This window comes from Mercenaria mercenaria, chromosome 16 (genome assembly GCF_021730395.1).
Source record: "Mercenaria mercenaria strain notata chromosome 16, MADL_Memer_1, whole genome shotgun sequence".
NCBI classification, from domain to species: domain Eukaryota; kingdom Metazoa; phylum Mollusca; class Bivalvia; order Venerida; family Veneridae; genus Mercenaria; species Mercenaria mercenaria.
Window position 1 is genome coordinate 10025400 of NC_069376.1, and position 121896 is coordinate 10147295.

At 35.1% G+C, this 121896-nt stretch overlaps 1 long non-coding RNA gene across 2 annotated transcripts; it reads right to left on the reverse strand.

Moving 5' to 3' along the window:
• Positions 1 to 62816: 62816 nt before the first annotated feature.
• On the reverse strand, positions 62817 to 110202 carry LOC123543622 (uncharacterized). Of its 2 annotated transcripts, none has more exons than XR_008367690.1 (12): positions 105912 to 110202; positions 100104 to 100237; positions 98820 to 98945; positions 96239 to 96361; positions 92096 to 92236; positions 91606 to 91743; positions 83420 to 83568; positions 81149 to 81284; positions 80529 to 80663; positions 78688 to 78780; positions 72226 to 72313; positions 62817 to 63283 (listed from the first exon to the last, which is right to left on the reverse strand). It is a non-coding gene; the product is annotated as an uncharacterized LOC123543622 (long non-coding RNA). The 2 variants fall into 2 exon arrangements; XR_008367689.1 differs by lacking the exon at positions 62817 to 63283 and adding an exon at positions 65711 to 66044.
• Between the last annotated feature and the right edge of the window lie 11694 nt (positions 110203 to 121896).

Here is a 121896-nt window from a genome sequence, read left to right on the forward strand (position 1 = left end):
TAAACCCCCGGGCAGTTTATGAGCATGAAGAATTGAAAAAATGTTGTGGGGTTTCGAAAACCTTTACCCTTTGGCTATGGGGCCTTTCTTGAAACTAGTAGAGGTTCAAAAGATGATTAAAATTTTCTGAAAGTTTCTAAATAAAATACCGCCGTTTTTTTTTGACCGTTGGGATTTGATTAAAAAAACTTTTTCCCAAAAAAAGGGGCTGACCCCAAATTTTGGCTAAAATGGCTTTTAAAATTTGGTCATAATACTATGGGCATTAAAATTCGAGTTTTTGTTTTTAAACTATCCTTAAACTACTCAAACAAAAAAAAAAGATGTCGAGCCGGGAATCGAACCCGGGGCCGCCACGGCAATGGAAAATTTTTTTTGCTTCTTTAAAATTACACCAGCAGGGAAAATGTTACAATGACCTTGAATGAGATATTTAATAATTTTGGGATTCACCTATAAAACGTTTCAAACGCTTTTTATTTTCCCCGGTAAAAATAGCTAAGACAATATTCCATGTGTTTCAATAAAATATAATCTGTTGTAATTAAATTCAAAGCTTCTTAGCGGTATTAGCATTTTTTCTTGATTGGTACCTAAACTTTTCTTTTTTTCTGTTTTTGTAGATCTCAAGGGCAGTGCCTAATAATCAATATTTATTTGGGTTTCACATTTGAGTGCCCCTGGAAAACCCCAAAATGTGCCTTTGCGACCCGCTGGATCCAACCAGCCCGAAATCCCCGCATTGAAGCCATCAGTGAACAGCATGGACCCTACCAGATGTGCGGATGCAAGGGTGGTCTGGATCCCTGCGGTCACAAAACCCCGTTGTTGGTTTTCTAAGGGACGGCTCAATTTTTTTTTCTACATTTAGGTCAAACATTAATGTTTTAAAGGGAAAAAACGTAACTGCATCTAAACTTGATTTAACATGATAATAAACTTGATATTTTGTTTGTTTCAAAACACCCTTTTTACTTATTTGCATATTTAAAAATGTAATTTATGAATTTATTTAAGTATAATGTTCATAAAACCTCTCCCATTAATCTGGTGATAAAAGGATCATTGGCAACCTTCATTTTACGATGTGAAGGTCATAAAGGATATTTTATAAAACCAGGGGATGGAGTCAATCAAGGGGTTTGTTACATCTGAACACATTTTAACGATCTCTAATGAGAGGTTTATTTAGCTGGGGTAAAAAATGCCCAGCTCAGATCGCATTTGTCCGTCGTTAAGTCAGAGGTAAAGGTTTTTTGTATTTTTTTTTTGGGGAAAATGGTATGGAGGGGAAAATTTTTCATTTAGGGCTCAAAGATGATATAGGTTTGAAAAAAATAAAACAAATCAAAGTGTGGTCGCGGTTTTGTTTCTTTAACATCGGTGTGTATTTTCTTATATTGTTTTTGTTTGAAAAAGAGGAAGAATAGAAAAAATTTAAAAAAAGTGAAGCGTTTTTTTTTGACGAAAAACTTTTTAATTACCGAATATCACGGAATTTGTGGTTTCAGCTTAAAAATTGGGAATCCTTTTTTTGTTAATGTTGCCCAAGGGGAAGAAATTGGACGGTAAAATTAAAAAAAGATTTTTCCCCTTTTTCGCTCTTCATAGAGGGCTTTTTTTTAATAAAAAGCTTATTTCATGCGAAATAACATTTTTCAATTTTTTTTGTCAAATGCTAGATAAAAAAATAAATTTACTAGTTGAAATAACAAAATTTTTAGAAATTTATACCGTTCATGCAATCAGGTCTATATAAATTCATTCTTTGTTATTGGTTAGAAACAGTGGTTTAAAAGATAATTTCATGTTGCAATGAAAGTTTTTAACCCTTCTCGGACAATAAAAAATACAGAATATAAATAGTTAAGAAAATAAATCAAAAATTTTCGATAAATTCATTTATCAGCACGTAATTAAAAAAATCAACCCCAATGTTCAATTAACACATTACCGGAAACGCGAGTAGGACCAAGAAAACTGCAGGCCCAAAAAAGGAACCCTTTGTAATTTTCAAGTTTACGTAGGAGATACTTGTCCTACGTAGGGGAAAAACAGTCCACGTAGGAGATACTAACTCCTTTGGTCCTAGTGGAGATAAAGTCATACGTAAGACAAATTTAAATTCTCTGCTGGCACCAGGAGTTTCCCTAAGTAGTAGACTTTATAATTTTAAAGGGCCTGGTGGACGCGGACAAATATTTAGTTCGGGGAAAACTCAAAGTAACTGCATTCTTAAATTACCCAAAACATAAAATTTGAAGTCATTAAATTTATTTACAACTTTTCATGAAAACAAAAATCATATAAATAATAAAATAAGTTATTTCACGCAGAAAAGTAAAATACGATTTCACCCCGGATTTAGGTGGATTTACCCCAGTCACACATACGGGCGGTACTAGTCCACCCCCGGGTAAAACGTAGTAAACCTTTCGATTCCCTACCTGAGAAAACCTTAAACTTTTCCCTACCCAAACCACACGGTTTAGGTACGGCGTACGGATTACTAGTTTTTACCCCTGGCTGGCGTGTATTGGCGTATGTGTCTGAGTAATGAGAAGAACTTTTGGAAAACGTAGAACGCAACCAAAAAGTCTTTTTTTAGCCAAACTGTTACACATGTTACAGCTCATTTCTTTAAATTTTGCCAAAAAAACGTCTTCAGAGTGTTTATATGTGTAAAAAAGGAACTTTCAAAGGGTGTTAAATTTTTTACATGGTCTAGAAGAAGGTCCTTTTTAGTCAAAATGTTTCACTGTTACACCTCATTTTTAAATTTGGCCGAATACGTCTTAAATGTTACAAGGATGTTACAAGGTGTTCTTAGTTACTTGTTCTGAGAAGAGGCTCTTTTGTAGCCAAAATGTTACACATTTTTTACCTCATTGCTTTAAAAATTTTGGGCCCAAAAAGTATTTATTAATGTTATATGAGGTAAAAAGGATTTCAAGGATGTTCATGGATGTTAAATTATGTTACGGTTTCTAAGAGGAAGCGTCCTTTTGTAGTCAAAAAGTTACCATGTTCACCTCTTTCTTAAATTTGGGCGAAAAACGTCTTTAGTGTGTTTACGATGTAACAAGGGGTTACAAGGAGTTACGGGTTTCTTATGTTTTCTGTGTCGGAAGAGGCCTCAATTTTTAGTCAAAATTTTAAACATTTTAATTCATTTTTTAAAAATTTGGGAAAAATATCTTTAGTATGTTTTTGTAGATGTTCAAGGATGTTACATGGATGTTACTTATTTACAGTGTCAGGAATTGGCGTCTTTTTGTATCTAAATGTTACACATGTTTTCACCCCTTTCTTAAATTTTACCGAAAAACGTCTTAATAGGGTTTTATAGATGTAACAAGGATGTTTCGGTTTTTCGGATGAATTATGTTAGTTGTTGAAAGAGGCCTCAATTGTAGTCAAAATGTTACAATGTTTTCACCCATTTCTTGAGTTGGCCAAAATACCCTTTTTAGTGTTTTTAGGGTAACAAGATTTTTTCAAGGATGTTACTTATGTTTCGTGTGTTTAAAGAGGCTTATTTGAAACAAAATGTTACACATGTTAACCTCATTTCTTAAATTTGGCCGAAAACGTCTTCAGTTTTTTAATAAGTAAAAAAATGTTTTCAAGGATGTTATGGATGTTAAAAAAAAGTTAGGTGTCTGAGAAGAGGCGCCTTTTTTTAGTTAAAATGTTACCAGTTAACCCATTTTTTAATTTGCCGAAATCGTCTTCAGTAGTGTTAAATTTTGATGTAACAAGGATGTTACAAGGGGTTTCTATGTGTTATTAGACGTGTTAAAAAGAGCGGCTTTTGAGTCAAAAAGTTTCAATTACCCATTCTTAAATTTTACCGAAAAAACGTCTTTAGTGTGTTTTTAAGAAAAAAGTTGTTACAAGGATGTTACATGGATTTTTTATTTGTTGGTCTAAAAAGGGGGGGTTTTTTGTAGTCAAATGTTACCCTGTTCACCCCAATTCTTAATTTGGCCGAAAGTCTTTAGTAGTGTTAAAAATGTAACAAAATGTTACAAAGGTGTTCATGGAGTTACTTTTTTAGCGTGTCTGAGAAGGGCCCTTTTGTAATTAAAATGTTACAATTTTAACCCCTTTCTAAATTTGGGCCGAAAAAAACGCTCCATAGTGGGAAAAGATGTAACAAGGTTTTTACAAGGGTGTTACATGGAAGTTTTTGTTTCCCGGTGTCTGAGAAGAGGCGGTTTTTGTACCGAATGTTACCATGTTTCACCTCATTTTTAAATGGCCGAAAAACGTTTTTTAAGTTATTTAGAGGTAAAAAGGATGTTACAAGGGTGTTAATGGTGCTACTTTTGTTACATGTGTTGAAAAAAGCGTCTATTTGTAGTCAAAAAAGTTAACATGTTACACCTCTTTTCTTAAAATTTGCCCTACGTTTTCCTATGTTTTAGATGTAACAAGGTGTTACAAGGTGTTACATTAGTTCTTTTGATACGGTGTGTCTAGAAAAGGTCTTTTGTACCATAAGTTACACATGTTACACCTCATTTTTTAAAAATTTTGGCCGAAATACGTCTTCGTTTGTGTTTTTAGAGTAACAAGGTGTTACAGGATGTTCATGGGGTGTTACTTATGTTACATTGCTGAGAAGAGGCGTCTTTTTTAGTCAAAATGTTTCACTGTTACACCTCATTTTTTTAAATTTGGCCCTTTTAAAAAAAGACTTTTGTAGTGTTTTAAAAATTAACAAGGGTGTTACAAAACTGTTACAGGATGTTATATGTTACGTGTGTCAAGAAAATGCGTCTTTTTGTACCCCCCCCCCTAATGTTACACATGTTTAAACCCCTTTTTTAAATTTGGGCCCAAAACGTCTTCGTATTTTATTGATAAAACAAAGGGTGTTACAAAGGGTGTTACCTGGATGTTACTTTTTTTACATGTTCTGAGAAGAGGGGGCTTTTTTTTTAAATCAAAATGTTACGCATGTTACACCTCATATTTTAAATTTGGTCGAAAAAAAAAAGTCTTTTTAATGTTTTTTATAAGGGGGACAAGAATTTACAAGGAGTTACAGGGGGTTACTTATGTTACATGTGTTGAAAGGGGGGATCATTTGGGAGTCAAAATGTTAAACCCCTGTTACACCCATTTCTTAAAATTTTGGCCCAAATACGTTTAGTAGGTATTTAGATGTAACAAGGATGTTCAAGATTTAATGTGTTTATTATGTTAGCGTGTCTAAAAAAGGCGGCTTTTGTAGTCAAAAAGTTAACATGTTACACCTCATATTTTTAAATTTTTCCCCAAAAAAAAGTCTTTATTAAAGTTATATGGGTAACAAGGTGTTAAAGGGGTGTTACATGGATTTACCGTGTCTAAAAGGGGAAACGTCCCCTTTTTGTCAAAATGTTACACCCCATTTCTTAAAATTTTTGGGCCAAATACGTCTTTGTATTTATATGATTACAAAGGTTTACAAGGATGTTACAGGATTTTACTTATGTTACGTGTGTCTGAGAAGGGAACCTAAATTTGTGTCAAAAATTTTAAAATTTTCCCACCTATTTCTTAAAAATTTGGGCCCAAAATACTTTTTATTGTGTTATTGGGTTAACAAGGTTTTGTTACAAGGATGTTACTTTGGGTGTTACTTATGTTCGTGTGTCTGAAAGGGGGCCCCTTCTTGTAGTCCTTTTTTTTAAAATCAATCAGAAAGGGGGGCATTAAAAATTTTTACTAAACTTTATTAATTTACTTAATTTACATCTTGTTACTTGATTTTATTCTTGTAAAAAAATTTTAAAAACGAAATGTCACAAAAATTGGGCCCCAATTTTGTGCCCTAATTTTTAAAACTGGCCAGATTGGGCAGGGGCGCCCAATAATAGCCTTTTATTTCCAAAATTCCTTTTTGGCTTTTGGTTGCAGCCATAAGAAACTTTTTTATTGTTTGTTTTGTTTAAAAAACTTCCAAAATTTTTTAAAACAACAATAAATCTTGGATTCCAAATGAACAACCCTTTACCCAACCCAATTTCTGGCCAAGTTATTTTATTCATTACCCCCCCTGATTGAAAATCAAAGGGAAATTTATCATAAAAACAAAAAGGGACTTTTTGAAATTTCATTATTGTTTTTGGGGTTGATAACGGGGGGAACTTTTTTTTGGCAAATTCCCCTCCCTTTTTTTTAAATTAAAATTTGGGTATATCCCGAACTAAAAAATTACTGATCTAAAAATTTCATTATTCAACAGTGGACTTAGACAATCGGGGAAAAATACATTTTGATAAATTTTTATAATTTTTACCCCTTTTAATATTTATCTAATGAATCACCTTACCCTCTTTTAATGAATAGGTTTGAAACATCATAAATTTTTAAAATAGTCCCCAGGGGGAGCGCCCACAGGGACCCACCCCCTCTTGTTTAAAAACTAAAAGGGGACCACTTTTTGGGTACAGTCTTTAGGGAAAATTTGGCCAGAATTTTTTTTTCCCATAAAATAAACTGGGGCAAACATTTTTACACTGTTATGAAATTTTCCCCCCTCGGGTTGAGCGCCCAAACTTTGCCCTTGTTAATTTTATAGATAAAGCACTGCCAATTTAGTATTTGCATTTTTTAAAGGGTTAGAATGGCCCCCTCTTCAATATTGAACCTTTGAATTTTACACTGTTTGGAAAATAAAAAATTTGGGGGCGTGTGTATTTCTTAAATGGATGGATTTAAAAAAACTTTTTTCCTAGGGATGTTAATTGACTTTAAAAACCCATTGGCAAGAATATAAAAACACAATTATTAAAACGGGGTTTAAAAAAGAATAAAACATAAAAAAGGGGGTAGTTTTGAAAAAGGGGCACATAACACATATTATGAGTTTTTTAAATTGAAAAAGGGGGTCAAACAATGTTTTCAAAAATAAACCCATGATTATTCTTTGTCAAGGGATGGGTTGTCTGAAAAATTTTGGTCATTTCAAAAATTTGGTTACTAAGGTCTTATCCCGGGCCCAAAGGTCAAAAACTGGGACTTTAGGAAAATTTAAATAAAAAAAAAACACTTTAAACGCAGGTCTAGAGAAGGCGTAATATTGGGTAAAAAATTTTAAAGAACCATACTTTTTCCTTCTCATTTTTAGCATTATTTCCCTTAAAGGGCTCACCGGGACCCCCCCTTATCATATGAACAAGGTGAATAATCTGGGCCCAAATTTTTCATGAATTTTTTCCCCCTTTTTTACTTAAAATTTTTGGGGTTAAATTTTGATGCACTTTTCACTCTGTCTCTTTTAATTACTGAAGGGATTTAAATTCAAATTTAAAAATGGGGTTTAAACATAAACACCACACCCATATGAGGGAAAGGTGCATAAATTTCGGGCACCAATTTTAAATTAAAAATTATTCCCCTTTTTACTTAGAATTTTGGGTTTAAAGTTTTGATGCATTTTTCCATCTGTCTTGTTATTACTGAATGGGAATTTGGGATTTTAAAAAATTAAAATAGTTTTAAACTTCATCAAAAACACTATTTTCACAAGCGCAAAAACTCTAGTACCAATTTTTAATGAATTAACCCCCCCTTTTTTTGTTTGGGATTTACTTATATAGTGTTTTGATACATTTTATCTTTACCTCCTTATTACTTTAAGTTGAAAATTTTTGACATAAAATCGGGGCTTTTTGTGCAATTTTTTCATCCACAATTGGATCTTTAAAACACTCCACGGGACAGCCTATTTCCTTTCAATGGGGCCCATTTTTCACTATCCGGGCACAAATAGTCGACGCGCTGTCCCCCCTTGACGCTCTTGTTTTTTTGGGTCATAGTTTAAGGGAATAAGGATTTTTGGGGGGAACCGGCTACCTATCACTGCCTCTTTAATTTTTTTAATAGTACCTAAATTTTTTTGGGTATATTTTTGGGCACTTTTTGTCTGCATTATTTGTTTTTTTCTTTTTCAGGGGATTAAAGGGACATTTAAAAACAGCGCCGATTTAAATTTTTTCCCTTAAAGGGAAAAAAAAATTCAACATTTTAGAAATTTACAAAATAAAATTTTCTTTGGGGGTTTTAAAACGCTACCTGAATATATGCTTGTCTTTTTCTTTTTAGCAGAGCCTTAGAAAAAAATTTAAGGTCTACATGTACTTCCCGGTAAAAAGGTTTAAAAATCTTTTTGAAATCGGGCTTTTTTTCTTAAAAAATTTTTTTTGGTTAAGTACTATATTTTAAACTTCAGCGATTTCCTTCCCTTTGAAAAGACGGGATTTAAATTAAAAATATTTGCTCGTTTTTATAAATTTTTAAAACACGAGTTGTTTTTTAATTTTGGGTTTTTGTAGTTGTTATTTTTCTTTTTTCCCCCCTATTTTAAACATTTTTAAAATTCAAAAAGAAAAACGTTAACTGTTTAAATTTAAAACCCGGAAGGAGTACTAATGAACATGTGAAAAATCCCAAAAAGTCCTTTGCTGTTTATGGAATTGGTACTTTTTTTGAGTCTTATGAGGATGTACATTGATTTTTTGTCCTAGTTTTTTTTGGGTTTATTGTTTTTAGAAAAAAACCAAGCATTTTCAAGGGAAATTTTCCCCTCGAGTAATTTTTATTCTTTTGAGAAAATGCCCTACATATGCGAAATTGCAAACCGTTTTTTTCCTGGGGAAATTTTTAGGGGGTTAAATTTTTCGAGAAAAATATTTTTTCTTTTTTATAACCTAACAAGTTGATATTATTTTTAATTTTTTGATAAAAAAAGAAAAATTGACTTCGTGGGTTTTATATGGTTTTCATTTTGGGGAAAATTTGCTTTTCAAATTGAAAATGGGGTCTGAATATTTCATTTTTATATGAAAAAAGGGTTATTAATTAAAATTTGGGTAGAATGAAACCCAAAGTTAGCAGGTAAAATGGAAAACTTGTTTATTAGGGGTTTTAAGGGGCTATTTTGGCCAATTTTTAAAATTTTTAGAATTTCACTTTTTTATGGTGTTTTTTGGGGTTCAAAAAAAGGGCATTTATGACAAAAATAATAAAAAATTTTGGTGGGGGGCAAAGTTCGGGTAATTTCACAGAAAAAGTGTGTGATTGATTTGCATTTACTGTAAAAAAAATTATAGAAAAAAGGCAAAAATAAGCGCCCAAAAGGGGAAAAAGGGGTCATAAATTTTTTTTGCAACATTTTCTAAAAAATTTTAGCAACTACATGGGGTATTTGAAAAGGGCGAAAAAACCCTTAAACTTTGTTAAAAACAAAACGAAACGGGTTTTTTTTTCATGCTTTTTGGGTTTACGGGTACAATATTAGTAAAAGTAAAAATTTTTGGTATAAAATTTTTCCTTTAAGGACTAATTACCCCAAACCGGAAGTGCCTACTCAGTATTACTGTCCAAAAAAAAGTTCCTTGCTTTTTATAAAATTTTGGGTTTGAAATTGAGTCATATAGGATTGAAAATTTTTATTTTGGGTTCTTTTATTGCTTATTGTTTTGAAAAAAAAGGGTTGGACTTTTTCACTGTGAATTCCGGGAAATATTTTTTTTTTTTTTGAGAAAATTTTCAAAAACGTGTGTAATAGCAAAAACGGTTTTTTTAAAGGGGGCCTTTTTTAAAAGGGGTGATATTTCTCAAAGGGATTATTTTTTTTTTAAATTAACAAAAAAATTTAAATTTTTTTCCCTATTTTTGAAAAGAAGACATGTCAAAAAAATTGCCCATATTTGGTTTTCATATTACTGAAATGTTCAAAAGAGTTAAAAATGAGGTCTGAATTTTTTATTTTTCATATGAAGAAAAGAAGGGAAATAAATTGGTTAAATTTAACCCTTTTGTAGGGATCGGAATTTAGCCCGAGTTGCCTTGTCAAAAAACAAAAAATTTTTCCTTCCGTTTTGTTTAAATTCTCGCAGGGGGAAATTTTATATTTAAACCCCGTTTATCTAAATCAAGGGGAATTTCCCATACTTAACAACCTTTTATTCTAAAGCTTAAAAAATACTTTTTGTAGGGACAATGTTACATTTTTTTTTTATACTTTGAAAGGAAAAAAATTTGTAAAGGGTTGTCTTTTACCCCTATTGGTTTTTATTTTTAAAATTTTTTTGAAAACGTATCCCGGGGCCCGGGTTTTTTGCCCCGGTTATCTTTGGGGCCCGGGTTTAAACAGGAAGTCCATAAAAATTACAGTTCAAAACAAAAATTATATAAAGGGATATGTGGGGCCAAAAGTCTGGAAATTAAAGGGGGAAGCAGAACTGCATGAAAGGGTCATATTTTTTAACATTTCATAAAATTTTTTAAATGTGTCATATGTGGGGCATTAGTCTGGAAAACCTTTGGGGGAAAAAAGGGCATGAAATGTCTATTTTTTACATTTCTTTACAATTTTTTTATGGATTTTCAAACCGGGAAATTTTTTTCTTGAAATAGAAAGGGCGCAAACTACATGCAATGCCCATTTTAAATACAGTTCAAAAAATTTAATTTTATATAGGGGACATTGCATTTGCTACGTAAATTCGATTAAAAGGGTTAAACTTTGGAACCATATATTAAGTAGTAAAATTTTATGGGGGATTTGCAATTTTTTGATGTCTTGTCAATTTTTTGGGTTATATAATATAGTTATGTATACTTTTTGAAAATTTGTTTTATTTAGTTGTAACTGTTTATACAGTATTTTATGTCTATATAATATATAGAACTTTTTTAAAGGGAGAGGATATCATGAAAATTTGGGCCAGCATCATATTTAAGATTATTGGGGGTTGAATTGAATGTTAGGATTTAGGGAAATGAAGAAGTAAAATTTATTAAGCTTTCATGAAAGTACTTAATTACTTTAAAATAAAAAAATTTTAATTTCATTTTTTTTTTATTATTTAAATTTTAGATAAAATATTTTTTCTTCAATGATTAAATGCCCCCGCGCTTCTTTAAAAAAGGCCCCCAAATTGAAATTGGGGTTGGCGGTTGTTGATGTTTTTTTTGATTGGATGTTTAGGATATATGCTTTTAAATTTTATAAATATATTTAAATAAAGGTTTTAACTTCGGAGGGAAATAAACTTTTTTTAAAGTGTCGTTTTGTTTTGGGTTATTCTTTGGGGGATTAAAAAAAAATTTTTGCACATACAAAAAAGCATTGAATTTGGGAAAAAAATTTTTGGGTCTTTTTTTAACCCCCCGGCCGTGGCGGGGGGTTTTAATGGAAGGGTCTGGGGCCGTCCATCATTCCGTTTTGCCCTTTCCTCCGAAACCCAAAATCTTTGCCCCGGTTTTCCTTTTTCTAAACCTTAAATTTTTTCCCATAAAAATTTTGGGGTCAAATGATCCCCTCTATCAAGGCGATGTGCAAATTTATGAGTCAGTCATGTCGGCTAAAGGTAAAGGTACAAACAAAAGGTAAAAGGGTTTTGACCCTTTCCCCATTTCCCGTGTCCGCTCTTTTCCCAAAACCCCCTTTAAAGGGAATTTTAAAAAAACTTGGGTCAAAAAATACCTCAAAAGGGGCGATGTGCAGAATTTAAATGAGTCATTCATTGGGCCAAATTTGGGTAAAATTAAAGCCTGCCTTTTTTGTGTCCGCTCTATACCCCTAAACCATTTAAAGGGAATTTTTTTAAAAAATTGGGGTCAAATGTTTACCTTATCAAGACGATTTTGCAGAAACCCATGATTCAGTCTGCCGGCTCAATTTCAAGGTCAAAACCCTTAGGGTCAAAGGTTTAGATTTCCCATTTTGTGTCCGTTCTAAAAAAAATCCCCCCTAAACCCCCTTGAAAGGTTTTTCCATAAAAACCCTTGGGGTCAAACGATCACCTCATAAAGGCGATTTTTGGAATTATGAGTCAGTCATGCGGCTCAAGGTCGGGTCAAAACAAAGGGTTAAAGTTTTTCCCTTCCATTTCGTGTCCGTTTCTATATCTCCTAACCCCTTAAAGGGAAAATTTAAAAAACTTGGGTCAAATGTAACCTCATCAGAACGAAAATGCAGAAATTAGATCAACCATGCCAGCAAAAGGGTCAAGGTCACAAAAAGGGGCGAAGGTTTGAGCTTCCATTTGGTGTCTACTCTTTACCCAAAACCCCCTTTAAAGGGATTTTCATAAAAATTGGGTCAAATGTCACCTCTCAAAAACTCTGAGTCAGCCATGTAAAATCAAGGTCAAGGTCCCCAACTGAAGGTAAAGGTTTCAGCTCTTTATCTCCAAAACCCCTTAAAAGGTTTTTCATGAAACGGGGTCAAATGTCACCTCATAAAGACGTTCTCCCAAAAATTCATGAATTTAAAAAAAAGCCATGTTTTTTCCCAAGGCCAAGGTAAAACCTAAAAATAAAATTTTAAACCCTTTTCACTTTCCATAGCATGGGGGGGGTTTAAAGCTGTTTTTTCCGACGGCCTTGTTTTTTTAAAGTACTAAGTGTTCGGGGAGAGGAATTGGGATCTTTATAAGGGTCTTTAAACGTCATCTGCTCAAAACGTTGTAATTCAGCTTGAACCCAATGTTAATGTTCGTTTCCCTAATCAATGGGGCCCTTGACTCGGGGCAGCGGTCTGGTTTCCCAAGGGGTGCACAACTACCTTAAATGCCAATTGTACATTTATGCTGTGACTAAAAGATGATAATGGGGGGGGTTTTATTCGCCTTTGATAAAAATTTGCTATATAATTTTGGAAAATAAAAATTTTTTCAAATCACACGAAATGAAAACCACGATTTTCCATGTTTTTAGCCCCACCTGAAAAATGCATTCCGTCTCTTTTCTTCGCTTCTGTCAACATTGGGCTTGTGTAGCAATAGAGGCTGTTTTTTTTCAATTGATCTTAAAAAAATTTTTAGTCAGAATGATTCCCTTGATTAAACCCTGGGCCGGGATTTTAAAAAGGGGGTCACCCGGGGCAAAAAAAAAGGGCCCTATAAAACCAAAAGAAATAACCTTGTGTTGCGATAGGGGCTGAAATTTTTATAAAATTAATCTCATAAAATTAGGGTCGAAGATTACCCCTATAAAAATTAATTTTGGGCCGAATTGGGGTCAAAAACTGGGTTTCACTAGTTTAAATCAAAAAAAAACCTTGTTTTTGGGCGATAGGGGCCGGTTTTTTTTCAATAAACTTCATAAATTTTTGGGTCAGTTTATTACCCCTGATGAAATCGGGGCTGAGTTCAAAAAGGGGTTTCCATCGGGGGTAAAAAACTAGGTCACAGGTAAAGTAAAGGAAAAAACCCTTGTGTATGCGATAAGGTTTTGTTTTTTTCAATTAATTTTTCCCATGAATTTTGGTCGAAGGATTATCCTGAAAAAATGGGGGCCCGGAGTTCGAAAATGGGTCATCTGGGGTAAAAAACTAGGTCACTAGGTAAAGTAAAGGGAAAAAACCTTGTGAAATGCGATGGGAAGGCTGTTTTTTTAAATTTAAATCTTAATTTTTTTTGGCAAAAAGTAAAAATTTTTGAGAAATTGGGCCGAGTACAAAAAATAGGTAAAATGGGTCAAGTCAAAGAAAAACCTTTGAAATTGCGATAGAGGTGTTTTTTTTTCAAATTATCTTCATAAATTTTTTGGTCAAAAATAAAAACCTTTTTGAAATCTGGGTCGATTCGAAAATTGTCATCGGGGTCAAAAACTACCCCTTGTAAAATTCAAAGAAAACCTTGTTATGCAAAAGGGCGGGTTTTTTTCCCGGGTTGATTTTTTTATAAATTTGGCGAATGATTTTTCTTGAAAAAATCTGGGTTAAAGTTTGATTATTGGTATTTTGGGTTAAAAAAGTAGGTCACTGGGTCAAAAAAAGGGGGGGGGGGGAAAAAAACCTTTTTTGTAGAAATAGAGGCTGTTTTTTTTTCCATTGATCTTAAATGTTTTTGGGTCAGAATGATTACCTTGAATAAATTTAGGTCATGTTCAAATAGGGGAAAAATCGGGGTTTTATTTTTAAAAGTGGTCACTGGGTCAAATCAAAAAAAAAACCTTGTGTTTTGGGGATAGGGGCTGTATTTTTAAAATTGTTTTTTTAAAAAATTTTAGTCAGAATGTTTGGGGTCTTGAAAAAATTTCTGGGGTTGATTTGATTATTTCATGGGGGTTTTAAAAAAAGTGGGTCATTTAAGGTAAAATCAAAGAAAAACCTTTTTAATTGCAATGGGCTGTTTTTTTTAAAATTGATTTTTCATAAAATTTGGGCAGAATGATTGCCTTGTTTGAATTCTAGGTCGTGTTCAAATATGGGCTATCTGGGGTAAAAAAGTAGGATTTGTCAAATCAAAAAGGAAAACCTTGGTATGCGAAAGAGGCTGTTTTTTTTTTTTAAATTTTGATTTTCCCTGAAAAAAAATCAGAATGTTTGGGGTTTGATGAAATCAAAGGTTGAATTTGAATAGGGGTCATCTGTAGTTTAAAAAGTATTCACTGGGTTTAAATTTAAAAGAAAACCCGTGATATATAGGGGCTGTTTTTTTTAAAAGGGACTTCATAAAATTTTGGTTCAAATAAATGGGCCTTGAAAAAACTAGGTCAAGTTGAATATTTTTCAGCGGGGAATAAAAAATAGTGTCACTGGGTCAAATAAAGGGAAAAATACTTGTTTTTGCCCCAAATTTTAATGAAAATTTTGGCCAGAACCCATTTTTTTTCCATAAATCACTAGGAAAAACATGTTTTCACTTTTATGGGTATTATGTGGTTTTTTCAGGTGAGGTTTTTGAAGGCCATCTTAAACCCTCTTGTTAAATTTGAATTTTGTAAATTTGGAAACCCCTTAAAAAAAATTTAGAAATTTTCCCAAATGCCCAATTTTCCCGTTTTATATAATTCAAAAATCAAAAAAAATTTCCTCCCCCTAGGGGACCCTGTCGGGTTTCCCCCCGGAAAATTAAAAAAAAGGGGTGTTTTTCACGCCCCTTTTCGGGGGTTTGATTTTCCCCTTTTTCCAAAAGTCGCGCAATATTCCCCCGCTGAGAACTTTGTGCATATATCCGTACAAAGTTGATATAAAACCCTTATAAATATTATGTCCCTTCGTTTTTTATGTTCTCCATTTTCCAAAAAAGATTTATTTTTTCCCTTCTTTCAAAAAAATTTTTCCTTTTTTAAAAATTTTTAAAACTGACAAAATTTAACGCTCCTTTTTAAAATATTTTAAATTTACATCTTTTTTTTTTCTTGAAAAAAAAATTTCCCCATTTCCCTTCTTTCTAACCCGGTTTTTGAATTTAAATTTCCTATTTAAAAAAATTGGGAAATTTATCCCCTTCATTGTAGTGCCCAGATATTGCAACATTAAATTTTAACCCCAAAAAAAAGTTCCTTTTTAAGATTCAAAAATTGGGAAATCACCAGTCCCCAATTGACTGTTTATTTTAGCAATTTATATTTTTGGGGGATTTCCCTTTTCCCCATAGCAAATATATTCTTGTAAAAAAATTGAAAAAAAAAAAGTTTTTTAATGACCCTGAAATGTGTATGTTATAAAAGTACTTGTACATGTTTTTCTATATAAAATTTAAAGGAAATTTTAAATGTTGAATTGGGTTTGTCTTATCCCTTAAAAACCCTATTTCCTTGCAAAATTTATCACAACATTTATCTGTGTCTACATTTATTAAACATATTAAAATTAAGGTCTAAAATCAGCGGGGGGTTTCAATACGGATTTTTTTAAAAAGAGTTGAATTCTCATTTTAAAAATATAATGCCATTATTGATACAACTTAATGAAATATACTTTATTTTTATCATGAAAATCATTTTTTTTCCCTTTTTTGTGGGACCGGGGTTATGAAAAAAATTGCTATGTTTAGATCTTTAAGCATAAAATTTTTGCAGGGTTGTGCTGTATAAATTTTTTGTGTTTAATTTTTCAGAAATGTATAATGTTTTTACACAATCACAGTTTTGAAATTTTTCTCCCCAATTTTATGTGCTAACATATTTTGTTTCTTTTTTATGACTTTTTTTTTATGCATGGCCTTGTAAAGGTTCTGTGCAGACAAAAATTTAAATTTTTTTTCCAAAAAATATTTTCAAAAATTTTAAGGTTTTTTATTCGAAATCCATTTGGGAAATTTTTAAAAAAAAAATTTAAAAAAAAAAAGGTCTTTTAGGGTTTTTAAATTGTTTTTATTACTTTATTTGTATCGTATTATCCAGCGGGACACTATACTCTTGCCAAAGGGTAGAGGGGCTCTGTTTAAAGGAAACCCCCTTCTTATAGACTGGGTTTTAGCATTTTAATGTTTTCACCAAGAACAACTTTTTTGTCCAGAGCCCTCAGTTTTAAAAAATGGGGAAACCGGCAGTTTAAGGTGATTTTTATCTGGGAGTTAATTTTTTCCCCCGTAACGTTTCCCTGGAAACAAAATTGGGTTTGGGGACAATACCAAACATAAAAAGTTCGTCTTGTTTTAACTAAAGATAAAAAAGAGAATTATTTCGTGTCAAACCGCATCTTTTAATCTCACCTAAAAATTTAATTGTGGAAAAATTCGGGTTTCCCATCGACTAACGTCTGTCGTAATTTTGGCAACTTTAAACATTTGCTCGTACATCTTAACCCCAAAAAAACAGAAGACCCCCACACACACCGGGTTTTGTTTAATAGGGGAGAGCGTTGGTCTACGGGCCGGAGTCGAGGGGTTTAAATTTCCCGGGGGGGGTAGTTCTCCATGACGTTTTTATAAAGACAGTGTCTCTGGGAAAACATTTTTTCCTCCAACCCCTATTTTATGTTGGGGAATTGGGAGTTTTCTTGCAGAGCACAGGCTGGGCTTGGTACCAAAAACTTGGAGCAAAATGGGGGAGTTTTAAATGCCAGCCGTTAAAGACCGAAAAACTTTTTTAAAAAAAGGGCCCTTGGGAACCCCAAAAAAAAAACAGGAAAAAGATAGAGGAAAATTTTTTCAAATTGTACAAACGCTGGCTCTTCTTTCCCCAGGGGTTTGAAAAAAAAACGATTTTACTATACAAATTTTTATAAACAAACCCGTCCCATTGGGGGGATCTATTTTTTAAATTCTGCGGCACGGAAACATTTTTTAAGCCCGGCCCCATTTCGGGGATAGAAAAACCCTTGGGCGACGTGATTTGTCATAACAAAGAAACACAATTTTTTATGTGTCAGCAGAAAATTCACGTGTGATAAAAAATGGTATATTTGTGTCTTTGTTTATTGAATTCATATTTATGATGGACCCGAAACCTCGAATTATTTAAAATTAAATCATCTAAAAAATGCAAAATGAAAAGACTCTCGCATTAATAAGGGGGTTTTTTATGTCTTTATAAATTTTTCATAACCTTTAAAGTTGAAAAAATTTATAAACCAACACAGTTTTTTCCCAAAAATGTTTCGCTTAATAAGCTTTCTTTGGGTTTAAAAATAACATCACAATGATAGTTTAAATACGGAAATGACGTTGACGCGCCAAAAAGGACGTCGACGTTTAGACGCCTAAAAAGGGTGAAAAATGCATCATCAAAAAAATACGTCTATTATTTTATTTTTAATGAAAAATTGTAAAAAGTTATAATTTAGATTTAAAACACATAAACTCACATTTAAATTAAAATGGGTTTAAATGTACATGAAAATTTTACAGGGGAATCGGCCAGTTTAAAAAAATTTTAAAAAAAATGGGAAAAAACAGTTTAAATTTTTGAAGATTTTAAAATACAAAAATTTTAAAGGGAAATCTAACAGAGATTCATTTTAAAATTCATAAAGCCAAAGATAAAGGGACACTTTGTTATATATATAAAAAAGGGAAAGACATTAAAAATTTTTAAAAAGATTTAATTTTCACAAATTTTAAAAAATACTGCGGGTGACGCGCGCTCGAAATATTCGAAGAATTGATTGAAGAATGGGGTCAAAATATTTCTAAAAATATTCAAAACAAAGAAAAAAAAAACATTAACAAACAATGTTCCCATATTTTTTTGGATTTTTATAATCTTGCCCCCTAAAAGGCAATGTGTGAAACCAATTTCAAAGTCCAAAAAAGGGGGGGCCCTTATTCAGCCCAAAAAAGTTTTCAGAGTTATGTAAACTTCCCTACAGATGGAATATGATGTAAACACAAAGGTTTTTAAATTAAACCCTATGTTTAAAAAGTTTTGACAAAAAAAGTGGACTTGTATGAAAACAGAACCCCCAAATTTTTCCAAAAAAAAAAAGGGCAATAAATTTTAAACCCAAAAAAATTTTTTACGATTATGTTTCCTTTCCTACAAAATAGAGGGCTATTTAAAATGGAAAAAGTGATTTAAAAAATTTCAAAACCAAAAGGCAAACACTTTACACAAAAATAAACTGGTACGAAAAATTTTAAAAAGATTTCTAAGTTTAAAAGGGGCCATTATTTTTTCCAAAAACCCTTTATGAAGGGTTTTGTACTCTTGCCCATAAAGGACATGGTGATGGTAAACAGGTTTGAAAGTTTTAAAGCTTTATCTTAAAGCCTTTTTCAAAAATGAACTGGTACGAAAAATTTAACCCAAAATTTCTAAGTCAAAAAGGGCCAAAATTAGCAAAATCCTTTTATGGGAAATAATGTGCTCTTTCCTTTTAAAATGGCATTGGGTATGGTAAACCGGGGGTTGAAAGTTTTAAAAGCTTTTACTCAAAAAAACTTTTTCAAAATATGAAAAAGGAAAGGAAAATTTTTTAATTTGAAAGGGGGCCATAATTTTAGCCAAAATCCTTGACGAAGTTTGTACTTTGGGCCCATAAACTGGACATGGTGATGATAAAAAGTGTTGAAAGTTTTAAAAGCTTTATCTCCAAAAAACTTTTTTCAAAATATGAACCCGGTACGAAAAAAATTAACCTGATTTTTTAAGTCAAAAAGGGGCCTAATTTAGCCAAAATCCCTGATGGATTTTGTACTCCTTGCCTATAAATGGCCCTGGTGATGGGAAAAAAGTGTTTTAAAGTTTCAAAGCTTTTTCTCAAAGACTTTGTCAAAAATTGGGCTGGTACGAAAAACTTAACCAGGTGGGGACCCGACCCGACGCCGACCCCGTGGGGAGTAGGATAAACTCTACTTATTCTCGAAAAGTCGAGCTAAAAATTGATCAAAATTTTTTAAAAATATTTTTCGGGTAATTTATTTTGGGAAATAAATGTATATGCCAAAAATTAAAACAAATTACGTTCCAAAAAAAAATGTCTTTAAACAAAAAATTTTTATAAAATAAAGGGGGGTAATAAAATTTAAGGGTTTGCATTTTTTTTTGTTTCGTAAAAAATTGTCAAAAAAAAAATTTATATTTAAAAATAAATTGAGGAAAACAAACATGTTAAAAAATTTAAAAATGAACAAAATTTTGGTAGTGTTAAATTATAAATGAAAGGTTACTAATTACATAAAACAGGTAGTATATAATAAATGCAAAAATTAACTTAACATTATACTCATAATACAGGACATTTCAGTAGAGATGGTAAACCCAAAAAATTCAAAATTTATCTTTTCAAATTTTTTTTTAGAGTGAAAAATTTTGCTTTAAATTTCAAACCAAAATTTTTAAAATAAATTTTTTGGGTTTTTCCTCTTCCCAAAGTCAAAAATAGAAATTTGATATCTAAAAAATGACTTTCCCAAATATCTGAAGCAAAATGGGCAACTCTTGTATTGGGCCGGGGGGTTTTTTAAAAATTTTTGGGCTTCCCCAATTTTTTCTATACAAAAACTCCCACAGCTAAAAAATTCAATAGAGAATAATGTTAGTTTAACTCTACCCTTTTTAACATTTTGAAAGAGCCTATTTCGAATTTTTTTTGTCTTTTAATAAATCAAATTCCCAAAAACTAGCCAAAAAAGTCTAAATTTCTTGGGAAAAATTCTTTAGTGAAAGAGAAGGGCATGCTCTTTTTTTTAAGCTTACCAAAACCATACCAAAATGTACTTAAAGAAGTTATTAAAGTTTTATATTGAAAACAAACCCCTACACCATTTTACCATAAATATTTCCACTCATGAATGCACTCAATTCAGGTGATAATTGTTGATATATTTGTAAATGAGAGGCCCCAACAAAAACCTTTTTCAAGTTGGTAAAACGTATAAGTTTTAAATTAATGTTGATATCTGAAATTAGTTTTCAACATAAAAAAAACACCTTTTAGTTGTTTAGGGTAGTTGCCCGTAACGAAAATCATCAAATAGGTAATCTCCATTTTCAGCATTTATTCGTTTTTCAAGGAAAGAAAAATGATCATGCTAGTTCCCTCCAGAGAATGTTTAAATGAGAATTTGCTTAAAATACATTACATAGAGTTATTACCGTCAGCTACCAAAACATGTAGTAATTACAACCACTACCTAAAACATTGTAATTATATTGACGGACAATGAATTTTTGGGTTACCAATTTAACTTTTTTTGTTATTTTCATTGTTGGATATATACATTTTACATTTTGTTTATATAAATGTTGTGTAAAGCAATGTATCACCATGAGTACAATAAATAAATAACTTTGGCTAAAAGATCAAAATTTAATAACGTTTCTTAATGTCGTAAATTTTTCTTCAAAGGAATGTATGCAGAAAATTCTGTATAATGTTCATGCATTACTAAACTTTCTATCAGGGCCTCACTACAACTTACAAAAAAACTGTGGGTAAGTCATGAGGAAAAGCGTGCACATTGATACGGGAATACAGAGGGTTAAAACAAATGTAGGTATATTTGTCTGCCTGATAAGTTGTTTGAATAAGGCCCCTATCTGATTTTTCTTTCACTTTTGATCAATGTTTAATGTTGGCTTCAGTTTATTGGTCAATTCAGAGTTGTCTCCCTTTGATTTATCTGGGTAGATACCATCTCTAATTTCAGTTCTCATTATAAAATACCAAGAGTAATAATTGATTTATAGGGTCATTATAGAAGTAGATGTGTCACCGCGGCTAGTGCGTTTATTGACCTTTTTCTTATATACCTTCTCCTAATTTTTTTCTTGCTGTTTTATACTTTCCAAAAAATGTTATCATTGTATCGCCTTTTCATGAACAATGCTATCATTATTTAGAATTGATCTGAAAAAAAAAAAAATAAAATTAAAAAACCTTTAAACCAACCATAATGAGGTTACTACAAGGCATCAACTTCGGAACGCTCCGAACATCCGGAACCATTATGATAACGGTGATTGATGCGCACTGCACCATTATTGGCCCGTCAACGGCAAACTTAATGACCATTTTAACGGCTATAATGATACCAAATATTTTCCCAGGAGCTACAATTCGTACACAATTACTGTAGCAGATGTTAGTATAATACGTTGACCTGCTTGTTACGCTTCCCGCCTTTTCTTGGGTGTTGCAGACGGCAATTTACGTAAATGATCTCTTTTGTCTTGTTCTGAGTTATTGAGAAGCAAATAGGGCTGTGGCCTGGTGCGTTTAGCATCAGCCAAATTACTAAGACTTAGACTGGAAAGGCCCCTCAAAAAAACCCAAACCCCGAGGGGGATATTTTAATATATTTAACTGGATCCCGGCATACACAAGCTGTAGTGTGTACCATGTACGAAATAGCGGGAAACGTAATATTGGTCTAACGTAAGGGCCTGCCGGGTAAAGGTACATCTAGCAAAAGTATTTAGGTCTGATGAATTTGAATAGAAACAAACCGTTTTCTAAATTTATATTTATTATGTCTCAAGTTAATACCCGATGTAAGATTTCCATAGACCAAGCAGGGAATTATTTTGCACACTGCATTTCGAATACCATCAAGGTGAGATAATTGACATGAATATCACCCGGCCTAGACCGGCTTCCGTCCTTATATAACTGTCATACGCAATGATGTTTTATTACAGAGTAGGTTCTTACTATACTGACAGTAATATTGCCCCTGGCTACGAACAAAGCCATCAGATAAAATGTGTTATTTTAGAGGCTTGAACTTTCTCATTAAATGTTTGCAGTATTTATGATAAATAACCACGAATCCAGGGATTCAGGATACATCATGCCGGGTGATATTCGTTTTCCGGATCCACGACAACGGGGTGCGACATCACAACAAGACGATGCAACTGCGCGATAACACGATACGATGTTACAGAACCACGTTACAGCACGATAGGACGATGTTACAGCGCGGACAGAACGATGTTACAGCGCAATAACACGATGTTACAGCGCGATAACACGATGTTACAGAGCGATAACACGATGTTACAGCGCGACAGAACGATGTTATAGCACGATAGGACGATGTTACAGCACGATAACACGATGTTACAGCGCGACAGAACGATGTTACAGCACGATAACACGATGTTACAGAGCGACAGAACGATGTTACAGTGCGATAGGACGATGTTACAGCGCGACAGAACGATGTAACAGCACGATAGGACGATGTTACAGCACGATAACACGATGTTACAGAGCGACAGAAAGATGTTACAGCACGATAACATTATGTTACAGCGCGACAGAACGATGCTACAGCACGATAACACGATGTTACAGAGCGACAGAACGATGTTACAGCGCGATAGAACGATGTTACAGCGCGATAGTACGATGTAACAGCGCGATAGAAGGATTTTACAACGCGTAAGATGAGTTACAGCGCAATAGCACGATGTTACAGCGCGATAGCATATAAAATATATAGCGGGGATAACACGATGTTACAGCACTATAACACAGTGGACAGCAAGACAAAAAGGATGTAAACAAAAACAAAAACCCGCAAAAATCGAAATTGGCAGGCAGTGCTGCACTAAAGAATTTAGGTTGTTATGGTGACGAGATTGACAGTACGACGGTATGACGACATTTATATCGCGAGGACTTATATCACGAGCTCGCAGCCCGAGTGTTTAATAATACGCATCTGAACGACGATGATTTTATTCAAGAGCAAATCACTAAATGAAATATATTATTTCGATTCTAACATGTAACAAAAGAAATAAAAGTACATTCTTGACGGATTCATTAAAATCTGCCGTTTTCAGTTGGTTTCTTTCCAGCGTGCCGCCATGCCGTTTGACGCTATGACGTAATAATTGTGACGTCAGAACAGTGAATTGTTGTATAACAATACGTCATAAAGTCAAACGTCATAAAAGCCGCATCAGAAGAAAAAAAAACACACTGAAACAAAGGCATAGAGGATATTTGTTTGTTTCAGTGAAATATCAATTTTATTTCACAAGTGAGCTTCAAAAACTGATATTTTCACGAGTGGTGTAGCCACGAGTAAAAAAAAATTTTTTTGGGGGTTCTCACGAGTGAAATGATATTTCACTGACCACATACAAATTTTCTTTTTATTTCATATGTAAAACTATACTTTTGTTGCGTAATTTATAAAATGTCGAAAATCGCGGGAAAGGTCAACAGAAAGAATAACACAAATGACGTCATTTTAACGACGTCCTCGTCATATGGTCCCCGGTATTCAAAACGCTAAGTATACAATTTGACTTCATTCGCGACGTAGGACCGGAAATAGTTCGGCAAAAACAGTGAACATTAAAAAAATGATAATCTACTGTTTCAAAACTGTGGCTTATCAATTTTATTTCATTGAGAAAACTATAATTCACCGGAAAACAAAATAAAATTATTATATTTACATTCACCTTTATTCTTTTCCTTTCGTAATCATGGCTTTATTTAGTTTATACAGAATTTATTTTAGGTCGGTTGTGAAGGAAGTTTTTTCACATATGAAAACAATACACAGATCGTCGAGAATTATTTGTTTATGCAAGAATGGCGACAATACACGTTTGTTTTGTGTATTAACGTCTGCAGAAGCCCTTGGGATATGTTTGTGACCTCGACCTTCGGTCTCGGTCACAAACAATCCCGCGGGCTTCTGCAGAGATGTAAATACACAACAAGAGCTGTCTCCATAGGATGACACATGCCCCCGATGGCATTTTGAATGAATAGAACTGTAACTTTATGGCCGATGTTAGAGTTTAGGACGACGCGTCGTCTTACTGTGGTACACATTCATGCCCAATAATTCTAAAATCCATGCATGAATGACAAAGATATGGACCGGACACGCCCATCAATGCACTATCATGAAATATGACCTTTAAAGTCTAAGTGTGACCTTGACCTTTGAGCTACGGACCTGGGTCTTGTGCGCGACACGTCCCCTAACTGTGCCACACATTTATGCGTAGTTACTTGAAAATCCATCCATGAATGACAAAATATGGACCGGACATGTGATAGAAATTTAACTAAATACACTGACTTATGTACATATTGCTACATTTAATTATACAATAAAATATTAAGACATTTAACTCATCGTCTCGGCTTAATATATGTCACTGTCAATTTGAAACTAAATGCTTGTATATCTAATATGTTTCATGTAAATTAGGTATGTTTACCATCACTGAAATAAAAAAAAAAGACAGTTCTTTTGAGGCGTGTCTTTGACGCTGCTGAATTTCATTTAGGATGTGAAAATACAAAATACTAATCTCATTTTTATCATTTCAATGCGGCTGGAAGGCAGCACCATGTTACATGAATTTCCTTAACAAGGAACATGTAGAATCTTAAAAATCCATGTCGTTTTCCCTTTGGGGTTGGGACAGTGACGTCTGTCTCATTTTTTCCGGGAATGGCGCTGTATCACCAGCTTCCCGGAAATGCACCGACTACCAGAGGGCGCTTAAAGCTGGAAAGGGCGCCGACTACCAGAGGGCGCTCAACTGTCTGAGTTTTAAGAATGACCTTATAGATACACCGAAAAACCATGTAGCCTTGACGTGCTGGCGGGAAAATTTGATGAAGAAATGAAACATCCGTCAACTGTTCGTCTTGCTGAAAAACAAAAGATTCTTATTTATTAGTCAAATGAATAAAGTGCCCAAATATTCCTTCTCGCGTTACTTTTTCGAGAAGGAAAAGGGGGACAAAATTTATACATTTTATTTTTTTAAAGGGCCTGCTAAGGGTAACAACCCGTTATTTGAAGTTCACAATTTATAATAAACATTGGAAAAAAAGCAATAATGTTATAAATCTTTGTAACATGCCTGTATAACAAGGTTAAAAGTAAAGCGAGATAATTTAGTCAAGAACATACAAGATAACTTCTCTGGGGATTTAAAAGTGCTATGAAGTTCAACTGGAAACTCACCATTTTATATACGTTTATGGCACTTGTTGCCTTATAATACTATCAGTAATTCTATTATTAGACCATAAAACGATTTCAAGCCTTCTTCCACGTCAAACAGCAGAAAACTAAATAGAAATTTCAGTTTAGATCTACTGTCCCTAATAAAACAATTCGAAAATATAAACAATTGTGGGTATATCGTTCACAGTGTTTCAACTGAGAAAATTTTGAAAATTCCAAATGTTTTGTATGTAGATTCTAACCAACACTTAAATATATCAGTAATATTATGAAAGACTTTGATTAATGTAAATGATTGTAAAAAAGTCTATACTTTACACTGATCTGTCTTTGAACGCCGTATCTATGCCACTACTTGCTGATAGTGGAGAAAATTCGAATGCTCTAGACGTCGGCTCATCTTCTCCGATCTGTGGTCCCATACGTCGAGCTTTTGTCAGAAAAGATCACAATTTAGCATCTTGAATGAATGAAAAGTATCTTATGGTTTTTAATAAATCAAGTCGAATATACTAATGTAATTAGGCGAAGCACTCGTTGTCTCTTAATCAACTAAAACGCGACTATATGTCCATTCGGCATAGCCTCACCTTTATACGTCAATGACCTTACCGTGTGAAAAAGTTGTCAGAAATTGTCTAGAAAAGGTCAAGTGCAATATATCAAAGCAGTTCCAAAAATATCTTTTGGACAAAATATCTATGATAGACATAAAGATGATAGTCCTGGTGCGTTTGTTACATCTGTGGTACCTTATTTCAGAATTTAAAACAAACATTGTAAAACTTTTTCTAAAAGTTCGGAACAATTTTGAAATTGAGACTTTTTCATTGCTAGGATGGATTATATTACCTCATACTTACCTTAAGATTGAATGTCACTTGTTTTTACCCATTCATTCTTTTTGATTTGATTATATATACATTGTCTCCTTCAGCACGTGTAACTCTATCTTGTCAATATCACAGTAACTAAGGGCACGTACAAAATAGAACGATTTTCCCGAGCATTCCACGTCACTGCAGTCACCACCAAATATATCATTTTTACCTAAAATAAAACAAGACTTTGTAACAGAGTTACCACCGTCTACTGTCTAGGAACTTTTTCACAAAAACATTACTGCAGTAACAGAGTTACCACGTCTACTGCCTAGGAACATTTTCACAAAACATACTGCATGTCGACACAGCATCTTCTAAATAACGAGACAATATACTAACAGAACGTATGTAAGTTACATCTATATAGCAAATCAGAAGACATTATTAAGTTTGAAAATGTCTGAAGATCTACACTGTTCTGAGTTCTTTCAAATGCTAACATATCCGGGCGCGCATCCTCACTGTAATTACCTATCATGACAGAAGGATTCCGATATCACACACGGAGAATTACGTAATCTCACGGAAATCCCCGAATGTCATCACCGGTACACTACTTGATTCATAGAAAGTCTGTACAAACAAACCGCCATGTCAATTCCATTGGTTTTTGGGTTTGACAGGGTTCCGAACCCTTTTGACATCAGTGACGAAAAACGTAAAATAAAACGCTGTGATGTAATACGTCTTTATGCTGGTTAAACTATCTGTAACGTTGGCAACGTAAGTTTCAATGATTCCGGGGCTGCAGTATCTAACCATCTAGAATACCAGAAATACGATAAAATCTTTCATACAAAAACATGAATATATACAAATCAGGCGTCACGATTACGTTTAAAACACTAAGTGCCTTCAACAGTGCACGTTTTGTAGCAACATTCATATTGAAAAACATTTGCCAGTATTCAGATATTTTTTTAAACAGAATAAAAATATTAAAGATATTTTATAAAGCATATCTGGCTTTCATAAAAGCGAGATATCCAAATTATAATTCATTTCATATAAATATTTGATTTAAAAAAACAAACAAGTGAAGTCATCTGAAACTGAGCAATAGACTTCTTCTTTAATAAGTTGCCGCATGACCTATAATTATGCCGTTGTGGCGTTATCACCAGTGAAAACAAAAAGGAAAAGTGGTATCCATGAATAAAAGCATTTCTCAAATAACATCTGATGAGAATAATATCATTAGGTCTTCAAAATCATGTGTTCGTCAGCTAGCTATTAGGCGGCTACCGACTAGATGTTATTTTTAAAAGCATTGCCGTGGAATATCTGACTATAAGATCTATAAGATGTGTGTGTACTGAGGATTGTAACCGAATTTGGTGTAACTAATTTAATTTCAAAACGGAACGGATTTAATACAGAGTTAATATTTTAACTTTACATGAAATACCCACGGTTAATTGAATCCACACCATAAGCATTAAAACTTTAGGCGGGCTACCGACTAGATGTTATTTTTAAAAGCAATTGTCCGTGGAATATCTGACTATAAGATCTATAAGATGTGTGTGTACTGAGGATTGTAACCGGACATATTTGGTGTAACTAATTTAATTTCAAAACGGAACGGATTTAATACAGAGTTAATATTTTAACTTTACATGAAATACCCACGTTAATTGAATCCACACCATAAGCATTAAAACTTCCTACATTCGCTATACCAAATTTTTACTGTAACAATCTCCAATGAACCCGCATGAAATTAGATAGAGAGCTGTCAGTATATCCCCCGGGATGTAGCAATGTGTCACCAGGGGGCGTTACTGCATAGATAAGAAAACGAAAATACCTGAAAAAAAATGTTCTAAGTGGCATTTCATTTCATATTTAAAAGTTAAAAAATATAAAAGCTAAGCTGTTCATATTTTATAGAGGAAAAGTCTCATTAATAGCAATTTATAGCAAATCAAATATTGCTTTCTTTACAAACAGAAAATGGCGAAAAAAGTTTTTATTTTTTGTTCAGTTTCCGTAAGAATTACATTTTGTATGATATTTTGTGTGAAAACCTTGTCAGTTTTTGAGATAAACAAATAAGGAGTTTCGTGCTTTTATTCTGTTTGAAAGTCACATTTGCTATTGACAGCAATTCGAATATCTCGCCACACGATCAGAGTTTTATAAATGCTAGGACGGGCCTACATGCCCGAGTGGCTACGGTCGGTGACTTTACTTGCCTCTCGACGATATAGGTTCTAAACCTCGGTGTGGAGTAGAATTCTTTCATGTGAGGAAAACATTAAGTGGACTTTGTGAATGTGCGAGGTTCTATCAAGTTGTCCACTCATGCACAAAGTAATGCTTGGAGTGGGTACCTGGGATCTTCCTTAGAGCCGGAAAGTCGCCATATGACCTATACACTTGTCGGTGTGATGTTACAGCTAACATAAAGAAATATCGCTATATTTTTTATAAAAGTACCATCCAGTTGAGGAAAATTTCCGTTTAATTAAAATGAAGCATTCTTGTCTTTTTCTTTAGTGCTTTTGTAATTAATATCAATACACATATTGCAATACCTGCTAAAATATACTGAAATACCTGTAAATGCCTTCTGGAACGCAGGGCACTTATTCAGCAAGTTTCTGTTCAAATGAAGTTATATAATTGCTTGAAGGCACTCCGGGAAACTCTTTAAAACCTACAACATAATAATTATGTCTCTATCATATTAGTTACACGCATTTATAATTACACACATAACACATAAATCTTCGTCAGAATTAAAAACAAGAGCGCCACCAAGCGGGGCAATATACGCCCGAAGGCTTACATCATAGGATGGGAGCAAAATTTTAAGAACTTGACTGTTGTAGCCCCAAAGGACTGGAACAACAAAAGGAAAACTTCAAAAAACAAATCTAAGTCCACAAAAAAAATATTCAAAGTCTACAAAAAAACCTTATCAGATACAGGTATGTAAATATACACCTTAAAATTGGAGGTACCATCTATGTTGTTTCCACAGAAAAGTGGTCCGGGTTTTTCCCCCACGGCCAATATAAAAAGTTTCAAATAAGCTATTTATAGAACATAAAAGGGAAGTAATTCAAAAAAAAATATTGTAAGTACAAAAAAGAGATCTGCCAAATAAAAACAAGAGCACTGCAATGCAGAGCAATATACACAAAGCAAAGTCATATATGACCTTTGACCCTTAAGTGTGACCTTTACCTTGAAGGGGAGTCATGGGAAAATGCGCTCTGACATCGTTACAATGTGGTAAACATTCTGCCAATTCCTTTGAAATCCTTCCAGAGTTCAAGAGTTACAGAGCGGACACGAAACAAACTGATATGACTTTTGACCCCTAAATGTGACCTTGGACCTTGAAGCAAGTCATCCGGAAAATGCCTCTGCACGTCGTCTTGGTGTGGGGGAACATTTGTGTCAAGTTTCTTTGAAAACCTTCAAGGGGTTCAAAAAGTTACAGAGCGGACACGAAACAAACTGATATGACCTTTGCCTCCTAAGGTGACCTTGACCTTGAAGCGAGACATCCAAAACATGCGCTCTGCACATCGTCTCGGTGTGGTGAACATTTGTGTAAAGTTTCCCTTGAAATCCTTTAAGGGGTTCAAGAGTTACAGAGCGGGGCACGAAAATTGCTAACGGACAGACGGGCGGGCAGACGGACACCAGCGTCATAACATAATACGTCCCTTCGGGCGTATAAAAACATCTGCTTGGCATGGAAGTAAACACTAACTTAAACAAATATAATTTCAAAGAGATGAAAGGAAACGCTTTCACATTAACTACACTGTACACACATAATTCAGGCTTTTTAGTAATAGATTTTGAGAACAGCCGAATTCGGACGGCCTCCTAGTCCCAAATCCTTATAATTAAGGTTTTGACTCGAATCACTAACCCCTCACCGATCAACCTCGTTTAGGATGTAGAACTCTTCGTGAGAGAAGCCCTCCGACTGGCATCGGAATTTGGGGAAGAGGCCCACCAGGCATTTTTCCGGGCGGAGGGTCCAAATGGGAGTAGGTGTTGGAGTGGGTATAAATTATTGTTCGGGTCAACGGAGAGCGATTTTTGAGCGTTTTAGAGTAAGTAAACAGGAATCTGAATCCCATCAAAAATGTAATCATAACTTCGAAAATGAGAAATCTAATATTATTTTACAAATTTTCCCATGCTATAAAAACGAGCATACTAAGTGGAGGTACGGAAGAATAAAGGTATGCTAGCATTTTTTTAAAATTTTTTTCTTGTATAACCAATTGAAAACATATCGATAAGACTTCGATCAATGAAATAAGAAAACCCAAAAAAAGATTTATATGAAGTCAAATACGTAGTTTAAAAAGCAATTAAATTTCTTAAAAGAAAAAATACATGTACTTGATGAATGATAGAAAATGACATTCATTGATCAATTGCAGCGTTATAAAGGGATTTCCCATCATGACAGAAGGATTCCGAAATCACACAAAGCAGAAAATTACGGGAAAAACCCCGGAAATTGCCGATTGTAAAACTAAACAAACGGCTCATAGAAACTGTTATACTATGTACTATACCGTTCCATTAGTGTACACCCAGATGTGTTGGGAAAGGGCTCTTGCAATCAGTGTGCAACATTCTTCGGAAGATGATGAAAGGTTTTTTTTTTCTTGGTAGTCATCTGTCCGCTGATACACCCACATCATTTTAAAGAGACGTTACCGTCGAAGATTTAGTACTCAGCACCCTATAAAATATATTTAGACAAACATATCAATCTTTTCCAAATAATTTTAGTTTTTTTCTTTCCCCCAGTTAGAAAACGATCATGATGCTATCTATTCATTTTTACATCTTTCAGTTTAGACTGAGATAATGAGAACTGTTTGAAAATAATTCAAATCATTCTATAAAACATACCGCATATTCCCTCGTCTACGCACAATCTGCACCAACTCTAATTGCAGTGAAAAAGTTGTTCGAAATGATTAGAACGGGTGTGTACTACCCGATGTAAATATTTACGAAAACGGATTTAAAAAACCCAAAAAATGGACTCATACCCGTGAAACTCTAGAATTTTAAAAGGAAAAAGGTTCAGAAAAGTCAAAGAACTATCGCCTTGTTGGCTACATTCCTATCTTTTTTAACAGTAAGGCTACATTCCTAGTTTTTCTGTGTCTTTTTTTATATTTGTTCCTCAATTATTGGTGCTATTTAAAGATTAATCTAATTTACGGTTATTATTCAATAGTTGTAGCTAGATTTGTATATTTCCGGATTTGTTTGTTTATCTTGGTAAACTATTAAAGATAAATCCAAATTTTAATGCTACTTACAACCCAAGGGAGAACAGCAAATACTGAGAAAATTTTCTCGGGGGTTAGTATTTGGTGACCGTTTCCTAATCCTGTTGACGTCAGCAAAGTAACGTTAAATGCTGTGGATGCAATACTTCTTTATGCTGGGATCACTATTTTGACGTTGGCAACGTAAGCTTCATCGAAACTTGTGGCTGCAAATATCGAACCAACCTAGAACACCAGTAAAAAATGAAAAAAGCATTTCCATACAGCATAAATAGGTAAAAAGCAGACGTCGCATTATGGTAAACAGACTTAGCGCTTTAAGAGTGCATTTTTGTTGAAAAAGCATATGCCAATATTCAGATCAAGTTTGCACAGAATAACAGTGTTAAAATACAAATAAAGACTAGTATGTATTCCTTTACAGATGCCAAACAATATTATTACATGTCAAAAAAAGCGAGATATCCAAATTACAATAATTATTCATCTCATATTAATAATGAATTTTAGAAAGCAGTTAGCCTTCAAAGTTTAAAGAAAAATCAAATCAGATTGTCCGTCCTCCTCAACTGAGCAACAGACGTGATTTTATTTGTTAGCTGTTGTATGACCTACAATTTTATAGATGTGCCGTTATTAACAAAAAGGGAGAAAAATAAAGTGGGTATCAGTTTAAAACGTATTTTAATTCAACCAATAATTTGTCTACTACATTTTGCAACAATTTCTGGCGTTTACATTTTATGAGGTTTCATAATTTCTGTTACAGTGTATTCAAAAATACTTACTGAAAAATGTTAGTTTCCTTTTTAGTTTAAGGTAATGGTGACGTAATGTCACTCGGTAATTTCCGTCTAATTACGTACTGCCGTGACGTAATTCGGCATTTTTCCGATCGTACATGTAGCTAAAAAGTTACTTTCAGAAAATAACAGAGGGAAAACCGAAATCGCATACAAAGATATAAAATATTTCCGATTATTCTAACGGGTTCCGCAACCTAAAACTCTAAATGTATTATTCTCCATGTTGGCGAAGAAGACTACCAAAACGTGAACGACTTTAAGAATATAACATACAATGCTCATTAAAGCTTTTAAAGGCATATTAATTTTGAAGGAATCAGATATAATTTTAGGAATAACATATAGCTGAACCATGTTTATCATATTTTACCCCGACAAAGATGCTATAGTCCCCCGAGTGATTTAGTAATATATGAAATTACTTACCTGTGGCTTTGTCCAAGTGTAGTTGCTCCCCGTATGCGATGGCAAAAAATACACAGTTGCTAATGTTCTACCAGAAAGAAAATGAACAATTAACAAAAGTAGTACGGCAGCACAACACTCTGTAAATTATTGAATGCGCGTCATCACACGGAGCTGTCTTTAGAATATCTGCTTTCGTCATTGTCTGAAAGAAAAGTAGCAAATGATTAGTAGTTTTAGTTATTACGTTTCCGAAAAACTCATTTTTAAAATCTTACTCTTAAAAGCACTTATAGAAACGAATGGCGCATGCGCAATCAGTTATTTGCACGTGGTCTCGAGTGACCAAAACACATTTCATTTTCATTTTTTTTTGACAGAATTCATGCCACAGAAGAGTGGAATACGTCTGATAATCTCACAGAGGAATATATAACATTTTTAAATTTATAATATTGTCAATTTCTAATATGTTATGGTTTAAGTTAATGACTTAATGATCTCATTTAATAATGAACAACGTAAGTGGTAATTCGTTTAAATTTCTTGCAAGTCTCAATATTCCATTCACAGGTTCTTAAATATAAATTTATCCATCCCTAGCTCCACGCGAACATGCAAAGTTAAGTGATGGAAAGTCATTTCCCGAACGTGCAATGTTTTAATCAAATTTTGTATGTTTGCCCTTTTAAAACTGATTAGTAAGTTGTGGATCGCCTCTAATGATTCTAGCAGAGAAGATATAGTAAATAAGACATCAAAAAAAATGTCGTCCTAAAGCATTCTGGAAAGTGGATTATAGATCGTTCTGTTGCCAAGAAGACAAGAAGGCAAGAAAACAAGAATATAAGAAGGCAAGAAGACCAGAAGGCAAGAAGACAAGAAGGCAAGACGGCAAGAAGACAAAAAGGCAAGACGGCAAGAAGACAAGAAAACAAGAAGGCAAGAAGGCAAAAAGGCAAGAAGACAAGAAGACAAAAGGCCCACCCGCTTAGCTCAGTAGGTAAGAGCGTTGGTCTACGGATCGCGGGGTCGCGAGTTCGATCCTCGGGCGGGGCGTATGTTCTCCGTGACTATTTGATAAACGACATTGTGTCTGAAATCATTAGTCCTCCACCTCTGATAATTCATGTGGGGAAGTTGGCAGTTACTTGCGGAGAACAGGTTTGTACTGGTACAGAACCCAGGAACACTGGTTAGGTTAACTGCCCGCCGTTACATGACTGAAATACTGTTGAAAAACGGCGTTAAACCCAAAACAAACAAACAAACAAACAAGAAGACAAAAAGGCAAGAAGGCAAGAAGGCAAAAAGGCAAGAAGACAAAAAGGTAAGAAGACAAGAAGGCAAGAAAGTAAAGAGGCAAGAAGGCAAGAAGGCAAAAAGGCAAGAAGACAAGAAGGCAAGAAGACAAGAAGACAAGAAGACAAGAAAGCAAAAAGGCAAGAAGGAAAGAAGACAAGAAGTCAAGAAGGCAAGAAGAACAAGGAAGTCAAAAGCAGTAAATTTTGTTTATAGTTGTGTATTGAAAGGTGAACAAACTTGTTCCGACAGAGTGTGTCAGCAAAAACCCTTTTAACGCGAAGTTAAATGTTTTCCTTCCTTCAGCAACGATTCATTAATATTCGTGCACCAAAATATGTCACAGTGTGGCCTTTTTAAAAGTGCAATGACCACATGGTAAAAGTCAATGACAGCATTGTTCAATGAGCTCGTATCTATGGTGGCATTTTTCTGCCACGAGATAGTAGGTAGCTAACACGATAATTTGTAAAATTTCCCGGAAATGTCTGCTTTTTTGGAATACATTCAGCAAAACAAATATTTTTTTAAATATTTTTTCTATTTCCTGCAAATGTTTTAGCACAAAATTTCGCGTTAAGTTAGGAATGCCACCAGATGGGTCGGTAACTATCTGGAAAATATTTTTAACTTTCCACAAAGTTGTGCATTGTTCTGAAAACATTATCACAATAATTTTTTTTTTCCCATATGTTTTTTTTTTCCGGGAAACTTTTGGCTATTAACATAAACTTCAAAAAAAGTTCGAAATATCAAGATAATTTCTGAAAGATCGCGAAAGCTTATCTAGTTAGTAAATGGCAGTTGTGGCACTAACACAAAAGTTCGGAGAAAATAATGTAAATTATCGCAATAACATTTCCAGGAAACCTTCCACTATGGGGAAAAACTTTTCAGAGAACTTCGCTTTATCAAGATAATTTTTTGAAGTATCGCGATAGCTACCTAGTTATCTCATGGCAGAAATATGCCCCCATACGTGTCCTCGGGTTTTTTCTTTTTCCGGTCACGGTATATTTCCGATAAGGGGGCTGTATGAAGAGGGCACATTTCGGACAGTTCAACTCCTTTTAAAAAAACTCAAACCCTTTTTAAAAGTTGTTACATGTCTTTCCCTCTTAGTGCACTTGCAACAATGTACCAAAGCTTACACATTACATAACTAGCTTGAATTTCGTTTACTTTTATTTTTTTACAAATTGCGTTCCTTTTTAAAGGGGGACAACTCTTTCAAGAATAGTTTAAGTATCCAATTCTACGGGACAGAATGTTCAAAATGTCTGTAACATATAGTTATTTTAAAAAATGTTGTTCGTTATCTAAAAGTTTCTGTGGTTTTGAGATATAGTGTTCAATTTTAATGTAAGGTTTCAGTACAGCTGTGAAATTTTCTGTTTCTGTTTGCAAAGTCGCCCACTTACTCTGTCACTTTTATTTTGCTACACGATATCAGAAAATGTTTTCATAAAATCTTTCACGGACTTTAGCACGAAGCTTTTATATCATACATGTTTCCCTTCTATTACTACGAAATACTGTAAAATCAGAAATTTTCGCGAGGCACATATTTCGCGAAAAGCGATTAAAAAACTAGTTCGCGAGGTAAAATTTTAGCGAGGGGAGCACGTTCAGTATAATTTTCGCGAATTACATCTTATCTGTGGGTGATTCCGCTTGCTATCCTACTTCGACCGTTCAAAGTCAGTTGTTATGTTCAAAAACATTTATGTTACCCATATTAAATCCTTGTTTACAATTACCAAGGTGGGTGCAATTATTCGCACGACTACTTTTTTGATAGTTTGTAACTGTCGTCTATTGTGTACTACAATAGCATTATGTTGACTTCTCTGGCTACTCTGGCTAAACTCTGGCTGAACTCTGGCTACTCTGGCTGAACTCTGGCCGAACTCTGGCTGAACTCTGGCTACTCTGGCTGCTCTGGCTAATTTCACGCACATAATTTTATGATGACTTCAGTGACATTTTAATTGTTACAGAAATGGCGAGACAAATACTTAAAGGTAGCACAAATTTTTCTAGTGCACCACACGCTTGAACTCTATCACTAAATATATGTATAATCATATCACATAGTACACTACGAAGATGTACAGGTTTGTACGGTGTCCCATTAGGGCCATTGTAATAGTACGATGGTGACGGAGAGAAAGCACGATCACGAAGACACGAAGACACGATGCTACGGTCACACGGTTGTGATGCTACGACAACACGATGACAAACATTCGCTATTACTTTGCGTCTTCGTCTTCGTGCCTTCGCTCCATCATCATCGTGTTGTTGTACTGTCGTGTCATCACCATCGTGAACTATCGTTGTCGTGTTAACGCCTTCATGTCTGACATGCGCATACAAAAATGAACAATGAAAGAAAGCATGGCTTCCAGTATTAGGAGTTATTGTGTGTCTTGGTACACATACATGTACATGGAAATACAAAAGCTGCTGAGACAAAAATAATATGTATAGGATATAAGCCTCAAACGATCCAATATGTAAAATACTGGACTGTCCGAAGCGCGTTAGCGCTGAGGACCGTCCAGTATTTTACATATTGGATCGTTTGAGGCTTATATCTTACTTAAAACATTGTTTTTATGGCATAACCAATGAAAAATACGTATAAACCATTGACGTTAAATTTTCTTAAATTAATTCGGTTTTTATTCACTTTACCGCATTTAATAACAGTTGCAATATGATTATGAAATACTCAGTAGAACCTCATGACTATTTTACGCACGTTTTTCTCATAATGCACGAATGCGTTTTTCTCGGGTTTCTCGCCTTCGTAATATTGGACTTTCTTTAGCCCGGGATTCTCGTGATGCTGTTAATTGTGTTTACACATGTACGGAATAAGCAGTAGTATTATCACAAGTGGCGGTGAGAGGAAAGAAATTTTGTGACATTTTAGAAACAAAAAAAACTGGATTTATTTTAATTCATGGCAAGGGTAAAGTGATTATGTTCTTTTTATTTAAGTGTGAGCGAGGAAACTTGCTTTGTCAAATTAAAAAGGATAATGTTTCACTGAAAGCGTGGTTGGAATCGGACAGCTAGAGAAAATGATTGCTGCATGTGCACTAAATGAGAAAATGGGTTGTTTAGTTTAAGAATATTTTATTGCAAATGTAACACAAGATACATTCATACACATACAAACAGACATAACAACACAAGCAATAGGATATTGACGGAAGTATTGAAATACTTATGGAGTCAACCTCCGGAAAGATAATATTTACAATACTATGGATGGCTGTTATACTGATGTGTAACACATTCTTAGTTGTTCATAAGAGGAAAAAGAAAAAATGAAAAACAAAAAAGGGAAAAAACAACAGAATGCTCAAAAATGGAAGGTAAAGATGAAATAAAAGTAGAAGTACATTTATACTTTTCTAGTATTTAGAATATTTTAGCAAAATTAGGCAACCATAAAGGTTACAGTATGCAATAGTGCATAGAAAAACTATATTCTCTAGAATGAAAAGGGAAGGAAAAAAATATGTAGAAGAAATGTTCAACTGCCCCAAACTACTCCTAGCTTTATATACATAATAGTCTTGTTGACTGGAGATAATGACTGTGTAAAACAATATTGTGGTCAGACCACAAGTCAGGTAAACCTGTTGGACAGCTGTGAAGATATGGCTGTTGACAGTATCAGACAGAGTAGTATCACCATAGAGTAAGGTGTTAACAGTGATAGACTGGGTAAAATTACCAACAGAAGTTAACATTACATGGCGAGGAAGGTAATACAGTCTGCATTCAAGCAAAAAAATGTGAGCTGGTCTCTGGTTGTCCGCAATGACAAAGCGGTGAGTTAACAATATTTCGTAAGAACAGATGATAATTAAGACCACTGCATTTCATACGAAGTCTAGCATGAAGAATTTGTGCTTTTCTACTTCCACAGTAATAATAAGACGGGGTTTGACGTTGATTGGCCTTAAGACGCCTCTTTCAATACACTAAGCGACGGTGCATTTTTTATGTCATCCGAAAGATTGTTCCATTCGCGCACAGTCAAAGGAAGAAAGGAATTGAAGTATTGTGAAGTGCGAGAAGCCACCGAGCGGAGATCACCGGAATTGCGAAGGCTGTAGTTGGAAACTGAATTAACGACTGGCGGGACGAGACTGATCAGATACGAAGGAGCAGTGCCTCTGCACATTTGAAAAAACATGATAATTCAGTGATCGCGCCTTCTATCGTCAAGCGTCCTCCAATTCACCTCTAGTCTTAAGTCATGCAGTGATTCTAGCTTGGTGGCTCCAGTTACGATTCTGGCACTGTGACACTCATTTTCAATTTTATCAAGTTGTTCCTTTTCATATTCTGTGCAATTGTTCCAGATTACATCTGCATATTCCAAAATCTGTCGTATAAAGGAAAGGTATATCGTTTCAAGAGATCTTCGATCTAAGACCATTTTCAGCTTGCGCAAAACATGAACCCTTGTCCAAGCCTTGCATGTTATGTAGTTAATATGACGGTGCCATTTACAATCATTTGACAGAGTTACACCAGGATGTTGATGATAAGAAACCTCAGGAATCTGGAGTCCTGCCATAAAGAGGGGTAAATGTAAATGTTGATTTGCTTTGCGGGAAAACAGTAAAGATTCAGATTTTGCAGGGTTGAACTGTACTAACCATGTATCGGCCCATTTGATATTTTCTGGATGTCCGTCTGTAGTAACTGAGTTGCCTGTTCAGGATGGTCAACAACAATATAAAGGCTAGTATCATCAGCAAACAAGCTGATCTCACTGCCAAGGTCAACTACAATGTCATTAATAAAAATCAAGAACAGAAGAGGCCCAAGAATAGATCCTTGGGGGACACCAGCACCAATACCTTTCCAAGTAGAAGAGGTTCCAGGAAGGATAACCCCTTGGCGTCTATTAAGAAGATAGTTTGAAAACCATTCCAGTAATACCTGCATTTTGTAGTTTTACAAGAAGATCTTGGTGCCAAACCTTGTCAAAAGCTTTGCTGATGTCAAAAAAGACAGCTCTTACCTCAAGCCCTTCATCAAGAGCTTTGCAAAATGTATTGTAGAGAAAGGCTAACTGACTGACAGTGGAGTGGCCGGGTAAGAAACCAGATTGCACTGGGGTGAGAAAATTTGTGTCATGAAAAATGGGTTGTTTGTTTACACGCCTGGCAATATACTGTTGTGATTTATTAGTTCAGTCGGACAGTTTTTGTTGGGTTGTACATGAATTTGCCCGACAATCTTCAAATTTAGTGCAAGAAGACTTATTATACAGAACAGACAACTTTAATATATTATCGGATACAGCTACTGGTAAGTCAAAACCATTCTAAACTTTTGATATTATTTTCGTTCCTTTAAACCGGTTAATACACGGCACATAACGGCTAGGCGGAAGCTAAAAACTAAAGAAAACTTGCTTTCCAAATGATTTTTATTTATACACTCGAAGCTACTCTTATTTAAGTTATTATCACACGGTGCACGACATTACGTCGAAAGACATATGATAGAATAAGACAATTGGTAGAATGGACATGTGATCGAATACGACAAGTGATAGAATGGATATTTGATAGAAATGTTGTAAGTGTCGAATTTCGTCGAAAATTTTTCGAAAACTTGTCGAAATTACCTGTCCAAAACATCAAAGGCAAAGAATGAGTTAAGAACGAAAGTAAGAAAACAAAACAGACTGCATTTGATTTACTATCAGTATAAATCTGTAAGTCAATCGAATTTGTCAAAAGAGGTCAGACAGTTGTATATTCTTTTAGACCGTGGAATGTCTATCAGAGCACATTGATGGTGCTACATGTATTTCTAACAACGGAAGTTGTAAACAACACCTCGCAGAAAGACAGTATGTGGCCTTGAATAAAATTCCTTTACGATGGTCATCAGTTTCTCGTTGGTTTTCTTCTCCTGAAATAACATTATTCATGATATATAAAATAATGAAATAAGCTCCATAATTTTGGACATAAAATATAGTTCAAAATAATAAATGAATATCAAAAGCTTGTAATTTATACAGATATTTTGGGCATAAAATATTTCGAAATGTTTAATGAATATCAAAAATTGGTAATTTATAAAATGTCTGTGTTATATAAAGATATGTACCATACATCGCTATTACAAAGATACATAAGGCATCTTTCCGTGCAGAAAATTATCAGTCTATCTGCTCCTTGACCCTTATCACACAGCAACCACTGTTCGCCCCTCGAATTCAGGCGCCAACTCTCTTCCAACTGTATTTCATCTAAAGATTGTGGAATAGGTGGAAGAAACTTCCGTCGGTGACGCTGAATTGTTCTTTTCATAGAATTTTCATTTGGCCTAAACTCTGGTGGTAGGGATGACATCAACTCTTTATTAAGAAGTCTGGCGGGACAATGGATCACAATGGATGTTTAATGTGGTCCCAACTGGAGTACTGAAAAATATATTTGATATCATTCACTTTGAATTTATTAGATTTATTTTCACTAAAATCCCAGTATTTCATAAAAAATAGCATAAAATGAAAAAGAATATACGAGTACAAAATTAAAAGATATTTCGGCAAAACTAAGGTTCAGGTAAGTACATGTGTCCCTTAATTGCAGTTGTTTTTCTTTTCCAATAGGCAGTCTCACAGACTGAACAAATGTGAACAAATGCTTCACACTGGCTTCAAACACAAGAAATGAAGGCAATTTGTTCTTCGTAGGGTGCTATAAACGTTTATATTTTGAAAGGTTTATGAACGTCCTGTTTTTTTTTTACATTTTTTTTTCAACACTAATGTAATACTCAAATAAACATAAACTGTAACGATCAATACCCACAACAAAAATATGAGCTGCACCATGTGAAAAACCATCGTATTGGTTTAGCGACTAGCTTGGATCCAGACCAGCCTGCGCAAACTGGTCAGGGTCCATGCTGTTCGCAGTCAAAGCCAACTGCAATTAGATAAACTGTTATCGAACAGTATGAATCCTGAGCACACTACGCGGATGCGCAGGCTGGTCTTGATCCATGCTGGTCGCAAATAGGCTGGTAACATTGCCCGATCGGGCTTTAGACATAAAAACTAATGTTTCTTGAAAAATAATGAAGATATTTTTTTCCAGACTTGGTCCATTAATTAAGCATAACATATGGCACATGCTAAGGTAGAAATAACTTTGTTGCCTTCAGTTTTGTTAGAATTACCTCCCTTTTTCAGATTTTTATGATGCATAATTTTTGAAGTCCAAAAAAATAAAATGTTTTAATGCAATGTTTAAAACAGAAAAAGGTTCAAAACATGTGCGCCAATACCTTTATTCTATGTATTTAAGGTTAATGTTTTGTTTCCAGTGCAGATGTATGAACAATAAATTATTTTTTTACAACTAACAGTTTTCTATAATCTTGTCAGTGAAAGCATAGTAAAATGTATACATTCATGTACTAGCAGCACAATAATTTAGAGCATTAGAAAGCCATTGAACCATTTTTTGTCTTAAATTATGCGTCATAAAATCTGAAAAGGGAAAATAATTCTACCAAAACTGAAGGCAACAAAGTTATTTTTGTTTCACTTTGTATCATATGAAATGCTTACTATTAAATAGAGCAAGTTTGAAAGAAATATCTTTACTATTTTTAAAGAAATATTAGTTTTTATGTCGAAAGCCCGATCGGACAATGTAACCAGCCTGGCAAACGCACTGTGTGGTTTTCTCACGACGCGGCTCATATCATTTTCAGAGGTTTACATGAACATTCATAAACGTATAAGCATTTGTTTAGTTTTTTCTATGTACAGATGTATGGATAAATTCGGAAAAAGTGGATTGTGACATAACAAAAAATGAGCTATGTATACGAGGATGCAATGCTTCACCTAACTTTCGTAAATTGTAAATGATAATTACCATTATTTTTATGCTGCCCGAAGGGCGAGCATATAGTTGACACTTTGTCCGTCCTTCCGTCCGTTCCGTAGTATAACTTGAAAAGTATTAACGGCATTATTTTATTAAACTTTTACATAATCATAGAGGCCATTCACGCCATGTACCCGGATAATCCTAACTCTGTTCAGCGACCCTAACTCAGTGCCAACATGGCTGACAGAAAGACGATGTATGTAGTTAATTTCCTTGTCTTTTTTCGTGTTTTTATGTGAGTATGCAATGTTAGCGTAAAACTTTTGATAGTCATAATATCCTGTATTGATAACATGTTTTGTGTACTAAATATTTCAATCGAAATGTCACATTATGTGACTGGAATTCATTAAAATGTATTCAAAAAGTCTTCAAAATGAAGATGTTTTATGTTTCTAACTGTTTTAAAGTACCAGAAATTGCAGTAAGACCTTACATATTAAATGTATTAGTTCCATAAATATCTCTTTGACAATGTTTAACAGTATCAAAGTTTGAAATCGATTTTTATAGCTTAAAAATTGTATTGATTATGAGGTGGGTTTAAATTTGCGGATAATTCCTAACTGGTATAGGAAACAGTGCTGGATAAATACGAACTTAGAATAGATAAATACCTAACCAAACGAAAACTGCTTTTCGTCTGTGCTTTTTTATGGACTGCTGATGCTCGAAGTTCTTTGATCTACCCACCCCTGCAGGGATGTGGGATTCCCATGTCCAACTTATCCGACTCGTGATTTTTTGCCGGCGGACAAGTGCATTTTTCATTCTGTGTGTCCGCGGACAAGCATACTTTTTCAGGTATAAAATGAGAAAACATAAAATATCATTTCGATTGTGTGTTGCTTCAAGTGTATGGAGGTGATAAAGATAATGGGTTCTTTGACTAGGTCTCGCGCACACTGTAGCTCGGTGACTATGACAAAAATTCAGAGAAGATTTAGATACAAAAAGATTAATTTAACGTCGGAAAAGTATAAACATATAACTCTAGCTTAAAGCTATTTTCCGACAAACACATGTAAATAAGCTCGACATAAGTAAAACAGCTGTAATAAAATGCAAATATGTTAAAGCACATTAAAGCAAATAAAGCATCTGGCTCTAAGTAGATGAGAAACAAATCACAAATTATCACATACATGTTACAGCGCATTAAAACAAAATAGCGCATATGTACTAGCAAATAAAACGAAAAAGTAATTTACCACATACAGATTTAGCACATTTAAAGCAACATAAAAAAATTAGCTGACACTACACAAAAATAAGAAGAGTCACATTTTACAACATGCATTTTAAAAAAAACATAAAAGAAGAAACCATATACATGCTAAAGGGAACATAAGAACTACTTAAAGTAGCTAAAGAAAAATATTTGCATCATCAGCATATAGCATTCTGTAACTAAAACTAAAAAAAGGAAAACAATGGTTACACACAGCGAACTAAAAGGACATTTAAATACATCAGAAACGTAAACAACTTTAAAAAGTATTATGACAAGTTTGTAAGTAGAATTCCAACTGCTGAGACAATAAGTCACTGTCAAAGGAAATATTTGACCCAGTAGTCAGCCAAATTAAAATCAAAAGCACACAGAGATCGCAAGCATGACTAAAACAAGTCGGAACGTTTTAAGAGTCTTTCTCTGAATTCATCTGGTTTTGTTCCATTGCGTGGGCAGTGTTTCGGGCATGACCTCAAAAGATCCCGAACACTGCTTACACGATTTCAGACTTTTATAAACGTTAAAAGGCAAATATTTCAACAGCTTATATTTTACCACAGTTACTGTGATATGCTTTTCTTTTCATTGTCCTAAATAAAGAACTCGATCTCCAGTCTATTTGCGCTTTCATGAAGGTTTAATATTACAAATCAGAGCAAGTGAAATTTGACTATGGACAAGTGGATTTTAAGTGTCCGTGGACAAGTGAAAAATGTAAGGATACCCACACCCCTGTCCCGTCAGTCCATGCATCACTCCCCCACCCCACCACACCACACACACACACATTTTTCTTCCCTATTTACCGTCTGAAAAACTGAAAAATATCATATTTAATAATTAATCATAAATCTAATCCCATTTAAACAATATCAAAAATATTCCATTAGCACCTCTATAAAAATCTCTTACACTATACGATATACAAGATTTGAAACAAACACAATTCTTCTGAAACAGTGTGTGTGTGTGTGTGCGTGTATGTGTTCGTGTGTGTGTGTGTGTGTGTGTGTGTGTGTGTGAGGGAGAGAGGGTTGGGGACTACAGAACTTCGAACATCGGTGGTATTAAATAATTTCTTATGTAAATATAATAATTTTGACTTTTATACTGAGTTATTTTTTAGGGTTTATCCAGACTTTTCCAAACATTGCTATTTGCATAATATTAAAATTATGAAAAATTATTTGACTGTAGTGGGCATACATATAACATCTTAAAATTAATGACAAAGTTTGAAGACAATACCGCTTATAAAGTAATGTTTACAATAATCAGACCATGTACATGTCAACTCATTCATTTCTATAGAATACTAGTCAGTTAGGTATCCGTCACACAATTTCGTGTAAGTTAGGTTTTTATCCATTCCTCATGTAAACTGAGTTCGGTTTTTATCAAATCAAAGTTAGGTTTTTATCCCTTTTCTCGCTGTCAGTACATTTGAACATGTATTGTGTCAACATGTAGTGGGTTAACAATATATTGTAAAGGGGCCTATAAAGCAGTATATCTTTGCTTTCAAACGACAAAATAGTCGAGGCATCAAAAGCATAGAAGTGTTTTTAAAGATTTTTTGTAAAAGTTTTCATTGAAAAAGTTGCCTTGTTCGTCGTTTTTCCGCCAGAATACACAAAGGTTGATATATTTAACATGATACATTTTTAAATAAATATATACTTGATCAATGGAGATAGATAAAACAACAGAAACATTCCTTTATACATCGTAATTACACAGAAAACAAAGTAGTATCGGCTTTACATCCGCCATGTTGGCACTGAGTTAGGGTCGCTGAACACCGGGCAGCGTTAAGATTATCCGGGTACATGGCGTGCCATTGAGACAAAGAGGAGTGTTACAGGACCATAACTCTACCTTACCTAGCTTTTGAATTATCTCCCTTTATTAAAGTATTATGACATTTCATGTAAACCTCACAAAATCATACAGGCCACTGACAGTACGGCCTCAAAGAATTATCATGATTGGTCTAATCAAACTGCTTTTTAAACAGAGAGCAATAAATTCTTGCACAATTTTTGGAACTGGAAACGTGAACAATATTGAGGAAGTTGTTGCTCTAGGAAGTTGTTGTTTAGGGAGTAAGACTACGTTGATACATGCAAAATATGTATAATGCTATTTTTAACTTTTTTTGATTTTGTCTATATGTATTATGCATCTAGATCTATACATAAAACTTAGTTTTGATATTAATTTTCCTTTTTGTTATCAGTACTGTGTTATTATATTGGACTGCTTTCATTTGATTATAATATTTCTATATGGAATTTCACTACATGTATTGATAAATATTGGACTACACGAAGACATTAATTCTGTATATAAATCGTTTTCCTCGTGCACTCCAATATTAAATACACAGTCCAATATTTATAGGTTATTAGCTTTGTATCGGGAAATATGCACGAGTTCTTCTGCGGAAATATTGCGCGACTTTAGGAGCGCAATATTCTTCCGCTGAAGAACGAGTGCATATTTCCCGATGCAAAGATAATAACCTTTTTATTACATACGCATCTACACATATAAATATTATGTTCATATCATAAATATGTTCAATAGCCTGAATAGGATTGGCAATACTGAACTAAATAGAGAACAATAGTGCAACATTACGTCACGCACCCGATATAAAATTCAGGCGTCAGTATATGGAAAAATATTGACGTTTCCGGTACCAGTGAAACTTAACGAGGAATAGAAACGAGTATGTAATAATAAAATAATATTGGACTCCACGTGGAAAATACAGTACTACAAATAAACTTTGATAATGTGGCAGTTGACCTGAATACAATCGACACTGTTTATTATCCAATACAGGTAAATCCAATAATTGCTTTGCAACAGATCTATGACGGATTACATTTGAACACCCCTGGACTTATTGGACTCAACTGCCACATTATCAAAGTTTATTAGTAAGTCCCATTGAAAGCAGTCCAATATCAAAAATACAGTACAGCGAGAACAAAGGAGTGACGTCATGACAATGTTTTAAAAATAATGTACATGATAATGTTTGTGATTATGTGCTTTCATACGTCTTACAATCGCTATGGATTGAATGTTATGCAAGTATCATGTCTGTCGTCAGTAGATGACCTTTTTGTTTTCGGGGTCAGTGAGTCAAAGGTCACAGAAACTTTCGGAATGAAAACGATTTCCGCTAACTTACAAAAGAACGCTTTGACCTACAGTCGTCTTACTTCATAGGATGAATGCAAGCTTGCAGAAACACTCGCCGTCTTTCAGGTGTTTTCAAACTTCTCTCTCCTGTTTACATCTCATGTAGGCTCCTGTTTATTTGCACTTGTCTGTGATACATAGAGGAAGACTCGCAGACCTACCAATAGACATGTCACAAAGTTAACAGGTTCATACTCATTTACACTGGTCTGCAACATTTTCAGGAACATTCGCAGCCTTCTAGGAATCGATGCCAAACGCGTTAATGTTGTCATAGACATCCTTACCGCCCACAGGTTGATTTTCATTTCCAGTTGTTTGCAACATTTAAGCAACACTCGCAGACTTTCAGGAGGCACCAAACGAGTATTTATCCTGTTTTTATCTTCAGCATGTCACAAGGGTACTTCATTAGCACTGGTTGTGATAGCTCGCCATCTATGCATACGGTCTGGTAGCGGTCACTAAGGTATGACATCATCCATGCGAGTGGCTTGCCTGTAACACCAAAGTGACGTTCAAGGCGATGAATCAACGTCCCGTGGTCAATAGTGTCAAATGCAGCAGAAAAAATCAAGCATTACAAGAAGTCACATTGTTCTTATCCAACGATTCATTTTGGACTATTAATAGAGCGGTTTCGGTTGAGTGGAATATACCCAGGCATTTGACGTCGGTTAGACGTCGTATAGACGTCGGACCCCGACGTCGGATTAACGTTGGATTTTGGTTGGATTTGCAAACCGTTTAGACGTCGGATCCTGACGTTGGCTAGATGTCGCAATCCGACCATTTTCCAACATAAATCTAACCACATTTCAACCAAAATCTGACCAAATTTTCAACGTAATTTGCAATCAAACAAGTAATCAACACATGTATTTTATCATCTTTATTTCATATTATGGCGACGTAAGTCTAATACAATATGTCCAAAAAGTAATGCAGTAATTGAAACTTTCAAGTTTCGTCATTTTTGTATGATTCTTCAACTCCGCCAACATTTCCACCTGAAATGTATAAAATTTGACAGTTTCATTATTTAACATATACAAATATACTAGTGCTATTACTAAGAGCATAATTAATACGTGCCAAACAAATATGTAATATTATAAGATTCTTTCACTGGTTGTAGGTGCAGATGGGAATGTCCGGCCTCGAGGGTAACTGTTTAGGCGGTAACGAGGCTCCCTGCCGAGTTACCGCCTAAACAGTTACCCGAGAGCCGGATATTTCCATCTGCACCTATAACCAGTGACAGAATCTTTTTCTTGCATATCGATTTCAAGAAATAATAATAAAAATAAAATCAATAGAACGGCTTTCTTTTTAGAACTATTTCTTATAGCAGTGTATTTAAACAAAACGCGGGAAACCAACGTCCGTAAACAGGAAGGACGTCATGACGTTTCAAAACAAATAATGTTTAGTTCCGGTTTTGTTTTATCAGTTGCAGCGTAACGTTATGAATTTTTGATAAAATAACGTGATTTGAATCGAGAAATATACTATCAGGAACTAATAGGAACTGTCAAGGTATTGAATTTTTATTCCGTTTTTTAAATAAAATATAAATTACTACATAAATCTTCTACAGATATGTAGTTCGTAATACGTCATGTATAGCACGAGAGTCATCTTACACCCCAGGGTGTAAGATGGAGTTTTCCAGCACCGGTAAAAATACCGGAAATCCCCGTCTGGTATGCAAGAATTTAAATTCTATGAAAAAAAAAATTCTATAATTAACTTCGTAAAATATATTTAAATGAAATTGCTTTTTAAAGTAACAAACAAAAATAAGTCAATTTTTTAAAAAAAAAATACGGAATATAAATCAGTATAACTTTAAAATAAGTATAGTTTTTAAAAATCTGTTACTCACGTTGCGGATCCTTCCCTTTGTGTAAAGTATTTATAAACTTGCTCTATCTTATCCCAGTAAATATCAAATTACAGGAAGACTGTGTAAACCGATGCAGGCTTATCTCGCGAATGTGTGACTAATAGACAACATGTGTATAGAAGAGAAGATCTATGTGAATTTAGAATAATTTATACATGTGTATAGAATGCATTTTTATCTTGAACAGTTTAAAGTTCGTGAAAAAATCCGTCTCCGAAAATAGACAATCTCATGCGATATTGTAACATAATTAATATAATGTTTGTTGTGAGAATGAACTATTATTAATAAGGGCATGTCCAGGCCTTTATGAAAACCAGTAAGTATCTTTAAACTATACTAGCAAAATTATACCAGTTAGTTTTATAACTAAAAACATTTATCAGACTTTCTATCCAACCTAATTCCAACGTCTTCTAGACGTCTAAGTCTGGCGTCTATTAGACGTCGTGGATATGATGTTGGATTCAGGTCGCCGACGTCGCGACCAAAATCCAACGTCTAACCAACGTCTGTACGACGTCAGGTGTTTACTGGGTATATACTCACAATATGTTTGCAAAAAATTCTATGTAACATACAAACTGTTTTAAGGGAATTAACGCTTGTATCTTTGAGAGATCTGTAACATAGTATTACTGTTACCATATTTTTATATTATCATATTAAAAACTGTCACAGCTTTCATGCTTCTGTAATTCGTTTTTGTAATTAAAAATAGTTAAACTTGGATTTGGATTAACTATACATATTTATTTTACATAAGTTTCAGACATCAGAATTTCTGAGACTGCAAGAATTACCTTATCATTCAAACATTAAACACCAGAAACTTATAAAATTAAGAACACCTCTAAGGTTTTTAACCCTTTCCTGACCATTCCCACTGAGGCGTTGGAGAGTATATTGTCGAAGTCAAAGTGCTAGTCTGTAAATGTGTGATCTGAGAAAATTAAATTATTACCTGCACAAAAAAATAAATTAAAATGGAAATCATTCACATAACTGACTTCATGATAACAAGTCAAATTAGACAGTAATGGAACTTCCAATCTGTACAAGTCAGATTCCAGTAATCAGTCAATGGATGACTTCCATATCGGTGTACAAGCAGAATTCCAGTATCAGTCAATGGATGACTTCCATATCGGTGTACAAGTCAGAATTCCAGTATCAGTCAATGGATGACTTCCATATCGGTGTACAAGTCAGAATTCCAGTATCAGTCAATGGATGACTTCCATTCGGTGTACAAGCAGATTCCAGTATCAGTCAACGGATGACTTCCATATCGTGTACAAGTCAGAATTCCAGTATCAGTCAACGGATGACTTCCATATCGGTGTTCAAGCCAGAATTCCAGTATCAGTCAACGGATGACTTCCATATCGGTGTACAAGTCAGAATTCCAGTATCAGTCAACGGATGACTTCCATATCGGTGTACAAGCCAGAATTCCAGTATCAATCATTGGATGACTTCCATATCGGTGTACACGCCAGAATTCCAGTATCAGTCAATGGATGACTTCCATATCGGTGTACACGCCAGAATTCTCAGTCAATGGATGACTTCCGTATCGAAGTACACGCCAGAATACCAGTATCAGTCAATGGATGACTTCCATATCGGTGTACAAGCCAGAATTCCAGTATCAGTCAATGGATGACTTCCATATCGGTGTACAAGCCAGAATTCCAGTATCAGTCAATGGGCGACTTCCATATCGGTGTACAAGCCAGAATTCCAGTATCAGTCAATGGATGATTTCCATATCGGTGTACAAGCCAGAATTCCAGTATCAGTCAATGGGCGACTTCCATATCGGTGTACAAGCCAGAATTCCAGTATCAGTCAGTGGATGACTTCCATATCGGTGTACACTGCCTAGAGAGTTCCCTAACCTAAAAAGGAACAATGAATCCAAACAACAGTGATCCTCGGTCATCCATCCTTTAAGTGCTTGATTCTTATATCAATTATTAACCCTTATCCTGCTAAATTTCTATCCATCGTTCAATTTGAATAGTACCATTAACTATTAGATGGGGTGCTTACTAAAAGGTTACCAATTGAAAAGCAAATGGTGCAGATCTTGATCAGACTGCACAGAAGGCATAATCAATCGTATTCAGCATGATAAAAATTTAAGAACAACCACACTGTGCTTGCTAGTCGATGCACTATAGAAGTCGTATTTAAGCCATGTATATAAATCCAAATTTTTCATCTTTTAGAAACAATCATATTATTCTTACTTTTCACAAGGCAAATACTATAATATTTGAATAAGGCAGTCTGAAAGACAGCTAAATTTCCCGCCACTGTTATGGATATTGAAAGGGTAAACCCTTGACCTTGAGCTGTGACACTGACCTCTAACTGACATGACTGACTCATGCGTTCTGCACATGATCATGATGGTGATAATTTCCCCCAAGTTTAACGAAAATCTCTCAGGGGGTTTAGGAGATACAGAGTTGACACAAAATGGAAAGCTCAAACCTTTGTGACCTTGACCCTGAGCTGGCATGGCTGACACAACAGTTCTGCACATTGTCTTGATGAGCCGATCATTTGACCCAGGTTTCTTATGAATCCTTCAAGGAGTTTAGGAGATACAGAGCAGACACACCATGGCTCAAACATTTGACCTCTAGTTGTGACCTTGACCTTGCGGCAACATGGCCGACTTGTAAGTCCTGTACATCGTCTTGATGAGCTGATCATTTGACAAAAGTTTCATGAAAATCCTTCAAGGGGTTAAGGAGATACAGAGGGGGCACAAAATGGAAGGCTCAAACTTTGTGACCTTGACCATGAGTCGGCATGGCTGACTCATAAGTTCTGTACATCGCCTTGATGAGATGATCATTTGAAGTTTCATAAAAATCCTTCAAGGGGTTTAAGAGATCTAGAGCGGACACGAAAGTGTTATCGACAGACGGAAGGAGGGACAAAAGAACGAACGGATGGAGACCATTCTTATAAACCCCCCACCCCCCACCACCACCACCACCACCACCACTCGTGGCGGGGACTTAAAAAGGAATTAACATAAAGTTGTTCCAGTCCAAAGGTCTTTAAGATCAACTGCTAAGTAAACCAAAGCAACATAACATCATTGAGATATCCAGGACTCTGCGGAAAACACAATTTGCATAAAATTGCACGAGTGGTTTTCAGGCAACACAGAAAACAGTACCGAACAGAAAGCTTTATTGGAACATTCAACTATGGCTAATTCAACTCAACGTTCCTCCATCTGTAAATCTGTAATTTGAAACAAGAGGACCATGGTTGTTCTGAATCGCTCACCTGTTCCCACATTACCCAGTTTTGAACTGAGTATGACGTCTTTTTATTATTATTTGACAAAGTGACCTAGTTTTTGAGCTCATGTGACCCAGTTTTGAGCTTGATCTAGACATCATCAAGATAAAAATTCAGGAAGATCCATTGAAAAATATGGCCTCCATAGAGGACAAAAGGTTTTTTATTATTTGAACTAATGACCTTGCTTTTGAAGGCACATGACCCAGTTTCGAACTTAAACTAGAAATCATCAAGGTGAACATTCTCACCAATTTTCATGAAGATCTCATGAAAAGTATGGCCTTTAGGGAGGTCACAAGGATTTTCTATTTTTAGACCTACTGACCCAGTTTTGTACCACATGTAATCTAGTTTCAAACCTGACCTAGATATCATCAAGGTGAGCATTCTGACCAACTTTCATATAGATCCATTCAAAAATATGGCATCTAGGGATGTCACAAGGTATTTCTATTTTTAGACCTACTGACCCAGTTTTTTTGACCGCACCTTACCCAGTTTCAAATTGAACTAGATATCATCAAGGTGAACAATCTGACCAATTTTCATGAAGACCTCATGAAAAGTATTGCCTCTAGAGAGGTCACAAGGTTTTTCTATTATTTGACCTAATGACATAGTTTTGGACCGCACTTGACCCAGTTTCGAACCTGACCTAGATATCATCAAGATGAACATACTGACCAACCTGCATACATATACCATGAAAAATATGGCCTCTAGACAGGTCACAAGGTTTTTCTATTTTTAGACCTACTGACCTAGTTTTGACCGCACGTGACCCAGTTTCAAACCTGACCTAGATATCATCAAGGTGAACATTCTCATCAATTTTCATGAAGATCCATTGAAAAATATGGCCTCTAGAGAGGTCAAAAGGATTTTCTATTTTTAGACCTACTGACCTAGTTTTTGACCACACGTAACCCAGTTTCAAACTTGACCTATATATCATCAAGATGAACAATCTGACCAATTTTCATGAAGATCCATTGAAAAATATGGCCTCTAGAGAGGTCACAAGGATTTTCTATTTTTAGACCTACTGACCTAGTTTTGGACTGCATGTGACCCAGTTTCAAACTGGACGTAGATATCATAAAGATGAACATTCTCACCAACTTTCACAAGATCCCACGAAAAATGTGACCTCTAGAGTGGTCACAAATAAAAGTTTACGCACGCACGGACGACGGACGCTGCGCGATCACAAAAGCTCACCTTGTCATTATGTGACAGGTGAGCTAAAAATAAGAGAGAACAAACAAAAATTAATCCAAGTTGGAACATATCAATTATAGTAAAGGCCCATTTAAAAAATAACCTTTGTTTGTTTGTTTTGGGTTTAACGCCATTTTTCAACAGTATTTCTGTTATGTAACAGCAGGCAGTTAACCTAACTGGTGTTCCTGGATTCTGTACCAGTACAAACCTGTTCTCCGCAAGTAAATGCCAACTTACCCACATGAATCAGAGGTGGAGGACTAATGATTTCAGACACAATGTCGTTTATCAAATGGTCACGGAGAACATTCGCCCCGCCCGAGGATCAAACTCACGACCCTGCGATCTGTAGACCAACACTACCTACAAAGCTAAGCGGGCGGTCTTAAAGATAATGACTGAACTGGAATATTGTAAATGGTGAATTGTATGTTATACAAGTGTATTAATTCTCATAACAGCGAATGTCTGTCATGCATTTGTATATATATTCTCTTCATTGGCAAAAAGGCTTTTTGTATACATTTTTGTATTTTCAACATTTTTTTTTATCATAATGACCGTTCCTTTAGCAAAGCCCTGGTCTTTCAAGAACATTCAAGCAAAATACAAATATACAACAATGTCAAGGATACGTGCAATTATTCAAACAAAGAAAATCTTTAGAATTAACTTAATCAATTATAAAATGAAAATTCGTACTACATGTATAACTAAACAGTACTATATCAATCTTTTTATACTTTAAATTTATTATTCTTTCAGACTTTTATCCTCCTTGTTGTATTTGTGTGGTACCAGTTGCTTCAGTTTTTTCAGGCTAACTGCCGAAAAATGTAAGTATTATGTGATATAGTTTGTTTATGCAGGGGTCTAGTGTTGTCTTTCAGCACCATTTACACTGTATCAGTGATAGACAGTTAATTTATCAAGCTTGGTTTATCTGTACCATGTATTACCATTATCTCTACCAGGAAGATTCATTGTCTGAGCTTGGCTCAAACCCACAACCTCAAGAGGTAGGAGGCTACAGTGAATTCAAGCATAGTGTGTTATTTACCATTTTTCAATGGAAGAGTTCATGTTTTGTGGCAAAAGATACTTAAATTTGCATTAATCTAAAAAAAAAAAAGTTGTTTATCTAAATATATGCAAATTCAGATATAAATTTAATATAAGATATACTTTATTCTTATACATCCAAAGGGACATGTTATGATGCCGGTATCCGTCTGTCTGTCTGTCAGCAATTTCATGTCCACTCTGTAAATCTGGAAGGACTTTTATAACATAATCTATGAAGGAGATGATAATGTGTACACTTATAAGTTGCCAGAAACGTTAACAGTTATAGTTTTACTTTAATAAGTTTTTTCCATTTATGGTCCATAATATTTATGATATAATATTAAATGGTAAATTCTATCTCTTGCAAATTTTTCTGTTAATTAATGGATATAAAATCTTGAAAATGTACTAACAGACTCGAACAAGCAAATTTCAATACACCTTGTATTTTTAGGGACTATTTTATGTTAACTGTTCTTAATAAATTAAAATATATGTGTAAATAATGACATTCATATTTTAAATTAAAAGTCTTTCACTGCTAAATTTGTATATTAATAGACTTGTGATTTTTGCAATGAGTCATTACAATTGATAGATTATAGTCATTTTTTTCACAATTACCATATGTTTTCTGACTAAATATTAAACTGTGCAGATCAAGATCAGACTTCACGGGTATGTCGGCTGGTCTTGAATTTCATTGGTCACAATATGATTCTAATAAAATATAATGATTACTTTAAAACAGTTTTCTTAATTTTCTTCTCTTTTTTTCAGTTGATTAGAATTTCAACATCCCCAGAGAGTGGCTTTTGTCTGCAAATGCGAGGACTGATACTGACTATGAAAAACATGTTTGTGGAAGTGTTTAATTCATGTCTTGGATTTATTAATATCATTAGTGCCTAAGAAAGAGATAGACTCATATCTTTCAGATGTACAGAAAAAACAACAGTGTGTCATTACTGTTGCTGTATAAAATAATGTGAACTGTAGATTTTTTTTTCAGTAGAACTCTGTTATTGGTGTTACATATTCTTTTTTATTTTAATTTCTGGAAAACAGAAAACATTATTAAATGGTTATTTCCTACATATTTACATTGCTTATCAATATTTTTCACTGGAAATCATGCAAGTTTAAGTTACAGATAGAATATATTGAATATACAAGAGCTTAGCTACTTCTTCTAATTTAAAGTTTTATTTGAAGTGGGGGTAAGAACAGGGAAAAATGTTTTTCTAAGTTGTAAATATATATTTTTGGAATAAAAAGGGTGTTATATACATTTTATTTTATGCTTATTGGTGAAATACTGGAAAGTAGCAGTGAGATATAAATCGATATCACTCACAGTGCCGAACTTCTTTTTTTTTCCAGATAAATTATCTCCCTTGAAATATATTCTTTAATTACCTCCCTTTGCTGCCTTTTCAATTACTGGATTATATTATAATACTCAAACCATACACGAGTCATGAACTGTTAGACAATCCTATATAGAACAGGCTAGCTATAATTAAATTTGCAAAAGAAATAATGTTACCTAAATGTCAGCTTGGTTGCTAGGCCTTGCCATTCATGTAGCTAGATAAATGTGTGTTTCCTCATATTTTTTCCATTGGTTCACTATCGTGTGGTAGATTTTACTGGCGACAGCACATTTAGTTGGTTGTTGTCTTAGTTAATTATCACAAGACATCAACTCAACCTTACGTAATATGCCAGCATTTTCGTCGAAGTACTTTCCCACATCCTTTCCCACTCCAAGCCCAGCCAGTTGTGTTCCAACTTCCATCCATTTTGTTATGCTATGCAGCTCCTAGATCAATATTTCCTAGCTATTTCAATTGAATCCATGATGATATTTAATTCTGCAGCTTGATTTTCCAAGGACTTACGCATATTCCACAGTTGTTCAGATTTTTCGGGTTGTTTTTTTAATCTGACCTTCAGCGTGTGTTGGTACGTAAACAAAGCAAGCTTCCGGTTATTCAACGAACTGACGGATTGACCCGAAAAGTTTTAAATATGCTTCTACTTAAATACCGGCATTTGTCAATGTCTCTGTTAGCCGCGGACTGTGTATTTTTACACAAAATATTTAAATGCAGTTTTTGTTTTTAAAAACAAAATGGCGTCGTATTGATTTAATGAACCTAATCACCAATATTCGATATTAATGTGCCTAAGTGTCCATGGTAATTTAGCGGATGTATCATATGTAACACGGTAACTTAAATAAATCCGAATTTCGTCATGAAATATTGGATTTATATGAACATTTATGCACGTAATAAACAGAAAATTCGTTGATCTTCACAAACTAGCATAAAATAAAAAGAAAATTTGTTTGTTTGCAGTGAGATATCGAAATATATCATCACCGATAAGGGAGACAATTCTGATATTTTCACTCAGGCTCCGCCTTCGTGAAAATATTCAATTGTCTCCCTTATCGGTGATGATATATTTCGATATCTCACTGCAAACAAACAAATATCCTCTATGTTTCACTCAAATATATTGACTGAAGAGCAAAAAAAAAAAACATATAACAATACCATAATCTTTGGGACCACTAGGGGAACATTTTTTTCATAGAAATAGCAAAAAACGTGTAAAATCGAGGTCTACACGTACATTGCAAAAAATGTGATAACTTCTTTGTTTACCATTGGAATTTGTTTTGGATTTGATTTTTTGTGTTTCTAAATGACCCAGCTATAATCCTGTGGTATTTTCATATTGATATATTGTAAATTTGAAAATTTCATTCCTATACCTAAATTAAGGAACCTGATTCTGCTAATTTCACAGCTATGAGCAATGCTGACTATTTCTCTTATTTGTCTTTTCTATTTATAACGAACACTGCTAAAAATCAAGGGGAAACCTGAATTATTGCATATTAAAAACAAAAGAATGTGAAATTATTGTCGTTCTGCATTAATTTTTGTAAATTTCATGGTTGGCTCAATCGAAGGAATAAAATCCCAATAAAAAAAGTAACCAATAAATTACTTATTCAATTAATTAATCAATAAATCAATCAATTTATGCCAAAAAAATGATATCCAAAAATTCAAGCTTCTAAGAAGTACATGTAGCAGCATTTAAATCATTTGTAATTTCGTGGTTTAAATTTTAATCATTTTTTCTGTATGAGAACTTTGAAAATAATCTGTACAGAAAAGAAATGGCATGAGATTATTCAACTTTATTGCAAAAAAGTCAGACATTTTGGAGGCTTCAAATTGCTACCACTGAAATGTTTAGACATTTAGAAGTACGATCTTATCACACCAATTTATGAAGTATATCATGGTTATAATTAGTTACAGGATACGTGATATACGCTGTTGAGAAAATCCATATCAGACGAGAGCATAGCTCGAGCCCGATATAGATTTTCGAGACAGCGCATATCCTGTATTCTGAAAATGGCACCTCATGTGTCAACAAAAGTTGACAAACTATACCATTCCAACATGTTTAAGATTTAGTTATCATTTTTGTACATTAAATTACAGGTCAAATCTAGTAAGGCACTTACATTACATCAGCAATCATGTAACAATGCTTACAACTATTTAAAGGCTTCTAGTTAATAGACAAAATGTATCAAAAATATATTACATCATTTTAATAGTTTTTATTTGACTGGAAGGGAACTGAACAAAAGAGGTTCTACAAAATAAGCTACAGAATCCTTTATTAAGACCCTTGAAATATGAACAATTGATCTCTTACCTAGACATAAGCAGATTTATCTGGGAAACAAGTCAATAGTCCATTCTTCCTTACTTAGTTTTTGAAACCATGTGACCCAGATTCGTACTTGACCTAGAGATCATCAAGACAAACATTGTGTCCAAGTTTATTGGACAAGTTATATTCACAACTGTGGCCTATTGATATTCACAAGCTTTCTCATGAGTTTCAAATTTAAATTGTGGTCTCTAGAGAGTTCTCAAGATTTTCCTTTGATCTGGCCCACATAACTCAGTTACAAACTTGACCTAGATATCATCAAGACAAACATTCTTACCAAATTTCATAAAGAATTGGTCACAACTGTAGCACAACATTTCCTTTGATTTGACTGAGTGACCTACATTCTGACTAATACTCATTCTGACTTACATTCTGACCAATTCTCATGAGTTTCAAACTTTAATTGCAGTCTCTAGAGTGTTCACAAGATTTTCCTTTGACCTGGCCTGGTGACCTAGTTTTGATCCAACATATTCCAGTTTCAAACTTGACCTAGTAATCATCAAAACAAACATTCTGACCAAGCTTCATAAAGATTGAGTTACAACTGTAGTCTCTAAAGTGTTCACAAGGTTTTCCTTCAGTTTTAACAGGTGAACTAGTTTTTAACCACAAATGACCCAGATTCAAACTTGACCTAGAAATCATCAAGACAAACGTTCTGCTTCTAAATTATTCACAAGCTTTTCCTTTGATCTGCCTGCTGCCCTGGTTTAAGTCCCCTCATGACCCTGTTTCAAACTTTTTAAATTATCAAGAAAAAATTGTGACCAAGTTTCATAAAGACTGGGTCACAAATATGGCCTCTGAAGTGTTAACAAAGCAAATGTTGACGGACGACACACAACTCGATGGGTCAGTGCAACATGGTCGTAACTTGATTTTTTTACCAAATACACTTTTTTACATAATTTGCCTTATTTAACATAAAAACATCACTTGTTAAAATATCTTAATCACATTCTTAAAATTAAAGTGAAAAAAGTAAAATTGTCAAAAGGTTGTATCTCAGGAAGACACTTTCAGTCAGTGCAACATGGTCATAACTCAACATACGTCTTTGTTGCACAGAGTTAGTATGCTATTTCACTTTGAAATTTCTGTGCAACATGGTTGTAACTAACATTAAACTGTAACATATTACAATAGTTAAATGATAAATAAGGATGATTTTTGTTTTTAAACAACTTAGAAAATGGTATTTATACTACATAATTAATATTGTTACCATATTTCATATTTTATCAATGCAAAGTGGTGTTAAGAATTTATTGACCAACATGTTTAGGATTTTACCAAAACACTTATTCTGTTAAAAAAATACTGTTAACTATTTCTCAGCAAAACTTCTTCCAAATTCAATATTTTTTAGCATCAGAAGCCCTATTCATAATGTCTTGACTTAATTTTAAGAGGAAACAAGAGCTTTCTCCATAGGATGACACATGCCCTCGATGGCACTTTGAATGAATAGTTATGGCCGATGTTAGAGTTTAGGACCTTTGACCTATGGAGCTGGGTCTTGCGCACGACACGTCGTCTTACTGTGTCACACATTAATGCGTAGTTATTTTAAAATCCATGCATGAATGACAAAGATATGGACCGGACACGCCCATCAATGCACTATCATGAAAATGACCTTTAATGTCTAAGTGTGACCTTGACCTTTGAGCTACGGACCTGGGTCTTGCGTGCGACATGTCGTCTTACTGTAGTACACATTCATGCCAAGTTATTTGATGACAAAGATATGGACCGGACACGCCCATCAATGCACTATCCTTTAACGTCTAAGTGTGACCTTGACCTTTGAGCTACGGACCTGGGTCTTGCGCGTGACATGTCGTCTTACTGTAGTACACATTCATGCCAAGTTAATTGAAAATCCATCCATCGATGACAAAGATATGGACCGGACACGCCCATCAATGCACTATCCTTTAACGTCTAAGTGTGACCTTGACCTTTGAGCTACGGACCTGGGTCTTGCGCGTGACATGTCGTCCTACTGTGGTACACATTCATGCCAAGTTATTTGAAAATCCATCCATCGATGACAAAGATATGGACCGGACACGCCCATCAATGCACTATCCTTTAATGTCTAAGTGTGACCTTGATCTTTGAGCTACGGACCTGGGTCTTGCTTGCGACACATCGTCTTACTGTGGTACACATTCATGCCAAGTTATTTGAAAATCCATCCATCGATGACAAAGATATGGACCGGACACGAAAATTGCGGACAGACCGACAGACGGTTCAAAAACTATATGCCTCCCTTCGGGGGCATAAAAAGGCACCTTTTTATACTTGTAATTATTAAATAAACTTTCCTTTATGCAAGTTTCATGTAAAACTGTGAAAGGATAACAATGAAATAACATTTTTCCTTTTTGTATGCAATTGTGCAAAATACAAAATGGTATTATTAAAGGTGGAAATTTTTCTGTGCTATAAGTGAAGCATGACTTCTGCTTGTAAAGCTCCTATTCCGATAAGTTTTATTTGGATATACAGAAGATTTTGTTGGGTATATCGAATATTTGTATAAGTCGTTAAACCACTAAAACATAAATAAATTGACCAGCATTTACATTTAAATTTAATGAATGATTTACTTGATTTTTATGTTGCGAAACACCAACATAAAGGCCTGGCTGATCAAGGGGCATGGCCAAGAGAGCCTGTGCTCCCACCTATACCCCCCAGTGACTTAAACTCATCGAAGTTGCATGCAACTATTTTGGCAAACAAAATAATATTTTCTCAATATATAGACCCAAAACTGCACCAGAGGCCACCATTTCATGCCTGCATTTCAAAATTTCCAGGAGGGGAGGTGCTCCCGAGCCCATAACAGGAGGGAAGTATCCCCTCCTTTATCTCAACATATAGACCAAAAAATGCACTATAGGCCATTATTATGTCTCCCATACCACTGTGTGGTGGGAGACATATTGATTTACTCTTGTCTGTCCATCTGTCTGTCTATCACAAATCTTGTCCACACTCTTAAGTCAAAACAGTTCTCATTCGATCTTCACCAAACTTGAAAAAAATGTGTTTGCCAATAAGTCCTCAGCCAACTTTGATAACTAGCCAAATCAGCCCAGACACTTTGGAAGTATGGCCGTTGAAACATTGGTTTTTAATAAACAAAGCACTGAAAGACTGATCGGATTGTATTTGATAATCAAAGCACTGGAAGTCTGATTGGGTTGTATCAAAGCTCTGAAAGTCTGATTGGGTTGTTTTTGATATCAAAGCACTGGAAGTCTGATTGGGAATTAAGAATATATAGGGAGTAGGGTATACGCTTGAACATTTCTCATCCGATCTTATACTACTATTCAGATGATTTGGCAGTTGTGGGAGACATGTGCTTTTCTCAAAAGCAGCTCTAGTTTCATACCTAAATTTCAAAACCTTCCAGAGGAGACTCTTTCCCCCTTCCCAAATAGGAAGGAGGTATTATACCAAACAGGAAGGAGTAATCCCCTCCTGTACTTCAAAATTTAGACCCAGAAATGCACAAGAGGCAACCATTTCATCCAGGGGAGAGCCCCTCCCCTCTCTCCTCACTTGAGTCTCACTAACAGGAGGGAGGGCTAACCTCTTGTACCTCAAAATTCAGACCCAAAAATGCACAAGAAGCCAATATTTCATAACTATATTTAAAATATTTCTAGGGGAAACCCTCTGAAACCCTTTTCTACCTTTATATCCCCTTCTCTACCTTTACATTTAAACTCAGTTGCACCTGAGGCCACCATTTCATGCCTAAATTAAAAAAGAAAATCCAGGGAGAGATCCACCTGACCCCCTTAACAGAAGTTGTGACCCAAAAAAAGCACCAGAGGCTTCCATTTTATACCTATAGATATTCCAGAGGGAGACTCCCCTGACCAACCTAACAGGAGGTGGGGACCCTCTCAATACCTGAAAATTTAGACAAAAAAATATGCATCAGAGGCTGCCATTTCATACATATATTACAAAATGTTCCAGGAACAGACCATACTGACATTCAAATTTCACATCAGGTGTATGGCATCATTTTTGATGTTAGTTTCATGTGACTGTGTTGTTGTGTTGATCATGTTCTTTAATTATGACATTTCAATTTTACTCAAGCTAAAGAGCAAATTTATACTACTGATAATTGTTTAGGTGTAGATTTTTATGTAATAAAAAGACTTTTAGACTTGTATCAAGAAGCATGCACACGTTCTTTTGCAGAATAGTATTGGGCTCCTGTTGCATGCATTATTTATGCTGCAGAACCGGTGCATATTTCTTGATGAAAATCTAATAACTAAACACAGACATATTCAAATACCTTAGACCTTAAAGGCTCATAATGCCTATATTCTATAAAATATGCAAATATCTTTACTTTAAAGACACTCAGTGTCTACATAATGTAAAATATTCAAGTACCTTGGACCAGTCAAGCACTTACTGTCCATTTACTGTAAAATACTGAAATAACTTTGACCATAAAAGCTCTCAGTGCCTATATTCAGTAAAATATGTAAATATTTTAGAACAGTCAAGCTTCTATTGTCCATTTACTGTAAAATAATGAAATAAGTTTGACCATAAAGGCTCCCAGTGCCTATATTCAGTTCAAGTACCTTTGACCAGTCAAGCTCTTATTGTCTATTTACTGTAAAATACTGAAATAACATTGAATACTAAAACTCTCAGCGCCTACATTCAGTAAAATATGCAAATATCTTGGACCAAGTCAAGCTCTTATTGTCTTTTTACTGTAAAATACTTTTAAATAATTTAAAATGTGTTTTTGTAGTAGTACATTTTTATTTCTACATATATGATTTTTTTTGACATTTTTGCGAGTAAAACAAGTCAATGAAAGTAAAGAAAAAGATAAATGGATAATGCTTAAAAATATTGAATTAATAGTCTTTTGAATAAACATCTCTGTTATGAATTATCTTCAATAAATTATTTGTTATCATTTAGTTACGACCTTGTTGCACTAAGTTTTTGACAAAATTTCCGCACATTTCAGCGCAACATGGTCGTAACTGGAAAACTTTCAAATAACTCCTCAGTGAACATTTTTTTGACATTTTTTCCCATAGTATTGTAGTTATTACTGTTATTTGATAAAAATAATATAGATTGTATTGTTTTTCATTACATCATTTGAATACAAAAATATTTTTTGCTTCTCCTGTAAAGTTTTCAAAAAATGAGTTACGACCGTGTTGCGCTGACCCATCGAACTGACAATGACCGGTCACAATTGCTCACCTTGAATACTTCGTGCTCTGATGAGCTAACAAGCAATCACTGCAATCTTGCGTATCTTAGAGACATGAAAAAGTCAATTCATAAGTATTCATATATAAAAAGGTATTTTTAACATAAAAATATTTTTCTTTGTTTTATTTTGCCATACAAAATTGTATGCAGTACAGTTATCCCCCCTCCCCCCAAAAAAGAAGTTTAAACCCTTTGACTGAAAACAGTATAAAATATTAATGTAGTCTTTTAAAAGTCAATTTCACATTTTTAAACTTAAATCTCTAAGATCGCCGATGGTATCTCCAGACTAGAATCTTGAGCAGAATGTCAACACTCCTGATCGTAAAATCTTCTTGCCAGGTTGTCTGATTGTGTTCGTCCTATATTTAGAATGGCTGTGGTTTCTGGCTGATACTGCAATCTGTAACCGGAGTATATACCTGACCTGAAAATACAACTGGTATGAATATGAAATACAACAGAATCATAAAATATTGTCACAATACAATTTTGTGTGTTTTGGCTGTTTAATGCAGACATATGACATCTAATATTCTAATTTCTTTTAAGAATAACAAGGACTTCCAAGTTATTATCTATTAATATAGTAATAGCTTTCTTGCAGAAATGACATATAAAATGTTTACTGTGTATATGGTTGACAAGAATGTCAAAATGAAATGATATTATAATACCACTAAATATACAAAAGAAATCTTTCAAATGAAATGTTTACATTATTTTTGTACCCTTTTTCGTGGTGTTTCCACATGCCTACTGGTGAAAGGCAGAGCACAAACAGAATGTGTATCATATGTGGAGATTGAACAAGAGAGGTCATTAGTAAACATGAGGTGGGGGAGCGGTAGTATAATGGTTAAGGTGTCGTGTTGATCACCCCGGGGTTCATGGGTTTGAGACCCAATGGGGTCAAGACCACATCCTCTATTCTAGCATAAAACTGCTGTTATTGTCACTTTTCGGGGGTGTTTTAACAGGAGAGAGAACGTGTGTTAACAGAGAGATTCTTTGCGCTCACATGTTGTTATAACACCTTTTTATATATCCACGTTCTGTGGCAAAGCGTAAACGCATTACGGCCCCAAAACGGATAATTCAAAATGAAATGACGTCAACGTGACAACACAACGTAGACTTTACCACGCATTTCATGGAAATTCAATGACGTTGAGGGACAATATATTAATTCACATGTTTTTTATGCATTTTCTGCTAGAATAGCGTTAGCGCATGTTCTATTCATGTTATAACATCTTCAGAATCCCTCAAGAATCGTTGGTACCCACGCCGTAACGGGCTTGGGTACCAACCAATCTCTCGGGATTCTGCAGATGTTATAACACGAAAAAACATGCATTATCCCTACATTATGACATCAATACTGTGGACACAGATGTGGTTCAAATAAGCTTGAAGATTCCATCACAATTAAGCTAAAATGAATATGTGAATTAAAAAATGAACACCCATGAACTGCAGTGCCCTTGGCTGTGACCTTGACTTTGATGTAAAAATCTGATTCATGTACATAGCACACAATTTCTCAACATGATTCATCTGTGTAAGTGTATCATTGGAATTCCTTGAACATGTTTAAAAGTGAAAACTCAAAACACTAAGTGCTTAGCATGGATGAATTTACCAACATATATATATATATCAATGTGATTATTTGTAGGCATAAACAGTCTTCCATGCCTTCTGTTCCTTTTTGTAATAGAGAAATACCTGTAACAAGGTTCCAGCAAAATGTAAACTCACTCTCCCTAACTGTAAAAGCACTACAACTGGCTTCGTCAAATGATCACCAAACAAGAAACGCGGCAATGCCATGAAACCAGGTTTTCAACACTTTTCATAAGAATAAACAAGAGTGCCAGAATGTCACAATATACGCCGTCACAGCAAATTTCTTTACTCTAGCACCTGTATTGCAGATGTGATTTTAATTTTGTGGTTGTTTAGTAATCATGTAATTCTTTGTTTTTCTAAGTCCACAAAAATCTCCTTACCAGGTAGAGAACCTTAAAATACACCTAAAATTAAAAAGTAACAACTATGTTGTACCACAGAAAAGTGGTCTTGGTTTTTCCCTACGGTCAATTATAAAAAAAGTTACAATATAAGTTATTTATAGTAACAACTAAGGGAAGTTAATCTGAAAAAAAAAAAAAATACAAAAAAAAAAAATACAAATTTTTTTTTTTAAGTCCACACAGAAATCCTTACCAGGTAGAGATTGGTCAAAATAACCTCAAAATTGGATGTAACATGCATGTTGTTCACAGAAAAGTGGTCCTCGATTTTTCCCTACGTCTAGTAATGAAAAAGTTATAATATAAGCTATTTATAGTAACAACAAAGGGAAGTAATTCTAAGAAGGGAACTGCGCAAGACACTTCGTCTCATGATGGTGTATAATTGTGCCAAGTTACATCAAAATCCCTCTATGCATGAAGAAGATATGCTCCGGACAAAGTTTTCATTCTTGTATCCTTTGACCTCTAAGTGTGACCTTGACCTTAGACCTAGGGACCTGGTTTCTTGCGCACGACACTCCGTCTCATGATGGTGAACAATTGTGCAACTTTCATGGGAAATCCCTCCATGCATTTTGAAGATATGCTAACCCTAACCCTTTAACCTAACCCTAACCCTATTTTTAGTAACATGACCTTGACCTTGATCCCAGAAACCCAAAATCAATCCAAGCTACAACTTTTTATAAGTTTTCTATACACCAGTTTCATCATGATAGCTCATTTTCCCAAGTTAAGTTATTGACCGGAAACCCTTTTTCTATTTTATGTAACAGTGACCTGACCTTGACCCCAGAACCCCAAAATCAATCCCAGCTTTTGTCTTGATTTAAGCTACATACATACCAAGTTTTATTCAAATATCTTTACCGAAACAAAAGTTATTGACCGGAAACCCTTTTTCTATTTAAAGTAACAGTGAATTTGACCTTGACTCCAGAAACCCCAAAATCAATCCCAGCCTTTGTCTTGATATAAGCTACATACATACCAAGTTTTATTCAAATATCTTTACCGAAACAAAAGTTATTGACCGGAAACACCAGTTTGACGCCGCCGCCGCCGCCGGCCTGCCCGACCGACATCTACCCCAATCTAATAACTCAGGTTTTCAAAATGTACCGGTAATCTCTGGTTTCAACTGGCCTGAAAATGTTGTAATATTATTATATACGTGTTATATATGTGAAAACTTATGATTGAAAGTCAGAGAAAATTAAAAAGCTTGACATTTCGTTTATGGAGATGTTATGGACTTTAACTTTAAAACTCAATAATCAATTTCAATATTATTATTTATTAATTATATGGCAGTGTACACAGGTAAAGCTGGTAGCAAGAAAGTCACGGAGCTTCATGACAGTTTACACAGGTAGAGCTTGTAGCAAGAAAGACACTCGGCTTCGTGACAGTGTACACAGGTAGAGCTGGCATTGAATATGTCACTCGGCTTCATGACAGTGTTCACAGGTAGAGCTGGCAGCAAGAAAGTCACTGGGCTTAATGACATTGTACCACTGCATTGTACACAGGTAAAGCTGGCATCAAGAAAGTCACTGGGCTTAATGACATTGTACACAGGTAAAGCTGGTATCAAGAAAGTCACTGGGCTTCATGACAGTGTACACAGGTAAAGCTGGAATCAAGAAAGTCACTGAGCTTCATGACAGTGTATACCTGTAGAGCTGGTAGCAAGAAGTTCACTGAGCTTCATGATAGTGTGCACAGGTAAAGCCTGAATCAAGAAAATCACTGGGCTTCATGACAATGTACACAGGTAGAGCTGGAATCAAGAAAGTCACTCAGCTTCATGACATTGTACACAGATAAAGCTGGCATCAAGGAAGTCACTAAGCTTCATGACAGTATACACAGGTAGAGCTGGCATCAAGAAAGTCTCTTGGCTTCATGACAATGTACACAGGTAGAGCTAGTAGCAAGAAAGTCACTGAGCTTTATGACAGTGTACACAGGTAGAGCTGGAATCAAGAAAGTCAGCCGGCTTCATGACAATGTTCACAGGAAGAGTTTGTAGGAAGAAAGTCATTGAGCTTCATGACAGTGTACACAGGTAAAGCTGGAAGAAAGAAAGTCACTGGGCTTCATGACAGTGTACACAGGTAGAGCTATCAGCAAGAAAGTCACTGGGCTTCATGACAGTGTACACAGGTAAAGCTAGTAGTAAGAAAGTCACTCGGCTTCATGACAGTGTACACAGGTAGAGTTATCAGCAAGAAAGTCACTCGGCTTCATGACAATGTAGTCAGGTAAAGCTAGTAGCAAGAAAGTCACTCGGCTTCATGACAATATACACAGGTAGAGTTATCAGCAAGAAAGTCACTTGGCTTCACAACAATGTACTCACGTAAAGCTAGTAGCAAGAAAGTCACTCGGCTTCATGACAATGTACACAGGTAAAGCTAGTAACAAGAAAGTCACTCGGCTTCATGACAATGTACTGGGGTATAGCTGGTAGCATGAAAGTCACTCAGCTTCATGACAAAGTAACCTGGTAAAGCTGGCAGCAAGAAAGTCACTTGGCTTCATGACAATGTACACAGGTAGAGCTGGAAGCAAGAAAGTTACTGAACTTCGTGACAGTGCACAAAGGTAATGCTGGCAGCAAGAAAGTCACTGTGCTTCATGATAGTGTAAACATGTCAAGTTGGTATCAAGAAAGTCACTGAGTTTCATACCAAGTGCAAACAGGTAAGGAAAGTGTAAACAAGCAGAAAGGTCACTCATTTTCATACAATAATTATCAATTATTAATGGGTCCAATTACTTAAATTTTACAATTTTCTTAAAACATTTTGTCTGGAGCATAACTCCAAAAGTACTGGAGGGATTTTCTTCAAACTTCATACACTTATAGAATACATTAGGAGGAAGTGCAATGTGCAAGAAAAATAACTCTACCTTGCCTATTTTTTGAGTTATTCCCCTTTATCATATTTTCTTAAAACATTTTGTATGGAGCATAACCCCAAAGGTACTGGAGGGATTTTCTTCAAACTTCATACACTGATAGAACACATTGGGAGGAAGTGCATTGTGCAAGAACGATAACTCTACCTTGCCTATTTTTTGAGTTATTCCCCTTTATCATAATTTCTTTAAAAAATTTGTCAGCGGAGCATTTCTTCTTCATGCATAGAGGGATTTTGATATAACTTGGCACAAATGTTCACCACCATGAGACGGAGTGTCACACACAAGATCCAGGTCATATGACTAACACATTGTTTAGTGTTTCAAAGTATTTTTGTGATCAAAGTTGGACAGTCAGGCTTCTGCTACCAACAGAATTAACATTTTATGAGCACTAAATGGTAATTAAACTTTCATCAGGATATACAAGAGGGCCATGGAGGCCTTCACCTGACCTACTGACCTAAAAGATCATCAAGATCAACATTCTGACCAAGTTTCATTAAGATATGGTCATAAATGTAGCATCTAAAGTGTTAACTAGCTTTTCCTTTCATTTGACCCGGTGACCTAGTTTTTGACCTCACATGACCCAGATTCAAACTTGACCTAAAGATCATAAAGATTAACATTCTGATTAAGTGTCATGAAGATACAGTCATAAATATGGCTTCTAGAGTGTTAACAAGCTTTTCCTTTGATTTGACCTATTGACCTAGTTTTTGACCCCCACCTGACCCAGATTTAAACTTGACCTACAGATCATCAAGATTAACATTCTGACCAAGCTTCATTTATCCCCCCGCCAAAGGCGAAGGGGATATTAGAAATGCTCTCCGTCCGTGCGTGCGTCCGTCCGTGCGTCCGCAACGATCTTTGTCCGGAGCATAACTCCAAAAGTACTGGAGGGATTTTCTTCAAACTTCATACACTGATAGAACACATTGGGAGGAAGTGCAGTGTGCAAGAACAATAACTCTACCTTGCCTATTTTTTGAGTTATTCCCCTTTATCATATTTTCTTAAAACATTTTGTCTGGAGCATAACTCCAAAAGTACTGGAGGGATTTTCTTCAAACTTCATACACTTATAGAATACATTAGGAGGAAGTGCAATGTGCAAGAAAAATAACTCTACCTTGCCTATTTTTTGAGTTATTCCCCTTTATCATATTTTCTTAAAACATTTTGTACGGCGCATAACCCCAAAAGTACTGGAGGGATTTTCTTCAAACTTCATACACTGATAGAACACATTGGGAGGAAGTGCACTGTGCAAGAACAATAACTCTACCTTGCCTATTTTTTGAGTTATTCCCCTTTATCATAATTTCTTAAAAAAATTTGTCAGCAGAGCATTTCTTCTTCATGCATAGAGGGATTTTGATATAACTTGGCACAAATGTTCACCACCATGAGACGGAGTGTCATACACAAGATCCAGGTCACTAGGTCTAAGGTCAAGGTCACATTTAGAGGCCAAAGGTCAGATACAAGAATGACTTCGTCCGAAGCATTTCTTCTTCATGCATGGAGGGATTTTGATGTAACTTGGCACACTTATACACCATCATGAGACAAAGTGTCATGCGCAGTTCCCTTCTTTAGAATTACTTCCCTTTGTTGTTACTTGAAATAGCTTTTATTGTAACTTTTCCATTACTAGACGTAGGGAAAAATCAAGATCACTTTTCTGTAGTACAACATGCATGCTAAATCCAATTTTGAGGTGTATTTTGACCAATCTCTACCTGATAAAGAGTTTTGTGTGGACTTGCAATTTTTTTTTTTTTTTTTTTTTTTTTAAGATTAACTTCCCTTAGTTGTTACTATAAATAACTTATATTGTTACATTTTTATAACTGACCATAGGGAAAAAACAAGACCACTTTTCTGTGGTACAACATAGATGTTACTCTCCAATTTTAGGTGTATTTTATTATATATAAGGTATCTTTACCTGGTAAGGAGTTTTTTTGTGGACTTAAAAAAAAAACAAAAGACTTACAATGATTACTAAACAACCACAAAATTAACATTCCATTTGCAAATACAGCTGCTAGAGTAAAGAAATTTGCTGCGACGGGCATATATTGTGACATTCTGGCACTTGTTCCCTGTTAGCTTTCCATTCCTTCTTTTTACAGTAGCCATATAGAAAAACATCATAGCTATACTGTTCATGAAAATTAATAAAATTTAGCAGTAAACCACCTCACTACTGACTTATCCTTTCTTCCACATCTTTAAAACCCCTGATGCGGACCACAACTAAACGGTTGTTCAAAGCTTTCCCCAAAATTAATACTTTCAGACACTAACTTGCCAGGAACTTTAGCCTTCAATTATAATATGCCCGGCAGGGGGATTAGCCATGTCTAACATGGCTCTTGTTAAGATATGGTCATAAATGTGGCCACTACAGTGTTAACAAGCTATTCCTTTGATTTGACCTGATGACCTAGTTTTTGACCTCAGATGGATGACCTAATATCAAAATCATCCAAGACTTTATTGAGGGAAACATTCTGACCCAGTTTCATTAAGATTGGGCCAAAATTGTGACCTCTAGAGTGTTAACAAGCTTTTCCTTTGATTTAACCCGGTGACCTAGTTTTTGACCCCACCTGACCCAGATTTGAACTTGACCTATGGATCATCAAGATTAACATTCTGACCAAGTTTCATTAAGATAGGTTCATAAATGTGGCCTCTAGAGTGTTAACTAGCTTTTCCTTTGATTTGACCTTGTGACCTAGTTTTTAAATCTACATTTTCCAGATTCAAACTAGACTTTCAGATCATCAATATTAACGATCTGGCCAAGTTTCATGAAGATATAGTCATAAATGTGGCCTCTATAGAGTTAACAAACTTTTCCTTTGATTTGACCTTGTGATCTAGTTTTTGACCCCAGATGACCCAATATCGAACCCGTCCAGATTTTATTAAGGGTAACATTCTGACCAAGTTTCATTAATATTGGTTCAAAATTGTGACCTCTAGAGTGTTAACAAGTTTTTCCTTTGATCTGATGTGGTGACCTAGTTTTTGACCCCAGATGACCCAAAATCAAACTTTTGTAAGATTTTGTTAAGGGTGACATTCTGACCAAGTTTCATTAAGATTGGGCTAAAATTGTGACCTCTAGAGTGTTAACAAACTTTTCCTTTGATTTGACCTGGTGACCTAGTTTTTGACCCCAGATAACCCAATGTCAAACTTGTCCAAGATTTTATTGAGGGTAACATTCTTTCATTAAGATTAGGTCAAATTTGTGACCTCTAGAGCGTTAACAGTCAAACTGTTGACGACGGACGAACGGACGGATGGACTGACGAAGACAGACAACGGTCACAGGGCGATCACCAAAGCTCACCTTGAGCACGAAGAGCTAAAAACAATGATTATATTATAGTCTCAGTAACGGTCTTTTCATTGTTGATACGATACCGAATAGACTTGATAAGTTATGATGTAATACAGAAAATTAAAAACATGTAAAGTTGTGGTGTCCAGAACTTCATTGAAAGTTACACAATTGTATATACAAGAGTGCCAGAATGTCACAATATACGCCATTCACAGCAAATTTCTTTATACTAGCAACTGTATTTCCAAATGGAATTTTAATTTTGTGGTTGTTTACTAATCATTGTACTTCTTCTGTTTTTCTAAGTCAACAAAAAAAGCTCCTTATCCACTAGAAATACCTTAAAACACACCTAAAATTTGAAAGTAACACCTATGTTGTACCACAGAAAAGTGGTCTTGGTTTTTCCCTACGGTCAATTATAAAAATTACAATATAAATTATTTATAGTAGATTCTAACAACTAATCTTTAAAAAAACAATTGTAAGTCCACAAAAAGATCCTTTCCAGATAGAACTAGGTTAAAACACACCTCAAAATTGGAAGTAACATGCATATTGTATTACAGAAAAGTGGTCTCCATTTTTTCCTACCACTTGTAACGAACAAGTTACAATATAAGCTATTTATAGTATCAACAAAGGGAAGTAATTTTAAACAAGGGACCAACGCATGGCACTCTGTCTCATGATGGTGTACAATTGTTTCAAGTTACATCAAAATCCCTCCATGCATGAAGAACTGCTCCGGACCAATCATTCTTCTATCTGCCTTTTGGCCTCTGTGACCTTGACCTTAGACCTAGGGACCCGGTCCTTGCGTATGACACTCCGTCTCATGATGGTGAACTATTGTGCCAAGTTTCATCAAAATCCCTCAATCCGTGAAGAAGATATGCTTCGGACAAAGTCTGTGGATGTTGCCCGCGGGGCTCCTCCTGGGGCATTCCCATAATACATCCTGTTTTTTCAGACGGGCGAATAAAAATATCTATAAACTGAACTACATTTCTGCATGCTTACCTGCAATGTTTTGGTTAGTTTGACTGTTCCAAGTCATTTTAACTTTTGACTGCCAAAGGCCAACTTTTGAAATCTGCTCATTTTATTGCTGAAAATCAAGATTGAAGAAATATTAACAACTTCATGTGATATTTCATGCAGTAGGTTGTTACTTTGGTTATTGAATACTGTTCATATTTTCTTGCATTGCTATAACAAGAGCTGTCATAGGAAACAGAACGCTCGACTATTTCGATCCTGGAAAGTGACAAGAGGGCCATGAAGGCCCTGTATCGCTCACCTGACCTACTGACCTAAAGATCATCAAGATTAACATTCTGACCAAGTTTCATTAAGATATGATCATAAATGTGGCCTCTAAAGTGTTAACTAGCTTTTCCTTTGATTTGACCCCGTGACCTAGTTTTTGACCCCGCACGACCCAGATTCAAATTTGAACTGAAGATCATAAAGTTTAACATTCTGACTAAGTTTCATGAAGATACAGTCATAAATGTGGCCTCTAGAGTGTTAACAAGCTTTTCCTTTGATTTGACCTAGTGACCTAGCTTTTGACCCAACCTGACCCAGATTTGAACTTGATCTACAGATCATCAAGATTAACATTCAGACCAAGTTTCATTAAGATAAGGTCATAAATGTGGCCTCCTGAGTGTTAACTAGCTTTTCCTTTGATTTGACCCGGTGACCTAGTTTTGACCTGACATGACCCAGATTCGAACTTGACCTAAAGATCATTAAGTTTAACATTCTGACTAAGTTTCATGAAGATATTGTCATAAACGTGGCCTCTAGAGTGTTAACAAGCTTTTCCTTTGATTTGACCTAGTGACCTAGTTTTTGACCCCACCTGACCCAGATTTAAACCTGACCATCAAGATTAACATTTTGACCAAGTTTCATAAAGATATAATCATAAATGTGGCCTCTACAGTGTAAACTAGCTTTGCCTTTGATTCGACCGGGTGACCTAGTTTTTGACCCTACATGACCCAGATTCAAACTGGATCTTGAGATCATTAAGTTTAACTTTCTGACTAAGTTTCATGAAGATACAGTCATAAATGTGGCCTCTACAGTGTTAACAAGCTTTTCCTTTGATTTGACCTGGTGACCTAGTTTTTGACCCCAGATGACCCAATATCTAACTCGTCCAAGATTTTATTGAGGGTAACATTCTGACCAAGTTTCATTAAGATTGGGCCAACATTGTGATCTCCAGTGTGTTAACAAGCTTTTCCTTTGATTTAACCTAGTGACCTAGTTTTTGACCCAACATGACCCAATATCGAACTCGTCCAAGATTTTATTGAGGGTAACATTCTGACCAAGTTTCATTAAGATTGGGCTAAATAAAATTGTGACCTCCAGAGTGTTAACAAGTTTTTCCTTTGATTTGACCTAGTGACCTAGTTTTTGACCACAGATGACCCAATATCGAACTCGTCCAAGATTTTATTGAGGGTAACATTCTGACCAAGTTTCATTAAGATTGGGCTAAAGTTGTGACCTCTAGAGCGTTAACAGTCAAATTGTTGACGACGATGGACGACTGACGACGGACACAGGGCGGTCACAAAAGCTCACCTTGAGCACTTTGTGCTCATGTGAGCTAAAAATTGGCACATCTGAGGAAACTGGAGCTGTCACTTGAGTGTTCAATGACTTTAATGGTGGATAAAGATATTGCACAATAGCTTTAGTCTGTGTCCAAAATAAAAAGTAACTAGAGCTATCACTAAAGGTGATGAATGTAACCCCCGCATGCACTGACACAGTACATTGCAATTTGACGCACACAAGATTGCATAATTATGTGGACTGTATGTATATAGACTGTATGTATACAGTATAGTAACAAAAAACAAAGTCCCATAACTATGCAGAATATTTATCTAAAAGAATGTAACATGCACCATGCACAACTAGGGTTGGTACTGATCACTTGTGTGAAGTTTCATTGAATTGTGTGCAAGGGTTTGGTAGATTAGGCATGCACAAGATTGCATATGCAGACTGTATGTACATTGTATGTTAACAAAAAACAAAGTCCCATAACTCTGCAATTTTTGTCGCTGAAAGAACCTAACATGCCCCATGCACAACTACTGTTGTTACTGATCACTAGTTTCATTAAATTGTGTCAAGGGGATGAGGAGAGATGGTGCGCACAAGATTGTGTCTATGTATATAGTATAGTAACAAAAAAACAAAGTCCCATAACTCTGCAAAAATTTTTTCTGAAAGAACCTAACATGCCCCATGCACAACTACTGTTGTTACTGATCACTTGTGTGAAGTTTCATTAAATTGTGTCAAGGGTTGAGGAGAGATGGTGCGCACACGATTGTGTCTATGTATATAGTATAGTAACAAAAAAACAAAGTCCCATAACTCTGCAAATTTTTTTTCTAAAAGAACCTAACATGCCCCATGCACAACTACTGTTGGTACTGATCATTTGTGTGAAGTTTCATTAAATTGTGTCAAGGGGATGAGGAGAGATGGTGCGCACAAGATTGTGTCTATGTATATAGTATAGTAACAAAAAAACAAAGTCCCATAACTCTGCAAAAATTTTTTCTGAAAGAACCTAACATGCCCCATGCACAACTACTGTTGTTACTGATCACTTGTGTGAAGTTTCATTAAATTGTGTCAAGGGTTGAGGAGAGATGGTGCGCACAAGATTGTGTCTATGTATATAGTATAGTAACAAAAAAACAAAGTCCCATAAATCTGCAAATTTTTTTTCTAAAAGAACCTAACATGCCCCATGCACAACTACTGTTGGTACTGATCATTTGTGTGAAGTTTCATTAAATTGTGTCAAGGGGATGAGGAGAGATGGTGCGCACAAGATTGTGTCTATGTATATAGTATAGTAACAAAAAAACAAAGTCCCATAACTCTGCAATTTTTTTTTCTGAAAGAACCTAACATGCCCCATGCACAACTACTGTTGGTACTGATAACTTGTGTGAAGTTTCATTAAATTCTGTCAAGGGGATAAGGAGAGATGGTGCACACAAGATTGCGTCTACGGACAGACGGACAGACAGACAGACAGACAACCTGAAAAAAACCAGTATACCCCCCTTACAAATTTGTTGTCGGGGGGTACAATAAGAGAGATAAAGATAAAGTGTGTAAAAACACTAAATAACTATAATTCTAGTGGGCATAATTTATAAAATTTTGGTGCAAGAATTATGCATCTTGTGTCATATGAATGTGGAACAAATACTTCAAGTCTGAATCAAATCCATCCAGTAACAACTGAGATATGGTGAAAATGCATAAAAATTTACCTTAAATTTCAAGTAAAAGGGGGCATAACTCATGAAAAATTGGTGCCAGAGTTATGGACCTTGTGTAATATGATGTGGGTGATGATGTGGGTGATGATGTGGAGCAACTATTTTAAATTTGAATAAAATCCATACAGTAATAATTGTGAAAATGCACAAAAAATTTAACTTGAAGTAAAAAGGAGGGAAAATTAATGAAATACTGGCATGAGAGTTATGGCCCTCAAGCTGAATGGCGTGGATGGTGGTATAGCTTTTAAAATTAAAAGTAAATCAATCAAGTAATTTCAGAGAGAATAGGTAATAGGGAAACTGTAAAGAAAAACTAGGCCTTTAACCAAAACTGGGACATAGAGACGCCAACGTTGGGGCAAGTAGGATAGCTCTCCATATACTTCGTCAAATGAAAATTTCTGAATAGATTTACTGCAAAAACTAGAGCTATCACTAAAGGTGATGAATGTACCCCCCCGCATGTGCTGACACAGTACATTGCAATTTGACGCACACAAGATTGCATAATTATGTGGACTGTATGTATATATAGACTGTATGTATACAGTATAGTAACAAAAAACAAAGTCCCATAACTATGCAGAATATTTATCTAAAAGAAGGTAACATGCACCATGCACAATTAGGGTTGGTACTGATCACTTGTGTGAAGTTTCATTAAATTGTGTGCAAGGGTTTGGTAGATTAGGTAGGCACAAAATTGCATATGCAGACTGTATGTACATAGTATGTTAACAAGAAACAAAGTCCCATAACTCTGCAATTTTTGTCGCTGAAAGAACCTAACATGCCCCATGCACAACTACTGTTGTTACTGATCACTTGTGTGAAGTTTCATTAAATTGTGTCAAGAGGATGAGGAGAGATGGTGCGCACAAGATTGTGTCTATGTATATAGTATAGTAACAAAAAAACAAAGTCCCATAACTCTGCAAATTTTTTTTCTAAAAGAACCTAACATGCCCCATGCACAACTACTGTTGGTACTGATCACTTGTGTGCTGTTTCATTAAATTGTGTCAAGGGGATGAGGAGAGATGGTGCGCACAAGATTGTGTCGTGTCTATGTATATAGTATAGTAACAAAAAAACAAAGTCCCATAACTCTGCAAATTTTTTTTCTAAAAGAACCTAACATGCCCCATGCACAACTACTGTTGGTACTGATCACTTGTGTGATGTTTCATTAAATTGTGTCAAGGGGATGAGGAGAGATGGTGCGCACAAGATTGTGTCTATGTATATAGTACAGCAACAAAAAAACAAAGTCCCATAACTCTGCAAATTTTTTTTCTAAAAGAACCTAACATGCCCCATGCACAACTACTGTTGGTACTGATCACTTGTGTGCTGTTTCATTAAATTGTGTCAAGGGGATGAGGAGAGATGGTGCGCACAAGATTGTGTCGTGTCTATGTATATAGTATAGTAACAAAAAAACAAAGTCCCATAACTCTGCAAATTTTTTTTCTAAAAGAACCTAACATGCCCCATGCACAACTACTGTTGGTACTGATCACTTGTGTGAAGTTTCATTAAATTCTGTCAAGGGGATAAGGCGAGATGGTGCGCACAAGATTGCGTCTACGGACAGACAGACAGACAGACGGACAGACAGACAGACAGACAACCTGAAACCAGTATAACCCCCCTTATAACTTTGTTGTCGTGGGGTACAATAAAACCAACTGAAAAATTGGAATATTCTACAAATTATTCTATTGTTACAACTGAAATACTTAGTAGCAAATTATTAATCATAATAGACTAGACTCACTCAAATATCAAAATCCTAGGTCTTGAACTTTCAGAAAAGAAGATCTTTATTTTTCTTCATATATAAGTCTATGTTAAACTTGGTACCCCCAGGGCAGGGCCTCTTTTCATCCTAGGGACATAATTTGAACAAATCTGGTAGAGAAATACTAGGAAATGCAACATACTTAATGCCAAAAGCCTAGCCCTTGCATTTTCAGGCAAGAAGATTTTAAAAGGTTTTTCCTATATCAGTCATCAGTCTATGTAAAAACCTGAGACCCCCCGGGGCATGGCCTCTTTTCACTCCAGGGGCATATAATTTTGGTAGAGAACCACAAGGCAATGCTACATACAAAATATCAAAGGCCTATGTCTTATGGTTTTAAACAAGAAGAACTTTAAAGTTTTTTCCAATATAGTCTATGTAAAACTTGTGATCCCCGGGGCTGAGCCTCTTTTCACTCCTGGGGCACAATTTCATAAATCTTGATAGAGGACCATAAGAAGAATATCCAGGGTAAAATGCAGTCCCTATTGCATACACAAGGTTTTTCTTTAATTTAACTGGGTGACAGTTTTTGACCACAGATGACCCACATTCCAACTTGACCTAGATTTCATCCAGACAAACATTCAGTTCAAATTTCATGTAGATTTGGTGTAAAATGCAGTCCCTATTGCAAACACAAGCTTTTTCTTTGATATGACTTAGTGACCTAGTTTTTCACCCAAGATGACCTGTATTCCAACTTGACCTAGATTTAAACGCAATCATTCTGACCAAAACTTAGCTTCTATTGTTTACACAAGGTTTTTTTATTTGACCTAGTGACCTAGTTTATCACCCATTTTCAAACTTGGCCTATATTTTATTGAGGCATTTATACCGACAAAATTTCATGACGATCAGTTGAAAAATACAGCCTTTATCACTTACAGAAGGTTTTTCTTTGATCTGACTTAGTGACCTAGTTTTTTGACCCAAAATGACCCATTATCAAACTTAGCCTATATTTCATCAGGGTTATCATTCTGACCAAAATTCATGAAGATCAATTGAAAAATACATTCTTTATCTCATACACAATGTTTTTCTTTGATTTGAGCTTGTGACCTAGTTTTTTTACCCTAGATGACCCATTTTCGAATCTGGCCTAGATTTTAACAAGGTATTCATTCTGACAAAATTTCATGAAGATCAGTTGAAAAATACAGCATCTATCGCATACACAAGCTAAATGTTGAGAGACAGTCTGACAACGAATGCTGGACATTGTGCGATCACAAAAACTCACCTGACCAATAGGTGAGCTAAAAATTATACATGCATATAAGGTTTATGTGTAATTTTATTATTGTTTTATATGAACTAATATACCTGTCACCAAGCCAGCTTATCCCCTTTGCACAACAGGTACATCTTTCTATCAGAAGGTTGCTGCATGGAATCTTGGAGAAGATGTTTAGCTGTCTGTAAGGCAAAACATCAAGGTTAAGTTTACTCCCTAGATCATGTGAAGAAGTTATCAGTTACTTGTAGAAAACAACAAAAATTTGTAGCCCTGGCTTAGGGACATTTTTCACAAAACATATTGCATGCAATCACGATGTCTTCTTCTATACTATAGATGTAAGTAAATCAAAACTACATATCAGAAAATTCACACAGATGTTATGTAGTTTGAAAAAGTCTGGAAATCTAAAATTTGTGAATGCTTTCAAATGCCTATATATGCATTGTAATGGTTTACTGTCTTTTATCCTTAAATAAAAAAGGAATTAATTAAAATAAAATGAAATATTTTGTCATATTAAAAGGAGGCAATTAATAAACAAGTGAAATACATGACATTTATATGGTACTAAACAGTATATCAATACAAATTATCTTACTTTCATTTTTAAATTACTGGGAAAACTGATATAAATACATATGTATTGTACTTTATCATAAAAAAAGGGAAGTAATTTCATGTACAAACAGAAAAAAGAAATTAACTGGGGTGCCGGTGACCTCAAATTTGTATATGTATATGCCTTGTAATGGTGAATATTTATACCAACACCACTGCATCAAAAAGTTACTGAGCAAACAAAAATTACCAAAAATCCAAATAGGTGACACTGACCTTGCATTAGATGTCTGAGTCTTACATGCAACAAAATAATTTGTTTTTGTGGTTGTTTAAGTCAAGTTAACATCTAACTGTGACCTTGACCGTTGAAACTGGGGCCTGGTCTTGCACATGACACATTGACTCTTAATGAGGAATATTTGTGCTAAGTGATTTTAAAATTCCTTGACAAATGGCAGAGCAATGGATAGGACAAGAAGCAAGACCATGTTAACCTTTGACCTCTATGTGTGAACTTGACCTTGGAGCTAGAAGCCTGGATCTTGCATATGATATATCAACGATATGATAGGGAAAATTTGTACTAAATAACTTTAAAATTCCTTTATAAATGGCAGAGCTATGGACTGGACAAGAAAAAGACCAAGTTAACCTTTGACCTCTATCTGTGACACTGAACTTTGAGCTAGGGGTGTTGGTCTACAGAGTGACACATCAACTTATTAAATGGAACATTTGTGCCAGGTAATTTGAAAATCCCCTATGGATGACTGGACTAGAAACATGCAATGAGAACACTGAACCTCTAAGTGTGACCTTGCCCTTGGTGCTTGGGGTCTGAGTCTTGCACATGACTCATTGCCCCATTACGGTGAAAATTTATGCCAATCAATTTAAAAATCCCTAGAAGAATGGCAGTTATGGATCGGACATGAATCAGACACTATTTACTTTTTACCTCTTCTTAATCTTAAAAGCTACATGTACATGTTGGTGTTTGGTTATCCATATAATTCATAAAACAGGATCAATCACACAGCACTTCAAAGCAATATTCCTGTAAAAAAAATATCAAAACTTCAACCTGAAAATTCATTTAATTGAGGGCATGACTGAGGAAAGACTGATACAAAATTTATGGTCTTAGTTTCATATGATGCAAGTGTTATGAGGAATAACTATTTTCAGTGAATAAAACCATCAAGTAATAACACAGACGAAGTAGAAGTGCAGGAAACTTTTAGCATTCAAACTGACGATGTGAAAGCCGGTGCCAGAGAGACAAGAATAACTCTCTGTATACTTTGTACAGTCAAACCTATAATATTGATTTGTTTACATAATTTTTTCAGCAGGAACATACCATATCCTTACATATTCTGTACCCTTTTCCTGTAAACTATTCCTTCAACTCCATACATGTGAGACACAAATCTGTGCAACAAATGTGAACTTCTTGTTGCGTTTTTGGAAAACTGCCCTACCTCAATGTATTTCTCTACAAAAGAAGAATATTTCCTCACATGATGTACATAAAAGATAATTCCTTTTTTAATGCAAAGCATATATTAAGACATATCTCAGTGTTATATCAGAATTGTGCATTGTAGCAACTGTTTCCATGTGTGATGTGATGTTGTGTTAAAACATTGAATGTTCAAAAAGTTGCTTTCCCAGTTTTCAATTTTGTTCTGTCTGTGACTGACAGCAGAGCTGGACCAAGTGAAACAAGTGATGAAAGACTTAGTGATAATAAAGAAATCCCTGCTGTTAAGGTGAAATTACACAAAACTAGACAGACATAATGTCCATTCACAATGAACAAAATCTTAAATTGTGTATCACAGCTGAGCTTTCTCGCAAAAAAAACAAACAACAGCCCTGATCTATATATAAACAACAGTCCTGATCTATATAAAGAATGATTCTAATGTACATCACTGCCTGCTGAATGTTCCAAACTGGCTAAATTTCTGCAAATACCTTAATAAATTTCAACCGGAGAATCTACAACTGGTTCTCAAATTTTTTCCAGTGACTAATATCAATTGATGTGACCCTTCTTGTGATAGAACCAGTATCTTCCTATGTGATTGGAAAGCCTGCGGCCAAACCACATCTGAAATATGAATCAGGCTAGTCATAATATCTCAGATTGAAAACTTATTCAGTTTAAATGACTGCATGTATATGCAAAATATATTTCAAAACAATCTGACTGCAAAGAAAGTGTGAAATGTAGAAAAGTGTCCCTCTAAGCAACTTTTCTATGAACATTTATATCACAATCTCCTTTCCCCATACTGAAACTGTCATAATGTAATATAAAACCTAACAAGAGCTGTCACAGGAGACAGCGCGCTCGACTATTTCGACGCTGGATAGTGAAACTGGGCACATCTGAGAAAACTAGAGCTGTCACTGGAGTGTTTTAATGACTCCAATTGTGGATGAAGATATTGCACAATAGCCTGAGTCTATGTCAAAAATATCAACTTAAAGTAATAAGAGAGGTAAAGATAAAATGTATCAAAACACTATATAAGTATATCCTAAGCAAAAAGGGGCATAATTCATTAAATATTGGTGCCAGAGTTATGCAGCTTGTGTCATATAGTGTGGGTGATGATGTTGAACAACTATTTTAAGTTTGAATCAAATCCATTCAGTAATAACAGAGACAGAGTGAAAGTGCATCAAAACTTTAACCTAAAATTTTAAGTAAAAAGGGGAATGATTAATGAAAATTGGTGCCAGAGTTATGCACCTTGCGTCATATGGTGTGGGTGATGATGTTGAACAACTATTTTAAGTTTGAATCAATCCATTCAGTAATAACAGAGACAGAGTGAAAGTGCATCAAAACTTAACCTAAAATTCTAAGTAAAAAGGGAAATAATTCATGAAAAATTGGTCCCAGAGTTATGCACCTTGTGTCATATGATAAGGGTAATGATGTTGAACAATTGTTTACGTTTGAATCAGATCCATTCATTAACAGAGATAGAGTGAAAGGGCATAAAACTTTAACCTGAAATTCTAAGTAAAAAGGGGAATAATTCTTGAAAAATTGTGCCAGAGTTATGCATCTTGTGTCATATGATGTGGGTGATGATGCTGAACAACTGTTTCAAGTTTGAATCAAATCCATTCAGTAATAACAGAGACAGAGTGAAAGTGCACCAAAACTTTAACCTGAAATTCTAAGTAAAAAGGGGAATAATTCTTGAAAAATTGTGCCAGAGTTATGCATCTTGTGTCATATGATGTGGGTGATGATGCTGAACAACTGTTTCAAGTTTGAATCAAATCCATTCAGTAATAACAGAGACAGAGTGAAAGTGCGCCAAAACTTTAACCTGAAATTCTAAGTAAAAAGGGGGAATAATTCATGAAAAAATGGTGCCAGAGTTATGCACCTTGTGTCATATGATGTGGGTGATGATGTTGAACAACTATTTTAAGTTTGAATCAAATCCATTCAGTAATAACAGAGATAGAGTGAAAGTGCATCAAAACTTTAACCTGAAAATCTAAGTGAAAAGGGGGAATAATTCATAAAATATTGGCGCCAGAGTTATGGCCCTTATGTCAGATGATGTGGATGATGATGAGGTATAAGTATTTCAAGTTTGAATCAAATCCATCAAGTAATTACAAAGATAAGTTGAAAAAAGAGAAAGTGCACCAAAACTTTAACCAAGGTGGGGACGCGGAAAGACGCCGACGCCGACGCCAGGGCGAGTAGGATAGCTCTCCTTATACTTCGTATAGTCGAGCTAAAAATCAAGTCTTATGTATGTAAAATGTGTCATAACAAACACTTTGAATAACAAAAGTATCAATTACAATTTCTGTTCAAATTGCTTTACTGACTTCCAGATCTGAAGCAATGTTAACTGTTTTCAGGTGAAATTTAGTACAGTAAGCTGTATTCCAAGTGGGAATTATTAGGTCAGATCGTAGCTAAAATTGGCTGCAATCTGACCTAATAATTCTCACTTGGAATACAGCTTACTGTACCAATTATTAGGAACAAAATCCTGTCCAATTTCAAAGTAACAGATTACTAATGTAATCTCACTACCACACATGCTTCAGAATGTAGTCATTATAGTAAAACTGGCTGAAATAATGTTATTCCATATAATTCTAATTTCTACCTGTCTTTCAATTGCTGTTGCAATTTAAACAAAGTCTATTAAATTTTACAGTATCATGGAAAAGTACCTGACTTTTATTAAAAGTATTTACAATGGAATTATTTTCCCATTCACAACACCAAACAAATGTCTTCGGTCAAATCTGAGAAGTTGTAGACTTATATATACAGAGGCGGCCAATCCCGGTCTATGCGAAAAACTTTATATTGTCAAAGCACTCTCATTTCAGGTTTTTGGGTACTGAAAATATAAGAAATCCAACAGAATAAGTAAACATACAATTCAGGACCTCAAATATGAAGATTTATGCTCAATTAAGCATTTAAGGAAACCAATATTCAAGTCTAGTGTGTGAAAATCTGCCTGTTTTCCTTCAAAATCAATTAAAATATGCCAATTTCAGGCCTGATCTGTTCAAGTCCTTGAACTGATTATGATTACACATATTTCACTATTCAGACTGTGTGTACTGTGTAAATTCAAGTATCCAAAAGAGCAATTTAATGTAAACAAGAATAGAAATTTCAGAAGAGAAGATTTTGAATTAAAGTTCTTCACACAGTCACATATAGAAAACTAACAAATTAATGTGGTTTGAAGGAATTTGATACAGGATCACCCACAGAAAATTGTAGTGAAATCATTTTCTAATCAAACAAGTACTTTTCACAGCTTTACAATTTTCCATATAGGGAAAACTTGCCCCATCAATGGCATTCTTATTCTTAACAAAAACAAGGAGTTTTGCAGCCAAATTATTTTGAAATCGAGCTGGAAGTTTAGGAGAAGATAATTATGTTTATTTAAAGCCATAGAGAGAAAACTAGCCATGACCCCAGGTAGCCATGTTCTTTTTGAAAAATCAGGAATTTGAAGAGTGTCAGCCAACAACTAAAAAAGGAGAAAATTTTAATCATTTTAGGTACAGCCTTTATTAGAAACTAGCCACACCTCCTAGCAGTCATGAGATTTAATGAAACAAAATTACTTGTAAGTATTTGGTGAATGGCTTTACAAGGAACATTGCTTTGAAATTATTTTCAAGTCAAGCCAGATGTTTCAAACCTGAAGATTTTCAAAAGTTTCTATACATCAATACTGGGAAAACTAACCTACACCCTTCCCCACTCCACACTAGCCTGCCCCTCCACCACTCCACACCCTTTTTTTTAATGCAAAATAATGATCTGAAGGAATTTGGGAAATGGTAACGTAAGGAAAACTTCTGTGTAATTATTTTAAAACTGGACAAGCAGTTTCAGAAAAGATCTTCCAAAGTTTTCTATATAACTATACTAGGAACATTAGCCTGGACCTATGTGTTTTTTTTTTGTTTGTTTGTCGTTTTTTTTCCGTATAGATCACCCAAGGAAAATTTCTTGGATAGTATTTTAAAATGTTTTCTGTGAAGAATATTATAACGTTTCTCCTTTTAGTTGCCATTGCAACAAGAATTCTGCTACTCAGTATAATGATAGTCTTGAAATCTGAAATAAGACCTCCAAAGCAAAGAAATAATCCTGTGATGTTTGGTTGAAACTGGCATAATGGTTAAAAGGAGATAGAGAAATTTTGGATGATATATGGATAAAAGACCACCAATGATCCTATAAGCTCACAATGAGCACTTGTGCTCAGTTGAACTGAAAATGACTTTAAACTAATGAAGAACTAGAGCAGTCACAGGACATAGCACCCTCGACTATTTCGATGCTGGATAGTAAAACTGGATAGGGAAACTGGATAGTAAAACTGGATACTGAAACTGGCCGCATCTGAGGAAGCTGGAGCTGTTTAATGACTCCAAAAAGAACAAGCAAATTCGATGAATTGGTATCCCCTGCCGAAAGGGTTTGTGGTGAGGAATGGCAAAAAATATGTTCGGCAAAAAGTTAATGATGTTAATGAGAAGCAAATAATTTCATTAGTCAAAATCAATTTAACAGAAAACAAATGTTTAATTAAAGTGTACATATTAAATGTATGATACTTTGATCCAGACTAAAGAATTTATTTTGAATGGGATATGCTTACTGTAATTAGCTTAGCTTTTAAAATTAAATGCAGTTATTGAAATGTGCGCTTGAAGTTTAACTGGAACGAAATATTGTCTTTGAGTGGTTTGGCACCAGATGTTGCTGTTTAACATGTACATTTGAACTTAAAAGAACAGATGTCCTTAAGAGAACAAAATCAAGTAAAATATCTTGAACATGGCTAAGGGCAAGGTTTGTGCAGTCACAACTTAACATGTTGAAGGTTTGAACATTTAAAAAAAAAAGGAATGGAAATATATATATGTATATATATATATATATATATATATATATACATATATGTATATATTTATTTTTTAAGGGGGTGGGGGGTGGGGGAACAGGTGAGGAAACAAAATTTCGCATGTTGATTATAAATATTGATGGAAAATTAAAAATTAAAATTAAAAAATAAAAAACAAGAGCTGTCAGTAAGACAGCCAAGCTCGACTATTCGAAATATTGTCCCAGAAGCAGGAAAATATTACCCAAAAAGGTTAAATATCAAAAGAGTTTTAAGTTCAAAAGGGGGAATAATTTGACCAAAATGCATATCAGTTATGGGACTTGCTGCTATCAACTAGTTTTATAACCCCGAAGGCACATGTGAAGTTTCAATTCAATATCTGCATTAGTTTTGGAGATAGAAACTTGCATGTAAAACTTTAACCAGAATTTTCAAAGTCCAAAAGGGGGCATAATTTGCCCAAAATACATGCCAGAGTTATGGGACTTGATCCAGTGAGGTTAGTACTTGATCTAGAAAAAGAAAAAATAAGTTTCAAATCTATATGCCTTTTAGTAATAGCTGTATGTACTTGCACGCAAAACTTTAACCAGAATTTGCTAAGTCCAAAAGGAGAATTTGCTAAGTCCAAAAGGGGACATAATTTGGCCAAAATGAAGGTCAGGGTTATGGGACTTGCTGCTATCAACTAGTTTTATAACCCCGAACACACATGTGAAGTTTCAAATCAATATCTGCATTAGTTTTGGAGATAATAACTTGCATGTAAAACTTTTACCAAAATTTTCTAAGTCTAAAAGGGGGCATAATTTGCTAAAAAAAACATGTCAGAGTTATGGGACTTGACCCAGTTAGGTTAGTACTTGATCTAGAAAAGAAAAAATAAGTTTCAAATCTATATGCCTTTTAGTAATAGCTGTATGTACTTGCACGCAAAACTTTAACCAGAATTTGCTAAGTCCAAAAGGAGAATTTGCTTAGTCCAAAAGGGGACATAATTTGGCCAAAATGAAGGTCAGGGTTATGGGACTTGCTGCTATCAATTAGTTTTATAACCCCGAACACACATGTGAAGTTTCAAATCAATATCTGCATTAGTTTTGGAGATAGTAACTTGCATGTAAAACTTTAACCAAAATTTTCTAAGTCTAAAAGGGGGCATAATTTGCTCAAAAAACATGTCAGAGTTATGGGACTTGACCCAGTGAGGTTGGTAATTGATCTAGAAAAGAAAAAATAAGTTTCAAATCTATATGCCTTTTAGAAATAGCTGTATGTACTTGCACGCAAAACTTTAACCAGAATTTTCTAAGTCCAAAAGGGGGCATAATTTGGCCAAAATGAAGGTCAGAGTTATGGGACTTGCTGCTATCAACTAGATTTATAACCCCGAAGGCACATGTGAAGTTTCAAATCAATATCTGCATTAGTTTTGGAGATAGTAACTTGCATGTAAAACTTTAACCAAAATTTTCTAAGTCTAAAAGGGGGCATAATTTGCTCAAAATACATGTCAGAGTTATGGGTCTTGACCCAGTGAGGTTGGTAATTGATCTAGTAAAAGAAAAAATAAGTTTCAAATCTATATGCCTTTTAGAAATAGCTGTATGTACTTGCACGCAAAACTTTAACCAGAATTTTCTAAGTCCAAAAGGGGGTATAATTTGGCCAAAATGAAAGTCAGTGTTATGGGACTTGCTGCTATCAACTAGTTTTATAACCCCGAAGACACATGTGAAGTTTCAAATCAATATCTGCATTAGTTTTGGAGTTAGTAACTTGCATGTAAAACTTTAACCAAAATGTTCTAAGTCCAAAAGGGGGCATAATTTGCTCAAAATACATGTCAGAGTTATGGGACTTGACCCAGAGAGGTTGGTAATTGACCTAGAAAAAGAAAAAATAAGTTTCAAAGCTATATGCCTTTAATTGATGGATGTATGTACTTGCATGCGAAAACTTAACCAAGGTGTGACGCCGACGCCAGGGTGAGTAGAATAGCTAGACTATTCTTTGAATAGTCGAGCTAAAAATGGGTGAAGTGGGGGAAGGGGTGGGGGGTAGAGGGCAGAGTATGCATGATCAGTGGTGGGTGGAGGTGGGGGAATGGTACAACTTGCATCATGTTGATAAATATTCATGGAAGGTTAAAAAAAAAAGTAAAATAAGGAATGAAAAAAAAAAATTATTTTTTTTGGGGGGGGGGGGGGGGGGGGGGGGGGGGGGGGGGGGGTGTGACCAAGGCAAGTGGGTTACCAGGTGCGGGTGCGCAACTTCACATGTTTACAATTAATGTTCATAGAAAAGAATGAAAGAAATTTAATGAAATTCCGCCTAATGGTAAGTTTGTTATGTACAAATATGCGGATTTTTAGACAATTAAAGGGCAATAACTCTGAAGTTACAAAAGAAATCCCTACGAAATTGTTTGTGCACAACCACATTATAGTGCTCAAAATTCTGTATAAGTTTCATAGTTCAAGGTCGAATATATCAAAGTTATGTTGCAGAAACTGCCATATCTATAGATCTATAGTACCATATATACAGTCGACATTGTATTAAGAGACCACCCAAGGGACTGCTAAGAAGTGGTCTCTTAATGGAATGGTCTCTTAATGAATTTCAGTCAGATGAACAGAAAAGTTATTTTAACTGTTAATGTAACTGTATTTATTATGAACATACACATGTATGATTTGAAAATCTGTTTTAACATCGTGAACACTTTTCCAAGTCCACAAATCGTGAAAATTATGGCTAGATTGTTTGCCAGTTCGACTGATACAAAGGTAAATTGCATTCAGTCACGTGCAAAACGTACTCGCTAATTACGCAGATGAAGAAATGCCCGGTAAAATTTTGGTACCCGGTCGCTTAATAGATACTTTTGTCGAATATTTTATCTGTCGGGACTACATTAATGTGGTTGCTGGTCGTTTAATAAAAAAGTTGTTTAATGGAATGAATTTATGTACTGAAAACGTTTGGGAGAGATTTTGACCGGTCGTTTAATACAAAAATCGCTTAATAGAGGTGGTCGCAAGTACGATGTCAACTGTAGTTAACACTAGAAACTTATAAGGGCCATAACTCTGGTGTTACTAGGGCAATCTGACTGAAACTTGATGGGCCCCATAACCTCATAGTGGTAAACATGTATATGAAGTTTGTTTTTAAAAAATCTAAAATAAGGAATGATTTTCTTTTTTTTTTAGGGGGGTTGGGAGGGGGAGGGGTGTGGTCAAGGTAAGGGGTTGACCAGGTGTGGGTACACAACTTCACATGTTTACAATAAATGTTCATGGAAAAGAATGAAAGAAATTTAATGAAACTCTACCAAATGGTAAGTCTGTTATGTACAAATATGTGGATTTTATAAAATTAAAGGGCAATAACTCTTAATTTACAAATAAATGCGAACAAAATTGTGTGTACACAACCATATTATGGTGATCTAAATATGTTTAAGTTTCATAGTTCTAGGTCAAATATATCAAAAGTTATGATGCAGAAATTGCCATATTTATAGTACCCTATATAGCTAACAGCTTGTGACGTCTGGATAATTTAAATGTTAAGACTTCTAACTGATATAGGTGTTGATTGCTGTCAAAACTTGTTAATATTTTAAATACTTGTAATTTTATTACCATGTACGCTTTCTTGAATTTGATTGGTTTATACTGTTAATTACAGTCACAATAAGGGTCATTTTAATTGGTCAGTTATTATATGGTGAGAAAAATATATTTTCAAGACAGCAGATTTTTGAGGAGAATAGATTTGGATTTCCAAGTAGAAACATCGTGGTTTTCCACTAGAACACTAGAATTGTTAAACCTTTTTTCTAATTGTTATATAATACGGATCACCGTGTGAAAATTGTTATTTGTTGACTACGTGATAACATACCGTCATAAGAGTTTCGGCATTACAATACCATGCATATACGGGACTAGTCCGTAGCCCGTATATCAAAAAGTACAGTTTCGTATATGCCCCGTATATGACAAAAGTACGGGATCCGTATACTTAGTATATCATGCGTATACGGAAAAAATCCAAAGCCCGTATATTAGAAAATACAAGTCCGTATATGCCCCGTATATTAGATGCAATCACAGTCCGTATATGACAAAAATACGGGATCCGTATACTACGTATATGATGCGTATACGGAAAAAATCCGAAGCCCGTATATTAGAAAATACAAGTCCGTATATGCCCCGTATATTAGATGCAATCACAGTCCGTATATGACAAAAATACGGGATCCGTATACTACGTATATTCGGAATATACAGGCTCGTATACGTGTTCCGTATATTCTAAAATACGGAAAGTATACAGGAAAAAAGTCTCAAAACCCTTCGAATACATGAAAATGAAACTTATGTTAAAGCAGGACACGAAGAAACACCATTTCTAGGTGTTTTTTTTTAAGTTCGTATATTGCATATATACGGGAAATATACATTTATGTATATTCGGCGTATACGGGATCCCGTATATGCATGACAAATATACGGACTTCCCGTATACTAGATGTTCCGAATACGGGATCGTATATTAGGTCCGTATATTTGTAATATACATCCCGTATACTCCCGTATTTTCGAAATATATGGGACCGTACACTCCCGTATATTGACCCTTTTTTCGCAGTGCAGTAGAAACTTCTAAGGGCCATAACTCTGGTGTTTTTAGGGCAATCTGACTGAAACTTGACGGGCCGCAAGAACTCATAGTGGTGAACATGTATATGAAGATTTATATAAATATTCCCAACCATTTCCTAGAAATGGCTCCGGACGGACGGACAACGCCAAAACCCTCCGACTTTCACCGGGGGATAATAAAGATATTGGACGTGTCAAAAGTATTAAGTAATAAGAGAGGTAAAGATAAAGTGTATCAAAACATTACATACATATAGTTCTAAGCAAAAAGGGGGATAATTCATGAAATACTGGTGCAAGAGTGATTTCTGCACCTTGTGTCATATTATGTGGGAGATGACTGGAATAACAACTTCAAGTTTGAATCAAATCCTTTTAGTAATAACTGAGATATAGTGAAAATGCATCAAAATTAACCTGAAATTTTATGTAAAAGAGGCATATTTCATGATATATTGGTACATATGTATCAGAGACATGGACCTTGTGTCATATAAATTGGGTGATAAGGACAATTAGGTGGAACAATGACTTTAAGTTTGAATCATATCCATTTCTAAATAAGTGAGATGGAGAAATTGCATCAAAACTTTAACCTAAAATTCAAGGTAAAGGGGAAGATAATTCATGAAATACTGGTACCAGAATTCTGGACTTTATGTCAAATGATGTGTGTGAAAAGGTGGAACAACTACATACAGGTTGAATCAAATCAATTCAGAAATATCCGAGACAGAGTGAAAGAGCATCAAAACTTTGAATCTGAAATTCTAAATAAAAAGGGGGATAATTCATGAAATATTGTGGCAAGAGTTATGACCCTTGCATAATATGATGTGAGTGATGATGTTGAATAACTATTTTAAGTTTGAATCAAATCCATTTAGTAATACCTGAGACAGAATGAAAGTGCATCAAAAATCTAACCTGAAGTTCTAAGTAAAAGGGGGCATAATTCAGGAAATATTGGTACCAGAGTTATTGACCTTGTGTCATATGATATGGGTGATATGGTAGAATAACTATTTTAAATTTGAATCAAATCTATTCCGTAATATCTGAGATAGAGTGAAAGCTCATCAAAATGTTCTAAGTAAAAGGGGGATAATTCATGAAATATTGGTGTGAGAGTTATGGCCCTTGTGACGTGCGTGGTGATGAGCACCATTTAAAGATTGAAACAAATCCATCAAGTAATTATAGAGATAAAGAGAAAGTGCATGAAAACTTTAACCTAAGTGCATATACAGGACGCCAATGCCGGGTCGAGTAGGACAGCTCTCTACACATTGTATAGTCAACTAAAACTTACCTAAAGTCTTTTGCAATCTGTCTTGTGTGAAAATTCTGCCAAAATTATGTGAGAAACTAAGCATCCACTGCAATTTTTTCAACTGGACAGACACATAATAGTCTGACAGACTGGTACACATATAACTGTCCTACAGACCTGTAGAAATAATATTATACGGTATGGTAGTGTTTAATTGGTATGAAAATATAATGCTTCATTTACTGTAATTATGGAAGCATCAATCAATTCTTAAAATACCAGTGTAGTCGTACTCAATCAAAAACTAGAAACCTTATAAGATTCTGTAGTGAAAATTTCTATGAAAGCAAGGGTATTTCAGTATGTATTTTTTTAATTAAGTTAGCTCCCTTCAATTGTAAAATCTGTTTTATAGAAGATTGGACATTTGTTGCTGCTTTTTAAAGTATTGGTATCTGTTCAGCTCTCATGTAACTCTAAATGCAGTTTTTAAGTGGTAAATTATTCTTAACAAAAATTATCTGGTTACTTATTAGATATTTCTATGACTGCCATGAAATCCAAATTTCCACCATGGTTCCCTCATACATCATATAGAACAAAGATCTGCATCTCTTCTTCAATTCTGAACTAATTGTCTGTAGCCATTCTGCTTAACTGTTACTTCACACTACAAAAGAAGAGACACCTTTCAGAGTGTTTAGAAAGAAATATATTATGAGAAGCAATTTTACAATTTAATGATAATCATCTAAAACTCCTAACTTGTAACTTGAAACTATAAAAAGTTTCCTTTAAAATTTATGAAATTTCATGCAATGATATTCGTAAGTGAATCTATGTCAAGGGGCCTCCGTGGCTGAGTGGTTAAGGTTGCTGACTTTAAATCACTTGCCCCTCATCGATGCGGGTTCGAGCCTCACTCGGGGCATTGAATTCTTCATGACAGGAAGCCATCCAGCTGGCTTACGGAAGGTCGGTGGTCCTACCCAGGTGCCTGCTCGTGATGACATAATGCATGAAGGGGCACTTGGGATACTCCTCCACCATCAAAGCTAGAAAGTCTCCATATGACCTAAACTTGTGTCGGTGCGCATTAAACCCAACCAAAAAAAAAACAAAAACAAACAAATAAAAAGAATTTATGTCAGTAAGTAAAAGGTTTAGACTAAACAAGAAAAAACAATACCTAAAATAACTGCCGTTCAAAATTTATGTCACTTTAGATTTTCCTTGAAATTAATTTCCCATTATTTTGGGTATCTGAATAATTACAAAATCAATGCATGTAATGCAAATTTGTTGAACAGAAAGAAAAAATGAATATATTTACGGATACTCTTAAATTATTTTTACCCTGCTAAATTTTTATCATGCACTTGTCAATCTTTCAATTTGGACAGTACCATTAACTGTCAAAAGGGGTGTTTACTAAACAGATACTGGCTGAATGGCGAACAGAGCAGATCTTGATCAGACTGCAAGGATGGCGTAGGCTGATCATGATCTACACTGGTCGCAAAGGCAGAATCAATTGTGTCCATTATTGTAAGGGTTAAGGGACCAATGATAGAAAGAGGAAGAACAGAACAGAAAATAGCTGGTATGAATCAAATCTCGGCCATCAAATATTTCAAAACAGGCTGCTGGTGAAGTATATCATTACACCTGAACAAAAACCTAAAACCTTGATTTGTTTCTTAAAGGTGGATAATCAGATTTTGGCCATGTAACGGATTTGTTCGAAACTTTAGCATCTGATCATTTACACTCGATTTATGTTCACTTAACACTTAATACAAATTAGATTTTCACTGGAGGTATTTTTAAAATTTCATTTTCCTATCCTGGTTGCCCAACCAAGATAGAGTTATTTTATCATAAGTATAAATTTGATAAACATACTTTGCCTTAGGAAATGTATAAATACTGTGAAATCATTTTTATTCGCGTAGGACGAATTTTCGTGTATTTCGCGCTAGAACCGAAGTGCGAATTAAAGACCGCGCTATTATTATTTTTAACTTTATTTTTCATTTCTAAAATAGAAAATGCGTGAATTAAAGCCCGCGCGAAACAGTCCTTTTTCACATTTGCGCGAAATTTCATGCCAGCGAATTTAAATGATTTCACAGTAATAGACATATTGTAATATATTTGTAAAAAATATTTGCATTAAAAATTATGTATTTAGATGGAATTCATTAGAAACGCAAGTTTGAAAAATTATTATTACTTCCCTTTGCCTATCTTGGTTGCACAAACCAAGATATATAGGAAATAAATGAATTCAGAAGCTACACACAGCTTTAAAACTTGCATTTTGGTTCAGATTATTCAATAGTTGATATGTCTATCAAATGCAAATGTAAAACTAGACACTGTATTGAAATAAAAAGAAATACCCAGCTTTTTATATACTTTCATATTAAAGGGGAGTAATTACAAAATTTTATAAAAATAATAAAATATACATTCCAAATAGGAATCTAACTCTATGTAATCGGTCTTTTTGTTCCTTAAATAATTCTCTACCAGAATATACAAAAAGTAAAAAATGTCATTAAATGTTGATTAAATGTGATTGACCACCTTTAACTGTTTTAGTAAAAACTTATGTGGAAACAAACCACATGTAATTTACCAAAATAGAATTAAGCAAGGGCATTTGTGTGTTGTTTTTTTTCAAATTGAGTTACCTCCCTTCAACTGTAAAGTTAAAAACAATCTGCCTTAAGGTATTAGGTCACTAACAGTAATGTTTACAAAATGGCCTTTGCTTGGTATATGCTGAAAGGTAACCGTGTTTTGCACTATTTTGCAAATTTTAAACAACTTTTACCGTGCCGTTTTTAAATTTTTTTGAATAACTTATGGTATCTCCTCAAGCTCAAGTAGAGACAAATTTCAAAGTGAGAGCCGCTATCCAAAAACTTTGCAGAGAACTCATTTTACCATTAATTTCAATAGAAGAAACATCAAACTATTGGTAAACAATCATTAAACATAATATAAAATTGTCAATATCATTTTTTCAATGGTGCCTCAAGTAAACGGATTTAATGAGACAGAATTCATACTTCAACATTGAAAAAATAAGGTCGAATGATGTGTTTCTGTTTTGAATTTTGCTTACTCCATTTAAAAACTAGAGCTATCACTAAAGGTGATGAATGTACCCCCGCATGCACTGACACAGTACATTGCAATTTGATGCACACAAGATTGCATAATTATGTGGACTGTATGTATATAGACTGTATGTATACAGTATAGTAACAAAAAACAAAGTCCCATAACTATGCAGAATATTTATCTAAAAGAATGTAACATGCACCATGCACAACTAGGGTTGGTACTGATCACTTGTGTGAAGTTTCATTAAATTGTGTGCAAGGGTTTGGTAGATTAGGCACGCACAAGATTGCATATGCAGACTGTATGTACATAGTATGTTAACAAGAAACAAAGTCCCATAACTCTGCAATTTTTGTCGCTGAAAGAACCTAACATGCCCCATGCACAACTACTGTTGTTACTGATCACTTGTGTGAAGTTTCATTAAATTGTGTCAAGAGGATGAGGAGAGATGGTGCGCACAAGATTGTGTCTATGTATATAGTATAGTAACAAAAAAACAAAGTCCCATAACTCTGCAAATTTTTTTTCTGAAAGAACCTAACATGCCCCATGCACAACTACTGTTGTTACTGATCACTTGTGTGAAGTTTCATTAAATTGTGTCAAGGGGATGAGGAGAGATGGTGCGCACAAGATTGTGTCTATGTATATAGTATAGTAACAAAAAAACAAAGTCCCATAACTCTGCATTTTTTTTTCTAAAAGAACCTAACATGTCCCATGCACAACTACTGTTGGTACTGATCACTTGTGTGAAGTTTCATTAAATTGTGTCAAGGGGATGAGGAGAGATGGTGCGCACAAGATTGTGTCTATGTATATAGTATAGTAACAAAAAAACAAAGTCCCATAACTCTGCACTTTTTTTTTCTAAAAGAACCTAACATGCCCCATGCACAACTACTGTTGGTACTGATCACTTGTGTGAAGTTTCATTAAATTCTGTCAAGGGGATAAGGTGAGATGGTACGCACAAGATTGCGTCTACGGACAGACGGACAGACAGACAGACAGACAGACGGACAGACAGACAACCTGAAACCAGTATACCCGCCCTTACAACTTTGTTGTCGGGGGGTACAATAACCTTAGGGAAGACGTAAAACCTACCTAAATTTCTTCAATATATAATCTAAGTGTGAAAGCAAAACAGAGAACTTTCACCATGCGTAACTCAATATTTTTAAAGATTTGTAACTCTACCCCTTCTGTTTAAGTAGTATATTCACTTTGAACACCAAGAAATCGCTTATAAGATTCATCATTTTTCCATTTTTGTACAAAACATCAATAATAAGTCTTTAAAGAAGTAAAAACTTACTAGTAAAAAAGAAAAATAAGGGGGCAAAAATGGTCCCAGAAGGGCTTGAACCTACGCCCCCCTAAGAATTGCAGTAAAAGTAGGTTTATGGTAGGAATTGAATACTCTTCAAAAAGGAGGTTCTCTATTAGTGATCTAATACCTTAAAAAGTGCAGTTGGATTTACAGGAAAATAATTCTAAAATACAAATTTATGGTGTGTTTACTTACTAAATCATTTCATGTCTGCGACCCACAATGTTTCCCATATACACCATGCTGAACAAAGACATGCATCTCTTCATTTCTAAATTTCATGGTCTGTAGCTATTCTGCTTTTCTGTAACTTTACACCTACAAAAAGTAGAATTTTTTGAAAATGTTTTGTAAATTTATCCATCAAAGTTCTAAACATGCACATTCAAAACGTTATTTTACAAATTTAATGAAAATCATCAACACTTCAGTTAGACAGACTGTCAGACATTCCATAACATACATAAAAGATTATAATAAGCACTATACTGTAAAACACCTTTTATTCGCGAGAATTTAATGTTTGCTAATATTCGCGAGGTTAAGTACTCGCGAATTCAAAGTGACCACGAAAAATAGCTTTACCTGTTCGTGTTTATCCGAAATTCGCTGATGTCCGAAATAGTGTCTGAACGATAAATGTTCGCACTTACGAAATCCACTTATTGTGATTTTGCGTGATTCCACCATGGTTCGACAAGTACGGTTAAATGACTATATTATATACAAAATATACATGTATACAGCAAAGTATAATCTTTATTATTTGATAGTAAACATTTATCCAATTCATGACATATCGATCAGCACAAGGGAAGAAACTAACGGTGTTACTGTACATGACCGCTCAAACAAAGTTATCTTCCATTACAATACTATAGTACATGTACTAAGTACTAGTAATTCTAAATTAAGCTGTGACGTGAATTCCAGCCTGAATCCAGCCACGCTATACCATATCAGTGTAATTCTCAATTTTCTGCATGGTTTTAACAAGCCATTTAGCGTGCAGTGGTTTCACAGTGGACAAGCGCAAATCAACATTTACAGAGTCAATGTTACTATCCTTTAATTGGACGGCGATTTTGTTAGCATAAAACTCCTCAAAACACGCTTTCATGTACAACTTGAAATTGGCATACATACACGCAATTATTTTTCACGCCTAACAAAACAGTTTCCCTTTTCAAAAGACGAAGATAATTATTATACAAAATGTACCATTGTTTACCAATTTTACAATGGTTTACACTTTTTTCAAAACTGAAAGAAACTGTGAAAAGTTTTCAATGATTGGATGCATAATAAATGTTCAAAGATCAAACGTTCATTGTTAATATGGAGTCCTAGTCGAGCCATGATATTTTTGAGTTTAAACTTATTTATTTTACCTGTTTTGAACCTTTTTCTTCCATCCTCCATGAGCTCACCGGCATGTAATAACATTGTGATTATAGCCGGTTTCAAACCCAATCAGATACTTCTAACACTTGTAAATGTTACGGATATTAAAGCTACGTAATAACAAAAGAAAGGAACAATTTACTGACGACTATACAACAGTGAGCACATATTAGATATTAAAGGCATTAATCTGCTATCAATAAAGAGCGTAACACGCACTGGTGGACCGGAGAATAAACTTTTAACAGTGACGTCATACAGGTACCATAATTGCAGAAAGTAACCGCATGCAGTCGTACTTCCGGTTTTCTTCTTGATTCACATTCGCGAAATTAAAATTACGATTTTAACATCGCGAATTTAAGATTTCACGAAATAATGAAATGCCAAAAATCGGGACAAATTCGCGAAATAAAGATCTCGCGAATTTAAAGTGTTTTACAGTACCTAACATTATACACTTGAATTTCAAAGTTACCTTCAATAAAGGAGGCAGTAAACAGTTTTCAGCTGTTAGTGTCGAATTGGCCGGGGTCAAATTTACAAATAAGAGGCAATTTACGGAATGAAGTGCATATTTGAACTTCTAAATAATAATAATTGCTAGAACTGAAGTTTCAGCGGCTAGAATTGAGTTTCACTTATTTAAAGAAAATCAGTTGAGTAGCCTTGATCTTGATAGTATGACGTAATGACTTGCAGGAGCGTATACATACTTCCTCTGAGCTAGCTTAAAGTGGGGTTGTCATTTTAGCAGGGGCCTCAGGAAAGTGGAATAGTGAAAAAACGGTACGGATGCCCCATATATTTCAGCTTATTTTCAGATTTTACAGTGTTACTGGAGTATGGAACAGTGTAGCAATTGGGGCTATCGTTTTCAGGGAATTTTCTGTAGCGATTGAAAAATTGGCAAATTTAGCTTTTTTCGTCATCAGTTTCCGCGACCGGGAGAGCACAAAATTCAGGTCTTGTAAACAGAAAACTAGATATTAGAGATGTATTGCAGATGGTTTGTAACGATAGACATACAGTGATGTTAATGTTGCAACATCTTTATTTCAGGTGTGTGGTTACAGACTTTTGTGTGAGGTTTTGAAAGTTAGGTAGGCGACTCTAGGCCGAGAAGCTCAGAAAACTGTTTACTGCCTCCAAATGTAAGGTTGTATGATAATGGTAAAATCATTCAAATAGATTTATAACGGTCTTCATGCATCAGAGAACACAAAGGTTTGCAGTATGTGGAAAGGAGTCTGAAAACAAACTATCTGTAATATCAAGAGCTGCGGCAAAAGTTAGTTCCTTGGTCTGAAGCTTTTTTCCACCTAGGTTGCTTGCCAGTAACCTCTTATGGTTACATGTATCAATGATCTACCTTATAAATTCAAAACTGCACCATGGTTCCACCAATCACCATATAGAACAAACATGACAAAGACCTGCATCTCTTCAGTTTTTAAGTTAATGGTCTCTAGCCATTCTGTGTTACTGTTACTTCACACTACAAAAAGAAATATAAAGTGCACAGACATATTAGATGCACATATACCACAGTAAAATCAAACTGGACAATTTTAGTTATATAGCTGTAATTTGGTAAAAAAGTGCCAAATAAATAGATCCTATTTTTTCGATTTTTGGCACAAGTGAACATCACAAAGAGTCAAATTTTATTGACATTATTTCACTTTTCATAAAATACATTGTAAGACACTTCATGTTTATATTCGCTTGTTTTCAGGTTGTTACGGTACTTGAAAACGAAAGTATGGTATTTATTCTGTAGACCGCTTTGTGGAATGCTGCAATACGATAGTACTTCAAATGACTTGCATTTCACTGCATACTATTTAACACCACCTTTTCTTTTCATTTTCTTAAAGCAAAAATATGTATGAATATGAGCATGTTGTGATAAATAGATCTCTGACGGAATGAATATCTAGAGACTGTATCAAAATTGATCTGAAGTAGCTCAATTTTATATGAAACAAGGATTGTAAACTAATGTAATACCTAGGTTTATAATCGGATAATTAAGATTTTAACTGTACATTTCAGAAGTCAGACAAAACTTGTCAACTCTACAGTAGCTTCAGGGAGTAAAACATCTGTGAATTAATTACTAAGTTTACAGAAGTTGAAAAACATGTCTGCAATGTTTTCCTGTATTATCCTAATATACTCAATACATTCTGTGGTCGAGGGAGCTGCCAGGTGACGGGCAAAGGACATGGTCGTCCCACTCCCGCTAAAACTCAATTATCGGTGTTAAAAGCTAGGCTGAAGTACATTTATAATAAGAAAGTTAACAGTGTAGTATACAGAACTGTTTCAAAAAGCTAATTGAGCATTGATTATATCTGTGAAATTAGACCAAACATTTATAATTGTGCATTGCTCTTTGTAGTAAATAAAAATGTTAGAACTGTCATAATCATGTTGTGTTTTAAGATAAATTTCAGGTGCACAAATGTTACGTTACAGAATCAACTTCTTTTATTAGTATATAACCTTTTAGTGTTCTTTTTCTGAAACTGAGTTACCTCCCTTCCACTGTAAAATTGGTTTTATTTTTAGAAGAAAATTCAGCTTTTCTATAACTCAGAGTGCAGCTGGATTAGAGGAAAATGGGTCTAAATGTAAATGATCTTCTTACTTGTCACATGCTTTCTGTCCACTATGTTTCCCACACACACCATGTGGAACAATTTAGAGCTGTATCTCTTCATTTCTCTTCAACATGTTCAAGGTCTGTAGGTATTCTGCATTACTGTCACTTCTCACATTGCACTGCAAAAGATTTGTTTGTTTTTTGTTTTAGGTTTAATGCTATTTTTCAACAATATTTCAGTTGTGTTCCGGCCAGCTGGTTCTGGCAGGCATTTAACATTACCAGTGTTCCTGGATTCTGTACCAGTACAAAATTGTTCTCTGCAACTGGCAATTCCGCATATGAAACAGAGGTTGAATACAAATAATGTCACAGAGAACATGTGCCAAACACGTGGCCCTAACTCATGGATGTGCAGGCTGATCTTGGTTCGCTATGCTATCAATAAATTTTCAGTGAACACCCCTTTGAATTATAAATGTTACTGCCCAGATTGAATGACAGACCAGTCCATTTTAGAAATTTAGCAGGGTAAAGGTTTATTGTTCACACAGTCTACAATATTGACTTAACTGATCAGTATTCCTTGACCAACAGACTATATGCACTGGTCACAAAGGCAGAATCACTTGCCGACACTGGCAACAGCAGGCTAAAGGTTAAACATTAGAGCTCATCGAACACGAAATGCCCCCCTTGATGCATTCAGTAATTGCACAAGGAACAGAAATTATTTGCTCACTGTAAACAAAAATTCTACTGTTCTGGTTCAATGTGACATTGACCTTTGACCTATTGATCTCAAAATCAACAGGGGTCATCTGCTGGTCATGATCAACCTCCCTATTAAGTTTAGTGATCCTAGGCCCAAGCGTTCTCAAGGTATCATCCGGAAAGAGTTTAACTGTTCCGGGTCAATGTGACCTTGACCTTTAGCCTACAGACCTCAAAATCTATAGGGGCCATTTACAGGTCATGACCAACCTCCCTATCATGTTTCATGATCCTAGGCCCAAGCATTCTCAAGTTATCTTCCAGAAACCGTTTAACTGTTCCTGGCCAATCTGACCTTGAACTTTAACCAAATGACCTCAAAATTAATAGGGGCCATATGCTGGTCATGATAAATCTCCCTATCAATTTTCCTGATCCTAGGCCCAAGAGTTCTTGAGTTATAGCCCGGAAACTGTTTTACTGTTCCTGGTCACTGTGACCTTGACCTTTGACCTACTGACCTCAAAATCAACAGGGGTCATCTGCTGGTCATGACCAACCTCCCTATCAACTTTCATGACCCTAGGCCCAAGCAATCTTGAGTTATCATCCGGAAACCGTTTAACTGTTCCGGGTCACTGTGACCTTGAACTTTGACATACTGACCTCAAAATCAATAGGGGTCATCTGCTAGTCATGACCAACCTCCCTATCAACTTTCATGATCCTAGGCCCAAGCGTACGTTCTTGAGTTATCATCCGGAAACCCTTTAATTGTTCAGGGTCATTGTGACCTTGACCTTTGACATACAGATCTCAAAATCAATAGGGGTCATCTGCAGGTGATGACCAACCTTCATATCAACTTTCATGATCCTAGGCCCCAGCGTTCTTGAGTTATCATCCGGAAACAGATTGGTCTACATACAAGTTTGGTTAAAATCAAATCATAAATGAAGTTGCTATTGTGCAGACAAGGTCAAAATAGCTAATTTTGGCCCTTTCAGGGGCCATAACTTTGGAACCCATTAAGGGATCTGGCTGGTTCAACAAAGGAACTGAGATCTTATGGCAACACAAGTTTTGTGCAAGTCTGATTAAATTCAAATCATAAATGAAGCTGCTATTGTGCAGACAAGGTCAAAATTGCTAATTCTGGCCCTTTCAGGGGCCATAACTGTGGAACCCATAATGGAATCTGGCCAGTTCAAGAAAGGAACCAAGATCTTATGGTGATACAAGTTGTGTGCCAGTTTGGTAAAAATCAAATCATAAATGAAGCTGCTATTGTGCAGACAAGGTCAAAATAGCTAATTCTGGCCCTTTCAGGGGCCATTTCTCTGGAACCCATAATGGGATCTGGCCAGTTCAAGAAAGGAACCATGATCTTATGGTGATACAAGTTGTGTGCAAGTTTGGTTAAAATATAATCATAAATGAAACCAATATCGTGCAGACAAGAAATTGTTGACGGACGGACGAACGGACCAACGACGAACGAAGGGCGATCACAAAAGCTCACTTTTGCAATTATCGACGTTTAAATGTATTAGAAAATAAAACTCGGGCCGGGTTCACACTGTATTGCTAAAAAAAGTCTCACTGTTGTTTTATGAATTCAAATAAATGTTATTAATAAAAGATGATACGGGGAACAATTGGCATGTTTAACTTCCAGTGTTACAGAGTAATTTAAACATATTTTTGATGTTTGATTATTAATCGTTAGTAGATCCAAAGAGCTATAAAAATAAACTTCATAACTTCTTTGGTAGATCAAAATGTTTTTTAAGAGCTTCCCTAAATTTGGGTCGCTTTTAAGATTAATGTTACCTGTAAAGCAGAAAAAGGTAGAATATCTTACCGGTACCCTTTCTCATGCCCAGCTTAATTTTCCCTTGTGCGTGACTGAGTCGTCAGCATTTGCGTTATGAAATGATTTTTAGTTTTTTTTTGTTTTTTTTTAATACTTAAATATAACTTGCCTACCTGCATATTTAAAAAAAAGACAAAAACAAAAGGACATATCTTAGATGATGCCGTATCAGGAAGGCGGTAAACGATGTTGAAAGTTCAGACTTTAATGATGAAAAGCCAAACCTACGATGATGAAAAGGCCAAAATACACTGATGAAAAGTCGAAAGTATGCTGGTGAAAACTCGAAACTACGATGATGAAAACTTAAAACTACGATAGTGGAAAGTCGAAACTAAGATGCTAAAAAGTCGAAACCGCGAAATCATGATGGTGATAATACAAAATGATTTCGACTTCCAGCATCATAGTTTCGTGGTTTCGACTTTTAAACATTGTAGTCTCGTTCTTACGTTGCTTCGAACTCACATACGTTATGTGGCGATGGCCCTACCGGAACACCGTGCATAAACATCATGCGCGGATCCAGCCACTTTTCTCAAGTGGTGTTCCGACCGAACCCTTACCATGGCAAACATGTGTCTGTTTATATTTAATAATTTGAGGTTATTTATGTGGATGTTAGCCGTTTGCAAATAAAGAGTTGTCAATAAGTATTTGTTGAACATGCTAAAAGAGGAAATAGCGGGGCATACTCCCCCTGATTATTTTGAAATTTAGCGCTTCATTTCCTGCATTCTGGGACGTTTTAGAAGCATTTAATAACATCTTTTCCATTGCCATTGAATATACAATATACCCCTTATTTTCACATTTTTTTATGAGCTCACCTGTTAAATCAAAGGGTAGAATTATTCGTATCTTTGAGATAATTAACATAAAAATGAATTAGTGCTCTACGTGAAGCAGCCTCATACACTTTGAATGCGGTCCCTAATGTTGCCTTTTCGAAAAATCATTTTCTTTCCTTCTTCTCATCTTTCCTTTTTTAGGGTTTTCCAATGGGTCCGGACTACCGGACCCTCTCCCTCTTGATCCGCGCATGGGTAAGCTTACCATTTTTACCATAAAAACAAAATTTCGGCTCCATTTAAAAATTTTGGTAAAATTAAAATTTTTCGAAATTGTGATTTTAGAGCGGTATTTACACAAGAAAAGAAAAATGACAATACTAAAACTATAAAATTATAAATTCTTTTAAACTTTCAAAACCCTTGGAGATGTTTAAATGATGTAGATCTACATTCTAAATCGATCTGGCCTTATAGCAACTGACCTGCGATTCACGCTCTGAACATTACGGATTTATAGTTGCAGGAGCGTAGCTGGCTTTTTCATCCTGAACAAAAGTTTGTGCATAAAAAATCTGAACCACGGGAAGACGTAGCCATATACCTTTGCTTTTTTATCGTTAAATTTGTTTTATCAGTTGTCACAAGTTCAAACGAAGATGGAATGCAGACTGAGAGAACTTTGCTTGAATATAGCTTTATTAGTCACGATCTAGTATCTCAGATGTGAAGCCGTTGATCCCATCTTATTTGTAAATACACTTTATGTGTGTGTTTATTATCACGTTTCTTTAAAAACTCTTTCGATTTCACTAATGCACGGGATCCCTCTCAGTCAGCGAAATTTGCCTCTTTGTCTCAAAGGATCTCTCTTAACTCCCATCACCCGGCACGGGAACCCTCTCTGACACAATTTTCGATCAGCACCGGCGCCCTCTCAATTTAACTTCAATGTTAGAATTATGAGATTGTATTCATATTTTTTAGAAGTTGCACAATAATGCAGACTTACAAGTGTGGCCCCTCTTTGAATCAAATTAAATTATACAAAATCTAGTTTTAATAAGTGATTTAAGTATTGATTCTAATATTTTTAACATTTTCTTTTTATAAACAAAGAAGGATTTTACCGTGTAGTGTTTGCCGATTAAACATGTTTCACAAAGTGACCTACTTTTCGTAATGGGTCCATTTACGCCTAAAACGAGTTCCAGATTGAAATCCCTTCAATGGAAATAGATTTTAGTTCTGCGCGCTTTGTGGGCAAATAAAACATTTTTTCGTTCTCATGCATCGTAATTTAGGCCCTTAATCATCTCTCTCATCTCATTGATCAGGTGATGCCATTTTCAAATTTGGTGCCAAAGTATTTAGTGCAGGGTTAAAAAGTGCTTATAAAATGTTAACTACAAATTTGGACCCGATAGAAAAGAGTAGTGTGTTTTCAAAGCAGAAGTTTTATGGAAATTAATTTTGGAAAGGGTGATATATCGAGGATAACTCTTTGAAATAGTATCATTTAATGGGAAGGAAGGATTTTTAAATTGTAGAATACAGGTTATTTTTTGAGCCATGCATATGAAAAATGGTGTAATCAATGCATTGTTTCATATGTATGGTACAATATCATCTAGAGTGCCACTGACTGAGTGTAGTTGTTCCACATAGAACAAAAATGAAGTTGTATTACGACTGGACAGTGGAAAAATAAATGGGGAATTGATAATTTGTAAATCGGACCTTGGGATACAGCATACAGTTAACTTGGAATTCGCAAGTTGCATGTGAGTAAATTTGTCTTCCTTGCATTGGAAATTTGTTTTGAATATACGAACTGTTCAATCTGTTGATCTTTCAAGGTATTTCAGTACAAAACGACGATTATTCATTTTTAAATCCATTTTGAGTTGCTCCCCAAGTAATTCACGTGAACTTTCATGTTCTCCTCCTTTTTAGAGAGTAAGCGCCAATGGCGGCCGATTTTTTACAACAGTGAGCTGCCATTGGAAAAATATATGTGGCATTCATTTAGAAATTCGATTACTTAGAGAAAAATCCTTGAAATTCTCGAGGGTGACTTTTTTGTAGTTTAACTAACGCTATTTACTTTACCGATAGCTGCATGAGTTGTCACCGTGCATCCAAGTTGATGTTAACTGATGGGATGGGACAGACTTTAGTTTATTCGTATACTAGTTTTTATCATTCCAATTCTGTGGTGCCAGGTTGTGGATTATACCTGAACATACTACTGCTGAACCAGTTGGGTTTCAACATTTCTGGCAGTCAAGATTACAACAACAACAATATGGCGGACAGTAAACGCAGATAAATGCAAGGGCACGGTAAAATTAATTAAGAGAACAATATGCATGACATTTACCAAAAAAACAAGTGGATTTTGGCAGCATTATGCATAGAAATAAAATTCTTTTATTTTGGTTATAAAAGCGGTTCCGGACGAATACGTACGCTCTCTAGGGAATCTGCCAAACCATAAAAAAGGGACGAACAACGTCTACATCACCGAAAGGGGTTCGGCGGTTACGGAAGAAAGATGATACTGTTGCATGGTGGTAAGGTGTCTGACTTCAATTCACATGTTACAATCATATTGTGGTATCCAGAAATTTGTTGAAATTGTTCCTTGTAGTAATTTTTTATCTTGCCTGACACTGGTCAGGTCAGAGAGATGGCCTGTTTGCACCAGCTGGTTCATTTGAACCAGGCTGGTCCAACTGACCCATAACAAGACATGTACACATGGGCCTAATGAACCATATTTGTCATAAATATTAAATTGTGATGAAAAACTTGTAAAAATATGTGCTTAGAAACATATTCGCAATCTTGTTTTGACGTAGAGGCTTACTTCTGAGGATGAACTTCGTGCTCAGACAAGTTACATAAGCTGCATTGACTAGATTTTTGCCACAGAACAAAGATCAAATGGAACAAATTTAGATTTGTCAAAAAAGCAGGAGTTATTTGCATCAAATTTACGGTATTTTTCAACTTTTATACATTATTTTGCCGTGCTTCATCAGCTCGCCGCCATTTTGCAATTTTCCCAGCTGTATTATGATCATGTGACTGAAAGTAGCCATTTGATGCTGGCGAAACTGAAAATAGTATAAAGGGAGATAAATGTTGCCATATTTAAATTACGGATGCAGAGAGATACGAATATACTGCTGCTTCTCAAATCAGCGGAAGTCAGTGTGTTTTCTTCCTCCTTTATCTCTTGGATTTTACAAATGGCCGAAATTAAGATTTTCCAACAGCTACATTATGCTTTTTTAAGAATGGCAGTGGCTAGTGAACCGTCACCGGTGCAGCAGACCCGAGGTCTAGTGCACCGTCATCGGTGCAGCAGACCTGAGGTCTAGTGCACCGTCATTTTTGTTATATATAAAATATAGCTTCAGCGATTTTTTTCGTTCTTTATAAAGGTCCGGTAAACGGACCTTTTCCCAATTGAAAAAGGTATCTTTTTTTCCCAATTCTCATCCAAAAATTCCCAAAATGACCCAGACAAACTGATTGTATCGTATAAATTTACAAAACGCTCGAGGCCGAGAACGAAAAACCTTCATTCTGACGTAAAAGAATAAACCCCGCCCGAAGGTATTTCGGTAAAAAAGACGGCCCGATTTACCAGGGCATTCAGTAGACCCGAGGTCCCGGGTTTTGACCCACGAAAAACCGAGAAAAACTCGTATTTGACCCGCTGATTATATGCCTCGTGCGTCGGTTTGACTCGCGGAAATTTTTTTGATGCGTCTAAGTTCGAAAGTCCTGCCCCTTGTCAATCAAAATCCCAGAGAATTTCAATACCGTTTGCCGGCACGAGCGGAAGTATAGCAGGAGGCAGAGCGTCGTATGTTAATTAGCTACCACGCCACGCGCCGACTGACACGTGATCATCTCGCGGTTTGTATTTAGCACAATGCCGTGTCATTATCAACCGTGTCTATTGATAAATGTGTAAAAGTTAATTGATAAACAATGCAGCCTTACAGCAGTCAGGGGTGTAACTGTTTTAAGTTAGGTAACCTATTTCAGTTACTTTTTCAAGCATTTTATAACCTGTATTAGTTATAAAATATTGTTAACTCGGGTAAGTTATTCAATAAAAGTCTTTTTGCTCTTCTTACAAAGTGACCTTTATAGTGAAATTAGTAGCAAACTGTGATTAATCAAATTCTCTTTTAGTCTGATCATGACCTGATAAGCATAATGGGATGTTAAGAGTTTTATAGCTTTAAAACTCTTGCGTAAAACTTTATCGGCCTTGCGTAAAATTTTTTACTGCAGAGCTGGAAAGATAAAATGTCAAGGATTCAGGTAATAATAGCATTAGTCACATTCAAAATACGGAATTGGCACAGGAGGGCTTTATAATATTTTATGATAACTGAAACAAGTTATGAAAGTATAAGCAATAACTCAAATGGGTTATAAACTGCGATAACTTTAAACAGTTACACTCCTGACTGTACAGTATCGTGTTTGTACCACTTTTTAATTAGCGGTATACAGCTTATGTTGTATTGTAATATGTCTTGCCAACTTAAAATAACTACAAATTGGATAATTAAAATCATTATTTTGTGTCCTCTATACGATTACCTAAGCCGGTCAACCGTTACGGTCTATAGCAATTTTATTATCATTGCCGAGGCTTTGTTTGGTCCAAAACAAATTATATGCTGTAAATAAGTAGAAATTATAAGTACTGAATAGGTATGGTGAAAAAAAAACAACTTGAAACAGGTATTTTATCAAGAATTTAAAATGTTAAATTTCGTTTTACATATTTGTCACCCGTTTTCGCGACCGTAATTTTCGGACATTTCCATCATTTCTTACAAGATTTTTCTAGTACAATCTAAATAAAAAGCCAATACAAAGTCTGCATGTAAGAAAAATATGAACACTGTTGCAAAAGCATCTCTTATTTTGAAGCATTCAGTATAGGTTGACCCCTGAAATGTTGATCTTGTCTCTTGAAAATATGATTTTGACCCTTGAAAATTTAGACTGAAGAGTCAATGACTATCGAGTTTCAAAACTTATGTTACTCTGTACAGAGGGTCAGACCCCTCTTACAGGGACTCGGACAGCCAACAGTTGACATTTTCAAGAATATGAAAAAAGGGACATTTCACTATAAATCATTTAACCATTCATTATGTTTATTGGATGATGTTTACATGGAATTAAAGGAAGAAGTGTTCTAAATGATGTTATTGACTTATTGCAAAAATTCCCAATTTGAATAAAAACCCTGCTAAAATTCCCAATTTGGGTTAAAAACACCGTCATTTTTCCCAATTCAACTGGTACCGGACCTTTTCCCAAAATGGCAAAAAAAATCACTGCAGCTTTTCTTTGAAGTATAATTATAACATCTTGTCACCAGTAATATGTATGACCATTATTAAAAGAATGAAGTAAGATAAACCTTGATTTACCTTATAATTTACCAATTTACCTCAACACGCTATCTTCATTCTTCGTCAACAGTATTTCAGATTCACTGTCTCATGATCAGAGCTGCCACCACAAAAGATAAACACACCCAATCCAATCATTAAATAACTTTAACAAGCAATCCAACAACGCCTACATTTGTAGACCTCCATTCATTGTCTTAATTTAATCTTTATTGTCTTTCACAGTTTTAATCATGGATTTCGTGAAATGTAGCTATTGTAATCAATAATATAACAAATATTGAAATTTTAAACAGTTTTCACCGTGCCTGTACATTATAAAATATTTGCTTGCAAGATGTCAATATTTCCGAATTTACGGTCCCATGAGATAAAAATCTGAAATTAAGATCGAATTTCAATTTTGATATGTATACTTACATATATATCCAAATATAGACAATAATTATTTTTATATATTCGACTTAAATTGACAAAAATATATGGTATTCATGAAAATAAAAAAAAAAAAATCAAAGAAATTCATTCTGTCATTCGGAAATATCTTAGTAAATGACGGATACTAACGTTGCCGAAGAACGAAGATCAGCGCTTGAGGTAAAGCCATAAATTAACAAGTAAGTCAAGGTTTATCTTACTTCATTCTTTTAATTATGTTCTTGCTTATTACTGGTGAAAATATCTTTCAAAGAAATTTTACAGAAAGGCTATGTTTTATATATATTAAAAATGACGGTGCACTAGACCTCGGGTCTGCTGCACCGGTGACGGTTCACTAGCCACTGCCTTTAAGAATTTTGTAAGATTATGGTGACCTAATTGTACAAAATAATGTACCTGTTTGCAAAGCGATTCGCAGGTTGTTGTAAGTGTCAAATTCATTGAAATTTAGTTGCACTGCATGAGTAAAAGTCCAATAAATCATAAAATATCCATACCATGATGCGAATATCAACACAATGATTGTAAGTCTTCTTCTAAAACCAGAAAAACGCGTGTCTCGTGATTTATGGTTCATTAGGCCTATGTATACATGTCTTAATATGGGTCACTTGAACTAGCCTGGTTCAAACGAACCAGCCTGGTTCAAAAAGGCCATCTCTCTGACCTGCTGGTTACGAAAGTTCCATGTACGAACATCGAAGGCTGATTGCTTCATAAATAACTTCATTAAAGTTCTATCATTACGTTAAATCGATAGCACTTATCCGTAAATAGTTTTACAATTCATTATTAGTTGCTGTCATACCCTTATTTACATGTAAACATGCTTAAAAGTTGACTTAGACTAGCAAGCCAGCGAATGTCAGACATTTTGAAATTATGACGTCATATTTGGGTTAGTATAAATACTGGGCGTTCCGTATCGCTGTAGTCACACAGTCACACAACCGATAAGCATCAACACAGTTGTGTTGAAAACAGAAAAGCTAAATCTCTCTTATCCGATAATAGAATATGGATCGTAATAATATTTGTTACATTTGCCTCATTCCAGTGCAGATCAGTTGATTGATAACTTTGTTATAACCAAAGATTTTGCCAAATCTGGTACACTACCAAATCTGGTAGATCTACCCGCTAGATCTGTTTACCGTCAATTTTCCATAACACTGCTTAATTTTTCTGAAATAATGTGGGGATCTTTATGGGCAAACAATATCGCACTTTCATCGGTATATAAGATTGCAGTCTGAATCTATACACATCGGCATGTCATTTAGGTAACAAGAAAGAGTAAAGGCCCAAGGATACTTCCTCGGGGGACTCCACATGTGACACCTGCAGATTCAGATGAAACTTTGTTAATATTAACTATCTGAGTTCGTTCAGTAAGATAAGCTTTAAACCAATATATACTTCAAACACCCATAGCTGTAAGCAAAGAGCTTTGCTGTAAGCTTTTTACAAAGGATAGTGTGATCGACGGTATCAAACGGCTTAAAAATAAAATCATGCTAGTATATAAACCTTTAGAATTATTCTGTTTAATAAAGTCTAACAGATGTATAAGGCAGGTATCGGTAGAGTATTTAGATCTGAAACCTGACTGAAACTGGTATAAAAGGGAATTCTTATGTAAATATTCTGAAAACTGATTATATACAGAATGCTCCAGAATAAATTTTAGAAACACAGGTCAATAATTACCTACTTCAAGAGGGGAAGACTTTTTATAAAACCCTAGCTGTTTTCATGCCGTCAGGAACAATTCCGGGATCAATAGACATATTTACAATGAAAGTAATAGGAATCTTAAGGACATCTGCCCCATTTTCAATAAATTTATAGACGGAATACCATTTTAACCCGTGCTCTTCAAGGCATTTTAGCTTAGTTGACATTTTATGGACAAATTTTTCTGAGACATGGTTTATTCTAAAACAAGTAGGTTCATCTGTATTTCCATAAAATGATCTAAAAATTTTCGAATTACTTTGCTTAGGACACCTATGACATGTTCCAACAACAGTTGGTTTTGTTGTTCACATAGGCCTACATCATTTCGAATATTAAATGCATAATCATTTCGGATATACATGCATACCCCGCCTCCACTGCAGTTCCTGTCATTCCGAACAATGCAGTAACCGTCGATGCAGAAATCAAATTATCTTACCGCGTCTCTGTAAGTGAAATAATTGCAGCTTTGTTTTTTTGCGCAATAAGTTTAATTTCGGATATTTTGGTAGCAACGATCTAACGTTTAAGTGGATAAAATGCAAGTCTTTCCTACCAAAACACTGGAAATTGTCATTACAAGTGTCGCGAAATTGGTCCTTTCGCGCTTTAAGTGCATTTCGGTAAATTGTATTACTATACAGCAGTCTATGTAAAAGTCAGAGGTATTTCCGTAGGCGAGTGACGTCATACGGCCATATAAATACACACTGCGCATCCAGTTTGGACAGATCGTCTTGGGAGCTCAAAGAGTGCACATCGAAGAGAAACTGGAGAAATAATTTATAATAAATAAGCCATAATTATAACTGGGACTTTGGTAATAAATAATTTAGGTGAGGCACCCTCATATTTGCAGCTTCGGCTCATCCTTGCTGGGTCCTCTTGATAGCTATATTGTTTTAGTGGTCCGGGTCGCAGTATAAGCTGATGGTTTAGGGTTATAGTGCTGAACCTTGATAGGTCTGAGACAAGGTTTAAAACATAGTTTGAGACAAGGGTTAAAACAGTGGTTTAAGACAAAATTGTTAAATAGTTTGAGACATTTGGTTTGAAATAGTGCTAAGGTTTGGACCTAGGTAGGTTGTGGAAAGGTCAGTCCCTCATCCTTGCAGCGTATGCTCATACTTGTGGGGTTTCCAATCCATACACTCATTCTAGGTCGAGTGGATCATGACAGGGTGTTGAAACGTACGGTTTGAAACAGCTGGTTAAAGGTCATAAATTTAGGTTGTTGGAAACCAGCTTGTGTACAATAAGGACCGCATAGTAAACTGATTATCTGCTTGATTTTTAGTTAATTTATGTTTCAAACAATCATTTACAAATCATTGGTTAAACCAATCAGAAGCAAGGCAGCTTAAGTAAAATTCATTATACAAGTTTTATACCAATCAAAAGCAGATAGCTTAAGGAAAATTATATATATAAACAGTTTAATAGTTAGTTACGCTCGGTACACGTGACAGAAGGTTTTGGTGGCAGCGGTGGGATTCAACAGATATCGAACAATATCACTTACCCACACATAAAGATGGATAGTCCAGATGATGTGGAGCGACGGCTGGAGAATATGAACGAACGTTTGAGGGAAGTACAAAGACGGAACGAAATCAGTAAGCTCCAGACAGAAATATCATTTCTTGAACGTGAGCTGAGTATGCTTGAAACAACAGATGTCAAAACACGGCCAAGACAGTTGTTTCAAGACCATAAAAGAAGCACAGACAGTATGTTTGGTACAGATACGTCACCTTTGGGTACACCTAAACAAAGTAGGAAAGTTCAGTTCGACACAACAGACCAAATCAAAAACCCAGATCGTTTTGTAACAAACAGAAAGAAGCAGAAACAACCAGCTACTTCAACACCAAAACAGGATGCCTCTACGACATATTTACCAGTTCCAGCTAAAGCTAATTTGAAACAGAGTGGTGCCAAGCTGAAACCGGCGACTTTTGATGGAACAGGGAACTGGTTAGATTACAAGGCTCATTTTGAAGCTTGTTCAACACTAAATAACTTGTCGTATGATGAAAAAGGTTTATATCTAGCGATATGTTTAAGAGGGCAGGCACAAGGAGTTTTTGGTAATTTATCAGGCAACAAAAATGATTATAACGAACTGTCAAAATCATTAGAAGAAAGATTTGCGCCACCAAGCCAGACAGAGCTGTATAGGGTTCAACTTCGTGAAAGACGACAAAAAGCAACTGAAACTTTGTCAGAACTTGGTCAAGACATACGGCGTCTCACAAACATGGCATATCCAACAGCCCCAAACGATGTAAGAGAAACTTCGGCAAAAGAACAATTCATGGATGCCCTAATAAATTCAGATATGAGAATTCGTGTTAAACAAGCTAGACCAATTAATTTAAATGATGCAGTGCGGCACGCCGTTGAGCTTGAAGCTTATAACAAAGCCGAAAGGAAACATCTTGATAGCGAGGGTTTTATCCGTTCAGCAGGTGACCGTGATAAGATGTCTGAAACTTATTTTGCTGAAGGTTTGAAAACACTGCAGAAAACGGTTGAACAACTGACTAACTCGGTAAAATCTCTTGAAAATTATCAAAACAAATTAGGTCATAAGAATTCAAACAAAGGCAATTTTCAAAATTTTCAAAGACCAAGGTTTCACCCAAAATTGAAAGAAAAGCGTGAATGTTTCAACTGTGGTTCTGAGAATCATATCCAAAGGAATTGCCCTAAATTACATCATAAACCTGGAAACAATAGGCAGTCAAATAATTCCATAGGTTCGGGACTTATCGCTGATGTAAAGTTTAATGGTTTACAATCTGAATGCCTAATTGACACAGGTGCTTCTCTTTCTATCATATCATTATCTTTATGGAACAAACTTCTAAACTATTCCAAGCATAACCCTTTAAAATCATACAGAAGTAAAATCTATACTGCTTCAAACACAACTCTTGATGTAAAGGGAAAAACAAACGTTTTTATTGAACTACAAGGTATAAAATGTGTTTGGAACGTTGTAGTTGCTAACATTAATGTAAATGCTATTCTTGGCTTAGACTTTCTTAAAACTCAACACTGTCAGGTTGATGCAGTATCGGATACATTAATAATACAAGGTAAGGAATGTAGTCTAAGACTAGCTGAGAGGACATGTTGTATGTCTAGCTTTACATATGTTCGGAAAGGTCATACCCGAGTTCAAGAAGAAAATTTATCAGATGTTAAGTGTAAGACTGTTCGTTGTAAGTCAAAAGTATGTAGATCAGAGTTACCGGAGATGAAAGAACATGGTCTGGATATGATATGTCCATCGGTTAAGGATCATCTACGTAAATCCGCAATATTTCAGAACCAGGAATTGCAATGTACTCAGAAAAGACATCTGTGTAAGATTTGTCAAAGGTCGTTCAAGAAAATGAATTACCTGTCAAGACATAAAAAGCTGAAACATTCTGGCATATCTGAGAAAGATGTTTTTTATCCATCAATAGAAAGTGCGAAGAAGTCAGAATGTTCAACCATAATTAAGGAAAAGAAGGTTAAAGAATCAAACTCATGTCCAAGCTTGATTACAAGAACAGAAGAGATGAAAGATGGCGGTGATGGAGACACTGTATGGATCTCCTTAAACAAGCTTAAGTAATTTATCATAGAGTATTTAAAATGTTGAGACAGATCCGTTTTATGTTATATGCTTTGAAATTACATTAGATGAATGAATGTTAAATGAAGTCAAGCGGGACGCTTGAAAATCGGAGGCGTGGGTAATGTCGCGAAATTGGTCCTTTCGCGCTTTAAGTGCATTTCGGTAAATTGTATTACTATACAGCAGTCTATGTAAAAGTCAGAGGTATTTCCGTAGGCGAGTGACGTCATACGGCCATATAAATACACACTGCGCATCCAGTTTGGACAGATCGTCTTGGGAGCTCAAAGAGTGCACATCGAAGAGAAACTGGAGAAATAATTTATAATAAATAAGCCATAATTATAACTGGGACTTTGGTAATAAATAATTTAGGTGAGGCACCCTCATATTTGCAGCTTCGGCTCATCCTTGCTGGGTCCTCTTGATAGCTATATTGTTTTAGTGGTCCGGGTCGCAGTATAAGCTGATGGTTTAGGGTTATAGTGCTGAACCTTGATAGGTCTGAGACAAGGTTTAAAACATAGTTTGAGACAAGGGTTAAAACAGTGGTTTAAGACAAAATTGTTAGGTGTTTGAGACATTTGGTTTGAAATAGTGTTAAGGTTTGGACCTAGGTAGGTTGTGGAAAGTCAGTCCCTCATCCTTGCAGCGTATGCTCATACTTGTGGGGTTTCCAATCCATACACTCATTCTAGGTCGAGTGGTTCATGACAGGGTGTTGAAACGTACGGTTTGAAACAGCTGGTTAAAGGTCATAAATTTAGGTTGTTGGAAACCAGCTTGTGTACAATAAGGACCGCATAGTAAATTGATTATCTGCTTGATTTTTAGTTAATTTATGTTTCAAACAATCATTTACAAATCATTGGTTAAACCAATCAGAAGCAAGGCAGCTTAAGTAAAATTCATTATACAAGTTTTATACCAATCAAAAGCAGATAGCTTAAGGAAAATTATATATATAAACAGTTTAATAGTTAGTTACGCTCGGTACACGTGACACTAGTATTTGAAGGTAAAGTAGTGAAGTTCTGATCTTCTTAATTTATGTCATTTAATATATATTCTCTGGAAGGAACTTAAATAAACGCATGTCGCAGTAATAACATAAATCAGTATTTTTCCTCGGTAGTCTGTCAAAGTCTCTTAATGTGATGTATCCAGTGCACTTCATATGGGTCTTCGACTGGCAAGAACTACAAGACACCACTTTGCTGGTAGCTGTGAGTCCTCTTTTTTAGACAGTGCATGGATACTTTGCTTGCCACTGTCTATAAAAAGTAACGTTTACCACTGCAGGTCCAGGGTTTGACTGTATGTCACCACATTTGAGAAGGCACAGAACAAAAATACTACTAATATTTGGACGAAAGCTAGCGTGAAGTTTCACGGAGCGTAAATCTTGGTCATAGTAATGACGATCTATGGTTATATGTAGGGATTGTGTGATCAATAGTCCACTAACTAGGTATCGGTAGAGTATTACATATACACATGGAGAATTACGTAAACACACGGAGAAGGACGTAAAAAAGAATGACGTAAACACACGGAGAATGACGTATTTATACGGAAATTGCAGATTATTATTACTGGTTACTACCTTCAGTTAAAATTGGGACTGATTTCATTTGATTCATTGAAAGTTTGTATATACTGCCCCGTGTTCATTCTAATTCCGTTACTGTACGTCAAGTTTGTTGGAAGGACTATGACAAGCCGTTTGCAATATATGATGTATGTTTTGGTTTATTTAATACTTTCGCGGTACTCATCTGTTCCCTGATACACTCATACCGCTGACGCACACGTGACTATGCTATCTACATTGGGTTTTATTTATTATACATGTTCAGAGGCATTTTCTTTCTGATCTGGTGGTAGAATATATCAGACAAACATACTTACTCCTAAAAAATAGAGAGTAGTGTACCGGAATAAAGGACCAGAAAGAAAAAAGCCTCTGTACATGTTATACCCTATCCCTGGATTCTGTAGCATTACAAACCCTTTCTACGCAAGTAACTGTCAACTTCCACACATAAATCAGAGATGGAGAATGAATGATGTCAGACACAATGTCTTTTATCAGATCGCAACGGAGAACATATCGGTGGTCTCTAAGGAAGTTTCATCTGTAACATATTGACGTTTCTCTTTTTGACTTATGTTCAATGTTTAAATGCTTAGCTCAATATGAAGAGTGCAGACCTACGGGTACACTAGGTTTAAAAGACAACTCGGCTACTTTTCTCAAATTGACTTTTAATTCTAATTTCAACATGCATTATGTCTGAAGAAAAGTAAACTTCTGATAATACGTGTGCATTAAATTGAACTGAGAGAGATTTGTTCATTCTTGAAATGAATTTATGTAGCAGTATACAATAGTGTCAAATATAGGTATTTAATGAAAACGTTGGTGCGAGAGTGGGGAAGGGGTACTTAATGAATTAATTGCTCCTTACCGACTTGAGTTCAAAATCTCGTATTGATTGTGGATTCTTTATGACTAAGGGACCCATCCAGCTTAAAATGTATCAGACGCACTCATGAAAAACTACCATGAGGAGCATCTGGATTAAAAACGGGAAAAAGTCGTTATAGAATCCAACTTGTGTCTACGTAACTCTAAAAGCAATAAGATACAAAAGGTTGATGTATGCAGACATTCAAAAGGCCGAAATACAGCAGATTGTTGAAAATTATTTCTACAAAGTTCAGCTGGGTTTGAGACATTTTATAGATTTCTTTGAAACTTTTTGGTGTAAACATACTTTCTTTGTGTTTGAGAAACGTTCAACGTAATGTTTAAATACATGTTTTTACAAGATTGTTTATATAAAACCACGAATAAAATTGTGTTTAATGGACAAAAATATTTATTTTAAATAGACTAAATTGTACAGGTAAACATTTTCATTCATTGCTTAATTTTTTAATTCACTCCTGTAAAATATCTTTTGTAAAACAACAGGAATACGTGCTTAATGTGATGAATTACTAGTATTTATTCAATAATTTTAGAAATTTTGTTTTTATCTTTGTAAAATATTTATATGTATATAAAAAAATAAAATTTTAAAGAAATAACCGTTTTTCATTTCGTATTTTTAGCTCACCTGTCACGAAGTGACAAGGTGAGCTATTGTCACAGTGACGGCTTGCTGTCCGTCGTGCGTCGTCGTCGTGCGTAGTCCGTCGTGTGACAACAATTTCTAAAAAATCTTCTTCTTAAAAACCACTGGGCAGAATTACACCAAACTTCATAAGAATGATCCTTGGATGGCACCCTTTCAAAATTGTTCAAAAAATTGAATTCCATGCAGAACTCTGGTTGTCATGGCAACAGAAAGGAAAAACTTTAAAAATCTCCTTGTCCAAAACCACAGGGCCAAGGGCTTTGATATCTGGTATGTAGCATCATCTAGTGGTCCACTACCAAAATAGTTCAAATTATTCCCCTAGGGTCAAATATGGTCCCGCCCATGGGGTTACATTTTTTATAAATACTTATATAGGAAACATTTTGAAAATCTTCTTGTACAAAATTAGATGGCCTAGGACTTTGATATTTGTTATGTAGCATCATCTAGTGGTTTTCTACCAAGATCGTTCAAATTATTCCCCTAGGGTCAAATATGGCCCCGGCCCGGGGGTCCCAAGTTTAACATAGACCTATATAGCGAAAAAAGTTTAAAAATCTTCTTGTCTGAAACAACAATACTTAGACCTTTCAAATTGGGTTTGTAGCATTGTGTTAGGTTATGATCCTCAACCAAAATTGTTCAAATTGAACCCCTTGGGTGAAAAGAGGCCCTGCCCTGGGGGTCCCAAGTTTTATATAGACTTCTTTAGGAAAAAGCTTTAAAAATCTTCTTGTCTGGAACCATACGACCTAGGCTTTTGATATTTAGTATGATGCATTGTCTAGAAGTCCTCTACCAAAATTGTTCAATTTATGCCCCTGGAGTTAAAAGAGACCCCGCCCTGGGGTCACTTACTTTTTATGTGAGTTATAGAAGAAAAATACTTAAAAAATCATCTGATCCTATTTCCTGTCAGAATAATTTGTATATTTAATGTATTGCTAACGTAACACATAAGCACAGATAGTGCTCGACTCCCTTTTCATGCTATCTTTGTTATAATTATTGTTGAATTGCTGTTAATAATAGACTTTGGGTCATTTCTGGCTAATTTGGGTTCATTATGTTGATAGCTGGATCTCAGCATCACACACTGGGCGCATTCGGCATACAATCCCGTGTAACTTTGACCAGATCACCCGAGTTCACCTGAGTGACACGAGTAACAATTGTAGTCCGAACGCTTTATCGGGTAACTGAAAATGATGGAGAACGTTACCTATATGCTATCAGTAAAAAGCTTCCGAGCTGTAACAATAATAAAGAATGGTTGCTACTTTTGATCCATAATAAGGACAGACAGTCTGATATCGTTGTTAGAGATGAACTGGTAAGACTTCTGTCAGAGTGAAAAATCAGACTGGATTATTATCAATCGACTTTTCAGTTTCTGGGATCAAGTAACGCTTGGAAAAATGTTCAGTCCATAATGTTTAATAGACTAGAAATTTCTATTTTATGTTAATTTATACTTTAAACTATTTCCGAAGCAAGAGCTATGTACAACTTATATTAATCCTCTTATGTCTACACATGACTCTACTACCCCGAATCATTTCAAATTAAAAGGGTGTTTGGTATAATAATTTCTTTATTTTTTCATTCTTGTGACTGAAATTCATTTAAGGAAACAGTGGAGACCCCGATCACATGATTTGTTTTGCGGTGTTCAATCTGCACTGTTTGCCAAGACCCATTTATAGGACACTCGGCATAAAAATCACTCTGGACGGTAACCATTCCCACGCAGGTGTGTGAGAATCCATTTTCCACATTTGAGCTGAATGCCAGGGACAGTTGCTGATACATTTACCATTTTCAACTATTTTTGAATATCTTGACAGGTGATCGAATCCACAACCTTTAGCCAAGGACGTTGATATCACTTAGCCATGTCCATTGAAGAAATATGTTACGAAAAGAAATAAGCCCAACTCTTCTGTCTCTATTCTCCCATGCTAATGAATTTCTTTTCTTTTTTGTTTTAATGAAAAATGTCTTTGTTTAAAATGACATAACTGAATTCACAATACTTACAAATAGCACATAACAAACAGTATGCTTTTTTCAAACTTTGTACGTAGTACAGCCATGAAATGTGCTAAATACTAGTTTGACTTTTAAAAGACCAAGTACCAGTTCATGATGTTGTTCAATTGGGTTCATCACCATTTCCAACAATTATATTGCCATATATGACCGAGAGTCACTAATGGTAACAAATGTTCACTCTCCCTGGCAAGCTTAGCAACCTAAGTGGCTTACTAGTACGCTTTCATAAGGAACTGACAATTATACATTCGTATGAACTGAGGTAGATTGCAAATGGCCATGGAACGAATTTCTTCGCTAACCGGATCAATCCTGTGACCTTTTGACTGGCAGTACAGTGCTACTGAGTCAACTACTGAGCTAACTAGAGAACAGTACCATATGAGTATGAAAGAAGGTTTGTCGGCAAGTAGGGAGGTTGAATTTTTACTTATAAGTTCAACATCAATGTGTGGCTTATTTTGTGGATTATTTGTCCTTATCACTAATTATGTTTTCTTAAGCCTACATGTTTTTCTCAAAGTTGTCCTTTGTGAACTTAGAAAGAAAACTTAAAAGCTTTAAGAATCAGATCGGAAATACTCGAAATATTCTTGACATGGATGTTGCTGTAAGAAGCAGATTTCTCAACCTCTGTCCTATTTAGCACTATTACAGATTGGGGCATGAATGCCAAAAGAGCATTTCAAAGTTACTCTGCATTTAGAAGGAAGTAGAAGGTTTTAAAATAACAATGACAGCACGCTCCACTATTCGAAGGCAATTGTCAATATGAATGACTTTCGGTTCTAGAACTGAAATAATGATTCAAGGATTATTTGACTTGATACTGTGATCTCGCTTTAAAACCCTGAATAGATATAAGAAGTTTTCAACCTAGTACCACCCTTATATTTGACAAGAGCATCTTGAAGGTAAAAATTTAACCGTCATGTTCTTACTACAAAAAAGGGACATAACTTTGCCAAAATTAAAGTGTTATGGAACTTGATGCTTTTACCTTGCTTTACAACCCTGAAGACATGTGAGAAATGTTAACCCAATGCCCCCATTAGTTTTGGAGTTAGTAACTTGAATGCAAACACAATAATATCTATTCACAAGAAAGAGGGCGTAACTTGTCAAAAAATTAAGGTTATGGGAATTGATGCTTTGATCTTTCTTTACATCACTAGAGACATGTATGGAAGATTCAGTCCAATATCTGCATAAGTTTATTAGTAACTTGCATGCAAAACTTTAACCAGCTTTTTCTAAGCTTAAACAGTGGGGCATAACTTGGCCAAAGTAAGAGTTATGGAAGTTGATGCCATGTCCTTTACAACATGGAAGACATGTTTCAACCCAGATTCTGCATTAGTTTAAAAATAACTTGCATGCAAAACTTTAACCCCAAAAAGTGGTCTGACTCAAGTAAGAGTTATGAGGCTTGTAATGTGTTGATATGACCTTATTCTACAGACCGGAAGAAATGTGTGAAGTTTTAACCAAACATCTGCATTAGTTTGGATATACTAACTTGCATGTAAAACTTAAAACTGCATTTTCTAAGTCCAAAAGGGGCATAATTTTGTCAAAATACATATAAGAGTAATGGGACTTGATCATCTGTGATTAGTTAATGATCTTAAAGAGTAAACATAGGTTTCAAAGCAATAGTCTATAAATGAGACCAATAATTTACATTAGATTCGATCAAGTGTTATCTAATTTGATTATTTTGGCAGATCTGATGAGTGGAAAAAGTTGTTTGAAGTTTCAAATTCAATATCATCTGAGATAAAGCCTTGATAGTAATTGCACTCAAAAGTTTACCAGTCTACCAGTGACGTCATGTTTAAAATGTCAATGCATTCGGATACGGTCACCCGCCTTTCCCAGCTTCAGGATGTGGGTAGAATTCGGGTGGCACAACTACTATCTTCCGGGTTACACGAGTTATACTCAAGTAATACCCAGGGTGACTCGGGTTAGCTCGA